The sequence below is a fragment of the Notechis scutatus genome, chromosome Z, assembly GCF_049901735.1.
Source record: "Notechis scutatus isolate UNSWTSFEM ecotype Mainland chromosome Z, rNotScu1.2, whole genome shotgun sequence".
In the NCBI taxonomy this organism is placed as follows: Eukaryota; Metazoa; Chordata; class Lepidosauria; order Squamata; family Elapidae; genus Notechis; species Notechis scutatus.
In genome coordinates, this window is record NC_142025.1 from 88,941,045 (window position 1) to 89,085,223 (window position 144,179).

A 144,179-nucleotide genomic window follows, 5' to 3' on the forward strand; every position below is an offset into this window, starting at 1 on the left:
CTGACGTTGGTGAGAGAGAGAGAGAGAGAGAGAGAGAGAGAGAGATCTGATCTAACCTCTCTCTCCCTCTCTCCCCCTCCCCCACAAATACACAGAGGCAAGGGTGTGATTCAAATGTCTTAACCAGTTCTGTGGGCATGGCCTAATTTGTGGATGTGGCTTGGTGGTCTGGCTGTGACTGGCTGGGCATGGCTTGTCTGTAAATATTATAAATATTTATGTAAATATTGAATTTTTTATTTAAAAAAGAGCAACTTTTATCCAAAAGCAGGCAGATTGAATTGCTCACAGAATCACATTACTCAGAGATCTATCTTTCTGCCATAAAATTTGCAAGCAAGCAATCTCACAAAATTAACTCACAACACACCATGTATGTAAATACTGAATTTTTTATAAGAGCAACTTTTACTTAAAATCAGGCAAAGCAGGCAGGCAGATTGAGTTGCTCACAGAATCACAGATTCATTCAGAGATCTATCTTTCTGACATCGGCTACCTGAGTCTGCAATGAATAATAAAAGTTTCAGTCCTAAGGAAGGTAGGAAGCAGAACCGAAGATCTAAAGATTAGCTGAAAGCAAGACATCCAATGGTTTCCTGCTTTCTAGCTAATCTAAATCTCCCGGCATAGCAGAAGAGCTGATGGTTGGGGGAAAAAAGGAAAAATAGCAATTTAGCAGGCAAGTTTGCCAGGTAAGGAGTAAGTGGGTGGGAAGGTGTCCTGCGGGCCATGTGGGTGGTGCAGCCTTGATTCCAGTGCTTCTTGATCTTTTGAAACACTTTAAAATATATTACATGAGCATCCTATTGTCTATAACTACAGATCAGGGTATGCATCCTTAGTTGTATTGATGCTGTTGAATTAGTTGCTCTGAGATCATTCTCTGCACCAAAATGGGCTGAAGAAAAGGTGTTTCCATGTTTATTCAAAATCTTCATGGTTTGGTTCAACATAAACTATTTCTTTCTTTGATAGCACAGAATCTACCCACTTAATCCAAGAATATAGAGGGTCTGTGAAGGGTCTTGCCACTTTTCAAACCATGGATCCAGTGACAGGCTCAGCCGCTTCTACTTTTGGTATACTGTCCTCCTCAATGGTTTGAATGGCTCAAATATTGCTTATTCTTCTCAAAGATTTTTAAAACAAGTTAAAGTCATTATGCTTGTTTTTAGCGTTGGTTGTTTTAAATGTACATTTAAAAAATAAATTTCCACTATGGATGCAGAAATAAACTTATGGCTATGGCTCCATCGTTTTTATGTACTGTAAGAAGCTACAATAGATATATTTTCTAAGCCATCTTCATTCTCTCAGCTTATGAAGTAGCCATGAGCATTGCCGGTAGAAAAACCTTAGGCTTATCTGCAAGATTACCGCATTTAATAAAATCTCGCAAAGCTTCCCATTAATGTTCATCTTGACGATTGCCTGCCCTTGTTTTAAACTGGGAACAATTCTCTAAGAGGCTAAACAAACATTCGCTACCCTCTTCTATACGGCAGTCGTGTGTCTAACCAGAAAGAATATTTTACAGGCGTCATCCAGCAATGCAGACGCTCATCCTCCCTGGTTCCCCATGAACACAGGAACGAGTAAAGCAGGAAAGACCGGAAGTGGGAGGGAGGCATATTGACCACGCCTCTTGCAAGTGATGTAACTGTTTCCTCCCGCCCCTCCTCAGCAGTTTCGCGCTTGGTGTCTTCACATCTCCTGTCAGTCGCGTCTTCGGCTGCGGAACAGCAAGATGGCGGCCCGGGTGAGTGTGCCGATGAATGACTGAAGGCGGGGGCAATGACGTGTCAGCAAGACACCTTCTGCCCTCCCTTTCCTTTCCCAAATTATTAAGGCCGAATTATTTTAAGAGCTCTGTTTCCCTCTTCTCTGATAGAACGGTATTTTTGCCTTTTTGTAGTTGGACCGGCAGGACCGAGTCTGCATCACAGCCTGTTTGAAGGATTTATGGGGTAGTGGTAATCGCTCTCCTCCAGGTTAATAAAACTCAAGGGATTGATAGGGAGATCTTCGATTACACCATGATCCTCCCATCGTTTAAAGTGGGGTTTGTTTAATAACCCTGGACAAATTCCGTAGATGAAAATAACAACCGCAGAATAAATGCATGTACTATCTATCTGCGCTTCCTCTTTAAGAACCATCACAGTGAGTCATAAAGTAGCATCTCTTCACCAGCCTTTAGCACATTTCTCCCCCTCCCATTTCTTAGGTTCAGATCACTGCAGTGAACCTACAAGGGGAGCAGAAGGGAGGACAAACCTCATTTCCAGGTTCTTGAAATAGATGGGTGGTTTCTTTTTTTTAAAATAAAACTTGTCAAAAACTTCCTTTTCTCCTACGTTCGTTACTCTTAAATAAGGAATTGCACAGACAGGGAAGGTTTCACTATCAGTTCTGAAATGTTTCTCTGTGTAACAGATATTCATTCATTGGTGGCCTCCCAGGAATTAGCTCTTGTTGTGTTACTTCCTCCATTTGGAACAGGAGGATCTGGTGGGTGAAAAGGTAGGAGTGTCAAGCTGTCGATGCAGTTCACACTTCTACTGCAATGTATTTGGCTAGCGATAGAGCACTCTGCCTTCAGATTCTAGTTGATGCTGTTAACTACTGAGAACGACTGCTGCTTCATTTTCCAGTGACTTATTTTATTCTATGTCCAACACTGCGTTCCTTAGAACTAGGAGTGCAACAAAAATGGGTTATATTGGAAAAAGGAGCATTATGTAAGGTGGTCTTTCCTTTCAGAGATGGTTTTAAACATCACCAAACCTTATAGACTTTGGCTACAGTACTTATACTTGGAAAAGGACAGTGTTGACTTAGGATCCTAGCAGAATAATTTTCTCATTCTCTGTATATCCAGACAGCTTCAGGAAGTACTATAGTAAACATAATATACAAACCTATACAAAAAAAATGTGAGTTTAGTTACAGTATGAAAAAATGTAGAAATTAGATATCTAATTTTATTTAAAATCTAGACATTATGCCAGTGCACGTTTGAATATCCCAATAATTAATAGTAAAAAAAATCTGTTTCTTGAGCTTTGTAATCTTAGGACACTTTCACATAAGAACATTGAACAAGTTCAGAACCAGCCCCAGTCTATACAGTCACAAGATGTTGGCTGGTTTTGAGAACTGACTCCTCAGTATCCTCCCACTTTTATTAATATACTGCCACTTCATTGGAGGCTTTTAACTGCAGTGAAGAAAATGGTGGAAGACAACTTGGATGTTTTCTTTTCTGCAGTGGTTTCCCATTGTAAGGGAGAACATCTGAACTTGTTTTATATTGCATATTGTATGAGGGATTTTTTATGACTTCAAATGTTCAGAGAGTCATTGGATAGAGCACTGTTTGACTTAGACATATGGTCTATTCAAGATTCTGTGGCTTGAAAAAATGGTGATACTCACATGGGAATTAGAAACACTAGTGTGAAAATGTTGTATAATATGCCAGTGGCAATATTTTATTGACTTCGGTAGGAACTGGCATTCAAACAAAAGCTACCAATACTTATTGTTTCTTTCCCATTCAAGATAAATACTTAATTTGGGGCTGAAATTTTTATCAAACTTAGTTAATTTTAATTTCTCAACAAAAATGTGATCACCCAATGAAACAAGGATATCTTTTGTAGTTTTTAAGAAAATGAGACTTTACAGCAATTGGTGAATAGAATTATTATTATAGTTGCCTTTCTTATTTGTGCATGTTTTTCCATCTTCTTTGTCTTTGCAGGCTTTTAAAAATTAAATTTAACCCAAAAATTTCAATCTAAAATTTAGTATTTGTCCCTTTATTATTTTATGTATTTCAAGCCATGAGAACAATGATTCTTAGCACACTATGCTGGTCAAGAATTTTCTTCAGTAAAATCGCTTAATACTGAGCTGCTGGAGCAAGTGGATTTCCAGTGTAATTAACATCCATCATATTTCCTATTCCAATTTTCTTTTTTTCTTTTTCTTTTATTGTTTTTTCTAAGACCACAGTGCACTTAATATAGCATATAAAGCTTCAACAGCTGATAACTACCTCGAGTCTATTGCTGTCATTTTTAATGTTCACATTGGTACCTGTATTATATTTGTATGGTTTGTGAACCACTTTTCATCCCTAACCCATTCTCATGAAAGAGCTGCTGGTTAGAGCATGCCGCGAAGTAGAGCAGAGAAGATGGATGTGGTTGGTCAGACTGACTAGGGAGGAGGTTGTGGTGCTTTTACAGAGGTGGGTTGCAGTGGAATGTACATTGAACATTAAGAGCAGAGAGGATGTGCAAAAATGTTTTATCAATCTCAAAAACATAATGACCATGAGGATTGATAGCTATAGAATTTTATTCATCATTCAGTTATAAATCAACTCATAAAATACTCTGGGAGCTTTTATTTTTAAAGGATGTCCAGCAAGATTGGATAAAGCAACAAAAAAAGGTGACTGGAAAGGATTTGAGTGCTATTCAAATTGTGTAAAAAGTTTGAAAAGATACATATAGTAGCAATGCTGTGTTTGTTTAAGTTTAAAGAAAGTGGACTCACAATACCAAAATATTTGGTCTGGCTATTTGCCATACAAATCAGCACTAGTCATTCTGGAAAGGAAATCCAAAGGACATGTAGGCTTGCCATAAGCTGAGCAGATTCTGCTTCATCATCCTAGTAGAAATGTGATTTTTTAAATACATCTATTTAAACAGTTATAATATGTTTCTTCAAATATGGATGGATGTATTCCAAGAGTAAATGGAATATGAATGTCTTGAAACATCTTGAATTTTAGTTTTAACCAGCCTAGCAAATAAGAAGTGAAGATTGTTGACATTCTGTTAGTCTTCCTCATTTTCCTAGAGCCCTTGTTTACATCTCTTTCCACCTTTGTTATTAATCTCAAATACTTAGACTATGGGGTAGATCTGCATGTATAGACTCCATTGCTTCAGCTTTTATGCATTAAATATACATTATATGGACTATTAGCTCTATCAGGGTCAAAATAAGAGTAATCAAAAGTATCATGGCTGTGCAAGCTTCCCTAACCTAGTGTCTTCCAGATCTTTTGGATCATAATTCCAGTCACCTTATATACTTAATATATAGGCTCAGAATGACGAGATCTGTAAACAAAATGGAATGGCATCAAGTTTAGAAAGCAACAGATTTCTGGCTTGAACTTTCCTGATCATGACCTGGAGAGATTTTACCTAGTTTTGTTTTCTGTGCAAGTTGCAGCCATGTTTTTCAAGCAGGAGGTCTTAGAGACCTTGTGAATAAAGGTTTGGATTAATAAGGCAGTGAGAATTTTGGTCTCTTTCTAAACATCAAAAAGACGAAGCTCATGATAACTGCAAGGAATGGAAACATTAAAATATAAATGAATGGTGAAGAGATAGAATGCATGGAAAAATTCACTTTCCTAGGTGTCAAGATCACTCAGTGATGAATACAGCCCAGAAATAAAAGAGCGGATTTCACTGGGCCATACAGCAATGATGAACATGAGCCAAATATGGAAAAGCAAGGACATCAGCCTGGCAACCAAATGTAGGTTAATCAGCTTTATTGTGTTCCCATAGCTAGCTATGGCTGTGAAAGACCTTAAAAAATAAGATAGGAAAAAAATTGATTTGTTTGAGCTGTGGTGCTGGAGAAGGCCCCTACATATTCCTTCGATAGCAAAGATGACTGACAAGCAAGTACTGGAGGGTATAACACCATACATGTCACTGAAATCATAAACTGCATGTCATTTAGCCATGTCATGCAGGGGAATTCACTGGAGAAAGCAATTATGCTTGAAAGAATTAATGGTAAAAGTAAACCAGGCCGCCAAAGAACATAGTGGCCAGACACCATCAAAGCTGAAACTAACCAGACCATAGAAAAACTTAAGTAATTGAAGATCAGAAGATATGGAGAGATCTGGACTATGGAATTGTGAAGGGTTGGACACGACTAAATGGATATCATCATCATCATATTATTTAAAGATGTCGTTGAAGATTACCTAAAAGTACAATTAATACAGAATGCAGTACTTCACTTCGTCGCAGATGAGAGCTGCTTCTGCAGTATAAAAACAGTTTAGGGGGTCCTGCTTTGGTGGGGAGAATGAGAGTTTTGAGGCAAGTATTGTTGCTGCTGTTTCATATGGTGGGGTCTAGATGCAAAAAGGAATGAATGAATATTTGGGATTATCTACTTTAGAATTTTTTTCACCTCGTTATTTTATTGTGCCTCTATTTGCATTCTGTATCATGATAAACATTACGTGACAATAAATGTGATGTGTTCCTTAGAAAAATATACAAAGCAGTAATTTCAACATAATACTACAGATTAAGAATGTAACTCTAGAATCAACAATACAAACAATTCACAATGATAAACAGTAACTAAATTTTGTCCTACTTTGTGTGGACAAAATTTAGGAACCCTAATAGAATCAACCTTATCTGTTTTCAGGAAATAGTCTATTCTTTATTTTAAGGGGATAATAAAGTATTAAATACATTTTACATTTTTACAAACAAGGCATTGGGGAAAATAAAAAAGGTTCTTCCTTGGCATCATAATATATTGAAGTAGATGCTGGCAAACCTTCTTGTAGCTGGCCAATCCTTCAGGCCAATCTGTTTTCAAGCCATTAAAGGTTTCTGAAAGCAAAACCAATGTCTGGGATTGGATGAAAAATAGATGTTCCATGCTAATGGACTGTAAATATTTCTTTACAGGCAACTATTTTAGCCTTTTTTTCAGGTCAACAGCATGTGATTTTCTTGCTGTATATCTTGAGTTTTCCAAACAACATATTTACATTCCTTCTTTTCTTCTGCAATATCAAATGCATAAATATTTGTTTATCCATATTATTATCTGTAAAATTGTAGAAGTTCTCTTTAACATATCTAATGTTTTCCTTATTGCCTTTTCTTCTGTTGTCTCTATTTCTTGCTAGTCAAAATACAATTAAGACTTTCTTCCATTTCTTACCTGCGTACTAGGAAGAGAAGAGGAAAAAAAGGGAGGGAAAAACAGGGAGGAAGGAAGCCTTATACAGCCTTTTCAACTCAAGCAACCTTCCCACAAATCACCATCCCAGACTATCCCCTCAGCTTTCTCCAATTCATTCAGCACCTTTTGTGCATCCCTTTGCCCAACCAATACGCCCTCCCCTGAAGCCTTCCCATGGCACCTCTTAAATACACCAGGTACCTATTCTGATCCAGCATGTCTTCCTTGACACATGCAGCACTTTTCACATACACCCTGATCCTCTCTGTTGGCCTACATGTCCTTGACTCATGCTGCTCTCTCCATCATACTATCTCTGACTAAAGGTACAACTCTTGTACAGCTCAAATCACACCAGAGAAAATACGTTCAAAATGATGACAGTGTGGCCTGGGTACTCTAGTTGTACTTAAATCTTAAGAGATTATATGTTCCAGATACAAATATTGTAGTTAGACATAGGACAATTGTATTTATATCCTGAAGACAATCTTAAATAATAGGATAATTATTCCTTTTTATTGCTCAGGATGAAACTATGGATCCTCCTATATTGTCTCTTGCTCAGCATAGCTCTGAGGTCATTTAGTTCTTTATACTAAAATTGTCCGTAAATCTGGGCACCATCTGTCATTGTTATTTGCTTTCATCTTTGTGTAATCTCTTAGCATGTTAATGTAATGCTAAACTGATACAGGGTTAACTGTAAAACTATTCCTTGTGCACTTTGCCTAGTGCTTTCTCCATATTCCTAGTTTAAAGGTATTTCCTTTCTTCGATCATATTCCTGCTTCTGTTGCCACCTCCCCCACCCATATTATCTCTGGCAACTTGTCTCATGACCCAGATTTTTTTCTTACTTATATAGCAGCCATGTTGTACGTAGTGAGATCAGGGCTATACTATTTCACAATTGAGGTTTGCAGGCCATATGGTTAAATGTTTTTGATTTCAAGATAGAAAATAAATAAATGATTCAGGTTACTTTCTTTGTTTATTGCCCTTTTAATTTTAAAACATCAACTGATTTATCCAGCAAGACATCATTTTTTATATTACTCTTGTAGCCTGTAATTTGAAGATCCAATTTCAATGCCATCTTTGACTCTGATTCTTGACTCTTGATGAATGTATCTTTTATTTTATGTACACTGAGAGCATTTGCACCAAGACAAATTCCTTGTGTGTCCAATCACACTTAGCCAATAACGAATTCAATTCTATTCCATTCCATTCCATTCCATTCCATTCCATTCCATTCCATTCCATTCTATTCTATTCTATTCTATTCTATTCTATTCTATTCTATTCTATTCTATTCTATCTTTATCTTCTCAAATAATACCTGCTCCTCATTTGCTATGTCTTCCATAATGTTTTTTGGACACATTCTATCCATAGAAATAAACATCGCTATTGACATTATTACTAATTTTCAATTCCATTTTTCAAATATGTCCTTCAGTATTTTCAATATTATCATGTTTTGCATCATTTTATAAGTCCAGTTAATTAGCTGTTAATCAGGTTAATGTATTTTTCTCCTTTAAGTAAAATCTTTAGTTCCCTATAGTGACCAATTTTTAAAACTACTCATCTTTACAAAAGTACAAACAAATCTATTTCTTACAGGAAGGATTTTTTTTATAATTAATTCCAAAATCTTGTTCCAAATTTATCTGATGCCTTAATCTATTTGTAACTTTCTCAGATCAAAGGCTTGTTTAGCTTTTTGCTGTTTATTTCAATTAAAAATATCTTTATTAAGGATTGAAAGAAAACTTAGCCAATGTTTTCAGACTTGTGGATCTGAAAGTCTCTGGTAGCTTAAAAATAGTTAATAAACATTTTCTGAACATGATTAGGAAAGGACATTTGCAAACTAGTATCTTTTAAAAGGCACCAATAATGGTTGTGAGTGCTCCTGTTAATCTCCCAGTACTCAAACACGTGCAGTGATAGTTGTCTTGTAGTCCCCTGGTAAAGTGCTTGTGGGTGATTTCCTGGCTACTTCTGGCTGGGGAGGTTCCAAAGAACTGGTATATGCACCAGCTCATTGTTCTTCACTGGAGGTTTGTTGGCTTCACTTTTCACAGAGCCATCTTCACCATTTCTTCCTCCAGAAGTACATAACTGCTTACGTTCTGTAGTGATATAATCTGCATACAGCATCATTGTGTTTTCTGATTAGCCCGTCCTATCTTCTAGCATAGATGTACTGAGAACCAAGTTTCTGTTTCTTATACTAATAATCAGCCAGCTCTGTTTGTAAATGGTGCATGATATCTCTTTTCAAAAGTACACATGTTCTCAAAAATACACAAATACTAAACAAATGGCAAACATTGAATTTGCCTTTATTCCAAAATAAAATTGAACTTCAAAAATTAAATCCATTTTGTATTTATGCTATTTAGTTCTTCATTACTGACCTCTTGTCTCTGATTTTCCTTACAGATTATGCAAGCTGCAAGATGTCCCACAGATGAACTCTCCTTAACCAATTGTGCTGTGGTCAATGAAAAGGACTTTCAATCTGGCTTGTAAGTTTGATTTGTCTCTTTTTAGAGAAGATTGGGGAAATAGGCTTTCTTCAGTCTGTTTTTTTCCAAAGTTATACATAATAAAACTTGCAAATTATATGACTATTATTAGCAATGTGCTAAATGTGTGTGTGTGTGTGTATGTAAAACATCAGCTCTGTGAATTGTATTTTATTTGGCATTAGAAATTTTTATGTGGAAAGGGAGAAATAGACGAGGCATTAATCTTGATATTTAGGCTATCGAAAACTACTTGTTGATTGCACAAACTAAAGATTGTTAATCAGATTTTCATATTACTGATGAAAATTAATATTGACAAATTTTTCATCATTTCCATCTTAACTATCAAAGAAGATATGAGAGCCAATTTGGTCTAGCCATGGAAGAATTGATTTGGAGTCCTGTCTAAGGCATGAAAATCATCTGGATAACTTTTGGCCTGGCATTCGCTTTTAACCCTAAAAGTAAAGAAATAGTAAAAAACCTCCAAAGACATCAAGGTTTTGTGTATGTGCTTTGCCAGAAGTCAAGTCTACTTGAAGACAACAACAACAACAAAATCATAGTGACTTCATTTGTTTAGTTTGACTCAGACCAAAACTATATAGAGTTATGTATGTATATCAATTTCTTAAATGTTAAGTGAGCCAAGGTACAATAACTTTCACCTACAAATTGCCATCTGGAAGCTTCAATATCAACATTTGGGAAAGACTTTCTGGAAAATCATTTTGAAGTTTTAAAAAAAGGATCTTCCCAATTTTTTGGCTTCTTTTTGCATTTTATTATGATTTGCTCCTTTCTATCCAATAGTCAGAAATTGTTAAAAAAAAATCTCAAGAAAATAGAATACTGTACTGTATTTATTGCAAAGCATAGTTTTTGATATTAGACCAGTTATTTCATAGAACAGATATTGGTTGAGATGACTCAGATATTGAAAGATTTTAATTATTTATCTTTTTTCCACCTCTCGTTCCTCTTCTCCCAAACTCTTTGTAGGCATGTAGTTGTGAAGACCTCACCCAACCACAAATATATTTTTACACTGAGAAGTCATACATCTGTTGTCCCAGGTAGCATTGCTTTCAGTTTGCCACAGGTATGGCTTTGATAGTTTGTTTCCTTTTTGACCCCCAAATGCAAACAACATTGCTACTGAAAGTAATTATTTTTCAGCAAAAATTAAAATGGCAGTGGCTCAAAATAAAAGTATGCTTCCTAGATATCCTATGAATATGAAAGCTAATTATTCAGTTCTCGTAAAGCAATTTTAAAAATATTAGGAAAATTGGGTTGTTTGAGGACAGAGCCTATGAAGGATTCCAATTGTTATGTGAGATACAAGATAGGCAATCAGGCAGCTGGACTGATGACCTCTATGGCAAGGATGTAAGATGAGATAGCATTGCTATTGCAAAATAAGCATTTTTATGTTGTCTGTACAGTTGCAATATTGAAAAGAAAATAATATTTTCTGAATGATCTAATAATTTCAGCTTCTTTCACCAACACCTTTCAAACGTAGCTTCACATCAGCTATTTAGCAACGAAGCTTCAGAAAATGTGACTAATCTTTGCGGCTTCCCTGATTCCTCTGTGGTGTTAACTAACAGTTTGGACTTGTGAATGAAGAACAGCAAGAACAGCGTAGCCTTGAGTATAGGAGAATGAATAGGAGTCATTCTAATAAAAGAGCAAAGAAAAAGTAGCTTGCTGAGCTGCAAAATAAGGTTTTACTTCTATTCTTTTGTTTAATAGAGTTACAATCATGTGAAAAAAAGATAACTCTCTTTGAGTTCTATGGTTTTATGTATTAGGAGATAGTAAAAATCATCTGGCCCTTAGCAATTCTTAAAAGTAGGTAAATACTAAATGTGTTGGGGACATAGCTATTAAAACTCCTATTCAGCACAGTTAACATTTAGAACATTGGAGTGTACCAGTCTGAGGAAGGCTGCTCTAGATCAGAGATACTGTAGGAAAAGTGTGGCCCTTAGTCATTCAGTAACAACCCCTGGCCAGAGCACAATTACTAGAAAAAGAAAGCACAAAATTATTTGCTGTTCATTTTGATAATATAAAACCCACTTTTTAAAGTCAAGTTTGTTTTTGCCTCCAAGCAAAAATACATAAATCTCTTGTTGAGTGGAAAACAGGAAAGACTACTTAAGAAAACTTGGTAAATACAAAGCTGGAAATAATATAATGTATTGTGCTGGGAGGTCATGCATCTGTGGGGAACGAAGTCTACGTAACAAAGAAGTAATATAATCAAAGTTGCGGGGGGCGGGGGTCTAACTTGCAAGCTTGTGAACAGGTCAAAGATAAAGCCTACTTGCCTGTCCCTTCATTGTTGTCATGCTTTTGCCTTTTACTAAAATCAGGCAAAAATTATTCTGGGTGCTGGGGGTGGGGCTTTACATATATATAAAAAACAAATACATAATTACTTTGAACTCAATTTCGCATTATACATATATGTATATGTATAATGCTAAATTGTGTTCAAAGTAATTATGTATTTGTTGATTCATTCTCTTTTATGCTGCCTGACTACAAATGACTCTAGGCAATTCATAATATTCCAGAAAAATAAAAACAATGTAATAAGAATCAATAACAAAACAAAATTAGATAAAAGGAAACAGAAGTAGAAATAGACGTGGAACATGGAAGACACCACAAATATTCATCTATCTCACCTTAGAAGTAGGGGCTTTCAGTCACATTAGCCCAGGGTCTGGGAGAACAATCAAGGTCTTCTCAAACACTAACAGGGTGGGAGCCACCTGGATCTTGGGGCTCTTTACTTCATAACCATGACGATAGTAATGATAGCAGTAGTATTTGATTATGCTTCTAACAACTACGTACAGTATAATAGGCCAATAATGGCATGTTGCCTGTAGGGGACAAAGTAATCAAGGATTGCAACTATGTTTTAGCATGACATAAATTTTATTGTGCGTATGGCTGCTGCACAAAAGTTATTTAGATAGGTGTTTTCCTTTGTGAATATATATGCATATTTAATGTAGGTAAAGGATTGTTCTTTTTCTTATGTGCATTTTTTTCTCTATAGAGAAAATGGGCTGGCCTTTCTATTGGGCAAGACATAGATGGTAAGTTTTCACTATAAATTAGTATATTGTTTTACTTAATCTAATTGAAACTTTTTTCCCTAAAGCTTTTTATTTTGGAATGAATTCTGTTACAGTGCAGTTTTTTTAATCCCCTTTTTGCTGTTTGGTATTATCTACATGAAATACTATGCTGGGATAGTTACACTGATCTTTAAATGTTTTATTGTTATTATTATTACTCTCATCTCTAAATAAAAGCTTTATGTAAGATATTTAAAAATTAATGATGATAAACATAAAAGAAGCATATCAAGAGAGATAAGAGCCAAACAAATAGATAATCAGAAAAGAGAAATGAGGACACAGTGCATTTTATCTTATTAAATAATCAAATGATAAAAGAGCAAATAAAATATCCCTTTGGATGAAGTTAGAAATGAATTGGTGAAAAACTAACAACTATAAATAGATATCTATATGATTTTTGCATTTGAGCTGTAGTGGGGCAGTGGTTAGAATGCAGTACTGCAGGTTAATTCTTCTGACTGCTGACTTCCCGCAGTTAGGCAGTTCAATTCTTACCGGCTCAAGGTTGATTCAGCTTTCCATCCTTCCAAGGTCGGTAAACTGAGGACACAGCTTGTTGGGGGCAATATAAGTGATTCTGTAAATCACTTATAGAGGGCTATAAAGCATTGAGAAATGGTATATATGTCTAAGTGCTATTGCTATTGATTTGCATGCATGCATCTTGCTTATTTCTACAGTGGTATCTCATGGAAATTCCCCCCTTTTCACCACAGTCTCTCTCCAAAAGGATGTTAGCAATGGGATTCTTGTCTGTATTATCAAGGTGCTAATATTTTCTCGAGTCTGTGTCTGATGCTTTATAACTGCAGTTAGTTATAATTCTATGAAAAGCAAGTTTGTAAAGAGATGGATTCTACCATTTCATCTTATACAGTAAAAACTCATATTTTATTGCTCAGTAATATAAGAAAACAAATGAATAAACTCTTCAAGCATCCTAAATTGCTCTTTGATGATTTAGACAAAACTGTATAGCCATTACTGTATAATAACTGCATATGTTGCCTCTTTGTCTCTTTGCATCTAACATTACCATCACAGATGCATTCTCTTTTCAGTTAAAGGTGTTTATTTCTCAGTTTTTTTTATCAGAAAATCTCCCAAAGGGAGTGTGGAAATATTTTCCTACAAAGCAGATACTTACAAAACAGGAAGGCTAATTAGTGATTGCAGTGATATAATTCCCACCTGTATCTAAATTTGGAAGTTGTTTCCTTAAGTTTGAATATATTAAGTTGATGCATGGATATATACACCTTTGTGCAGCATATTTTAATTTCTGACACTGTCACTTATTTCATTTTTAGTGACTGTAATTCAGGACATAGCTATGCAATTAGACCCAGGTTTTGATATGTTTTGTGGAATGAAATAAAACCGATTGCAATTCAGACAAGAAGAATACTTAATACTTAATACAGTTATCAAAGTTGCTAGAAAATGAATTCTACCTTCTGCAATACTATTTGTAGCCCTGATATATGCACTGGTTAAATCCAAATTCTTACACAGGAAATTAAGTCAATTCCATCTGAGGAAACATGTTGATGGCAAAACTTTTTTTTTTGGTCTTTGAAGGTTTGATTCTCTGATATTGTATAGGGATTTGTCCATTCATGGGAAACTAGGGGAAATATTGTATCTATCCATGGTTAGTATTTATTTCCATTCCTCCTTTTTTGTAATAGCAATTTCTTAATATAAAATAAAAGCATATTATTGCATTATATTATAAGATATAAAGATTTTTAATATACTTTCATAATTGACTATTCATTTTGACTACTTATGTAATGAATCCTTCGTGATTAAATGTGATGACTATAAATAAATAGGCAAGATATGGATGCAGAATGACAAGAATTATCCTCTGGGTAAGAAATTTGAAGGTCAGAGATAAAAATGGAGACTAGATTATAAATAGTAGAAACAGATTTGTCCAAGAAAATGTTTAATGATCAGAGGAATTCCAGAATATTTTGAAAAGATATAATTTAGAAAGAGAAGTGGAACATCTATTTGAAAAATAGATTGATTTAAATGATATTGATGACGACAATGATAATTTAAACTTCTGTGTTACCTCACTCTCAATGACTCTGAATGAAGATGAATCATTACAAATTTGAGAAATCTACAGAATAAAACTCACGGACAATATATAGAAGAAACTTACTATGTGTATATTCATGAGGAAATGCTGATAAAATGCTGACTTTAAAAAGGTGTAGTGTTCTTCAAAACTTGGATATATAAAATATTTTATCAGATGTCATTGGATGGTGAAGAGATATGAGATTTTTGACCACCCCAAGAAAGATAGAGATCAAATGCAAATGGACTTCTCAATTTTTATCTGAAAGTTTTCAGAAATGATAGCAATAATAGAAGACATTAAGAAAATACTTTCATTATTAACAGCAACAGAGTAAGCTAAAGAACTTCCAGACAGATCAAATACTGCATCAAACAGGAGCTGTTTTTTCATAAATGTAATTAATAGTCGACACCGTGGATTAAATCAAAATATTCTCAACAAACAATGAAGTAAAAAAACAATTTAAAAGGGAAGAGATTGTTGGAAATTTAAAAAAGGAAATACATATACATGTCTATATTTCAAAAAAAGACAATCCAAAAAGAGATCAAATTTGTGGCCCTTGGAAGACAGGAAAAAATGCACTGAATCAGAAACTTAGAAGAGAATTTGGAAAATATGTGCATAACAAATTATGCTTGAAACAATAATGAAGCAAAATCTTATGAAAATTACAGTGAGAGACATGCATATTCTTGGAGATATTAATATTTCTCTTAAAATATTTATAACTCTGGTCCATACAAAAGGAATTGCATGAACAGGAAAAATATTCTAGACTATATGTCTTTGCATTTTCTCTTAGACACACGGAGACCTAAATATCCAATAGAAAAATAATCCACTTGTTTATTATAAAATTTAATCCAAAATAGATTATTTGTTGGGTTTTGTGACAAAAAGCATTTTATCTTTTTAATTGATAGATTTATAAAAATATCCAAATTTATTCAAAAATAATTACTCACAAACTTATGGCAGGAAACTTATGTTCTGGTTAGAAAGAATATCGATGGTAAAAATGAACATTTTTTTACCCAGGGTCAATTTTTTGTTTTTGTGGTCTAGAGGTATTCCCACCTCCCAACCAGGAGGCTTGATTCTAGGTAGAGGCAGATTTCCCTCTCTGGGCGCAATGAGCTTATATCTGCTGAACAAAAAGCATTGGCGATAGGAAGGGCATCCAGCGGTTAAACACTGCTAGCTCATTCAATTTTCCAGACTTCACCCTACAAGGGATTGTGGAGTCATCAAAAGATGATGATGAATATTTTATTTCAAATATTACCAAAAAGAATTGAAAAATAGATTAAGTGAAAAATAAGTCACCTTATTTTGTTAAGCAAACAAAATGATTAAAATTAGAATGCAAGATGTGAAAGAAAAATATGGACTGCTTCTATCAAATCTTATAAAGTTTATTATGGAACCAAAAGTTTAATTTAGATTACACATTAAATCATATTGCCATAGAGAATGTTTACGTAAATATTTTTGGTTGGATGCAAATATAGGTGTTACTTTATAAAAGATTATTCAGTCATTAAAAATAGCATGTAATAGTATATAATAAATATAGATGTTTTACTCTGGCCTTATTACCACTTGCTTCAATATTAAATATTTATTTTCATGAAAGTGTACATACAAAAAGTGATCAGAGGAGAGAGAATTCATATTGATTGCAAGATTTAATAAAGATGAAATTTTTTGAGGCAATGGTCAGAAATGCCTTATTGTTTCAGAATTTTAAAATAACTGAAATAACACAATGATTTCAAAAAGTAGAAATACTTTTAAAAACATAAAACAGAAAAGTCAGAACATCTGTTCAGGCTTATTTATAAGTTATACTTACAACTCAGAAGTAGAATAAGTCCATGATTTATATACCATAATATAATACCAAATTATAGATAAATATAAAATTTAGTGTGACTATTATGTTCAAAGTGAACTGGTATATTTTAAAATAGATGTATGTATGTATGTATGTATGTATGTATGTATGTATGTATGTATGTATGTATTTGAAGACTATCTGTATTGCATTTCCAATCACTTATTCTTCAATAAGTACCCACCTGGATGAACACAAAAATGCAGTAAAAAAGCTGGCACACACTTCCTCACTAGTCCAACACATGAAAGCAACAGGTCATAGCATCGACTTCAATGGCACCAAAACCCTAGCCACTATAGAAAACCCCAGCCACAGAATTATCAGAGAAGCCATAGAGATTGAAAAAAGACCTGAAAGGATGAATAGAAGAGATGATTCCACCAGACTGTCAATTATTTGGAAGCCTGCACTCACAAACAAAAAAATCTCCACACCACAAGCCAGGCAAACACCTAAGCACAAACAGATCCCCCCTGATACCTCCAGCTCAAACACACCCCAACCAGGCACCCAGATGAAACCTAGCTTCCTAATAAATGATAGCTGTCCATTTACTCGGAGCCAAGCCGCACTAAAAGCCTCCAATACAGGAACACAATGTTGCCAGCCAATCAAGACAAAAAAAAGCCACAAAACAGACAGAAGATATTAGAAACACCAATCAAGCAGAACACAGCAAACTCCCAGACCAATAAACACAGACCAAGACTCCCAACCAATCAGGATGAAGAAAAATCCATTCTGGCACAGCAGTAGGCTAGCCCCAAATTTAAAACTGAAACGGCTGTGAAAGTCTGACTCACAGACGAACCCAATACAGAAGCCTGATGATGGCAGATGAGATTCTGCTGAAACGTTGCTACAACTTTAAAAGTACAATTATAATGACGTGGGAAAATACCCGAACAAAGCTGAATACCATACATGTACCGTGTTTCTCATATAATAAGGCTGGGTCTTATTTTTTTTTGAGCCCCGAAAAAATGGCTAGGCCGTCTTTTCGGGGGTGACTTAATTCCCCTCCCCTTGCATCTTCGGGCGGGCGGCGACGGCTTGGATGTTGACCTCGGCGTTGGTGGGGCACTTCGCATTGGGGTCAATGCAGGCAGCACCATATCCGGGTGTGCAACAAAAGTACTTCCTAACGACAAGCCCCCCCACCATTCCCCCCCATTTTGCATGTTTTAATATAGGCCTTAATTTGGGAGGAGGGGCTTAATTTCATTTCGTGCCTATAAAACATGCTGGGACTTCCTCTTGGGGGAGGCCGTATTGTTGGAGAAACAGGGTAAGTACCCGTGAAAACTTAAGAAAACACACACACACACACACACACACACACACAAATGATTGGAAATGCAATACAGATAGTCCTCAACTTATGTTCCCACTCAAACTTATATACTACTTCACAGTGCTTTACAGCACTCTCTGAAGAGTTTACAAATGTCAACACATTGCCCTCCCCCACCAAAAAGTGAAGACTATCTGTAATCAGAATAATTTTTTCACACTTGAAAGATTCTGAAAGGTAGTTCATTATAGAAGGAAACTAATGTTAAATACCAATTCTTCTAAGCATTGTTAAGATTTATTTTTCTACAAAGTATGTACGGAGTTGACTCTTTATATCAGGGGGTATCAAACTCAGTTTCATTGAGGGCTGCATCAGGGTTGTGTTTGACCTTGGAGGCTGGGTGGGCATGGCCACAGTTGGTGTGGCTAGCTCAACGTCATTCGTGTCAGGGGCACCTGTGGTGGCTTGGGTGGGGCTGGGGGGATTCTTCTGCAGCCCTCTGCCAGGAAAAACAGAACTTGTGGCCCTCCCGGGCTCCATTTTTACTGGCAGAGACACTGTGGTCCTGTCTTTTGCTGTACATCTTTTTTTTAAAGAAGGGGGCACTTCTTAGTATGCAGGGGAAATATGTATGTGCGGGGGCTGGAGCATGTTTGCTATAACAGAAAGATTGGAAAATTACTATGACTTAGAATAACTTTATTGTCACTTTGAATGTAGACTAATCGGCATACATTAAAATGATATTTCATTGCATATAGCTCTCTCTACTTGCTGTTCAAGGGAAAAGGCACAAACTCGCTGCCTTGGCTTAACTGTTGCAATGAGAGTCACTTGGTACCAACCGCAACACTCGGTAGGAGGTTCTGATGGTCTTCTTTTAGTGCTCAGTCTGTATCATAGCCAAGCAATCCTTGCTGCAGCAGTTCAGCAGAAGTGGTGAACTTGTTCAGGATTCCCAGTGAGTTCCAAGCTTAGAATTTTATAATGACTGAATATATTGCTACTATTTATAATTAATTTTGCTTGTAATCGAGTTTATAAATATATATAGGTTTTATGAACAGCAAGCACACCTTAGAGGAAATGTAAGTTACCAGGGTCTTCTATGCTTTTTACTGAAAATAATATATAATTCCTTTAATGGAAGAATGATAGATTGAGATTTAAAAACAAACTTGAGAATTAAATTCAACTTGCAAAACACTTTACAAATTGAAATTTTGCATGTGGACTTCTATATCCAGTTTGGGTTCTTGTAATCTAAAATTTTAAAATATTAGATTTTGCCTGATATATTAGACTATCCTAAATCATTTAGAACAGTGGTCGCCAAACGGCCCACAGCCCACTGGTGGTCTGTGAGAAAATTTTGGTGGGCTGTAGCACACCCGTGTCTGCAACAGGGGTGATACCAACAGTGGATGGACTGATGCACGTGGGGAGGGAGGGTAGCATGCAGGAGATCGTGGCATCAGAGCCCTTCCCAGATGTTCCCTGGCCTGCAAGGGGATGGGGGTGGGGGGAAGGAACCTCTGAACTGGTGCTGGGTGGTGGGAATATGATGTCCGGAGGCTGATGAGCCACGTGCTGAAGACCAGATGGCTGGCAGGGAGGTGGAACAATCCTGCAGTCTCTCTAGCAAAGCTGTGTTGTTGCTGCTGCCTCCTAACTCAGTGCATTGAGGAGCCCGAGCAGCAGCGGGAAGAGCACGGACCTCCTGTGCCACAGGAAGCAGCTGCCAGCGATGCCCTCGGATGAAGTTATTGTGAGGGGGAGGCTCGACTTCTCCCCTCAGGAGCTGCAAAGCCTCCTCCCACTACGCTTCTCTTCCTCCTCGCCAGAAGCGTTCACACGCCCAGTGGGAAGGAGGAGGCTTGGTGGGTACCAGAGGGGCGGTGAGCGCTTTGTGGCTCCTGAAGGGGTTGAGCCTCGCCCCTGCAGCATCTTCACCTGAGGGCATCACTGGCAGCTACTCGACCTCCTCGATGCGCGGAGGCAGGAGGTAACACCAGTTCAGAGGTTCCTTTCCCCTCATCCCCTCGCAGGCCAGGGAACATCCGGGAAGGGCTTTGATGCCACGATCTCCTGCGCATATCAGTCCATCTGTCTCTGGTGTCACCCTTGTTATCCCACCTCCCCGCAAGCCATCTGGTCTGCAGCATGTGGCTTGTCAGCCTCTGGACATCAGATTGCCACCATCCAGCACCAGTTCAGAGGTTCCTTTCCCCCTGCCCCTACCCCCGGGGACAGAGATAGAGGGGGGGAAAGAGAGGGAGAAAGGGAGAAAGAAAAAGAGGGGAAGGAAAGAGAGAGATGAGAGAGAGAGAGATAGAGGGAGAAAGAGAGGGAGGGAGGGAAAGAGATGAGAGAGAGAAAAAGAGATGAGATATTCTGATGTTTTGTTTTCTGTGGGAAACGGGTCCAAATGATTCATTGAGTATTTAAGATTGTGGAAACAGGCAGCCAAGCTAAGTGCCTGAAGGGCCCCCATCCTGTCAGTAGGAGGCACTTCAGCGAGCGGCACTCTGGATTCATATTAGTAGTGTGCAGGATTTAAAATTATGAATTTGGTGGTCCCTGAGGTCCAAAACGTTGGCGACCCCTGATTTAGAAGGATCTAATAATGGGACTTCCGGCTGTTCTTCTGATGGCATTGGAGGTAGAGACCTGCTTCAAGCTCTCCCTGTTGGAGGGCTCAGAAAGGAACCATAGCCATCCTGTAGGGGTGGTGAAGTAAAGAGGGGCACCTTGTAGATGGAGGAGAGCCGCATCTCTCCTCCCTGACTTGGAAAATCTACCTCATCCGAAGATGAGGAGCAGCGGCAGTCAGTCAACATGGCTGCCATCAAACCAGGGACAGTTCAGAATACCTAAGAAAATGCAGGAGTGAAGAGAGCAGTGAATAGAGATTGTTGCTGGGTGAGATGATGATTCTTCTATTTAAAAATTAACCCCAAGAAATAAAAAATCTGTGATAAGAGACTCTAAAAACATAATTGTTTAGGCTGCGAAAAAATAAGCACTTTGTAGATTTTTGTTGAAAAGCAAGTTGAGAGTGCCATCTACTGATGAAAGTAAAAGTGACTCCTAGACTCCAGGAGAGTTACAGAGGAGGTAAATAAATTTGATATCCCATGGAGGACTGTGACTTTTAACTTTTTGTTGTCTCACACTTACCAGAGGTAGAAATAAGAAAGTCATTTTATAAAAGAAACTCTGGGAAACCAGAATAAAAAACTAAAATTATAGAGCTTAGTTAAAGAAGTTGGAAAATAATTTGGACTATTAGAATATAGAGTAAATGCTGGAACTGGCTCATTTAAATAATTGACTCTGCTTTGTATGAAATGGACCTTGATTGAAATTAATATCTGCTGGAAAAAAGGCAGCATGAAAATTTGGGAGGAGAGTGCCATCTACTAATGATTGGAAAACAAAGCATACTCCTATAACTTCAGATCTCTTTGGAAATATTTGATATTTGGTGGTTCTGATCTTTAACTGTTTATTGCCTTATGCTTACCAGAGGCAGAAATAAGAAAGACATTTTATAAAAGAAACACTGGGAAGCTAAAATAAAATACTAAAACTACAGACTTAAATAATTTGGAAAATACCTTGGACTATCAGAGTATTGAGTAAATGTTGGAATTGGCTCATTTAAACAATTGACCTTGTTTTGAAAGAAATGGAGATTGAGTGAAAAAGACATTTTATAAAAGAGACTCTGGGAAGCTAGAATAAAAGATTAAAATCACAGAGGAGATTTAAAGATCTTGAAAAATACCTTGGACTGTCAAGAGTACTGAGTAAATGCTCGACTTGGCTTATTTAAATAATTGATTTTGTTTGAAAGGAATGGAGATTGAGTGAAATAAACATCTGTTGGGAAAAAAGCAGCATGGAAATTTGAGAGGAGAGTTCCATCTACTAATGATTGGAAAATAAACCATACTCCTATAATTTTGGACTCTCTGAATCAGATTGAGGCATGATTGTTTATTCCACTTTTTTTGCTACTATGTCTGGAGTTGAAGGAACAGCTGTGGAAACGTGAGGACTTTTAAATGAGACGTTTTTGTTGTTCCAAAATATGATGGATTTGATCGACAGGATGGATGAGAAAATGGAAAATATCTTGTAAAGAACAATGAATAAAGACCAAACTGCCCATGAATTGGTGGAACCAACAGAAGATTGGATGAAATGAACTTCTTAAACCAGCAAATGGAACATGAACAGGGAAAGAATATGGATCAGAAAAACAAGCAAATGAAGCAACAGCTTGATGAAGAGGAAGACCAAATAAATGGCAAGCAAGAGGAGCAGAAAGAACAGATGGATTGGCCATATCAACAAAGAAACCAAGGACTGGCGGTTTGCAGTGCTTCGGGGCAGGCAGGAATCCGCGATCGTGCGCGGTTTCTGCCTGCGCTCGCCGCTGGAGTGCCCCGAGCCAGCCGGCTTCGGGGCTAAGCCACCCCGTAGAGGTGGTGAAGATAGGGGAGACCTGGCAGGGTCGAGGGGAATCGCACCTCTCCTCCCCAGCCAGCTAAACTCCCTTTTATGAAGGCGGTAAGAGCGGCGGTCAGAAATGGCCGCCTCAAAGAAGCACTCAACCAGAAAAGAAAGTGCAGGAGGAAGTTAAGAAGTGAAAGTTTTTGGCTGACCGGAACAAAAAGCAACAACTAAGGTACCCTGGAATTTAAATTTTGCAAAAGATACATCGTTCCCAAAGAAGACTCAGAAGCGGTGAATGAAAGTTAAAAGGGAAAGGTTTTTTTTCCACTCTCCTTCCTAACGTTGACAGCGAACAGAAATGAATGAGAAATCGGAAAAACCCGCTTTGGCATCAATAGGTAATTAAACTGGATAATTAAATGTCAAGGGGATAATAAGGATTTCTGAACATAAAAATTTTTTTTTGTCTTGCTGTAAGTGGGAAGGAAGAGGAAAAGAATAAGAATTTGGAAGGAGGAGACTGCCTGGAATTTAAAATAATCTGATTAAACTCTAATAAGACTTCTAAAAGATACATTTTAACTGGAACTTTGTAACTAAATAGCAACCCCAAGAACAGAAAGTGAAAAAAAGAAGAAAGTGTTAAAAGAAACAGCTTCTGTCTATTTGGACTGCTTGGTGACTTTGGGACTCTTGGAAATTATATCTGAATGATTAAAAACACTTGGGTGGTTGTTTGAATTTTTTTTTACAATGGCATTGCTTGTGGATGAACTGAAAATGGAATTTAAAAAATATAAAGAGGAACAAGAAGGGAAAGGCTCTCTTGGCTCTGTTTTTCAATTCTAAGAAATGGCGATTTGTACCTATGAGAAACTGACTGCACAACAAGAAGATTGGGACAAAGAAGAAGCCATCTTTGATGAACAAGTAACTTTCCATAGGGAAGAAGGGGGAAAGGGGGGGAAAGAGAATGGAGACTTTAAGACCCAAAAAAACAACCAAAAAAGGGAAAAATAAGGTGAAAAGTGGATATAATGGTAGAAAGCAACAGAAAAAGAGAATACAGAAGAGGAAATGGAGGTGGAGAGACAAGGGGTAAAAAGGGCAGAGAGAAGAAGCAAGGGAGGAAGGAAGGAAGAGAAGCTACAAAGGTGTGGAGCAAGATGTAAAGAAACAGGACTTATTTAGAGATAATGGCTAAAAATTTAACTGAAAAAGTGATTCTGCAAAGGTACATAAGATTATATTGTCATATTTGCATTAGAAATTATGTTAGAAAATTGGAAACAACATATGATAAAAAGTGGGATAAAATACTCAGTATAACTTAGTGAAATTTTATGAACAAAATAAATGAAATGAAATAAATGAGAGAATTGAACCAGGAAGGAATGGGAACATTTTAATGATATAATGTTTTAAAATGTGAGTGAAGTAGGGGGAAGCAACTATGGAAAGTTTATAAGTGTTCCCATAGAAGTATGATACTTATTTGAAAAGTAACGTCTAAAATGTTTAAGATTTAAATGAATACTAATATTAACAATAGATTTGAATTGACATGGATTTGTTGTTTTAACTATATTATATATTTATGATTTTTTCTCTTTTTAAAATATAGTGTGTAACTTTAGAATGTACTAAGCAGAATCCGAATGGAAGTTATGTACTATATTAAGTGTTATAAATTTAGGGGAAAGATATAAAGGCGTCATACTCCAATCAGTGATTACAGGAGAAATTTTGTCTAATGAGAAAAGATAATAGACAGCTGGAAACAGGACAGACAAAGAATATAAGTATAATGATCTGAATTGAGATGAAATAAATAAAATAAAATTAAGAAAGTTAAAAGAGGGGAGAAGCTATATAGAAAATGTAGAATGGTAATAAGATATTATGGTATGGTATATAAAATGAACATGAATTTGAATTTGTGTAGGTACGAAGAGATGTAACCCGGGATCAAACTGCTTTCAGAAAAGATGTTATATGTTTTTATGTTTTATGTTTTGTTTGTTTGTGTATTGTTTTTGAAAATCAATAAAATTTGTTTAAAACAAACAAACAAAGAAACCAAGGACTGGAGCAAAAAATAGGACTGACAAATCAGCTAATAAAGGAAAAAAGATAATAAAATAAAACAGATAAATCGACAATTGGAGAAACAGGAATATACTTTTGGTAAGGAGATTGGGACATTAGCAGATATTTGGGAGAATTAGCACCATGCGATTGTATTGGGAGGAAGGTCTAGATTGAATAAGGAAGGCAAGATGAAGATAGAGATAAAGATGAGTATGGGAGGAGAAGAGATGATGGATAAAAAGAATTGCCATTTAAATATTGAAATTGCCTGATCGTAAGCTAAAGGAGGCAGAAATAAAATTACATAAGGGAAATATTAGAATATTAATGTTTATAAATGAATAAAAATAATAGAAAGATAAGAAGTTTACAGATGTTAGGCATTTTCTTTTATGTATTTTTTCAAATAATATGAGTATTACTTAAATTTGATAAATGTGAGATTACTAATATTGTTAGCTTGAATTGGATCAATATGAATACTTAGAATTATTTTTTTACATATATAAAGAAAGGTTTAATTTAAACAAGAAAGACATAGATGAAGATAGAGATAAAGATGAGTTAGGGTTTTTTTAGTTGATGTATGCTTAAACAATATAATGAGGGTTACTTAAATTCTACAAATGTGATAGAGATTACTAATATTGTTATGATGAATTGGATTAATATGAATGATACCCAGAACCAACTCTGTTCGCACACAATATGGATGCATATTGGAAAAAAATAATAAAAAATACATCTAAAAAAAATAGAAGTACCTAATAATTGTTTGATCTGTTTGTTGTTCTTTGTCATTTTGATTACTTTTGTTACTTATTGATTTTTAATAGTTAAATTTGATATATTTATTTTTATATATGGTACTAATCAAAAGTTACCTTGAAAATCCCTGTTCAATTTTATATAGTTTGTAAATCTTTCTTTCCTTTTTTTAAATTTATTTTTTACATTTTAATTATAAGAGTACAACACGGTTCATCTGTTCTGGCTTGACAATTGTTATACATATATAAATTTTACTTCACCATTTACAATCCTCTTGTTTGATACATTGTTTACTAATTATTCTAATCATCGCAGTTACTTATGTTCCGACCTTGCCTCCTTCTATGCAACCACCGATAGAATTTATTCCACGTTTCATAGTACTCAGATTCCCCCTTGTTTTTTAATTCTAGGGTTAACCTCTCCGATTCTGCACAGGCCATAATTTTCTTTTCTTTTATAGCAATGGCAATAGCAATAGCACTTAGACTTATATACCACTCTATAGTGCTTTACAGCACACTCTGAGTGGTTTATGAAGTCAGCTATTGCCCCCAACAATCTGGGCCCTCATTTTACCAATCTCAGAAGGATGGAAGCCTGATTCAACCTCAATAAAAATATAAATAAAAAAATCTGCTTTTTTATTAATTGCATTTGAAGCTATCTTTTAAAATAAAATAAAAATGTCAAATCAACCAAACAAGCAAAATAGCCAGTTGTTTTTCAGTAAGTTTATGTGTAAATTAGATGTTCAATTTCAAGGAAACAACAGTCATGACAGTCATTGTGAACAGATATTTTGATTATCATTATGCTTATTTTTCAACAATGATTCTCAGGGCAGATTTGACCATTTTGTTCAACACATTTTATAATTCCACAGAGTATTTTGTGACACAATGAGCAATCCTACTGATAGACTCATTTTGTTTAGGAATGAAAATCAGATGGTGTTTAACCAGAAATGAAAACGTTCTTGTGTTTCCATCTAATTTACCTACAGGTATTGTAGATCAGTGATCCCCAACCTTTTTTACGCCGCGGCCCGGTATCCCCAACCTTTTTACGGCGCGGCCCGGTACGACATCAGCTGGGCGCCGCCATCTTGTTTTGATGAAAAAGTGCTTCCGGTGAGCTCACCGGAAGCACTTTTTCATCAAAACAAGATGGCGCGTCAGTGGCTTTTCCGGGTAGAAATGGCTTTCTACCCGGAAAAGCTCACCGAAGCACTTTTTCATCAAAACAAGATGGCGGCGCCCAGCAAGCCAGCGGCTCGGTAGGACTTGTTCCACGGACCGGTACCGGTCCACGGACCGGTGGTTGGGGACCCCTGTTGTAGATGGTAGGGAACAATGGGCCATGCAATGAAGTATTTGGTTATGTATCTGAGAATCATGTATGGGTCCCATGCATTTAGTGTCCATTTTTTAAAAATGTGATTATAGTTAAAAACACTGGTAACAATTAGTTTTTAATAAAACAATAATTTAGATTCCATATGTAATTATTTTATACTTTTGCATCAGTAGTAGGCACCTTGATGTTTTTCAAAACATTTACCTACTACTGATGCAAAAGTATAAAATAATTATATGAAGAAATTGTCAGGGATCGTAAGAAATGATCATGTGAAATGTAACCCAAAATATATATTCCTGCTTTAGACCATAAAAGATAGCTACCTAACATTGTTGGGCTGGAGGCCCTCTGGTTTATTTGGCTAATAACCCCCATTTTAGTTTCCAAGCCCTGAATTCCAGTTCCAGTGATCATATAATAGCATGATTTGATAAAGGCTTTTTTGTGAATAATCATGACTTTGACTAAAAAGAACCTTTATTGTTTTGGGGAAAAAATGCGGACAGGTAAAAACAAAAAGAGATAAAATATAGTGTATGAGCTCAATTAGTTTTGACTCTGACATTATTAAAATAGTAATTAAATTTGGACACAGAGTTCTACTAAAAGGTATCATGATTCAAGATTTTTTTTCTTTTCTAACAGTTTCCTTGTATAACTTTGATAAGACCAAGCAGTGTATTGGCACTATGACTATTGAGATAGACTTCCTGCAGAAGAAAAATATTGACCCAAATCCCTATGATTCAGACAAAATGGCAGCAGAGTTCATCCAGCAATTCAATAACCAAGCATTTACAGTTGGACAGCAGGTTTGTGCTCCAATGGTTTTACACATTTGTGTGTTTCTCATTTAGCAATAACTTTTATATTTGATACCAAGATGTGAATAATTATGAATGATAAGTTTAATGCACTTCCTTTTATATTGCAAATAATAAAAGGTCATCTGTTAGCATATACTTATTATATTTTTTTTTGTAGGCTACAAACTTTTGGGGATTATTTTGGGCTCTTGATGCCTAGATGTAGGCAACGTTTTTAAGGACATCATTTAAAAAGATGTTGATCGATATAATAAGTTATTTATACAACCAGAATATCTCAAGTAATTCATGGAATTCTGGAACACTTGTTGGAGAAGACCTGCTTGCTAGAATCTTTTGCCAAATTTATTAGAGCAGAAATGATAAGATGCTAGGTTGACCAGTGTAGGGATGGTACAAGACAAGCTTTTTATTTATTGTAACCATTAGATAGCATAATAATTGCAATAGAAAATAAAAATAAGTTATATTTTTACAATTTCTTAACATTATTTCTGCTGCTAAGTGAAGAGATCAAGGAATATATAATAATTTTTTTCTTCTTCTGTTCAGTTGTGTTTGACTTTCAGAGACTTCCTAGAGGTTTTTCAGAAATAATTTGCCATTACCTCCTTCCTAGGGCTGAGAGAAAATGATTTAGCTGGCTTTGTGCCCAAGGTGATTAGTAATGCAGAATAGAAGTAAAGAGTGTATAATTGGTGTTGGGTTTGAAATTGAAAAACAATGCCTTCCAGATACATTCAGGTGATTACTTCCAAAGTTCCCATTATGAAGAATGTTTGGAGTGTTTCTATAACCCAAAACTTGTTTTTTTATTTTGGACTATAATATCATCAACAACATTTTTCTCTACCCACAATAGTTAATAATAAAGATGGATGAATAGATAGACTGTATGATATAAGACACAACCTGATAATGATTAAATGAGACATGAAGAGACTTTTACTCAGGGATATGATATTTCAGCAATTTATACAAGCAGCCTCGACTTACAACCACAACCGAGCCCAAAATTTTTGTTGCTAAGTAAATTTTGCCCCATTTTCTGACCTTCTGTGCCATTGTTGTTAAGTGAATTGTTAAGTCAGTAACATGTTTGTTAAGTAAATCTTGCTTCCCCATTGACTTTGTAAGAAGCTCACAAAAGGGATCACATGACCTAGGGACACTGCAATTGTCATAAATATGAGTCAGTTGCCAACATCTGAATTTTGTTCATGTGACTATGGAAATACTGCAATGGTTGTAAGTGTGAAAAATTGTCATAAGCCACTTTTTTCAGTGCAATTGTAACTTAGAATGGTCATTAAATGTACTGTTGTATGTCAAGGACTGCCTGTACTTCTGCTTTAAAATTTGCAGATCAGGAAAGGCCCTGATCTTCATAGCATGTATCTTCTGGTATCTAGGATAAATCATATCACCCAATTTTGTATGTGGAATATTAGTTGTCTATCCTGTTATATTATCTTAATGTGCATTTCTCTTTACTCCTGCAGCTTGTGTTTAGCTTTAATGAAAAACTTTTTGGCTTATTGGTCAAGGACATTGAAGCTATGGATCCTAGTATTCTTAAAGGAGATTCTGCCATAAGTAAAAAACAGAAGGTAAGTTACATAATTGAATATGCATGTAGTCTTAAGACAAAGATCATGACTTAAAAACTGGCAGCTGAACTTTCAAGTCCCAGAATTTGGGAAAGGGCACTCCTTGTGGACTTCTTGGATGCACTTTGGCCAATCTTCTATTAATTGTATCTGAATATCTCATTTAACTGATAAGCAGCAGGTTGAGGGGTTCCTAGCATTCTCCAAGACTACATCTCTTGAAATTTGGCAGAAAAAAATGCAGTCTTAAGAACTTGATTTTCTTACAAAACAAGCTGGCATGTTAAGAAACACCCTTCCCCCAGAAAGATTAAAAATGGTCTGCAGATTTCAGATCCTCCTGATTTGGGGATGTCATCACCATGTGTCTGAAATTGTCTGAAATCTAAACAAAAGACATACCCAAATAAAGTAATTACTTGATTTTTAATTTTTAAAGGGGAAAAACTTTACTATTTCGCGAACTAATTTTTCATTAAGTGAACCATGCAAAACTATCATAATCTTAGTTCTTAGACTAAGAGAATTTCATAATCAATGAAAATCAAACCAACCTTGAGAAGTTGAAGAAATAATACTGAAAATAAACACTTTAAGAAACAGCATATGGCCCAACAAAACTTCTAAAAACCGAGATCAAATCCTAAGTGTCAAATGTATATCATAGAAGTGTCTAATGTTTTAAGGTAATATTATCATTAAATCAGTTTTAATTTGTCACATATAAATATGGCAAATTCTGTTTATTTTGTTCATTATTATATTAGAACTATTCTATTCCCACTTGTGTCATTTCCCAGTTTGAGTTATGGTATTTTCTGCATCCACCTTCTGTGCTAGCAGCTGTTTTCCTTTCTAGAACCTTAGATGCCTGATCCTCTTCCTGTTTTCATGGTTTGATCAGAGAGTAGATAATCACGAATTAGTCTCCTTTGACACATGCTGCTGAAAATAGCGTGAAGGCAGAATGCCAGTTGGATTAAAGTAACTTTATATTCTGCTGTTGGCCAATTTGTTTCTTGCCTTCTGCATCTCAAAGGGAAATATTGAAAATGTCATTATTCCTAAAGGCTTTTATTTGTGTATTTTGTTTCCATGCTTAGATTGAAATTGGTCTTGTTGTGGGAAATAGTCAAGTTGCATTTGAGAAGGCTGAGAGTTCTTCTCTCACTCTTATTGGTAAGTCTAATGATGAGAAATAGTTTTGGATTCCAACCAGAAGTCACAAAAGTTATTAATCCATTTTAACTAGTCTGACTCCCCATTTATATGGGCTTAGTAGTAGTAGAAGTCTAGTTCATTTTTTCTGACCAACAAATGTTATTAAAGGGGATAAGCTTTTAGGAGCTACAAAACATCAGATACTTTCCTGAAGACACTGTTCTTTAACCAAAGGTACTAATGACATCTTGGTTTAAGAAAAACAAGAATATAGAAAAGAGTTGGTAATGATTAGATGGAAAGGAAAACCGTTTTTGAGCCTTTAAAAGAAGCATGGAAAAAAATTCAGTAGCCAGAAGTATATGGAGAGATGTCACCCACTTAATAATGAAAGACCCTATAGCCAGATCATGAGAATGTGAACCCAGTTACTTTTCATTGGCATTTACAAATTTTAGATACCTTTATTAGCTTAGATTCTTAGGTAAATCTACTTTAGTCATACTTCTTTGAACATATATATAAAGTGAATGGTAGTTAAATACATTTATTTCCTTTTTAAAGTGCCTTTTAGAAATTTACTTCTTTTCAGTATACTAGAATATTTTTAAAATGTGCATATTAAAGAGATGCATTAGGAGGAAAGTTGGCAAAAACAAATACATCATGGGAAGTAGGTATTAAAATGCATTTGTGTATATGAGTCAGACTTTCACAAAACTGAAACGGCTGTGAAAGTCTGACTCACAGACTAACACAGTACAGAAGCCTGATGATGGCAGATGAGATTCTGCCGAAACGTTGCTACAACTTTAAAAGCACAACTATAATGACATGGGAAAATATCCGAACAAAGCTGAATACCATACATACGTACGTACGTACATACATACATACATACATACATACATACATACATACATACATTTCTTCACAGATATACTGACTGTTGTATGTTGGCGCTGCCAATTGTTCTTTTACAGCCTCTCTATTGATCATGTACAATTGTATTCCATCCTGAGGAGGCTTCTTAAAATCCACAACATTGATGCTTATGATCTGTACATACCTCACTTTTTATCTCAAGGTGGCATATACTGTATAGTATTCTTCTAATCTTTTCTTTCAAGCAAAATCATTATGGATGGGAGGGCTGAAAAACAATGATAGCCCTAGATCAGTGAGTCTGCCTGACTGAATGAGGAATCTAGGTTTCTCAGATCTTGATCTAACTCCTTAACCATTATATTACGTTTTGGCTAGACAATTCCTCTCTCTGCTGCTTTTTCAGATGACCAAAAGCTACATCACTGATGACCCCTGGGGTAGTCATTCCATAGAAACTGATTGAAAAATGAGGGATTTTCTACACTTTATTTTATTTGTTTCATTTGGATGTGGGAAATTCCTCTCTCTCTAACTTCTGGATTTATTATATGCATTATGTCGTGCCTAGGATAAAAGGATGATAATCTAGATCTGCCACTGATCTGACATTTTAGGTTGACAGAGAGTTTATTTGAAGGATTTTATCAGAGTCTGGGAACCATCTATAGATGTTTTTATGATTACATGTTGTATGTTGTATAGCATTATAAATGTTACATTTTATGACAACTTTATATTTTAAATCAATTTGTGGTATATTTTTGAAAACTTATCTACTTAATTTAGCAGAAACTTGCATTGTTTGTTAGTTCTACTAATTATGTTTGAATTTGCTATGTTATAACTGCTTTTTTAGATTAGAGAATGCTTGTGGGATTTGATGGTTAATAAAAGATGCATTGTGGAATGGAAGAAAAACCGCAATTGTTTTGCTGTCAGAGTTTCAAATACCACTCATGGCCAGGATGTGGCAGTATCGAATAAGACAAATAAAATGGAAAAACTGAGTGGTTAATTTTGCTCCTTCCTTGGAAATAACATAAAATATTGCAGCTTAAAAGCTAACCATTTACCTTAATTCTCTTAATGAATTCCCCTATGACCTTCCTGCACCTCTTTCATAGACAAGAGTAAATAGCAGTGAAACCCCCACAGAATCTAGACTAAACTAAGAACATAATCCTTCTCTCTCCACCCCCCAACACCTTTGATTCCAGGATATATGGCTTCAAGTCTCCATACTTTCCTTCCTGTCAATTTATACAGCCCCTCATAATCAAAGTCCTATCTGTGGTCTTGTATTTCCCCCATTATTTTTTTTATTCCTTCTCATTCTTGTTTCCACTTTTCTGTTGTTCAAATCCTTGTAGCCTGCAATTGCCCATTCATTTATCACTTTTTTTTCTCTTGACCCCAAAGCCATTAGTCTATTGCTATCTAGATCTTCTGACATGGTTATAGGGTACCATTGTCCAATATGTTGCACACAATAACAAAATACTTCAGCAGAGTTCCTGTTTCACTCCTTCTAGGCCTTTTAGAGAAACTAACATGCCAAAGGCCAGTGTAGCTTTGCATGCAAGAAAATAGATGCCAAAATGCAGCCATATGAAGTAGGAAGAATGTGTGTGGCATGGAGACTATAGAGTGCTAGGAACAATGAGAATTAGAGAGCAAAAGAAAGAAGTGGTGAAGAAAACAGTGATGTAATGTACATGTGGACTCCCAGAATGGATTTTGTCAGATTCCATCAATCCTCACAGCACAACTGCCCAAAGCATTCTTCCCTTTTTCTTATCCTTATTTCTTACCTACTTTTTCTTCACTCTTATTTGGGCTCATGTCAGCTCTTAGTCTTTTTACTTTTAATCCTTTATTTCCCCTAGATTCTAGTTCCTGGTCTGAGTCATTTATCTGCTCTTTTGTGATAATATAGTAAAAAATATTATTTAAAAAGCTTGACAGACTTTGCTGTATAAATAGTGTAGATCTCAGTTCCAAGGATTCTTAATGTTGACTGAAAAATTCTGGGAGGTGAAGTCCACACCTTAAACTAGATCTCCAAGTTCAAGAAGACTGAATTACACCAGCTTTAACTCCCTAGGTGATGTACCTTACAAATTATAGACCTGCTGAATTGGCTTTTCAAGGTAGGAATTTAATGGAAGGTAGAAGAGGGGAAGTACATTTAGCAGGGTCTGAATAGATCATTAGAACTCTGAGCCATTTGCAACAGGCCAGCCAGCATTCCTGATTCCAAGTGTTGTAGAAACAATGTTCTCTCTTATCTTCAGTTATTTTATTCAAATTAAGAAAACAGATTTTTGTGTGAAGGCGATGAGCTTTATCAGTTTAAAGTACATTTAAACATAGAATAACAGAGTTGGAAGGGATCTTGGAGATCATCTAGTCCAACCCCCTGCTCGAGCATATTTTGGGCCCCAGAAGTTACCTTGTTGCAGGAAAGAATTTAGAGTTATGGGTTAATAAACAGGCATACATAAGATGATGCATATTATTGCAGCCATTAGTATGGGTTTTTAAAATTTCTTTTCCCTTTAATATTAAGAAAATTGTGGGACTGATTTTTAATTCTAATTTGTTTACAGAATGGATTGGTGAAATTATAGACATGATCTAGTTTACCAATAGCTACTATATATTCTGTCTAGAAATATATAAGTAACTTTCTGTGTGCCAGTTAGAATGATTTATGGATAGTATGGTTAGATATTCTGGCCCCTTGATACATAATAGCTAAATATAACCTTTCCTCCCATCCTCCTCTCATGCATTGAGAAAAATATATTTTTACCCTTTTCTAATTTCTTAAAATTAACGGATGATAATGTTAATTTATAAACTTCATTCAGATTTTTGACCGTTACTAATTACTATTTCAAATTAAGTCATTATTGGAAACAAATTATTGATGGAATCTCCTGCACTTGCAAAAAAATAAGGGTGTTATGCCTATTATAAACTTATTATGCCTCTGTCAGTCTCCTTATGCCAAAGTATATGGTACATGAACTAGAGTTCGTCTCTGAGGGAAATGAGGTGGATAAGAAATATGAAAGAAAGAAAGAGAGAGAGAGAGAGGGAGAGGGAGAGAGAGAGAACATTCTTTATTTCTGCTTTAACCTCAAGTTAATCATGGACAAATTTCTAGTTTGGTATTGTTAGAATATTATTCTTAGAGGAAAGATGCTAGAATGATGAAAAACACAATCACTTGGATGACTACAGTGCTCTGCAGTGTTTTCAAACATATTTCCAAATCTATGAAATCTAAAAAATTGGTTCTGCTAAACAAAAAGAAAAATATGATTTCCAGGTATTTGAATAATCTTTCATAACTTGTCATGTCATGAGCAAATATCTGTAATTGGTCTGTCCCAATTAAAAAATATAGCAAATCTAGTGTAAGCTCTGTGATGTATTATTATATGATTCTGTGACATTATATCTTATTATATCCTTTACTTGTAAAAAAGCAGAGAAGAATCTTTAACTATCCAACTTAAAATAGTGCTTTCTGCTTGCATGGAATTATACATACGTATATTATTTATTAAAACACAAGAAAATATAGGGATGAAAACTTGGCTAACTAAATTCTTGTTAAGTCTGAAAGATATATGTATGTTTTGTTTGTTTGTTTATACTTGCAAAGACATTGTAGACAAGGGCTATATTTTCTAATATAGTGAAGTTATCAGCAGTCTTTCAATCTATTCTTAACTGAATGAGTTTGAAATAATTCTTAGCTCCTGTTCTTAATGAGATGTTCTATGCATCAGATATATGTAATAGTGCATTTGAAATTTATCATAGCCATCTGTAGCAGTTCTTATTGAAATTATTGGTCTTGAATTTTCTCTTTTTTTCTATAGGCAAATCCAAAACTCGGGAAAACCGTCAATCTATCATCAACCCTGATTGGAATTTTGAGAAGATGGGTATTGGAGGTCTTGATAAAGAATTTTCTGACATATTCCGAAGGGCGTTTGCCTCTCGAGTATTCCCACCCGAGATTGTGGAGCAAATGGGTTTGTACCAAACAAAAATAAGTAGATGTTATGATATTATATGGTCCCATTGCATATCATAGAAATTACAGCCCTGCCCAAAGGAACACAATAAGGGCCAATGCAAGGATGAAAATATGGATTGAGAGAAATTGAATATAAAAACTGCCATAGCAAGAAATGTACAAAAGATTTATGCGATAAGAAAACTAAAATATAATTTTCCCACAGCTTTAGGCTAGGTAAGGTCAATAAAAATAAAATAACCTATTGTTTTTTAATGTGTACTTCTTGTAGACAAATTATATCAAATTTTAATTTCTCTAATTTGTGAAAAGTTTTCCTTCTTTTAATGGCTGAATTAAGTCCATTTATATTCATTGTAATCAGTTTTTTCTCTTCCATGATTATACTTTGTAGTTAGGTTTAGTAGCTCTCGTGGCTCTTGGTTCACGTTGTTCTTTAATTTCGACCTGTCCACCTACTGCGCCTTCTTCTTTTCTAGTCTCCATTTGGTCCTCTTGAAATTGCACAATCAACAGGTGCTCTAAAGCAGCGGTTTCCAACCTTTTGAGCCTCCATGGAGAGAGGTTTTCTGCAGACCAGAGGAAGTGTGATTTCACGCATTGTCTGCATCCTGCAGATGGGTCTTTCTTGTTGCATGACCCAGTTTCTGGCATGCCATGGCCCAGTGCCGGTCCGTGAACTGGGGGTTGGGGCAGCTTTGAAGCTTTGAAATATATTCAGTCTGCCACCATAGCCAATTCAATGTTTGCTTAACTCTAAAAGTGTTTATGTAACAAGAATTAAAAATTTCATTCAGCTGAATTGAAGACTTAAAAAACTCCTCCTATCTATTTAATCACTTTCAAGTCACTGTAGGGAAATGGACAGGATTGGACAAACTGTTTTCTTCTACAAAACAATTCAAGTAACAAAATGAAGAGAAAATTATACCATTTTACTGTTTCTAGGACAGTTTCTAGATTGACTATTCTGCCAACTTAAATGTCTGATGATCCAACCATACTTCTTAATTAAAAATGGAAACGTGCCATTGTAATGCTTCAGTATGTTTCGTTTTAAAGTGCAGTGAAGAACATGAGAGAGCCAGATTGGTATAGTGGTTAAGGAATCAGGCTAGAAACTAGAAGACCATGAGTTTTAGTTCTTCCTGGGCACAAGGCCAGCTTGGTGACCCTGAGACTTTCTCTCAGCCCTAGGAAAGAGGCAATGGGTAAATCACTTCTGAAAAACCTTGCTAAGAAACTGCACGGACTTGTCCAGGCAGTCTTCAAAAATTATAGAATGGAAGGGGGGAAAATACAAGATGTGGTAGTGATACAGAGGGTAGCCATTCCTTGTTTCATGGAGTTGTTCTACCTCAACCAATTCACACTTCTTAAATTTCTGTTGGCCACTGATTGAGTTAATTTTTCAGAAGTCAGCAAACTTGTGACTTCCTGACAGAAGATGATGCGGATTGAGTCTCTTGTAGCCTAAATGCTTGTTTCCCCAGACAAACTACAGTCTTTTTCGAGTAGAGAAGTTGCTTTTTACTAAGCAAGGTTTTCCATTCCAGTTCCATTTTCTTTTCGACAGGCCCCTCCCTTAGGCAAGAGAAGCTTATCTGAAATTTGAAGAAGAGGGCTGCTTTCTGACACCCATCCTTTTTCTCTGCATTAGTTATAACTTGCTTTTCCAACTATATTTCAGAGTTCAAATGCCAGGTTGACATCTGTTCAGGTTTACTATAATAATTCATGAGGGAAAAAGAGAAGAAAAAAATTTGGAGTCTGTGTATAGCAGGAGAAGATCTTTTCCCTCTCTGTGTTTTCCTTACCTTTCTCTGTTCTTCTGCCTCACAAATGAAAAATGATAAATGTGCCAGCTGTATAGCCTGGCGGGATTGATCATCTGCATTAGAGTTTGCTTCAGAATAGGATTCTATAACTCTTCCATTTGTAAAATGAAATGGGGAAAAAACAGGAATATAAATCAACTACACTTTGCCGAATCCACAAAGACATGCCTATTGTGAGGCAATAGATGTGGACTGGTAGAATTTGGAGGTAGCTTTCACCCTGAGATCATCTAGCCTACCTTTGAAGTGAATAGTAACTATTCAAGAATACAATATGAAGGAAGAGGAAACAAATTTATTACAGTGAAGAAGCTGCATTGACTCCTCTTCCCAAATGCCAAAGGGAAGCTTATTAGTTGGATTTTAACAACAAAATTGGGAAGCTTCTGGCTTCTTTAAGGTTAATCTATGCATAATGGAAAAAGCCAGGAGTGTCAAATGATGAAATTCTTACTGCAATAAATGTAAATGTTTAAGGTATATTAGGCCTCTTCATCATTTCCCAGATTATGTGATTTTCATTGCAATTTTTATTTATTAACACAGAACCTTGAATATTTGTGAATTAAGGCCCTTAATTATCATTTCAATGATCTAATCATTTAAGGAAATAAGGATCTTCCTATATATAATACCCAGATACATAATACATACCTTTACATAATTTTCATAGCTGCAGCTTCTAGGAATGTTAATAAATAGTGCCACACCATAAACCTGAGTTAATGAAAGCAATACCCAATGGGTAAATATTGTAATTAACTCCAAAATAGAATGGACATGTTTACCAGCTTACTTGTATCAAAGAAGTGTATGATGAAAAATGACACTAGATTTATAGCTCTGTATTTTACAGTAAACATCCATGCTAGATTTTTAAAAGCTCTAGAAAATTGCTAGCAATTGTGGATCAATGATATAAAATTTAAAATTCGATGGCTGAAAGCAAGGTTAAATGAATTGCAACCCATCAATGTTGGTGGCCTATCCTGTAATCCTCAAGCACGTTTTGGGCTGCCTTCTCATTTCGAGCTTTTAGAAAGTTAGGCTGCTGGTGTGTCTCCTCTGCGGCTGTGATTTTGCTAAAAGCCTAAAATTACAGTAAATGAAATGTAGTTAAATAATAATAATAAAAAGCAAGCTCTCAGTCCCACTTTTGGGCTCAAGTTATGTTTAAAGATGTGCAATTTTTATTTTTAGCCCAGGGCTTTTTTCAGTACGCATTAGGAATTCTTGCTTTAATCTGATTTTCTTTTTGTTTGCATTCCATCAGAAGAGATAATTGTTCTCCAGTTTGCATAAATCCTAGAGGGTCTATTGGTTCCAATTCATCTTCTTTCATTGTCATTTTTCCTGCAGGTGGTCTTAGTTTTACTGTAGCACTGGAGGCCAATAGATATTTTGCTTAAACACGTTGTAATCACTAGAAAGAGCCACTATGCATGTAGCTATTATCTTATCTGCTTTAGAATAAGTTTATTTGCTCCGACTCTAGTCATTGGATATGAGTGATATGTGATAAGAAGGCCAGAAATCTCCAGAACATGATTAAAAAATGGTTACAGGTTTTTTTCCCCAATACATTCTATAATACTGTCATTTTCGCTCAGATTCAATGTATTTCATGGACCAAGATCATGTATTCGTATAAGCATTTGGGACTTTCAGTCTGGAAAATAGTTTCCTTAACTATGCAACTTGTGGTTTTCATTTTAGATCTCACTTGCAGTCATGCCTAAATACAAAAAGTACATTTGCTAACATCCAATACTTGCAGTATTCTCCACATCTCCAATTTGTCCTATCTTGTCTTTCACAATTGATATTTGAAGTATAATCTTCAAACATGCCTCCTTTTGCTTATGAAACTCTGTAAGCTGTTACAGAAATGATGCTGTTCGAATTCTAAAATTTCTTGGCTTTCTCTCCTCTCCATGTAAATATCTGTGACTTCTGTGAGCCAAACTGTTAAAGCAGCTAGCCTGAACTTATACCCTTCCGGGCCTATTATTTTAACTATACATTCCATTGTCCTTAACTAGGCAAGTTATTGTGCCTAATAATTGTGCATTAACATTCATTCTTTCCCCAGTGTGGCTTATTTCTGTTATACGAGTGTCACTTAGCCATGCATTAAACAATAGGAAAAATGTGGCAGTTTGAGTGAATGGGATATTGGGAACTAAAGCAAAACAAATAATCCTGTAAGTGGCATTTCAGACTGGCATTTGCAAACTAGGTTAACGATGTGGTTATCTCCTTTTAATTTGTATCAAATGTCGAACTATTGACAACATTGTCTTTGGACCTTGTAATCTTTTTCTGTTATTTTGATGGGCATAAGTTTCCCATGTGAATTGTCCATTACTAGTGGTTTAGCAAATAATTAAAAACTGGTACCCTGTTTAAGGAGTGACCTTTGATCAGCAAATGAAGGTAAGCAGAGGCATTTAGATACAACCTATCTTGAGGAAGAGGCTAAGTTTTAAAAGCTGTCTGTTAACAATGCTGACATTTGGATACACTGCCTGCTTTTCTCTCAGAAGGGAGATAAGATGCAAATGTAGGTAGTGCTAGAAGAGATACAGAGTAGCTTCATTTTGAAGTTTGTCATCACCTGTCTATTTGAAAGGAAGCCTGTCTTCATGTTTTCAGAGTTTTCCATGTTAGCCAGGTGGGGACATTTTGTACAGAGACTGCTATTAGGTGCAGAGAGGTGAAAGTGTGGGGGAAGGCTCAGCTGTAGAGTGTGTGCTTTGTATGCAGAAGGTCCCAGGTTTAATCTGTGGCATCTCCAGTTCCTGCCAATCAGTTCTACTGATTTTTACCCTTGCTGATGTAAATACTAAACCCCGGGCAGCCCTCTGATAACTGGTAGATTCAGAGGAGATGAAATATGGTTCTTTGCAATAATGAGCAGTTTTAATTCTAAAAAGGGGGTTAGGCAACTTTATGGGAGGAGAGGGAATAGGTTCAGTAGTACTTTTAGGCCTCAGATGGACTTTCCTATATTTAGAGACCTAGTGTGATTACCCTCGTGGCTTGCTTCCATTAGAATTATTAATTAGAAAGTGTGATACTAGTCTAGGATAACTTGATTTCATAGGTTGCAGCTTTGAAAAATTGTATTGCTCTTTGTCAAGAATGGTTTCAAAACATTTGTTTTTAGTGCATATTTCCCCATCGTAATCAAAATTTATGAGATGAAGTAGGATTTGGGGATTGGGCTGCATGTTTTGAACATGCATATGTTCTGCTGGGTTAGCTCACCTGGTTTGTGCTATCATTTCTGAAGTTTCTGAATAGCAGTGCCATTGCCCATATAGCTGGGAGACTACAGGGGCTTTTGTTAAATACAGTTCCCAAGCCAATAAAACAGATACTTGTAATATTGGTAAGTTATCCTTAATCATTATTTCAGAAGAATGTCATATGTAATGGCCAAAGATCAAAGATAAGAGACTAAAAAAATATTTTTCCTCAGATCTCTTGACTAGATGGAGATTAGTTTTGCAACTAGTCTGTTTCAAAAACTGTAGCAGAGATTGACAACTCCCAAAGAATTATAATACATTTATTGCTCAGCTGTCAGCAGCACTCTTTTCCTAAATGCTTAAATTTACTCTCTTCAGAATTAAAATTGATGCCAAGCTTAATTTTATTCCTTTATATTCTACAAATTAATTCTATAAATATCTTGGAAAGTTTATAACAACAAGAATTATATGAAAAGGGTTTCATTAAAATTCTGTTATAATACACTTTGAATCTTAACCGATATAGAAGTGATAATCTATAACTAAAAACTATTAGAGAAACCAAGTGAGAACAGGTTAGTTAATGTAGTTTATAATTATGTTTTTTCAAAAAGACTTCTCCTGTGTAAAGAGATTTAGAAATTTCAAGGAAATTAAATGCACTGAAAAAATGCATACTTTCTGAGGCCCATTAGAAAAAAATATAAATATGTAGGTAAAAGAATGCTAGTTTGGTGTAGGGATTAGTGTGCCAGACTAGGAATCAGGAGACTTAGTACTATTCTCGCTTTATGCATAACTCAAGCTGGGTGTCTTTGGGCCAGTCACCCTTTCTCAGCCCTAGGACAGGGCATTGTCAAATCACTTCTGAAAACCTTGCCAAGAAAAATGCAGGAATTAGTCCATACAGTCACCAGGAATCAAAAACTGTCTTGAAGGCACAAGCAAAATAAAATAAATATTAGGTTTGAAAACAAAAATTAGAAAATAAGGATATTCATCAGATATTCTTCACCAGTGCTTGCTAAATTGTTGTGTAATTTATTGATTCTGAAGTTCCACACAATGTCTCATGAAGATGAAGGGACAAGAGCCATTTGAGTAATTTTGAAAGGTGGTGTTTTTTGCATTTTTAATCATGAAAAAAATCAAGAATCTTTTCTTTGCAAAAAAGATAGCAGATCTATCAACACAGGTTAAGAATGTGAAGCAAGGCCACATCTAAACTGTACAGATCTTTAGGCAAACTCCTCTAAGTAGATGCATTAACTTCAAAGGAACCTTTAATAATTTCATTTATTTTTTAAATGCGGTCATGAGGGGATAGCAAGAACACCTATAACTATTGGGAAATATGCATAAGAAAAGTAGCATACATTTGACGCTAGCACATCTCTATTTATAAGAGCTATAGCTGCCAAGGAATAGAACTGAATATGTGGATCAATCTTTAATGTAACAGGCCTAAGAATCTAATATTGGAATAGTAATCTGGTGTTCTCAGGGGTTTTGGATTTAAATCCTGATCAACCTGCTTAGTAGTATAAGACTGTGGAAGTTGTAGTATGAAACATCTGGTGAACATAAAGTTGCAAATCTTATTTGTGCTCTTATAGCAATGGTTTATTGTTACACTGTCTTTAGCACTAAAAAGAAAAGTTTTGTTTTCTGCCAAGTCAGTTTCCTCTCCATTGAAGTTCTGTAGCATTGAAGTTTCTGCCAGAGTAAATTATTGTTGTCAGAGAGGATTAGTATGCATAAGCCCTTAAGAATTACTTTTGGTATCATAATCAAATGAAAGTGTACAATCAAATGAAAGTGTACAATATTTGTGTATTGTACAATCTCTCAGTCATTCTAGTTACATGCAGTTGCTTGATAATGGCACACTCAAGTAGATGAGATTTTGGGTGTATCCCTTTTACCTTGCTGTCTTTGCAGTAAGAGGCTAGTATACAGCATCAAGGGATTACATTCACTGGCTTGCCTGGCAACAGAAATTCCCTAAACTTGTTTGTACAAAATCTGTTCTGACTTGTTCGTAGCTTTTTTGTAGCCTCTCTCATCTCATCAAACTGGGATTCCCCTTTTCTGGCATCACTCATCATTCAAATCCCACCTCACTGATTTTTGGCTACACAAGAGATCATGTTCCCTATATGCTGAATTAACAGGTTCTTCTTTGACACTAATTTGACAAGGATCACCTTTAATTTATCACCACCTTGCTGGTTCATATGTATAATTAGTCTTTCACCTTCATTATTTTTCTCTTTTCTTCCCCCCATTTGCACTGAGTGTTTGCTTTTCTGTCTGTCTCTCTCAAATACCTAAGAATTGACTAATAAATTTTTCTCTATCCAGCTCCCCATCAAGGTAATGGCGAAGCAGATGCATTAGAAAAAAAATTACAAATGTCAAGAGTATGAGTCATAGCAGCCATTATTGGTTGCTATGACTCAGCCCATCTTAAAGTATTATTGCCTTGAAAGCCCACCTGAGCTAAAATTCAGAAACTTAGTATAATTCTATTAATTCATCTTATTTACTGAATTTGTATACTGCCCATTTCTCTGTCAAATGATTCTGGCAATACCACAAATATCAGAAAAACAACAACATAGGATTAAAACATTAAAACATCTTCATCTTCAGAAATATTTCAGATCTTGACTGCCACAAATAATTTTGACAGTGCTCCCCTTTAGTCATCTGCCAGTAAGTTTATTTTCATACCCTAACACAGGGCTGCCAAACTCAAGGGCCAGATGCATCATGTGCTGGCCATGCCCATGCCCAGTTTAACGAAGGGGAAGAAGTTGCGATACATTACATGACCACGCCACGACGAGTTTGACATTCCTGCCGTAACACATAAACATATTTTATGTTTGTGTTTTATTTACTACTTCATTACAATCATTTTGGTAATGCATGAAGCCTTGCATTACACATAAAAGAACAAACAAAAAGAAACTTATTGCCTTCCCTAAGCATTGGAAAAACTGGAAAATCTAAGCCATATTCTGTTTGTGGCATGGCCCTGTCCACTTTTCTTCATCTTCTCACCTACTGCTGTTCTCTCACATGAATATAGATGTTAAGTGTAGTACCTAGCATCAGAAGGTGGCCCACTCAGCTTAATCAGTGTTGCTGTTTAGTACATTTGCTGTAGATTCAGATGACTAAGAATGTCTAGAAACAAGATAACTCAGAAAGAATTTTAAAAAAAATACATTTTATTTATTTTACAATTAAAATAGACCAAAATACATAAATGTAAGAGAGAAAAAGAGAATAAAAAAAAGAATAGAAAGAAAAAGATAGAAAACAATTAAAAACATTTTCATTTTCAACAGTTTGTGAGACCTCCTTTTTATCCTTATTTTATGCCATATACACAATTAATCCTTACATATATCTGTATATCACTACTACGATTCTATCATATCTTCTCTTGCCTTTTAATGTGAAATCTATCTTTGGTCTATCCATTTGTACCAGCAGTTCCAGCTGTCATAATATATTGAAGTGTCTTTATCTTTTAATGCCAAGGTTAGTTTGTCCATTTCTGCACAACTTAAATTTTTTTGAATAATCATCTCCTCTGATGGAACATGAGGCTGTTTCCAACATTGTGCAAAAGCCAACCTGGCCACTGTCAAAATATGTATTATTATATATTTCACTTTTTTTGGCAGTTGTTTATCAAAGATCCCTAATAAAAAGGACTGGCTTAAATTCGATCTCTTGTCATTTCCTTGTCCAAATTCCAAATTATCTTGTCATTTCCTCCAGCCAATTTCTAATTATCTGCCAATATTTTTGAGCTTCTGTACAAGACCACCACATATGGAAGAAAGTTCCCTCTTTTTTTTTTTTCATTTTCAGCAGTTTGGACTCATATTGGGGTGCATCTTCGCTAATCTTGAAGGAGGAAGGTGCCACCTGTAAAACATTTTATAGGCATTTTCTTTGTATGCTACCGGTTTTGTGATTTTGTTATTTCTACCCCAGACCTTTTCCCATTCTGTTAAGGTGATACTACGTCCTATATTCCTACTCCAGGCTATCATGTTCCCTTTAACAATTTCTAATTCTACCTCTAATAAATAATTATAATTTTTTTTGCCTGATCCTAATAAAATTTTATCTATTTGCTGGAGTTTATTATTAATTCCAAATTCTTTCTTGTCCTGTTTGTGTCTACTTTGATTTTGAAGATATGCCCACCGATCAATTTTATTCCCTGATCTTGAAGGTCTTGCCACGATTTCAGATTTCCTTGTATATCCAATAGGTTCTTATATTTAATCATTTTAGTAATATCTAGTTTATTTGGGTGGATCATCGCCTCCACTGTTGAGATCCAGATTGGTATCTTTAAGTAGTGTTTTTTCTGTATTTTCTTCCAATTAGTCAATAATGAATCTCTGATTAGGTGTCTGTGAAAATATTTCTGGCGAGTTTTCCCAATATCCCATAAAAATGCATGCCACCCCCTCTGTAAGTCATGGCCTTCTAAGAGTAATATTCTCTTATTGATTAAATTCACCCATTCCTTCAACCATACTAAAGAGGCCGCACTATAATACAACTCCCAATTTGGGAGTGCCAGCCCTCCCCTGCTCTTCATATCCTGCATTGCCTTTAAGTTTATTCTAGGTTTTTTCCCTTGCCAGATGAATTTTGCAGTTATTTTGTTAAGTTCTTCAAAAAACCTTTTGTGTACTTTAATTGGAATCATCTGAAATATATAGAGGAATTTTGAAAGAATATTCATTTTAATAGCAGCAATCCTGCCTAATAGTGAAAGTTGCAGTTTGCCCCATGTTTCTAAATCTTTCTTTACCTGTTGCATCAATTTGTCATAATTGTTTTCCTTTAGTGTCTTACAATGTGCTGTCAACCATATTCCTAAATATTTAACTTTCTTTATCACTTGTAGTCCCATAACTTCTTCTAGTTCTAATTTCTGTTTTATTGTTAAATTTTTAGTCATTAATTTCATTTTCTTCGTATTAATTTTTAGTCCTGCTACTGCTCCAAATTGTTCTAATTCATTCATCAATTTTTGTCCTCTTTCTATTGGTTCTTCAATGAAAAAAACATATCATCTGCAAACGCTTGCAACTTATATTCAGAAAGAAAGAATTTTCTTATATATCCATCATTTTATAAATACATCTTTTAGTTGTGCAGAAATTATTTCTATTTATAAATACAATATATAAAATACAACATTCCTGTTTTCTCTCTGGTCCTTCAGTACTTGGAGAATGGAGAGATAAGATAGTGTACACTACACGGTAATCTACTATTATGCAGAGAGATTTATGTTGAATGTTGTTTTAATCTTTCAATACATTAAGTTGAAAGCTACACATAAGAAATAAGAAGGAAAAAGTTTAGACTGAGTACTGGATGTCAGAGTATTCCTTGACATCCAGTGTCAAAATTAGGTCTTAATTATGTGCAAAAATGTTATCTTGAATTTTGACATATTTTGTTAATGCCATTCAGCCAATTTTCCTTACGCTATAGCCTGGGGTGATTGTGGTAGCTGGAAAGATTAACTTTTAAAATGTCTGCATTTTAGCTCATTGTTTTGCTACTAAGTGCTAAAAGTAGTTTTAAAGGCAAAATACAGGACATTGGCAAAATCTGAGCCTAGTAATTAACCAGTTGAACCATGGAAATTTTAAAGTGTTCATCGAAATTGTGAAGGAAAGGAGAGAATTGGTCTTCTTCATCTCATAATAGCTAGTAATTTTGGGAGGTGACTGCTAGAATTGATGTGTATCTGTGTAAGTGTATAACATGAGATTTAAATATTTGATTGTACACCTATTTCCCCTGCAATAAAAAAGTTTTGGAATAGAGCCAGTTCCAACCTTGAATTGTTTAGCCTAATTAGCATAGAGGGGATAGATTACAAAAGAACAGGAAAGAGGAAGATTTTCCTTGCAGTAAAACACATTTAGAAATTTCCTTCTGGAAGCGTTCAGGGAAGCCCTTCAGCAGCATTGTAAACAACAAACTTGACTCATCAAGTTTCTTAGAAAAGAAATGAAAATCACCCCAAAATAAGGTATTAGTTTCAGTACACCCTGGGATATCTCAAGAAATATAAAAATCTATGACAAGAAAATAATTGAAACAAAAAAGGGAACTAATCTGCTTGAGCTGAGGTATTCTGGAGGAGTTACTGAAATCATAGGAATATTTACCATGTGCTTCATCCCCAACTCCCCAACAATTACAGGAAGAAACTTTATAGCTCTACAGAAACAAGGTCATGTACCTATCTCTTTGACTTAGTCACTCCTCTCCTTTCATTTATTAGATTTATAGCCTCCACTATTATTTGTTTTACATATTTTTGCCGAACAAAAAATTGCATATAATACTATATCTGAGCTAGTACATGGGTACTGTTATCATCCTTTGACCCTCAGAAGATAAAAAAAGTTTTAGCAGTCTCAAAACATGGCTAATTGGTGGATTTATTGAGCTAGTGGCATTAAGTTCTATTTGATCCAAAGCTGTCTATAATTAGTAATACCTATGATTTTGAATTGTACTTATGGAGGAAAGGCTAAGAATAGTCAGATGGTAAGATATGATAAGTTTATCAGTTTTCTGATAAATTGTGGTATAAGTAGCAAGTAATAATTGTTGCTCTATTTTGCACCAATTATTGTTTTGGCAAAGAAAAAAAAAAGATTTTCTGTATTAGTTTCATGATTGTGTTCTCTCTTCTTTCTTTTTAGGCTGCAAACATGTGAAAGGTATCCTCTTATATGGCCCACCTGGCTGTGGTAAGACACTTATGGCCAGGCAGATTGGCAAAATGTTGAATGCCAGGGAGCCAAAAGTTGTGAACGGGCCCGAAATCCTTAACAAATATGTCGGAGAATCAGAGGCCAACATTCGCAAGCTCTTTGCAGATGCTGAAGAAGAACAAAAGAGGGTAATTTAGAAACATGAAAAGAGTTTACATGATGTTCTGTTTGGGTTAGGATTCAGGCCAGTAGTAGAAGTAGCAGAGCATGTGTTAACTGCCACAACAGCAACTTGTGGCAACTGCTTTTCTTCATGTCATGTTAATAATTATTATTAAGAAATGTGTGGCTTGAGATTGCATCATTGTATGGCATATTTTCCTTCTCTCGTGGAATAATGGAATTGAGTAGAGATGGATGGAAATGATCTTTTTTCCAATTAAAAATAACTAGACATGATTAGTGAAAGAAACGGCAAAGATATATTTCATTTTTAACAGCCTCTGTGTTGTGCAGTTTGAGATGTTGTGGCTCATGGGATTGCAATTTTGTTAGTGTGGGTATTCTAGGGGAGAAAAAGAATTTGGATCTATTCCAATGACTGTCAGTCAATTTTAGAAATCTTTTCATTTGGAAATTTAGCGTAGCAATGTGTCTGGCTACCCTAACTATAGAATGGAATGGAGGAAGATTGAGAGAGGAGAGTTGATTCAGTCTGCAGATAGAGCTGTTGTTTTTTGTTCCCACAGAGACTAGTTGATTTGAGAAGTCAGTAAACAGTGCAGGGGTACAGTAGAATCCTGCAGCAAATGCTTTTCAATATCTGGAACCACTGTGATTTAGTAGTTAAAGAACTATACTAGGATTGGAGAAAGAAATCTACCATTAGTTGTGAAAATTCAGTGTGTGATTCTCTGCCCTTCATATGCCCTCAGTTTAATTTACCTCAGAGGATGTCTATTATAGAAACTAAATTTTCCAAAGGAAGTCAGGATACACATCTAACCAATCAATCAAACAATTCTATTTAGAGGCATATTGCCTGATATTATTGGAGGTAATAAATACATTTATTATAACTCTATTAAGCCTCCTTTACTTGTCACTTTTCTAAGTATTGAAAAGCTCAAATATTGGACAACTCTGTGTTTCCCCACTTTTAGATTTTATGAATCTTTGATATTGAACATTATTAAAACATTCCTAGAATCTGAGTGAACAAAGATGATTCTTACTTCATTTTTTTCATTAACAAAGGTATCCATCATTTTGATCCACTATTAAAAAGCCACTGCCCTTGCTTCTATTTAGTCAGTTCAAATAAGGAATAGTCAGGGCCAATTATGTGAAAATTTCATTTAACAATCAGAGCTGATTTGGGCCAGCTGTCCTTTATATACATCTTAAAAACCATATGCCCTTATCACAATGAACTTCTCACCACAGATTCTAGAAGGACATCATGCTCCAGTTAAAATGAATTTAAGACTTCAATAAAAACATCATGATCTCAAAAAAACAGAAACAAAACCCAATCTGCTAATGGCTATCATTCTAGAAAAGGTTACAGACCCATTTTGAAAGTTTGAGAGTTTCACCAAACCCCAGGCAGATGTTTAGACAAGATTTGGCATTTTTATTCACCTATTGAGTCCTTCCCAAGAACCTGGAATTATTGTTATTGGTTCATTTCATAGTCAACAATGGATTTTATCTATCTATTGAATCCTTCTCAAGGACTTTGGGTAGCAGATGTTTTTTATGATGATGATGATGATGATGATGAAAATAAAGCTGCCAAAGAAGACCATCTGTATCCATAGGATATCAGTGTGCAGCCTGGACCAAAGATGGGATCAAGTACTCTTCCTATGTGTCTAGACACTGTGCTAGTATCTAAATAGAGATAAAATGCCTTAGGCTTTATTCAAATAAGAGGGGATGGCTATAGATTTGGAAGCTGTCAGATTCCAGAAATAATCATTAACCATGAATGAATTGTTCCGTTCTATTCAGAAGTGGTTTACCATCTGGGGAGCTTCTTTGACTTCTTTTATCTCCTTGTAAAGGAAGGGAGACTTCACTGTAACTCTACTTTGTGCACCAGTTGCAACCATTTCTGAACCAGAAAGCCTGTTGACAGTCCCTTAAGTAATTGTCACCTCACAGTTGGAAGTTACAAAGCATAGGTCCACCCTTGAAGACCTTCTAGTAGCTTCAACTGATCCAGAATGCAACCACATGGGTAGTAGTGTGCTTGGTTTATTTTATGCATGTAAGACTTTTATTACGGGAGGTGTACTGGGCAGCATTTAACAACTGTCAGGATATTGGTAACTTTCAGTTACTAAGACATAGTCTATGGAGAATCTCAGTCATCCAGGTCATGGTTGTCTCAAAGGTGCTTTTCCCCCCCTCCTCATGTGGCAACTGGACTTTCTGGGTTTTGTTTTGTTTTTTGAAGACATTTCGTTTCTCATCCAAGAAGCTTCTTTAGCTCTGACTGACTGATTTCTATTCCCCACCATCCAGTCAGAGCTGAAGAAACTTCTTGGATGAGAAGTGAAATGTCTTCAAAGAAAAAAAAAACTAGAAAGTCCAGTTGCCTCATGAGAAAAAAAAAAAGCACCTATTAAGACAGGTTTCATGCAAACTGCCTCTCCAGTGAGCTCCAAGGGGAGAGTTGCTACAGGTCTATTTGTTGAAACAATGTCAATATCTGGAAGGTGCAAGTATTTTCAGTGAAGGTCTCTCTTCTTTGTTCCAGAGATGAAGACTTTGTTTTTAGTGCCTTGGATCATGCTGCCCTGATTATATAAGAATGGTAGAGATGGAATGGAAGATTACTGCTCCGAAAGGAGTGATGCTGCATGTTTAGTGAGGGTGACAAGTTACAGATATTTTACTATTGGTTTTGGCCAATAGTCATGTTTTTAACCTTGATTAAAGATTAAAGATTTTGTAAGACTCTGGAATCAATTGCATAAAACCCCCAAATAATAATTAAATATGTCCAACTATAAGTGTGGTGATGGTAATTTGAGAGTGACTTAGACCTGCATGACTTGTCATCATTGCAAGGAAGGAATCCTGTATTGTAATAGTTCTCAACTTTTTCTTCACTATGGATCCCCTTTAAGTACCTTTTATGGCCATGGCTATGGTTATGGACCCCCAAAATTTAACTCAGGATTTTATTCTATTATTGTATTACTAACTAAATCTCAAGAGATAATTAATTTCTCACTTTTCCATGTCAAATATTACATAATTTTGTTTATGAAATAAATTCTAAATGTTATTTGCTCACTCTTCCTTATATATCAGTAGGAACATTCACTTGAAATGTTGATAGCATTCAGCAGAATGATACTCAAACATGCAGAAAATCCAAAAATGTAAAATACCAATAATTCTTCTTGAGAAAGAATTGCAATCCTTTGTGTCTTATAATTCATTCTGCCTAATTGCAATCTGATAAATACTTCATACTACATATATATTTTTTCTAATATTTTTAATAATTTGTAATTGTTGACTTGGATGGCCAGAAATGGAATTCAGTCAATGTAACTGTGAGTTCTATAATTTACCTGAGAGTTTGGAGTGGAATACATCTATATTTATATGCTACTAGAACTTCCTTGTCTGTTTGTAATTTTTCTGTTTGCATTATGATGCACTGTTAGCCCAAATGATTCATCATAGTGCAAAAATGCTTGAATAAAGTTATCTCAAATCCATTAACTTAATGATACAAAATCTCGAACCCATTACTGCCATTGTGGTACCATCATTACCGTTACTGTAATTGAAATTACAAGGATCTTCTCTTCAGTTGTAGTTACAAAGTTTTGGCTGCTTCAGCATTCTTATTTAGTTGCGGTCATGTCATTGTGATTTCTGGTGCTCCCTCCTAGTTTCCCACAAGGAAAGTCAGTGGGAAAGCCAACAGGAAGTTGAAAGTCACTCCTTACTGTCAATGCTTTTTTGCCCATCCATATTATTCTGTTTCTCTGTTTAGGTAAGGAAATACCTTCGAAAGAATGACCCAATGGGTCATGGGTTGTCTAGTTCTAAAACAAAATATGTTTGTTCATAAAATTCTGAGTGTACATATTGTAATTGTCAACCTTGTCAACCCTGAAGCTGACCGTAATATTCTATTTCCTAAAGTATTTTAGTGGCCTTCGTAATCTTAATAATATGAATTAGTCTATTGTTAATTGAGCTGCTCTGAAATACTGAAACTGGAAATAGGTCCACAAAAAATGCATTATTTATGGCATAAGCCTTACACCAAATGAATATTGAAAGCTTCTTCCCTTCATTACGATTAGAGTGGGATTGTTCTTTACAAGCTTAAATGCTTTACTTTTATTCTGCATTCCTTAAAACATTATATTATGATAGCTATTAGAATAAGGATGACAATAGTGTAATCACATACTTTGATTTTTCTTCATCAGCTTGGGGCAAACAGTGGTGTTCATATAATCATCTTTGATGAAATCGATGCTATCTGCAAACAACGAGGGAGTATGGCAGGCAGCACTGGAGTCCATGACACTGTTGTGAACCAGCTCTTGTCTAAAATTGATGGTGTTGAACAGTTGAACAATATCTTGGTAATCGGTATGCACTTGCCTTGTTTTCTTGGGTTCTCTTGAGAGGGAAACTTTGCCATATCTTTGACATATTTGCAAGGAGACATGGATGCAAGATATTTCTGGATGCAAAGAGCGAATGTCTCACGCTTCAAAGTCTTGAGACTAAAGCAACAATGCAGAGCCTTAGACATGATTTATCTTACCTAATAGGGAAATTATTTATTTTTTATATTGATATAGCCACCAATGTCACAGCAAGTTAATCTGGATAGCATACAACAAAAGTAAAATAATACATTACGAGCTATGGTATTTATATTCAATCTTAAGAATTATTAACTCTTAATTGACTGGTTTTTAGCTTTTTATATTTTTAACAAAGCTATATTTTACAGTAATTTTTATACTACTGTTTTTCAAGGAAAGTTTTAAATTGTAATATTAAAATTAATAACTAAAAGAGATAAAATGGAAAACAGAAAAAAGGTATTAAAAAGTTGTGATAACTACTTGGAAAAGAAAAAGTGAGAACCAACCCAAGGAATAATATTGGTGAAAGAACTATTTATTTTACTTTATATTAGTGGGAGTACAAGGCAAGATGGTGGTACTTTTCTTGTCTTCTCTCTCTCCCTCCCCCTCTCTCTCTCTTTCTCCCACCCTTCGTTCTCTATCATACTGTATCATATCTGTTTTCATGCAGATTACTTTGCATATTAGCTCCACATGTTCACTCATTTGAATAGTATAACTTGAGACAGCAATTTACAGATATCAGATGCATCAACATATCTCTGAAACCTTAGATATTGCAATTCAAGCCTGGAACAACCCTTTTTAATTTCCCTCATTTTGTTCTCTCTCACATGACTCTCTCTCTCTCTCTCTCTCTCTCACACACACACACACAAAACTTTTGATATCATTTTGGGATCTCCATATATAAATAAAAGTAAAAAGAAAATTATCATGCCTGGGAATGCTACTGTATGTTTGATTTGCCACTGTTGCTTAATGGAAATATATAACAATTGTTTGCTTGGTGCCTAGAAGGCTTAATCAGCTAACCTAAGAATCAGATATAATAACTGGACTCATTCTTTTTCAAGCTAGTAATAATTTATTTTTGATGTCTAGGTATGACCAATAGACCAGACCTGATTGATGAAGCTCTCTTACGACCTGGACGACTGGAAGTGAAAATGGAGATTGGTAAATAATCAGGGCAGCAGTTACTATCAAAACCCATAAACAAATGGTAGGAATTGGAAAGTTTTGGTAGGAAATAATTTGGTAAATATGGTCCTATGAACTCAGCCATCTCTCCATAATTTATATTAACTGTTGAACAAGGAATATGTGCAGTATGGATTCTCTTGAATATTACACTAAGAGAACCATGATACCCATGACTGGAATACATTCATAGAGATTGAACAAAAGACAAAAGCAAAAGACAAAAGCAATATTTACTGCAACTCACAAGCCATTAGTTTGGCATTATGTAAATTGCCTTTCCTTCTATGGGATCATGAATTCTTATGTTAGAAGAACATCAAGCTGCCACAAGCCTTGAGCTTTCATTCTTGTGTATTTTCAATTTTCAGCAATAGAGAAGGACATTTAATGTTTCTTTTCACATGTTGGCTTGTTCTTACTCCCAAGTTTCCCAAGTTTGGATACTTTAGGTAGATACAGCTACAGAGGTTTAAGCTATATTCAGCTGTAGCATGTAAATTATGAGGAAGTACATTGTGATTTGGATAGGATAGGACACTCCTAAGGAATATCAGGACAAAAGTCTAGACTGGGAAATCACAAAACACCCCAGGCAATTGCGAGATTTGTTGCTAAGAGAATTGCACGGACGTTTCTATAAGTCTCCAGTCAGACATTGTTTGTGCCTAAATGTAATGAGATGATTCATAAATCTCCATTGCATCCTAGTTGAAAATGAGATGCAATCTCTACCTCATTTACTACTCTTTTTAAAAGCCAGCTCAGGAGACTGGAGTTTGAGAAAGAAAGGTTATTGCTTAGCCTGTTAAAATATTGCAATCATGGGAGAAAGTGGTAATGTCTAAAGAGCCTTTCCCAGCCTGGCTGTCTCCAAATGTGTTGGGGACAATTGCTTCTAGAAATCCCCAACTAAAATCTTGACAAGAAATTTTGAAAGTTGCAGACACACTGCATCTGAAAAGATCATTGTAAAAAAAAATGATTTAAAGCAAAATGATAACTTTTCCATTTAGGCTTGCCCGATGAAAAAGGTCGAACGCAGATTCTCAACATCCACACATCAAGGATGCGAACCCACCAACTGCTGGCTTTAGATGTGGATATTATAGAGCTGGCCGTGGAGACCAAGAACTTTAGTGGTGCTGAACTTGAGGGTCTGGTTCGGGCAGCCCAGTCGACAGCTATGAACCGACACATTAAGGTTTGCTCCTCCTTAGCATTACCAGTCTCTGCAGGGGTTCGGCCAGGGGTGGGATACGACAGGGTTAACTACCGGTTCCCGCGTGCCTGTAAATCGTCATCAGCATGCTGTGTGCAGAGATGCAGCCTTTGAAACAGCCCTCTTTTCCTGCTTTTTTAACTGCAGCTGTGCCTCGTCCGGCAGCTGAAGTTGAAAAATCAGGAAATAAAGATCAGGTATAAGCCCGGGTGGCAGGTGGGCAAAAACATCAGCAGACATAGAACTGGTTCTATGTCTGCTGCTCTTCAGAGCTACTGGTTCTACAGAGGTGGACAGAACTGGTAGAAACCACCCCTGGCTTCGGCCCTGTCCCCTTGTGCCACTCTTTTGTTCTTCTTATGAGTTTTGTTTAGTTATAAAGAATTTAAGAGAATCCTAAAAGGCAGAATAAATCTTTAAATGATCAATATTTCCTCTTATTCTTGATTCAGATTTGACAGTTGTGGGGGAAGAAAACTTTCAACAAGTAAAAATATTTTAAAGAAAGATTTATATTATTTGTGGGGACCAAAAAAATAATGAAAGAATTTTGAAGCATGCAGTTTCTTCTGCTGCAATCTGAAACTAGATAAAATAAATGGCCACCCCATTTGTTGTTCAGATGTCTACCTCATTTAGGCAGTATGATACAAAAGCTACATCTTCTTTCCCTTTCTTAGCTCTTTGTGCACCATTGTCCCAAGCTTTTTTTCTTACCTGCTAATTTTCAGCTGTTGGAGACAGGGTTCATCTTTGTTAAATGCTATAACAAGATTAATCAGGAACCTGATAGTATTGTGAGATTCTATCATGGAATGTTCCGACTTTGTAATGGACTTTTCTAAATGTTTTGGAGCTACTTTAACTTCTATTTTGGAACAGTCTGGGATAGGAATGTTTCCCTCATAGAATGCATACCTATTTTTCAGTTATTTTCAATTTGAAAATAACAACACTTGGCTGCCTGTTCATATAGATTGGATTGTTTAAAGAAATTCAGTGCAAAGTTGTGCCTGTGCTTATCTAATTCATTTGATAAAGAGACAAAAAGTATACAAATATACAGGCAAAAAGCATGCAAATTTGAATATAGAAGCTAAGATTGATACACTAGTAAGATGCATGAAAAATATTATATCTCCTTCATATTATATCAGACATTTGTCTCCTTATGTCTGAAGTTTCATCAAACATTGTCCTCCTGATCTACTATTAGATATTGAAATGGGGTTAGATTTTACCCATACAATATCATGAATTATGATATGCACAAAGAGGGTAAACATCTACAACAGTTTTATTACTTAGCTCCCAAAGGCCTGATTTCAGGGTAAGATATTCTTTGGAGTGTTTCTCTTTCTTTTCCTTTCTTCTCTTTCTCTTGCTTTCTTTTTCTCCTTCATTTTTAGTTGTAAAGGTCACTGGGCTTTTAGCATGAAATGAGTGATGTCAGATGTGAAATGTCAGGATGAGTAAATTAGAGATTAGCTGAAACAAGTTAAATTAGTTTTTTATATTGGAGAGTGTTGAAATGCTGATTTTTGTTAGCCTGTAACAGGTGTTGGGTTTGGAATGCATTCTGGAACACATAGCTCTTAGTGTGTGTGCTCTGCAGATGAATTTGGGGAGGGAGGAGACCCTTGTAGCTTATAAAAATGAACCTTAAGGAAAACCCACTTTAAACATGGTCTGAAATCTGAAGCGGAACAAAGCTTTTACTATGGCAAGTCCATAAGAGTGCCAGGTTCCATGGTGCTGATCTACTTTCCCTGGTTCTGTCAAGTCACCCTCTTGTTCCCCAGTGCAGAATCATATATATGTATGTGTGTGTGTGTGTGTGTGTGTGTATGAAGATTTTATGAATTTTGCATTAATTGCCTAATTGCAGTCCAAGTGTGCTCTACAACAGTATCTTCCCACTATATTGGGTATCTAACAAAGAAAAATTGCAAATCTTCTATAAGGGATCATGTTGTGTAAGGGTATCGGAGAGAAAATGCTAGGAATTTTTTTTATAAAGGTCCGAGTTTAGATCATACATTTTGTGTAACTTTTAATTACACAATGTTCAGTAGCATAGAGAGAAGCAAATAAAAAGCAATGAATACGCGCAGGCACACGTACATTATTGATTCTTTTTTGGAGTAAACTAGTATTTATGCAAAGTGCAGTAAAGAAATAAGAAATAATATGATTAATTTATTTGTATGACATAAAGCAGGAGATAAAAAGAAAATGGGAAATAATTAAAACTAATTTATTTCAAAACCTTTTTTATACCACTCCATACCTTTTTGTTCTTACAAACCATTCTTGTTTCCTCCTCAGACATGTACTAGTTCCTATGTTTCTTTATGTACTTTAAAGTTTTTGCTTCTTTTACTTTGCTGCATATACTCATGAACTCTACTCTGATACATTCTGTTTCCAAGAAACATATTTTTAAAAATAATTTTATATACACACACACACACACACACACACACACACACACACACACACACACACACATATATGTATATTCTTAAGTTTTCGCAGGTATTTATATGTATGGTATTCAGCTTTGTTCGGGTGTTTTCCCATGTCATTATAGTTGTGCTTTTAAAGCACAACTGTAATGATGTGGGCAAATACCTGAACAAAGCTGAATACCATAACCACACACACACACACACACACACACACACACACACACACACACACACATTCTTTTATTTAAAGGGAAACTGAGACTACTTGACATTTTTCTTGGAAGTTCCATTATTTCAGCTTTGTTGACCTATTTTAATTTACGTTTTGTTGGCTGTCTTACTGATGTGCCATCTTCTATTTTCATTAGGCCAGCACTAAGGTGGAAGTTGACATGGAAAAAGCAGAATCTCTGCAGGTGACAAGGGGAGACTTTTTGGCTTCACTGGAGAATGACATTAAGCCAGTGAGTGTGTCTTTCATTTCTTTTTGTTGCTAAACAGGAGAACTAGTTCGTATCATCCCCACCCTTACAAATGGAGGCAGTTATTCATTATTTGCTTTACTACATCTGTTTCTTTCCAACCGCAGGCATTTGGGACCAATCAGGAAGATTATGCAAGCTATATTATGAATGGCATTATTAAATGGGGCGACCCTGTTACTCGGGTGCTGGATGATGGGGAGCTCCTTGTTCAGCAGGCCAAAAATAGTGATCGTACTCCCTTGGTCAGTGTTCTTTTGGAAGGTATGTTACTTGCTCTACAGAAGATGGATTAAATATGATCTGCTCCTAGAAAGACTGCTGGGCTTAAGGGAGCTTGCTTCTATCTAGAATGATTTGCAATTTCTAAAAGAAGATTATTAATATTATATTAGATTATAAAAGGGGTTTCTGGCACCTCTGTGAAAAAAAGAGGATTGGTATATTGTTCTTCCTCTTAACTGACAGAAATTTAATTCAGCATAACCTCAAATCATATTTAGTGTGATATCTAAAATGTTACAACATGGTTTCTAATAGAGAGCAAACAAACTGGGAACCATTGAAATAGCTTTCCACAAGTGATTAGTGCTAACTGCTATCTAATGTTATGGTTAAAATAATACATACTCTCTATCTTGCTCTATCTCCTTAAAACTTGTAAAATATGTACAAATAAGCAAATCTGAGTGCAAATGATGAAGATAGAAGTGGCACTTAGAACTGGGAAAGGGGCAATCCAAAAAAATATAGTACAGTAATTGGTTATATCAAAAGCTGCTGAGAATTTCATCAAAAGCAACGGTGAAGTATTATCCTTGCCTAATTTTGGGAGTAGATTATCCATGATCACTAAGTCGTTTGTAATAGCTTTGCTTAATTAATTAATTTTATCCAGGAAAGCCTGAAACTTAAATGCTATAAAAACTGTCAAGAAAGGAGTTGGTTAGCACATGGTTTGGTATTAAAAGTGATTTGTGTCCCAATGAAGATTCTACATTCATAGCTTTTTCAAGAACTTGAAAGTTCATGCAAGTCTCAGCCAAATGGAGAAACCTTTTCTTCCGTGGGTACTCAGTTTTCATGGAGAGACTTTGTCTTTTTAAGACTGGCAAGATATGCTGTTTCTTTTATCTAGCACTGGACTATTTTTCACCAACAGGGCCGCCGCATAGTGGGAAAACAGCTTTAGCCGCAAAGATTGCAGAGGAATCTAATTTCCCCTTCATCAAGATCTGCTCTCCTGATAAGATGATTGGCTTTTCAGAAACTGCCAAGTGCCAGGCAATTAAGAAGGTATAACTACTAACCATTTTTTCCTGATATATTACTTAATAATTTTTCTCTACTGCTCTATGTTTAACAGTTTGTTAAATATTTTTATAAATTAGCTATGTAGGTTTGAATTAAAATCAGGACCTAAGAAACATGAGTATGAAAATAATCTTATTGTCGTAAAGGAAAAGATATTCAAAAAGCTAAAAGATATTTATTTACCTACTTACTTACTTTTTATTTATTTATTTTTATTTATTTATTTGATTTGCCAATTGTTTACAAGATAATAAGTATAAGTGTATACATAGTTGTGAATACATGAAATGGGTACATATAAGAAAAATAAAAGAAGAATAAGAGAAACAATAGGACAGGGACGGTAGGCACGTTGGTGCGCTTATGCACGCCCCCTACAGACCTCTTAGGAAAGGGGTGAGGTCAATAGTAGACAGTCTAAGGTTAAAGTTTTTGGGGTTTGGGGAAGAGACTACAGAGTCGGGTAGAGTATTCCAGACATTGACCACTCTATTGCTGAAGTCGTATTTCCTGCAATCAAGTTTGGTGCGGTTAACTTTGAGTTTGTATCTATTGTGTGCTCTTGTGTTGTTATGGTTGAAGCTGAAGTATTCATTGACAGGTAGGACATTGCAATGTATGATTTTATATACCATGCTTAAATCAGACCGAAGACGGCGTAATTCAAGGTTTTCTAGTTCTAGAATTTCAAGTCTGGTGGCATAAGGTATTCTACAACAGTAGAGGAGTGGAGAACTCTTCTTGTGAAATATTTCTGGACTTTCTCAATTGTGCTAATATCAGATACGTAATGTGGGTTCCAGACTGATGAACTGTATTCGAGTATTGGTCTAGCAAATGTTCTGTATGCTCTGGTTAGTAGTGTGATATTACCAGAGAAAAAGCTACGTAGGATTAGGTTAACAACTCTTAATGCCTTTTTGGCTATGTAGTTGCAGTGGGCTCTAGCACTTAGATCATTAGAGGTGAGTATTCCAAGGTCCTTTACAGAGCTTGGGTCATCAACAAGATCTTGACTATTCAGCTTGTATTTTATTTTCTGATTTTTTTTGCCAATATGTAAGACAGAGCATTTATTTGTTGAGATTTGAAGTTGCCATTTGTTTGACCATTCTGATACATAGTCAAGATCTTTTTGTAGGGTAGCAGTATTGTCTGTGGTATTGAACAGCTTTACATCATCAGCGAAAAGAACGCAAATTGCTCTTAATATGATCACAGAGGTCATTTATGTAGAGTATGAAGAGAGTTGGTCCTAGAACACTGCCTTGGGGACACCACTATTGACAGGTACAGAATTTGATAGGACGCTCCCAATTTTGACCATTTGTTGTCTGTTTGCCAGGAATGCTTCTATCCAGTTATTCAGTTGTCCAGAGATACCATAGGATTTTATTTTTAGGAGTAGTTTGTTGTGTACCACTGAATCAAAGGCCACTCATCTTGTTCTGAAGTACTTTTGGGTTGCTTACAGCATTAAAAGATTAAAATAATAAAAGATAAATATTTCTAAAGCAATAAAAATGGGAATTACAATGAAAAATAGAATTATAGTTAAAAGATGGGGAAGGAGGAAGAAAAATGCATGGGTGGGGGAGGTGGGATTGCCTCTTAACTCATCAACCATCTTCAATGTGATTCTTCCCTGTTGGGGGAAATTTCATCAAATTTTCCTAGTGCCATGATGGCGAACCTATGGCACATGTGCCACATGTGGCATGCAGAGTCATTTGTGCGGGCACACAAGCCCCAGCCAAACTTACCTCACTGCACATGTGTGTGCCTCCCACCTGATTTTCGGCCTTCCAAAGGCTCTAAGGAAGCCTCTGCAGCCTTGGGAGGCCGAAAAATAGGGCTATTTCATAACTTCATGTGTTTCTGTACTCCATACACACACACTCATGGTATTCAGCTTTGTTCGGGTATTTTCCCACGTCATTATACCTCAACGCCCAATCCCACCACCATCCAGCACAGATAAACTCCGTGGCCAAAACACTAATTGCCAGAACCAAACACCTGGCAGACAAGACACACATAAAGACTGAACTATGCACCCTGACTAAAGTACTGACAGCCAACGGCTTCCACAAAAGCAAAATCACAGGCCTGATCCACAAAAACACACTGAGACATAATGGAGACCTAGAAGATGAACAGACCTATGGAACAGCTGTCCTGCCCTACATAAAAGGTACTACAGACAAAATCAGTAAGATACTACACAGGCATCACATCAAGACTGCCTTCAAAACAGACAGAAAAATAGCAGCCATCCTAAGAAACCCCAAAGATAAAATTGACCTGGAAAACCAAGGCATATATGAAGTCCCCTGCGCATCATGCCCTGCCACATACATCCGACAGACTAATAGAAGAATAAGTACCCGCCTAGATGAACACAAAAATGCAGTAAAAAGCTGGAACGCACTTCCTCACTAGTCCAACACATGAAAGCAACAGGTCATAGCATTGACTTCAATGGTAGCAAAACCCTAGCCACTATAGAAAACCCCAGCTACAGAATTATCAGAGAAGCTATAGAGATTGAAAAAAGACCTGAAAGCATGAACAGAAGAGATGACTCCACCAGACTGTCAATTATCTGGAAGCCTGCACTCACAAACAAAAAATTTTTCACACCACAAGCCAAGCAAACACCTGGGCACAAACAGGACACCCCCACCCCCATGTGTGTGTGTATAACATAGTTTTGACATTTCCAGTTTGCATAATTTTAACTTTTTAACTATTTTTCTATTTATTTATTTATGATCTGTACGCTTCCCAGAGTCACCTTGTCAGAGAAATATGTGGCATGTGAATTTAATGAATAAATAAATATATCCCCAAGTTTCTGAGTGCAACAGTGCATTCTGCAGTGTGACAATCATTGAGGCAAAATTATTCATGGAAAGAAATTTTTTGATACTTACTGTCAATAACTGCTGAAGGGAATGCATTGAATCTAATCAAAACAAATGTTTTGTGATGCCTGTTATTTATTAAGGATTATTAATAACTGGCTGGCATGGTACTAGAAGAGTGTCTCTTAGCTTTGGTGCTAAAATTGCCATCTTGTGTCAGTGACTCTTTCCTTCAGGAATCTTTTTGCTTGGTCAAATCCCATCTTCATTAGAGAAGCCATAGGTCTCTAGTTTTTCTCTAATAAATATATTTCAGGTAGATTGGAAGTTATCCATGTTAATCAGGCCTGTTGGATTAAATATTACTTTTAGTCAATAATTAAAGATAATCTAGGTATTGCTTCTATACTTGTAATTTCTAATTCTCATCTTAAAGCTGCACTAGATACACATTTGGGGACTTGCATGATAATCTTAAAAATTTGGACTTTTGTATCTGTCTTTCAGAAATGGGGTCTTCCTGGTCAAACACAGTACTTTTTTCCCATTCAAATAGCCTAAGTAAATAGTTTGCCTGAAAAAAATCACTGAAATCTAATAGTAACTTTTAATTTTTAAGGGATAGCAATAACGATCTCCATGCCATTTTCATTTGTTTTATTATTTAGAAAAATACTGAGAGTGATGCATAAAAAATGAAGTGTCTATGGAATAAAGGATGTTGGATGTCATTTATTTGTATCAGTTTCAATTTACTTTACTGCAAATTAGGATTTGAGGAGTGGGGGAAGAGCGGGTTTTAATTCTTTTGGTCATATTTAATGAAAAAGACCCATGTAAACATAATCTGTCTGAAGTACAATAGATTGTTAGAATAGTTAGAATAGTCTATATTTACCATTATGTTTCTGAAGTGTTGGGTTGTCATTTTTTTTAGCTTAATATAAATTGTCTTAGTTTCTTTTCACTTTCATAATACAGTGCTTCCAACACAGGAGTAAAAAATGATTTTCAGTAGAATAATATCTTGAATTTCATTGTTTTTCTCTGGGTGTTGTCATAGTGAATAATGACAATTATGGTTAGTCATATAGAATAATAAATTAGGCTGTATAGGATATTAAACTGAAATGCTTGGGAAGACTCCAGAGAAGTTTGGTGGTAGTCAGGGTGATGTATAAATGAGCTAAGTTCACTTAATCTGTGACCCTACTAAAAGAGTCATGCAGAGAACAAAAATCTAGTATATCTAATTAAGAGGGCTTCACATTTCTATGTAAGAAAAGATACATTTGCATTTGCAGCAGGAAAGAACCATTTCCTGATAAAGCAAAGGAAAAATTAATTTTAAGAATGTGGATGTGGAGGTAACATTCTCTTCCAAAACTGAAGAAATATTTTAAAAATATTTTCAGCATGCTAAGAAGAGGAATAATTTCCCAAAATTTGGGGGCAGTTCCATTCAAAAATTTCAAATATTTAATAACTCTTCAAAGGAGGGAAACAAAATTACTAGTTATCTATAATACAGGTTTTTTTTAAATCTCTAATTTTAGAATGTGATTTGTGCAGAAATAAATTTCTCCCTTCATAGTATCATAACTTCAGTTAAAGAGCTTTTCTTTTAAAACAAGTTAAACTAAAACACTTAAATTTGATAGAAATTAAATCTTGTTCCAAGTGGCAAAGCTTTATTTTTTATTTTTTATTTGAAGACGCTATTAACAAAATGCTGTGTTGCTTCTTTTTCCTGATGTTTAGATCTTTGATGATGCTTACAAGTCTCAGCTCAGCTGTGTGGTGGTGGATGACATTGAACGGCTTCTTGGTGAGAATGCCTGTAAAGGGAATATCTGTGAAGAACCAATGAGATTGGAGCAAAACTCTGGTTTTCTATGAAAAGAAGGGCTCTTGTGGCTGGTGTGCTTGCGCTTGGATATGGAGGTAGCATGATGGAGGCAGTTTTCGTGGGTGTAGATCAGGGGTCTCCAACCTTGGCTACTTTAAGCCTGGGGGACTTCAACTCCCAGAATTCCCCAGCTAGCAAAGCTGGCTGGGGAATTCTGGGAGTTGAAGTTTGCCAGGCTTAAAGTGGCCAAGGTTGGACACCCCTGGTGTAGATGATGGTGTTTGTATCCACCTTTCATTATTTGGAGGAGAAGGTAACACAACACTAGAAGGATGGTTGGGTCCTGAGATTAAATTAGAGTTTTATTTAACCTGCTCTAATTAACAACTCAAAGGTTTATTGTTATCATAGCTAGTTTCCTAATTGGCATTACTTGATATTAGCCACATTTGGGGTGGCGGCAGCAGGGCTTAAGTGGAATTCTTTAGCTACACCTATTGGAGCATTAGTTACCTTAATACCACACTTGGAAGAGTATAACTGACCCGATTTCCAAACTTTGAAACGGAACAATGTTTGAACTTATGGCCACTATGTGACTTCCCATGAACTGGGTAAATGTGTGTATTAATATTTTGTTATTTTAAACTTTCAGATTATGTTCCAATTGGGCCACGTTTCTCCAACCTGGTGTTACAAGCCCTTCTGGTGTTATTGAAAAAAGCACCACCTAAAGTAAGTATCCTGTCTTGCAACAAGACAAAATGTTTGTAAGCTAAGCTAAGTCCTCATCTGAGACCAAAAGTCCTTAAAGAGCAATGAAATAATTTCATATAAAAGAGATTAAGCATTTACAGAGCAGCCTTTTTTGTCCTTTCATATTAGAAGAGTTTTAAGTATATTTTATGTTGAATGGGAAGTCAGTTTTTCTTTCTGCTTTGTCTAATTTTTTGGGTATGTATTAAGGAGAACATTAGCATTTCTAAGTTCTGAGACAGTAGTGAGGAAAATAATTGAACATGTTATTCTGCATAGTGGCATGCTTGTATAGATGTTGCTATGCATTATAATGTCATTATGAAGCTGCTGTATGAGGGCTTTCAGGCTTTATTTATTAAATTAACACAGTTATCCATGCTATAATTTTGCATGGTTTACAAACAGTAATAAAGAATAGAAAACATTGATTTATAACAACATAAAAATTCCTGGTCCGTGAAGAACATCACATCATTCACATCCAACAGACAGCTTTCTTAGATCCTAGGCATATGCTACCCAAGGCTTATGGGAAAATCCTAGTCCTTAAGGCTTTTTAAAAGGGTAGGACGGTAGGAGCATACCAGATCTCAGGGAGGAGGTGTCCAAATTTAATTTCAGAATGGGCCTTAAACAATTAAAATTTTACTTTTTTTTTAGTTTGGAAAATAACTTTACTATGGTAATTGGGTATTACCATATAAAATTGAAAACGGTTAATCGGGGAGGCATTTCTGCTGTCTATATAAGTAAATCTGCACTTCCTACGTATGTATTTATGTATGTATGTAAGGTTTCCCTGTCTGGTAGTATCTGACTCCAGGGTGCAGTGCTTATCCCTGTTTCTTGGCTGAGGGAGGCAGCGTTGTTTGAAGACATTTTCTGTGGTCATGTGGTCAGCATGGCTATATGCCAAAGGCACATGGAATGCTGTTATCTTCCCACCAAAGTGGTACCTATTTAACTACTTGCATTTGCATGCTTTTGAACTGCTAGGTGGACAGGAGCTGGGGTAAGAATGGGAGCGTGGCACTTGAATTTCGAACCAGGGCTATCAGCTTTCCACTGCATGTGTGTGTGGAATGTTCTTCAGCTTTGTAAAAATCCATCCAGAGAAAGAAAAAAAATCCACTTTTTCCCCTCCATATGTGGTCCATACTCATGTATTCGTATATTCTCTTATATAGATTTTTTTTAAAGTTTTTAAAAAAATAATGTAGATTTTCCAAAATAAAAGAAAAAATAAATAAATCCGTGTCTCTGAACTCTTTTATTTTTTCATGTTTCCATGGATTTTGCAAAGAGGAGAGATGAGGGGAGAGGATTTTTTTTTTTATAAGTGTGTGGGGGGGGGAGGGAAAGGAGAGAGGAAGATTGAAAAGCACTGGCCCAGCAGGGTGCCAAGCCAGAGAAAAAAGCATTTCTCTGAGAAAGGAGCAGTAACAGTCCAGCAGCCCAAAAGGCTTCCTTCATCTACATGCAGAGTCACACAAGGCATTGGATGCTCTGCTCGGGAACCCCACAGAGGCTTCACATGGGGTTCCCTGCTGGTTCCTATGAAAAAACTAACAATTAGACTTAGTGGGTAAAAGCCTAGTGCAGTATCCCTCTCTTTTACTCTCCCCCCCATTGTCCCCCCCCCCCAAGCTAGATTGACAATTTCGGTAGTGTTATGAAAAACCCAGCAAAATGTTTTGGGGGTCTTCTGAATGGGGCCTGCTTAAGACCCTCCCTACGTTTGTCCTACAAATTTGTATGTGTGTGTGTTTGTGTGAAATATGGCACTTACTGGAGCTAGACCAACTTTTTAGTACAAAGCAATTATTTTGTGAGCCTCAGAAAATATTGTTTCATTTATTTATAAGTATGTATGTATATAACCTTATTTACTTCTATAGTCTTTATGAATAGAGATGCCTTAATTCTGCTGTTTTTGAGGTAATCCATAATTTGATGGCTTTAATTTTATTATTTTCTGGAACTTGGAAACTCTTGTCAGTGAAACATTGGCCTCAGAGTTTAAATAATGTAAGTGATGCCTATTGCAGAATTTGTAGTAAGCATAGCCAGCAGATGGGAAAAATGGTTTAGATGGACCATGCAATTCATACATGAGGACAGAAATGTGAAAAGGTGAAAATGTTCAACTAATATTGCTAGAATAATGGGAAAATAAAACCTGTTACTGATTCCCCCCGAGAATATTTTTTTCTAGGAATTTGTCCAGAATTTTTTAGCATTTCACAAGACAATTTATACTGAATGAAATTTCCTCTTTCCTTCCATAAAAATGACAACCAACCTTAGAAATGAAAATCTGCCATATATGAAAAAAAAATAAGAATCCTGTTCTTAAGGGCAGTTTGCTGTTCTCGTAGGCAGTTGCAGACAGCCTAATAGTCTGGTGCTAGGGAATCCTAAGGAAGATAAGTTTTTTTCTTCCCACACATCTATGCGTTGGGGAAAAAAGCATCTGCTTATATATGTTTCTAATCCCTCCCATGGTGATTGGAAATACTGTCTTGCACAATGTCACTGCCTCCCAGTCAGTAACTTGTTAATTGTGGCAGTGGGTGTGATGTAGCAGATCGCTGGGCTGCCTTTCTTTTCTCTTGAGGATGATTTGCTATGTGAGGCTCATAGATAGTTTGGCTGGGAAACACTATACCAGTTTCTCTACAACCCAGAAACAACTTTGAGATATAAGATCAGTCTCCCATAACAGTTAATTTAGATTATAAATTAATAATCCACCCTGTAAATTGCCTTTTTACATACAGAAAGGTTTGATGTCTTTGAGAAAGTGTGTTGTGGGCTTCTTGGTGCTCTCTGAGCTTGGAAGTTCAAAGAGTATCAAGGGCATCACAGTTCAACCCTGAGCTACAACTATTCTCTTTCATTAGTAGAAAGTAGTTTCTTAGATTTTAGGATTGGGCAACAATCAAAGCTAGTGTCGTCTTGGCTTCAGAAAAACAGCTCATCTTTTAGTTAAAATACTTAAACATAGAGATGATTTCCTTCCATAACCTTTATGAGTCAGCTGCTCTGTTTTGAATCCAGTACGTATAAGAGTAACATGTACCACATTCTGCCTCCCCTCAGAAAATGTAATACCTTTCTGGAAACCTGGATAAAATCACAGAGGCTTGAGAGAGTTTCCCATTAGAAAACACAATTTGATAATTATGTCATTTCTTCCATAATACACTGATTCATTATAGATTTTTGCTTGGGGGAAGCAGATGAAACCAACATGTTCTCAACCTCAGTGATTTTAAGACAGGGACTTCAACTCCCAGAATTCTCAAGCCAGGCCAAATGTTGGCTGTTAGCCAAAAGAAAATTTGCTCAGTTTAGCTGTCCCAAGACCTTGAACCCGTCTGCATTGTCTTGCTCTGCTGGGCTGGTTGCCAATCATAGGATGCCAACTGGCACCCATCCAAAGCCTTACTGAGTTCCCCAGAGATATGTTTGCCCACCTGCATGATTTTTATTTCACTAATATTCTTTTAATTAGCCAGCATCTTTTATGCAAATCTTGATTTCTTTCTCCTGTCTGCCTATTTGCTCATTATTCTGTCCATGCCTCCTGGTCACTTTTAAGCCCTTGTTTAATCTCCCTCCTGTCTTTTTAATTTATTAAATTATTTTGCATGGCACCTCTTGAAAGCCATCCCTCTTCCAGTGCACTCACTCCCACATTCGTTTCCAGCCCTAAAATTCTATGATCCATTCCAAATCTGTAACATGAGCCTAAATACTCAATAACTAGATTTTGTTCATTTGTAGGGCAGAAAAGTCATTTTTAAATTGTTATTTTTAATCAGTAAAGAATCATTAGGAATAATAATAACAAAGGTATGGAGATCAGAAATTCTGAACATAAAATTAGCTTGTAGTCATATGATTTACCTGATTCATATGTTTATCAATGAATCCCCAAACGGACTAGTTATATTTAGATAATTTCACTTCCTTTTGGCGCTCTATATGTCAGCAAAATGCTTACTATGTGATGTGGTTAGCATAAACGTGAAGGACCTGGGTCATTTCTTGAGGTTTATACCGCACAAGTATTGAATACAGATATGAAAACTTGAATTAGACATGTGGTCAGAAAATTGAATAAGCCACACAATTGGAGATGTAATTGTCAGACTGTAATCATTTACTTTTTAAATATTGAATGCAGTGATAGAATCATATTAGACTTTTTTGTTATGAATTCACCTGAATTGGAGAGGGAAGGGTTGTTTGCTTTTTATTTTTACAAAAGTAACATTAATATGTTCTGTTGAACTATTAAACTCTTAATTTCCAGCACTTTTAATTAATAGCCATTGCTACTATACTTTTGCCCATGTTTTATAAGTTTTTAAAAGACAAATAAAACTTTTAAAAATAAAATAACGAAGCTTAGAGAGCACCAGAACTCCACACTCTGATATCTGCTAGTGTTCCCATTTATTTTACCCAATGAACTCATTTAGTTTAAACTCATTATTTACCACCTGTAGGAAATGACCAGGCTGAGCCCAAGGGAGGGTCAAATAAGTCATAAGTCATGAGTCCCTGTGTGCCTGCAAGAGATCTAAGTCCAAACCACCTTGAATTCCTTTCTTAACTCCCACACATTCCCTTAATGGTCACTTGGCCAGATTCTTGTAGAGAGCTAAGCTTACAATAAATCTTTATATTCATTTGAACTGCCTGAATCTGATTTCCCAGGCACTTAATACCACTTTGTTTATTATATTTATATCTTTTGCACAGAATTTCAAGGAAACATAAATAGCATTCTCTCCTGTTTTTGTCCAAAGCAACATATTGCAAAGCAGGTTAGGTTGAAAAGGAATGGCTGGACCAAGGTTACAGAGGACTTCTGTAACTGATGGTGGATCAAAACCTGGTTTCCAGTGCCAGTCCACATCGGCTGAATAGATTTTGGAGGAACTGCATTACCTCTCCATTGAGCTGGAAAATGATATGATTTAATACTTTTTTATCTTAATTGTTTTCCTAGTTTAGATGAAAGATTTGTCTGGAAGTACATTTTTTATGTTGCTGTTTGATATCTATCTTACCATTTAAACTTCATGACCTTCCAGTTGGCAGTGTAAAATTATTTCCTGGGTGGGCTCCATCTTTCATCAGAATAATTGCTTTATGGCTTTAAAAGCATAGCTTTCTCTACTTCCAGCAGCTGACAAAACTGTTCTCTTTCACATATTTCACCACTTTTTGTGCTTAATCAGATTGATCTTGCCAGAGGTTAGTTCAACCACTGGAGTGACTCATAAGAATCAGAATGATAGAAATAAATTTATGGGGAAAACCAACTGCTCTACTAACTTTTAAGAACAGTGGAAACAATTCTATGAACATATCTACTGTAAAATAATTTACTTTGGGAATTTCCCACAGTGTTTTTGATGTTGAGTGCTACAGAAATGTAATTAAATGAATACAGTTTTTAAATTACTTGTTTTAATAGTTTCAATTGAAGTATTAATTTTGGTTTAACGGCTTGTTAGTGTCTTTTCAAGCAATATATAAGTACTGTTGCATTTTGGGCTATCTTTTCCAATCTCCTGTTTTAGTGAGCATCTCACCAAGGAAAGATAGAGGCATTTGAAAATTCAGGCAAGATCAGTGATGAATCTGGCAGTTTGGTACTTTTCATTTGCTTGAAAGGAACATTTTCCTTACAATACTATACTAGTAACCTAATCCAACCTGTGCTACAAATCTATAACAGCTTAACTGTACTGGTTTATCCCAAAAGAAATCTAGAAAGAATAACTTAACAAAAATGTAGCTTGTCTTCAATATTTCGCAGAAGTTTTCAGATTTCTTGGAAAGATCATTTAAAAATTTTTAAAGAGTTAAAATGCATGGAGTGTAAGGCTATCAAAAACTACTATCATTGGTAGCAAAATGGTATTTCTATGTTTACCAATTTAAAAAAAACAACAATATTTGAGAAACCAATGCTTTCAAGCCCTCTTTTTGGCTTTCCTGGCTTCCTGTGACTTACCTCACTGTAAAAATGTGGTTTGGACCACTGAACTTGTTCAGCAGGGTAATATCAAGCTACCAAACATTGAAAAGGAATGATGAAAGACAAAGACTAAAATTGTATTTGAGTTATTTCCAAAAATGTTCCATTTCATTTACCTTTACCTTCCTTCCCATTTTTTATTAACATTTAGGGTCGCAAGCTCTTGATTGTGGGGACTACTAGTCGCAAAGATGTCCTGCAAGAGATGGAGATGCTGGATGCGTTTAGCACTACTATCCATATTCCCAACATTGCTACAGGCGACCATCTCATGGAGGCCCTAGAGGTGAGGAGATCACTAGTGTGCCCTGGAGGAAGGAATCTGAAAACAGAACCCCAATTCTTTGGAGTTCTAGACCGAGTCTGTGGAAATCCTTCCATCAGCTTTACTAGGTATCCCATACCAGGAAATCTCCTTTACAAGAATGCTGAAGCTATTTTTATTAAGATTGGCTATGTTCTGCATCACCCACTACTTTGTGAATTAGGGAGTTATCTGTCTGAGCCACTTCCGAACATTATCTGGCAGTTTTAGATTTCCTCCCTTTTAGCCTAGGCAACAGATCTCTGTCAAGGTCATCTTTCTACAATAATATTTAGGAGTGAAAATATAACTTTATCTTGGAAAAACAGAACTTTATCTTGGAATGAAGAGTAGAAGTGGCAATAAATATTATGTCTGGAGTAGAAGATTTGAACATAAACCGAAATGATGGTTTCTAGCTGGCTTATTTTTCAAGTAGTTAATATAAAAAATATCCTGCTGTATAAGAAGAAAATGGATTCCAGAGTTATCCAGATCCCATCCATTCCCTCGACTGGGCTTTCCTTATAACTTAGGTAACTTTCTTTTTGCAACTTCTAGCTCCTGAGTGTCTTCAAAGACAAGGAACGCAGCATTATTGCTCAGAGCGTCAAAGGGAAGAAGGTCTGGATTGGCATCAAGAAGCTGCTGATGCTAATTGAGATGTCACTGCAGGTAAAACACTTTTGCCCTTAGATCAAGTCAAGAAAATAAAAAGTGTGGCCCTCCAGAACTTGGAGTTTGCAGTTAAGTGTTCCTTATCTTTTTTTTTTTAATGTTGCCTACAGTTGGCAAGAGCTGAAAGACATGTTTGGAGGGTCACATCTGGCCCATCTCTGAGCTAGACATATGGGCTGCTTGGCCCCTGGTCAAGCCAAGATATTTTTTAAAAGGCACTGGGCATTGGGAAAAATAAAAAAAATAGGTCTTTATGCTTTTATTTCTGCTTAGGAATTAATTACGAATTACAACCTCTCATTTCTAAAGGTTCAGCACAGTTGATGTTCCAGACACCTGCATAATGAAAGTTCAGTAACAATGAAATCAAATAAAATATGGACCTGGAGTCCCACTTTCGGCTATTTTTTAAAAAGGGGTTAACACTGTATTGAAATGTCTTATTTTCCTTCACAAAGTAGATAGTAACTTAATTACAGTGGGGCAGAAGATAGCAATTTCTACTTAGCAAAGAGGGAACTTCTTTGCATATTTATTTATTGGGACTAATTTCCAGGTGGCAGGAAACTTCAATAAATTGTTGCATCTGTCATGCAAAAGGAAAGATACGTTTAAATAATTTTCCTTCTCATATATTAGGAGGCAAAACTTTAGGGATCTAGTTTCTACCAGGATTTGACAAATTGATTTTATCATTCACATTTGCTATGTAAAACTACAGATGATTAAAAGTTATATATCTTTTTAAAATTAATTTCATGCCATCTAGGTTATTAGTGGTCACTGAAAACAATTCTCCACAGACAGCTAGTGAATTATTTTGTAAAATGATGGCGTAAAATTTATGCAAAAGAAGCTAGTGAACTCTGATCACCTGCCAAGGGATATAGTCCATGAACCTAGTTAAAGTTTACACCTCTTAGCTTGGGTGTAAGTGTGCCAGTTAAATGAAAATGGAGGTTAGATATGCATTAATAGCAGATATGCATATGGGCAATTCTATATCTCTCCAAGACTGATGCCTGCTAATCAGCTGGTGTAACTATAAATGAAGACTTTTTGCCTATTTTTCGGACTGCTTTTAAGTATAAGCCAAGAAGTATGCAATTCGTCACTGTGTTATAAATGCTTCCCACTCCCTTCTGAGTGACTTGTTCTTTGAAATTCTGTTGAAACTTGTATAAGATTTGGGATCTGCTTTGACTGGATGTCACCTGAGGGTACAAAGTTATTTATCTAGATTACTTTTTCCTTTCTTTCCTTTGTCTCTTTATTTTTATAGCTATAGGCAAAGTCAGTAACTTATTGCTCACACCTATTAAAATGTAATAGGCAGAGACCTGTACCATTTGACTCTGGCCTGGTGATGGCCAATTTCACTTTTTTATTGCTTTAAGAAGATCCCTCTTGGTTAGTTACTGATCCTGCATTTTAGTACCTTGAATTAATATGATTTAATATTCAAAAGTGGGAAAGAGATACAGAATGGAATGAGAGATATTATGAAGAAACGATTGTGTTATGTTCCCTCTTTCCTTTCCAGCTAACAAAGGAATAGGGACTGAATAATGGAAGATAGTTGTATTTTATTTATTTTTTGTTCTATCATTCTTATCCTTTTATTAGACATACTCCTTAGCATTTGAAATTGGATTTGAAATAAGGCAGAAATTGAACAGTAAATCTGCGATCATGATTACAGCATGTTTTTCAGAAGGCTCTTTTGTTTAAGAAAGATCAATGTTAATTTTGTCTTTTGCCAATGACCAAAAAACATGGGGAGCAAATAGAAGCTGTAGAATTGACATAGCTTCCCAATTGATGGGAGGAACCAGTAGACATAAACAGAAAGAACTAGCCTGGTGTGTTTGCCCTTAATCCTTATTATGGCTTAGCATGTTACATGAATGTGTTCATTGCCTGCTGAAATCTACTTTAACAGCTGCAAAAATCTGCATGGTTTAATATTTCAGCATGCAGTTCTTTTTTTGTAAATTTTTGTAAATGCAGGAATTGCAGAATGGTCATGTATCTACTTAGTCTCTTTTTCTGACAATATTGAATTAGTACTTGATCATTGGCTGCTCTTGAAGCCAGGCACTATTTCCCAACATCAAATTGGGGGTCAGGTGAATAGAAGCAGAAAGGCTACATGCACTGACTTTTGTTCTTTAGTTAAAAAAATAACTGTGATAAAACTTGTTTGTCTAGTTGATACTACTTCTTTTAACTTTCGTTTTGTTCATTGAATTTGTTGTGATTAACTGGAGAGTGTTTGTGTACTAACTGTTGTGTTTTTAATACATGTAATTTATGAAGATGGATCCTGAGTACCGTGTGAGAAAATTCCTGGCACTTCTACGAGAGGAAGGAGCGTAAGTAATAAAATAACTGTTAGGAATGTGCTTACCTAATCTGCATGCATGCTTAAGAACTATTTATTGCTGGCCAGATAGGGATTTTGTGGGAGTGTGCTTTGTAAATTTTGTTTTATAAAAGCATTTGTTGTAATTCATGACAGTTGAACTATTCCACCCCCAAATCAGCCTATTCCATTGGTTAGAACTTGTCACACTGTTGTGTTGACAGCTGATATTGCTATATAAATGCATGTGTGTGTGTGCGTGTGTGTTTGTGTATTAAAAGGGATGGGGTTTTTATCTCTTAAGCATACATATAAGCCATGCTTTGTGTTTTTCAAAGTCATATGCATAAGTATTTCAGGACTGACTTTGATGACTTAGTTATGTGGGGGAAACACACGTTCCCCTGTTCTACAGTCCCAACTCGTACATTGGCTTATATTCTAGTTCCAGGCCACTTTCTGTCACCAATAGATTCAAACTCAATGCTTCATGCTCAAAAATGTTTCTACCCTAAATTTTCTTCTGGCTTTTACCTTTTCAGATTCTCTGAATATATAAAACTAGCACATCAAGGAGCAAGCAAAGCTAACACTTTGACTCCATGACATGCTGGCTTCCAGTAGAGGGAGTTTTTGGTGAATGGAAATTTACAGTAATATGTGTTCTCCTTACATGTGTATTTATTTGCCCACATAAAACCATAATCACTCAAGAGATAGTATTTGAGATATTTTTAGATGTTTATACTATTTTTCTTCTAGTTAGATCTATTCAGGTCTAATAAGAAGGATAGTGCATCGTTTGGGTTGATGAGTCTATTATTTAATCCTTTCATAACTTCTAGAGTAGGGACTATGCCAGTACAATAAAATGCTACTTCATTTAGTGTTAGTAAATGAGCTCCAGATGATCCTTGTTCTGATGATCACCTAATGCTGGGATGAAATAGAATTCACTTCTTTAACCAGCATGTTAGGGAAATAGTTCTTAGCTTTGCCATTTTCCCATAGCATGTTTTAATGCAGTCAGAGTACAACCCTCTCTTTTTTGCAGCTATTGAGAATAATATCTGGGGCACAACTGGCCTGTGAATTTGCATGCAGTTCCCCTCTTTGGATGACCATCTCTGTGTGCCAGCACCCATTCCCCAAGACCTGCCTATCCTTGTGGCTGTTGCACTCTCTCTCTTTGCAGTAGTCCACTGGATTTAGAATGAAGCTTGAACCTTGTTAAAGGCTGGTGACCTGGAACACAACCAATCAGAAGACTGCTTCTCTGGGATCTTCTTCTATGTGGCACATTTGGACAACTGCATATTGCTTGGTTCTCTTCAGAGATTCTCCTGAACTTTTTTTTTTTTTTTTGCATGTTAGATACAACTAAGTACTTTACCTTTGTCTTTGATATCCTGGTGTATTGTGACAAATCAAACTTATTCTAGAGTAACTGCTTTGGTGTTATGCACCCACTTGATTGATATTGGTGCACAAGCAAAGGAGTGGAAATGTGCCATGTACAGACCTCTAGACATTGATGTTGAAACTCAGGCATAAAACATGGGGAAATCCTTCAATTTTCAGCTTACACCAATCCAGTGTGAAAACTAGTAACAGTCTGCATGGTTATAAACTCTTGGTAATGTTTTTTTCCCCACTCAAATCTTGTTAAATAGCTGCTTGTTCTTGTAGATTTGTCCTACATTGTGGAGTTTCAGACTCCTCTCAAGAAAAAAATATGTGGTGTAAAGTGCTGCATCTAGTTTCAGATGAATTCAGATCTAAGGGCTGCTTTCTACCTAGATTTTAGGCAAGATTACCTGCTGGCCTACAAGCACATATCAGCATTTGCAGTGGCTCAGCTAGTTGAGGTCCAATATAATTTGATCACCAGTTACAGAAGCAGCAGTAGAGCATTTGACGTACTTAAACTATGAACAGGCAGCAAACTGCCCTTTATTCCCATAACATTTTGAGAACATTCTTGTGTCCTTTGTCACATTGACCCTTACCTGCTACAATCTGTCTCCTTTACAGAAATGTTGCACATAATTATTTTTAAGAGATATGTCAAGTATGTAGGTGTAAGATGCTGAGCTCATACTGTATCTTCTTTCCTTTCTCTGCCACCTAGCAAGTAGCTTATTGACACTTCAGTCACATGTCTAGCAATTATTCTCAGTCACTGTGGTTGTCTGTTGTCTGCTGTTGGCCTCATATTTTGTATAGTAGAAATTAGGGAAAAGCCTGATCTGCCTTTTCCAGAGATGTTTTCCTGTGATGTTTGGTGTGCAATGCAATCTTGAATCAGAGCAGTAGGCTGCTATTTAGAATGCTCAATCACTTATTTCTTACCATTCCATCCTTTAGGGGAAGTATAATGACCAACATCCTAAACTTTTAGGACCTAAAGAATGTAGTACGTACTTAAATTGGAGCCAGTTAGCCACCTATTCCTGGAACTAATTATATTTACCCTTGCCTATCATATTAAGGAGTTATTTGCAGCTCCCCCCTGTCAAAGGGAGTTTGCCTAGCAGTATAAGCAGTGATGAACTAGAGCAGGAGTGGGGATGCAGCAGAGTTTAAGATCTTCTAAATAGCTAGAAAGGGAAGGAAACTAAATGCACTGTTGTCATTCCCTCTTACGGTGAAACATTTATTGGCTCTTAAGCTCTTTTAAGAAAAAGTTCATTTGATGGCCCTAAAAAGTAAACCATTCGCTCTCATTCAACAAAGGGGCTGCTCCATTATGACATGGTTTCCTTTCCCTGTTTCTCCAACTTGCTGAATTTGGAAGAATAAAAACAGTACTTGACATCTTCCAATTCTGTGCTGCAAAAGACAGACCTGCAGTATTAGAACTGTTGCAGGGTACCGGAACTATAACGGATATTTATTTTACTGTGGATTAGCATTGTTTCCGATTCATATTTATTGATTTTCTGCCATGAACGATAATGTGCGAATGACTGGTGGACATGTAAGACTCCCATGTTTTGTAGGTGATATGATTGAACTGCTTTTAGCTGGACTTTTCTCTGCTGTCCTCCCAAACCTCCACACACACCCTTTTTTCCCCTCCATTTTTTTTCACTGAAAGCAAAGCATACATATTGTATTGTCTTGATCAAATAATATAAACATTTTTATTGTGGTTTTTTTTTTGTCCAAAGCTATACTGAGAAAGAAAAATACAAATATATATATATGTATGGTATGGTATGAATACCATACATATAGATACCCGCAAACTTAAGAATATATATATATATATATATATATATATATAGGATCTTGGTTATTCGGGTTCTCTCAGCGTAAGATTCAAAGTATCAGGCACGTTGCGCGGGAGTCCCACTCGCCATCTTCAGGCTGGTGCTTTCGGCTTAGTGCACTGGCACTAAGCCGAAAGCACCAGCCTGAAGATGGCAGTGGACCTCGCCTAAACGCTGCTCTAGATACTTTGAATCTTACGCGGAGAGAACCCAATAACCAAAGATCCACATACAAATACCAGAGAACCTCAGAAAACAAATATATATATATATATATATATATATATATATATATATATATATATATATATATATATATATATATATATATATATATATATGAATGATTTATTGAATGATTGTATGTTAAAATGCAGGATGCAATAAAAAGGCACAGATGTTTAAAATGTACTGATGGTTTCTGAGTTGCAATGATGGGATGAGTAAATTAGTTCTCCTGAAAGATCTGCAAAAAAAATGCTCATTTCAAAGGAACAAGGTTTCTCCAGCAATCACTGACTATTACGTATTGAAGGATACATTAAACCTGTGATAGCTGGGAGAGAACAAAAAAATTTACAGAGTTTAACGTCTGACTAAAATTGATTGGGCCTCACTGGACTGTGGGTATGTTTTCACGACTAAGTTTACTGAGATACAAAAGTTAGGAGTTAGGAATTTTATGTTTGCTCTCAGCTTACCCTATCTAAAATTTGGGCCAATCCTGAAGTCCTAGTATCTCTACTATATATGCCTGCTAAAATTCTTAGCATTAAAAAAGAATGGGAAGGCACTTACACTTAAATTGCAAAAACCTTTGATTGTGATTTCTTTCTGCTGTACTTTGTGGATTCCAACTGCATTTTCTCCGGATCTCTTTTTATAACCCAGAAAAATTATAGTATGCTACTGTTTTTAGAAATCACAGGCAGCAACACCTCCTTTACATAATAGTTGATTATATCCACACCTTCCACATAAGAACAATATGAACATATTCAAAATATTGTTTTAAGTGCCTTTGTACCTTTATTGACATGAGAACCAAGGAAAGATGAAATATATTTTTCTTCAAATATATCTATCTATATATATTTATGTAATATATAATCTTAGTTAACTCAAAGCTATATACATTGTATAATAAATAATTATAAAAACAGCATTTTCAGAATACAACAAAAAAAAGATGAATACCCTCTAGAGCTGCTTTTCCCCTGGTGTTCTCCTAGATGTGTTTGATAGCTCTCATAATCTCTATCTATTAAGCTGAGCTGTTTAAAAAATTAGGGAATTGTGATCCAACTCCTTTAAAGGAGCACTAAGCTGTGGGAAATCTCTTCTGCTTAATAAAGAACTTTGGATGCAGCAGGTTGAGGGCAAAGGAAGCATAGACTGTGAGGCTTTCTTATAACTATATACCCACTTTTAATTCTAGAATATATACCCACTTTTAATTCTAGAATATCTACAGCAAGAAAAAAAATGGAGTCTAATAAGGAATGTATACTTTTTGAAGTAACTTCCTTACTTTTAAGTCAGGTTTCAATGTGATAGCAAGCAAAATTCTAAATTTAGCACAAAAAAGGAAAATATTTCCCTTGAAATGTAGCAAGTGCATTTTCAAACCAATTTTCAGTGTTTCCTGCATGATGACTAGAATATATAACTAACTGGAATGCATAGTCCTACTCCACTCCTTCTACAAATGTTTAAAATTAGAGGTTTCTTAGAACTATTGAAGTTAGATGATGTAACTCACTGAATTTGGCTGATTTCAAAAAAATGAGCAGAATTTATTCTGATTAGTAGTACTTGGATAGGAATTATCAGAAAATATTACTGCTGTAAGCTAAATTTGGAAGGTTAAAAAAAAAAATTCCGGAAAGAGCAGTGACAAATTATTTCCCTATTTAATTATTTTTATTTATAGTCCACCAATAATTTTTAAGAATAACTCAAAGTGGCAAACATACTTAATATTCCTTCCTCCTCAAAAGGTACATTTTAAGTTACTCTAAGACATGACTGTCCAATTCCTGGCCCGCGGGCTGGATGCATCACATGCTGGCCATGTCCAGTTTAGCGAAGGGGAGGAAAGTCCCAATACATCACATGATGCAGCTGTAATGATGTGAGTGAGACCCCTGCTCTAAGAGATTAAAAGCAGACTGAGTTGATCATAAGCTTGTTCCTGCTTTTCTAGTAGAATATATTTCCATTTGATGATAGAATGTTTTCACTATGCTCACTATGCTCAGTGATGTCAAAACTGACTAACATTAGTTCCTCTTCTCAGGATTTGAATTTTGTTACCTTATTAATATGAATGTTGGTTATTATTGATCTATCTCTATACTATAGTTATATAAGATTAGGTAAACCATATATTACCCATAACATGTGCTATTTCAAAAAAATGGGGGGGGGGAGTTCAGTACTAATCCATTTCAAATTTTTCATTTAGAATTAAGTTCTCACAACTCTGAGATACAAAGTGGGACATTTTGAGACAGTTTAAGAAAACAGCATTATGCACAAGGGGTGTAAATGGCAAATTCCATTGAAGCAAGGATGTGTATTAGTTTGGAACAGAAGAAAAGAAACTAATACCAAGTAGATGCTAATTACATATCTCAAATATTTTGGAACACCTTATAAGTATAAAATCTCCTCTTATTAGCAACAATCATCCTCACCTTTGTCAGTTGAGTTCAGATCACTGATTCAAGTTTAGATGGGTTGACTTAGTGGTACTACTGCAGTATTTTGGAAGGAGCCAGAAGCAAAATTGTTTGTGTGAGAAAGATCAAAATAATAAAAAACTTTAAAATTATTAAAATTTCAGGGAGAGCATCATTTTAAGAAAAATATGTTCTAAGTCAACAGCAGCACTTAAATCTATTCAGTGGGAAAGGAAGAGTATTGATAGGAGGAGCAGATACAAGTCTCTATGTAAAGGAATTAGAAAACCCCCCAAAAAGATAGTTAATAATATCCTCTAGGTATCCAGAAACATGTAGGTCTGTAAAAAAAGATAAAAGGGGAAGAAGTATCAACATTGTCTGAGTATGTTTATTGTTCTCCAGGAACCATGACATTCTTAGTGTCTATGGAGACAAATACTTGGTCCTTGAATGAGGAGAGAGAATTGCTCACTTGAATCATTGGAGGGAGAAGCAAGAATGATCATTAGCTTTGTTGGTTAAAACAGAACAAAAAGAACCTGCCACAATGGACTGATTGCCAATCTTAATTCTTTCTTCTATTAATTCAGTCTAATTCAACATTTTCAAGCAGAAACTTTAGAAGTAGAAATTTAGATTTAGGAGATGGCTGCTGGTATTTCAAAGTCACACTTTCCCTTCCTCTAGTCCAGGGGTGTCAAACTCAATTTCACTGAGGGCCACATCAGGGTTGTGTTTGACCTATGGGGGCCCGGGTGGGCATGACCAGCTTAACATCACTTGTTTACGGGGCACCTGTGGCGGCCCAAACACTCTGCCAGCGAAAACGGGCTCCCAAGCTCCATTTTCAGCTGTTGACAGCTTCCTGTAACCCTCTGTCAGTGAAAATGGAGTTGGCACCATGAGCCGGTCCTTTGCTGTTTTCAGGGTAGCCTTGAGTTTGACACCCCTGCTCTAGTCTCTATTTATATATTCTGGGACTCTAATGTTTGAAAGTGTGTGGGTATGCATATATGTTAGTGTATGTTAAACATGGCGTGTGTTTCTGTATTTTGGTCAAAGAACTAAAAGTTGTACTAAGCAAAAACTTGCTGGAAAAAAACTGAAATGCTGTCACTCTAACATTTCAACTCTAAAATCCAAGCTATGTTGCCTATTAAAAAAAACATTATAGGGCAGGGTATGTATTTGGAAATGGAAGGAAGATTCACATTAAATTATTCATAAAATAACTGCACTTATTTAGGAAGAACTACCTGCTACGTTTGAGTTTCTTCCTTTCACATTTTTTGAGCCTGGCTCTTACTCCTCTGCATTTTGAACATCATTTACTACCATGAATAGTTACAATGAGTGTCTGTCACAGCTGCAACATCTTTACTCCTTTCTTAGGGATTTTTAAACAAATATATTCTCATATGTGCAAAACAAATAACCTTTAAATATTGGGAACATTACCTCAGGAACTTCAGAGCTCATTGTCAGCCGCCATAATGCAACCTGTTCAAGAAGAAATGCAGATGTTGCTAAGTAGACTATCTGAAGAAGTCTGGCTGGATTGTTTTCAAGAAGGAGGTTGCATTCAATCCAATTGTGACCTATTGTGTTAAGAGTATTTCACACTTTGAATGGAAGCAGCATATTGCACTTGCAAGCATATATGTTCATTCAAATGTTCTCTAATAATCTGTGCTGTGTTGGTCCATTGTTCAAAATCAAAAATGTATACGTTAAAATGCTTATTATGACAAACTAAAGTAGCATAAAATATTGGGCAGGTATTCAAGTTTTTCAGAGAACTTATTATTTGAGTTTGATTTATGACTTTACACATTTAATAAGTCTCCACCCTTCTAACTTCATTTCTCATGAAAGAAATGGTTTAAAGTCAATTTGCCATTTAGGTCTACTCCAAAAGTCTGGAAATGTAATAGTGATAGGACCCCAATTTTGATATCTTTGCCATGTAGAAGAACAGCTTTCTGTGTTGTCCTTTTGCTCATAATTCAGTTTCCCCCAACACTGACGAGTTCCAAACTTAAAAGTTCCAGATAGCACAAGTACTGGATTGAAATTATGGGGCTTATGGCCAAGCACATCTGAAAGGTGATAAGTGTTGAGAAAGCTGTTGTATCTGTATTATTGTCAATCTAATTAAGAAGTGTTTATATCTGGAATGTGTTTTCCTAAATAATTTTTTCCAGTATTCAAAAAATTATTTCCTTCTGTATTTCACACACCATTTTATTTGTTTTCCCCATATGATTCAGCCTCTTATGCCTTGTTTGCTGCCCTCTTGCATGTTATTCTCTGTTCTTAAGGGTTATTCGGATAGTGACATATCCATGTTCCAGTGTCCTCTGTCTTCTGCTGAGCAACTATCCTAGGAAGATTACATTTGGGGTGCCACTTTGTGTATAAGAAATAGTAGCTAATTTTTTTAAAAAAATGAGGAAGGAAGTCTTCTATAGCCTTAACTTAGGAAAAGTTCTAAATTCATTGCATTAAAATTCATGCAAGATTTTATTTAATAATGAGTGCTCTTACAGAGCATTTTGTATTTCCTGGGCATTTCATATAATGACAGCACAGGAATCTTCACAAATGTTTCATGTGTGAGACATGTCCATACTGCCTGCTATTTAAGATTGCTTAGGATGGAGGTGAACTTCAAACTGGAAACTTTCCCTCTCATACTCTTTACCTACTATTGCAACAACAACAAAATACCTATTTTGCTCTAGGTAATCCTTTACCCCACACATACCTTTTTTTTTTTTTTATTTGCAGGTATGAACATCATAAACACGAATGCATTCCTGGCAGCTGACATAACAGCACCAGTGGAAGATGCAATGGCATTTCTCTTTCCTTTTCTCTGTCCTAGTGTTATGGCCACGGCCACAGCAGAGTAAATCACACCCATCAATCCCATGTGAGGTCACATTGCACATCCTGTCCCTTGTACCAAATGACCCAGTCTCAGGGTTGGGTTCACAGAAATTGGGTGAATTCTCGTAATAGACCAAGTCACGCTCTGTTGGTGGCTTAAAGAGGGCATACTTGGCACGCAGTGTCTCCACCCAACCACGGGATTCCCGATGCTTCTCTACCACCATCTCTGAAGCACTGTCATACTTGTCCTTCAAGTAGTCACCAATGGCCCGGAAGTCTGGCTGGGCCCACCAGCATGTTTTAACCTCACAGCTGCCAGACAAGCCATGGCATTTGCATTTTAAATGCATGTGATCCAAGATAGTCTGCAAAAGAAAACAAAAAAAATCAGGCGGGTCAAGCTTTTAGGATTTCTTCTATACAATTTTCATTAGAACAATTTTGTCCTTATAGCCTTTTGACCTGCCAATAAAAAGACAAACATACCTGTCCTTTCTTCTAGAGAAGTAACTTTAGTTTAACCAATGATTGTTAATCATGCTGTTAGGATATTGCATAGTTCTTAAACAGAACTATGTTATTTTAAGAATTTATAATGAATTGGGATAGCATGAATTTAGGAACATAATAAAAAAATGCATCCTTCTCCAAGTACATGCCATCTAGAAAGTGTTAAAACTCAAATCTTCATCAGACAGCATGGCTGTGTTGACAAGGGGTGATGGAAATTGTAGTCACTACAACCTGCCTGGAAATGCAGGCAATCATTCTTTTATCATGATAGTTTAAGCAAATGCCTCAGGAATTTGGATCAGCCAAAATGTAATTGATCTCTTTAACTGGATAGTCCGCTTGCCTGAGCCATCAAATACACATCTATCTACCTTCTTTTTCCTAATCTCCAGATAATACTACTACTTAGAAAGCACTATGGGCATACAGTTGCCCTCAGGGCAGAGGGTTTTATGTGTTTTCTCTCTGTTTCTTGATGGGCCATGAGCCATGGGTGACAAGGGGAAGAAGATGATTGAATGACAAGCCTTGAGTGGCTGCAGCTGATAAGGAGAAAAGAGGAAGAAGTCTCTATCTGTCCATTGAATGAAGCCATCAACAGTGCTTTAGTCTGGATCAGAGGGCTGCTGAGATTTGGGTTCTTGGGCTAGCCAACTTTCCAGCAGTGAATCCCCAGAAATGCAGGGCAAAAAAAGGATTTTTTTTTCAGAAGAATATAAAGAGGGGAGCCACTCACTGTTCTTCCAGCTTCATTATTGTGCCTGTTCATGGCAGAGCGAGCATCTGGACGGTTTTCTCGGGCATCTGCAAACTCTCGTGAGACAAGCACCCCAAAGTCAGCATCTTCACTGCAGCCTCCCCATTTCCATCCTTCGCCAGGTGGTCCCTTATGGTGTGAGTCACAGCCACAAATGGTGGAAGTACCTTCAGCACATGAGCGTGTGACAGCAAATGCCACACCAGCAGAGGCAATGGCGTGCACAAAAGCTGATTCTCGGGTGGCTGCAAAAGAGAGGGTGGAAAGACCCAATTTATTTACTAGCACTCAATGATCAAAACCATTCCATGGTATAACAAAAAATATGGGAATATGAACAATTAAAAGATAAAGTAATTCAATTTATAACTATATAGCACCAGAAGTCCTAGGTTAAGTTCAGCATTACACTTAAGTGATCCTCACAGCCATTGCTATTGAACAGAATGTAGCAATTGTCTTGCTTATTTCAGACATGAAAATTACTTTTTTCCTGGACCAATTGAAGCTCTTATGTAGCAAAGATGGTATTATAACAGAGCACCAAGGTTAGTATATGGGTAAGATGACCCAGTGAATATGTTCTGTGCAAAACAGAACAATAAACAGTCTTCTGCAAATAACTGGATCAGTCATTTACACCCCAACATTAAATGTGTGTGTAGACGTTGCTTTTATATTTTTGTCTGGCTTTGTCGTTTCATTAATTTTAATAAAGTATTAGCTGAGTTGACTTGACACATTGCATTAAGCCGGAGCCCAAGTCATAAATCAGAAGAAGCGCCCCTTTAAAAGAGGAAGAGAAGAAAAAGGAGAAGACAATGGCTATCATTCTGCCCATTCTGACTTGGTTTTGAAGAGTCTTCTGGCCCTTTGAGGTTAGTTTTTAAAATAAGTGTCGAAAAGTGGCGTTTATAATTTAAATAATTGTTCTCAATGAAGGTTTGAACAGGACAATAAGTAATGCAGCAATGCCACGGGGAGGCTCCAGTGAGGTAAATGGTTCTTCTGCTCTGAAAAGGAAGAGTAATGGGAGAATGTGACTCTGTTTTTCATTAGGCAGAGCTTTAGGATTGGGAATGAACCAGAGTAACTGGATCTGGGATGCTATCTTCAGAGTGGGAATTACCCAGAGTGGGTAATTCAAAACTCTCCTGGAGCCTGTGTATATGGAAGGATCAACCCCCATCCCACTGCCCCCCTGTCAATTATACCCTGGAATTCTCTCTTAGATGGGAAGAGGGGGCTAGTGATGGCTGGGAGAGGTTTCTCAGTGATAAAACCGAAGTTCTCAGAGGCATCAAGGGGGCAAGGGGGGAGCCGAGCTTGGGTGGATTAGGGACTCTTGACAGAACTTCACTGTCATAGCCTCCTATCCAGACCCTGTTACCTGCTGGGACACTCGATTTGCCATTGTTTGTGGAGTGTCACACTGTATTACCCACATAATGTGGAATGTTTCCGCCAGGCGCGATGGTGCCCATGCTGGCATTCTCTGCGGCCACCCCTTGGCAACGGGGCCTGTGCTCACCCTGCCCTGCCATCCCCCTGAGAGCCCACCAGTCAGGCTCGGAAATCTCTATTGAGTCCTCTAATGCTGTTTCTCCCCTCCTGAGCTCTAAGTGGCCAAAGGGCGTGTGAATGGTGCAGGGTTGTGAAGCAGTTCGAGGCCAGGAATGATATCCCTTGCTCTGGTGCACAGTGGGGATTGCAGCTTAGCTCTTTTCTCTTGCCCATAAGCTCATTTTCTCTCCCTCCCCACCGACTGTGCTGCCTTGAAATCTCTGCCATTTAGATCCCAGCTCCTCTTTAAATGCAAATTTGTCATCTGTGTCACAGCTGAAAAACACTGCTGGGTTATCACAATGCTGTAGGCCATTTGCAGCCTGCAAAGCCAAGCAGTCTCCTCAAAATACAGAGGCCCTCGAGATACAGGTTTTGTTGTACTTATTTGTTCCACAGAAATGTGGGCAGGCTCCTTTCCTCAATTTGCTATGGAATTCTAAAACAATTATCTGTAAAAATAGGTTACACATTTTAACTTCCCTGCATACCATATGACCCAAGTTTTTTTTTTTTTTACACACCCCACCCACACCTCAACCCTTTCACCTGTCTTTTTATTTTCTTAGGCTGAGCATTTTCTGAGGAGAGAATCTTGTGTAGGGCTCACATATTTGCCGGTTGCCCTATACAAAACAAATCATCACACAGGAAAAATAAGTCACATGTGCATTCAAGGATTTGTGTTGTTTAGTTATATCAACATAACTTTATTGCACTGAGAAATATATGCATATTAATCTGCACCTCCACACTAAAATAAATTTACCCTTTTAGTGAAAAGCAAGTCATCCAAACAGTTAGTTCTTAGATGCCAATCAGCTATTAGTGTACTAAGGAGGACGCGTTGCTCAGCCTTTTCTTTCTGGATTCAAAGCACAGAATAATTCTTACTGCATTGCTTTCCAGATCAGATGGAGCCTTGTCTTAATGAAAAGAATGTAACTAAATTGGAGCTCCTTATTCATTCAGCCAAAACAAAACAAGTAATGTATGTCTATTAAATATAGTTAATTTACTACCTCAGATCTTGTAAATAGCAACATTCACATAATGATGTTATACATAATAGTTCCTGGATGTGATTATTCTAAAGAAGTTCTGTTTTTTAAATGTTTGAAATGAATCGACTTGACAGCCATTTTGTTGTAATGGTTAAGGCATTGGCCTAGAAACTGGGAGATTGTGCATTTTAGTCCCATCTTAGGCCAAAAGCCAGCTGGTTGGTCCAGTCACTCACTCTTCATATAGGAAGGAGGAAATGACAAGCCATTTTTTGGAAAAGCTTACCAAGAAAATTTCCCTAAGCAGTCGCCAGAAGTCAAAACACTGAGTAGGTGTTGGTGTGTGTGTAAACAAGTAAATCATTTAATAATGCTTCTGAAAAAATGTAAGTACTTAGTGCTTACATGATTTTGCCAAAAAAACTAATATGAATATGTTTATTTAGTGATTGAAAGTCGAGATAGATTTTATTCAAAGAACTAACAAAGAGAATCACATATTTGGAATTTGAGTTCCAGCCAGGAACATAAGAATTATCCAAGTAACATCATAAAATGTAATGTGTGCTCATTCAAAATATTTTTTTTTAATTCACAATTGATAAAACCAAAATATTTAGTTGTCATAAACATTTGCTTAATTAAGCGAATTTACCCATTTCTATCATCAGAGCTCTATAGTTTACATTTTTCCAGGTCTTTTTCCTCTGTTCTTCTACCCACCCCAGGTATTGCCATGTCTATAAAAATTATTGCTATCTTTTCCATTGCTTTATATATAGCACATTATAGTGTTCTAGATCGTGATCAATTTCTGTGTTAAAATCCCACTTTTTTAAAAAAACACCCTTTTCAGTAATTTTCTCAGTTGTCTGAAGAAAACATATTCAGTAAACTCAGAAATTTTAGCAAAAATAATAATCCCTCATTCTTTGGGCCTTGCAATTCTATTCATTTTCTTTGAACTGCTGGAATACAACTGAAGTGAAATGAAGTTCTGACAAAATGGTAAGTTCTTACAAGTAGGACAATTTTATTTTAAGATATCTCGCTTCCCACTTGGGAAATGTAGATAAACACTGTAGAAAAGAAAAGAAACAAACAAACAAAAGAAACCTTGGAGTTATGACTTGCACTTACTTTGAGAGACTTGGCTCTGGTTGTGCAATAACTGAATAATAGGCTTCTCTTTCTCCCTTTGAAAATATATTTGGGAATATGTTACCATCCTCTTAATAATTTTTTTTCTGACATATATGTTTCCTTTAATTTGTTCAGGAGTATAATTTACTACAATATGGAACTGAATTCACATGAAACATTAGAATTCAATTTATAGAATTCATATTAAGACTTTAGTATGACCTAAGCATGAACATATGCAACTATTTTAAGTGCCTGGATGGTACAGTGGTTAGAATGCAGTACTGCAGGCTACTTCTGCTGACCACCGGCTGCCAGCAGTTTGACAGTTTGGGTCTCACCAGCTCAAAGCTGATTCAGCCTTCTTCCGAGTTCGGTAAAATGAGGACCCAGTTTGTTGGGGGCAATATGCTGACTCTGTAAACCACTTAGAGAGGTCTGTAAAGCACCGTGGAGCAGTACATAAGTCTAAGTACTATTGCTATTTTAAAAGAGTCTGAGTTCATAAATTACACTATGTCATACAATGCTTTGGTTTTAGTATATTATGTATTAAGCCATTTGTGGGTTACAAGCCAATATTTGTGATTTAACATGCAGAATTAATTAAATCACAATGACTTATTCAACCAAGTCAACTATGGCTAATCACAGTATGTATTTGGGGGGAGGGGGGTTCTTATGCTTATCTAACAATTTTTTACTTTGGTGGAATTGATTCTCCAAATGTCAGAGTCTTTTTCAGTCCTGACCCTACAATATTTCTAATACTTGGAAAACACAGAAACTATGCTTCCAGCATGTAAAACATATAACCTAATGTTCCTCTTCCCCCACCCCCAGCATACCCTGTGTTATACCTTTATCTAGAACAGGCCCAAAAATAGCCAAGCTGTCATCAATGGTTGTGCAATTCCAACGTCTCCCCCGGAACTGATGTTGGCACTCTTGAATTCCCAACTTCACACCTTCAGCCACACTAGGCATGATCTCAATGTAGTTTCGGCAGAAGCGAAGCTGCTTAGGCACTAAGCCAGGAATGGAACCACAGAGAATTGGTTGGGAGCCCAGGGATGTATATTGCTGGCCTAATGCAAGGGACCTGCATGGAGAGAATAGATACAGTCTAAAGTGCACTGGGTCTCCAACAAGTCAATTTCCACCAACCTATGTTTGTCCAAAGTGGATCTCACATAATTCATAGATTCTGCCCTTGAAAAATATAATGATTACCACATTTTCTTCTAGATAGTAATTAGGTGAGAGGGTTAAACTCAGAAATAATTGGTTTATCTGTACCATAACTATGTCAGTCAAATGCTTCCTTCTTCAACTATTTCTACTCAAAGATTTGTTAGATTTAATTTTGCATAATATAGATGCATTCTAGCATAGAATTGGTAATTTACATACTGACCCAGGATAACTTGTTTAAAATATCTCATTTGTCTTTTAACTTTTTTCAAATGAATATATTTAAGTAGGCGATATGTGGTTTTCAATATACTGTTGAAAATGCTCTTATCATTCCTTACTGTTGGTTGAATTAAATAACACTGGAATTCAACACTGGATTACAACTCATTGCCTTTGCAACCGTAACCCATTGGAGGTAGGCAGATAATTAATTAACAATTTATTCTGCTGAATTTTTTCCCTGAAAATTCTTTAAAGTGAAAATTATGAAAAACAGGAAAGGAGAAATAGGAACTGATCTAGTTGATTGGAAACAAGCAATAAGAAATTAAATAAAACAAGAGACAAATTAAATTTGGAATATAAAATTAAAGATGTAATTATAGATACCACAGAAGAATCAGAAAAATATTCAGAATATTCATAGTGATATTCATAGAAAAAAATTCTAACAGCATATGTTAGCATATGTGTATGATTTGGTTTGTATTGTTGACTGTTCAATACCTTTTTCATTTTTGGCCAGAGAATTACCTTGTGTTAAATCCCAAACCATGCTTCTGTTAATATGTTTGAAACACATTCTGTGGAAAAGTTGCCATTTAATTTTACACCACTGACTTAGAATAGCGTTATCCAATCCACATTGGCTAAATGTGTTGGGAATTGATCTCAAACTATCTTGAGTTAATGTGGAAATATCCCAATTTGGCTGGGATAAAATTTATATTTGATACCAATGCCCTGCCTGCCGAATTTCACAGTCAGAGAAGCATTAATTCTGCATAAGTGGTTCATGCCAAAAAATAATTATATAAATTATATAAACAATTATATAAACAAATTATCAAAACTCTATTATAGCACAGCATAAAGTTCAAAGTGCTCCCCTCTCTTTTAGATGGCTTAAATTCTATCATTCGAAATATTTTTCTTAAAACCTGGAGGCACCATTACTGAAGAATTATAAGATGTTACTTTTGAATGAGATCACTGTTATCTCTTCTTTGATTTATGGTTTGTCCCATTAATGAATGCAATTTTATTTGTTAGATTTATATTCTGCCTCTTCCCCAGGAACAAAATGTGTCTTATCTAAGAATCTCCTTTCATTTTATATCTACCACAAGGATTCTGCATGGTAGGTTGAGCTGAGACTGAGTGAGTTCCCATGACTAAAGAGAGACTTTTACCAGCCCTAATCCAACACCATAATCACAATGTCTCATTGGTTCTCAATGGATAATATTATCACCACTAAATTATCTTTTTAGCCTTACTATGAAATCAACATATTAATCTGCTGATCTTTAGCAAGAGCACTTAGACTTATGTACTGCTTTACAGTGCATTACAGCCCCCTTAAGAGGTTTACAGAGTCAGCATATTGCCCCCAACAATCTGGGTCCTCATTTTACCCACCTCAGAAGGATGGTAGGCTGAGTCAACCTTGAGCCTGGTGAGATTTCAACTGCCAAACTGCAGGCAACCATCAGCCAGCAGAAGTAGCCTGCATTCTAACCACTGCACCACCATGGCTCATTTACTTTCTTAAATTTGCTTATTTGCACAGATATAGGCAGAAAATATTAGAATTACACATTCATTTCATAGGATATGATGGCAAAGCTTAGGTAGTATGAGTGGTACTTTAAAAAATATATTTGTGAAACAGGGCATGTCCCTCCTACCAATCCTCTCGAATGCACAGAGGGCCTTGTGGTACATGGGCGAGCAAATAAGTTAGCATAACAGGAATTCTTTTTAAAAAAAGACAAATAAGTTAATATGGCATAGGTTTTGTATAAAAAAATCAGATAATCTAATAAAATTAACCCTTTCTTCTTCATTCCCTATTGAACAAAGGAACCTTGTGTAACTGCCTCTATTCATGGTCAGCTTCCAACTTTCATATTCTTCACCTGCTTTTCTGCTGCCAGAATATGGGCTATAAATTCTCCTCTCTCCCTATGGAAATATTCTACCCCCCTACATGTACACATACAGGTGGTCCTCGACTTATGACCACAGTTGAGCCCAAAATTTCTATAGATAAGCAAAACAATTTTACGACCATTCTTGCTGCAGTTGTTAAGTGAATCACTGCAGTTGTTAAGTTAGTAACATGGTTGTTAAGTGAATCTAGCTTCACCATTGACTTTGCTTGTCAGAAGGTCACAAAAGGTGATCATATGACTCTGGGACACTGTAACCGTCATAAATATGAACCAGTTACCAAGTGTGTGAATTTTGATCACATGATCATGGGAAGGCTGCAATGGACATAAGTATGAAAAATTGTGGTAAGTCACTTTTTTCAGTGTTGTAACATCGAACTGTCACCAAATGAACTGTTGTAAGTCAAGAACTACCTGTACTATATATTATCATTAATCCTTAAAGGCCCCAGTGTATGTTGATGGCATTAATACTTAATCCTAGTAAGGTGCTGCTTTCCTAACTACATGGCCAGTGGGTTCATAGTAACACACCTGCTGTACTTGGGTGTCCTATAGAGCAGGGATCTCTCCAACCTGGGCACTTCAACTCCCAGAATTCCTCAGCCAACTTTGCTCCAAGTCCACAAGTCTTAAAGTTGCCAAGGTTGGAGACCCCTGATATAGAGCATAATGAATAATGTGTTTAAACATTTGAAAAAGTCATTTTGTTAATTGTTTAAAAAGGATGAATGTTTATAACTGTCAACAGTGGTGTCCCCCAAGGCAGTGTTCTAGGACCAACTTTTTTCATACTCTACATAAATGACCTCTGTGATCATATCAAGAGCAACTGCATTCTCTTCGCTGATGATGTAAAGCTATTCAACACCACAGACAACACTGCGACCCTTCAAAAAGACCTTGACTATGTATCAGAATCAAACAAATGGCAACTTCAAATCTCAACAAATAAATGCTCTGTCCTACATATTGGCAAAAAAATCAGAAAATAAAATACAGGCTGAATAGTCAAAACCTTGTTGATGATCCAAACTCTGTCAAAGACCTTGGAGTACTCATCTCAAATGACCTAAGTGCTAGAGCCCACTGTAACTACATAGCCAAAAAGACAATAAGAGTTGTTAACCTAATCCTGCGTAGCTTTTTCTCCGGTAATATTACACTAATAACTAGAGCATACAAAACATTTGCTAGACCAATACTCGAATATAGTTCATCAGTCTGGAACCCACATTACATATCTGATATTAACACAGTTGAGAAAATCCAGAAATATTTCACAAGAAGAGTTCTCCACTCCTCTACTCATTGCAGAATACCTTACGCCACCAGACTTGAAATTCTAGACCTAGAAAACCTAGAACTATGCTGCCTTCGGTCCGATCTAAATATAGTATATAAAATCATACATTGCAATGTCCTACCTGTCAATGAATACTTCAGCTTCAACTATAACAACACAATAGCAAACAATAGATACAAACTCAAGGTTAATCGCACCAAACTTGATTGCAGGAAATACGACTTCAGCAACAGAGTGGTCAATGTCCTGAATACTCTACCTGACTCCGTGGTTTTTTTTCCCCAAACCCTAAAACCTTTAACCTTAGACTGTCTACTATTGACCTCACCCCTTTCCTAAGCGGCCTGTAGGGGGCGTGCATAAGCACACCAACGTGCCTACCGTCCCTGTCCTATTGTTTCTTTTATATTTTTTAAATTTTTCTTATATGTATCCATGTATTCATAACTATGTTTTTACTTATACCTATTATCTTGTAAGCAATTGACAAATTAAAAACAACAAACCTTGGGCTGGTCAGTTTTCTTGCAAAGGGAGCTATCCAAGAAAAAGTGCTGAATCTGAGTTTCTGTGGTTTAGTACCTGCAGATGAATTTTATTACCTCGATGTGCTGCATGGTCTGACCTAGGAAAGCCTTTGTGACTTATGATCAATTTAAATTCATCAATTTTATTTTTTGATTCAATCTTTCCTACCCAGATGTTCATGATATGTGATGAATTGCAATTTGTGTCCTCTCTAGTCAACATAGATTTTAGAGCTGTCACCCAAATCCGAAAAGCATTTCTAACAATTGTGGAACAAATGGATGGATAGTGAGAAGGGCCTCTAAACCCATTGTCTTAAATTCAAACATAGAATCTAAGGACAATAGGAAAAATAATGAAAGAGATAATTAAAGAAAAGAAAATTAATAATCTCACCACCTACATTTGGAGAGAAATGTGTAGTCTTGTTTGCAGGTGGAAGACTAAAATATCATAAGCCTGATTTATATTGAGAAACATTAATCACTCCCCTATAAAGAAAGGGTAGAAATACAGCTGTTGGCAAGCATTTGTATTTCCAAATATTATCAAATAAGTTTGATGCAGATGAGTTTGTGGTAACCAAGGAGATGCAATTGTTTGAGGGCTCTTGGACAAATTTTAAGGTTTGACCCCATGTCCCCAATGCTTGTTGCTAGTAGGGAGGGGCTTGCCTATTCACTAAAGGGCTCCCCCACATAAGCATGTCCAGTCATAAAATATCCATTTAGTAGAGAGCAATGGTAATATCGTTGCCTAAGAATTGGGGCCAAAGGCATTCTTAGAAAACAAAGTGGTAGAAATTAACACTTTATCTTTCAGCCAATCTGCAAGTGGCAACTTTCTATTTTTTTTTTTTTTTTTGCTATCCAAAATTAAAATCAATTATTAGCAAACCAAAAGACCAAAGAATGTTATGTAGTGCCTATTACAGTATAAACATATTGATTATTCCTATCTTACACTTCTACTCAAAAAGATTTTTTACCGGGAAAGAGTTTTTTGGCTATCCAGAGTATTCTCAGCACTAATCTGGGATGAGCAAGTGCCAGCTCTTCCAGGCAGTTCAGACAAGTAACCAAAATCGTAAAAACTATTGTAATACTTAACTTTATTGTAAGGTTGCAGTAACAGAGCCACGCAAATCTGAAAGCCCTTCTCTCCTTCCTTGCCTTAATTCCAGCAAACTAGAAAGGATCCCTTTGAGATGCTGTTTCTGCTCCCATTTCTTCTGTGGGCTAAGATATTTCTTGTCTGGCCACTGCCGAATCTGCAGCTCCTTTTCCACCTGTCTCCTAACATTACTTTCACAGGCCATTACAGCAGGTAATTCCCCATTTGCTACATAAATATAAAATGAATCGTTCCATTTCATTTTCATGTTTTACATGCCAGAACTATCACCTCTGAGAACCAATACAACATCATAAGTTTACTGTCCTTTGACCAGAATCAGTAATGTAGAATTAATGGCTTAGCTTCACAGCTTCTTGCCTGAATCACTAGCTCTCAGCATGTTTCACAGGATTACTACAAGGGAAAAAATTGAAAAACTGCATCCTGCGGCTTCTTGAAGGAAAGGAGGGATGCAGTCATAATAAATTATCAACTCCACTCACTTGTATTGTTGGTTCTGAATTGCTTTTACTCCTTGCTTCCTTTGGAGGGAAATACATGTATGCAGCTATAAACAGGCAAAGCACTTAGCCCTCCATCCTCCATAATACACAAGGTTTCCAACAAAGAAACAGAAAAATCAAGAACACAGATAGAAACATACTACATTAAAGAATCCCTGGAACTCAGAGAGCTAGTTTGGTACAATGGTTGAGGCAACAGGATAGAAACCAGTAGACTAATCCTGCCTTAGGTGTGAGAACTAGCTGGGTGGCTGTGGACCAGTCACTCGCTCTCAGCCAAATTCACTTCACAAGATTGTAATTGTGGAAAAAATAGGAGAAGGAAGAGTCATTATCTATGTTTGTCATTTGAGTTATTTATAAAAACAAAGGTGGGACATAAATAAATTCATATCATGGTAGGATAACTGTATTAGTCTTTGGAAGCCATATGTCAGAAGAAATTTTGTAACACCTTTTCAGATTAAATGTTTTATTAGTATATTTTTGTAACTATAACATCAGATGCATAATGTAATTAGGTCGTGAAAGCTTATAACTTTTAATCTGCTAGCCTGAAGGGTTATAACATATTCCTGATTTTCAGTAAACACACTGGCATTTCATTTCAACACACTAAGTTCTTTCTCCAATTCCTAGCAAATACTTGGGCAAAAAAGCATACCACACAAAAATAGAAAACAGATGGCTCAGGTACTCCAAAGTTGATAGGATATTTGCAGTAGTATGGTTAGCAATATTATGGATGTCTGAAAAACAAGTTAGGAATAGGTCAAACCAACCTTGTTGACCTGATTATATGTATGGTCTGGCTGATCATGACTAAGACATTATCTGTTTTACCAAGCCACAGAAGGTTCACACATAGTACAAAGCAAAAAGGCTTAGTATAATATGGAGTGGAATCATTGATTGAATTGAAATAAAACAGTAAGGTGTTTTTTACAAACAAATTATAAGCACATGGATTACAATGTAGGCAAAATGATCTGGTTCACACATATCCCATATCCCAAGACAAAGAATCTACAACATAATTTTGTGTGATGAGTTATTAGATCATGTATTGTATGCAGACGTAACCCAGCCAGAACAGAACAGAATTGGATACACAAGGAATTTGTCTCCAGTGCATAAACTCTCAGAATAATAATAATAATCATAATAAAGATATCAACAAGAGAAGGTAGTAGAAAAGGTGAAAAGGATAATAGCAATATAGCCATACTAAATGGATAAATATACTTAGGCATAAGACAGTACTGTGGGAATTAGATGTTCAGCAGAGTAAGAGCACAAGGGAAAAATTGTCTCCATATCTGCTTACAATGTGGATAATGCCCACCTTATTCCTTCTGGAACTGAAAAAAATTAATTAAATTAATTACAGTAGCTTCCCAATTTCATTCATCTGTGGCTTTTTTCCTTTTGCTCTCAAATGAGCATGGATTACATCAGCTGCTATCACACTTACCTTCTCTTCTTTAGTTTAATTCCTCCAATTGATATGTTTACATTGAGCTATTCATATCACAATCCCATGCAACCACATTTTCAGTCAAGAGGGAAGTCAACATTGGCAACTAGCCCTAAAGTATTAACATCAAGTGCCTGTCTGTCTAAATATACAAATGGCTTATATAAGTAAAACAGCCGTAACAAAACAAAGTACCTAGCAGCCTTCACTAATAAACCCAAGTTAAAACTTGTAAAATGGGAGACTGTAAACTTGTAAAGTGTGCAAAATATAAAAATTCTTGATATGTTTGAAAAGAATGAAATAAAATATAAAATACAGATGTTATTTGTATAATCTTAAGATTGTGACTTAAGGTTTCTAGGGTGCTTTTCTCTCACTTTTCCAGAATCGAATAGATTCACTCACATACATGAGAATATAATTTGATTTTGCCACCACAACGTTACATAATATTAGAGATCTAGAGTCTCTAAAATTAATTTCAGGATTGGCTCAGGTGGAATGAATGGAAATTCTGTTTCCATCATTTTACTTGTTGCTTGATACTGGGTACATATGTACCCTTTTTAAAGCACAGTTCAAAAGGAATCAGATTACACTTGCATAATCAGAATAATATTTTTGTTTGCATGGATTTAATTAAATATCCATCAGTAATCTGCATAAAAAGAGTAGCTAAAAACTGGAAGAAACTCCATATGTGGTGAGATCAAGAAGAAGTCCATAATAATTAAAATAATGTAACTGTACTGCTCTAGAAATAAAACCAAGGAGCTTTCATGGAACCTGAACATTACTGGAGAAATAGAAAATTTGAGAATTTCTCCCACTTGAATGCAGGGGAGTGTCAACAAATGCCATTGTCTGAACTTTATTATAAAAGTAAGCAGGACAGAACAAGAGGAGTGTCCAACGGCCTCAGATGTCTTAAGGACTTTCTAAAGCTTCTTTTCCTTGTGATCCTTTCTTTTCTCCCAGCTGAGAGTGCTCCTTATCTAAAGGGCAACCACAGGGGTTGATGGCATCCTTAACCCTAGTGGGCCGTTTCCTTGGCTACCTCATTAGAAGATGCTTAAATCCTCTTGTCCCTATAATGGGAGTTTTCTAGTATAGTCTTCCACAATGGAATCAGCCCACCATGTAAGCAACACAAAATCACCGACAACTGTACACTCAAAAGGTACCCTAGAGCATCTATGACAATTTGTGAAAACAAGCTCCATCAACCCAATAGAACTTGTTTCTGAGTAAGGTCAGTCTGAGTTTGGCCATCGCTAATCATCTTCCCCAGTTCCTCCAATCATATTGAAAATAAAACTTAAAATGCTACACATTGCCCCTAAATGCCTTTTTGTGGCATTCAGGAATTGTGGCAAAAAGGAATTGACTTCTCATTTGGGAGATATACGTATGTACACTGGAGAGTAGAAAAGAGGTAGGGACCCACTTTTCTGTTACAAATTTTATTCCCTTGAAGATAATCTAGTAATGCCAGTAACTGGGTTCACAGCAAAAATGTGGCTAGAAAGGGCATCCCCTCAGTCCTTCTTCCTTTCCTCCAAATGGAGTATGTGGTAGGCAGGATTGTCTGCACATTGTGGCAAAAAAGTGAAGATATGGGGCCCTAGAAGGTGCAATTGAAGCTCTATGACACATTTGCCATTTTCACCTTTTTTTTTTTAGCCATGCCCTGCTGACTAAAAATCAATTAACATAGATAGGCACTTCTTAAAGTAAGATTTTAAAAATCCAGCACTTCTTAAAATAAATTGATTATTTGGCCTAGAAAATTAGTTAATGGACTAAACAGGTCTTAATTTAACCTTTAAAAATGCTACTAGCCTTATCCCATGAAACTATCGTCATTGGGTTTTAGATTTTTAATGCAGCATTACTAGGGAAGTATGATGCTGGATGATCAAATCCATTATGGTCATTGACGAGCCCAAGGAAGATAAGGGTGCACTCAATTAAAAAGCACAAAAGATACATTAAAATTATGAAAAGCTAGACGATACAAAATATTAAAACGACAAGTATAAGATATAAAAAAGAAGAGCAAAATAATCTAAAACAGGGGTCTCCAACTTTGGCAACTTTAAGACTTGTGGACTTCAACTCCCAGAGTTCCTCAGCCAGCAAAGTCCACAAGTCTTAAAGTTGCCAAGGTTGGAGACCCCTGATCTAAAAGGAGGGTTAGTAGTATTAGATGGGTGTAAGAGTTAATCTGAGAAAGATTATATCTATCCAATTACAGAGTACTCTAGTATGGTGAATTAGATGCTCATTAAATCTAGAGCAGGGTGTCCAACCTTGGCAACTTTAAGACTTGTGGACTTCAACTCCCAGAATTCCTCAGCTTTGCTGGCTGAGGAATTCTGGGAGTTGAAGTCCACAAGTCTTAAAGTTGCCAAGGTTGGACACCCCTGATCTAGAGGGAGGCACAGCTCATCATCCAATAAATTTTAAGCACTGCTGCACGGAACTGGGCAACATTATACATTTTAGCAGACTTGATATCTAAAGCAGCAGGGCAGTATGGAATTGCCCTGTGCACTCTGGGTAATTATGCAATAATGGTGAGATCAGGGTGGTACAAATTTCTCTGTAATACAGGGGCTGGAGAAAAACATGCTCTGTATGTCCAGAGCCATAGGGGCATTGTCTTTCAGGGTATCAGCCTGAAAGTACAGCTGAGGTAAGGTGTGATATAATGTGAAATAACAAAGGCTTCGGTGTTTAGGTACTTTTAACTTTGGTTAAGTATTCCATAGGGGAAACAGAGTGCCAGTTGGATTCACTGACAATAAAGGTTTGGGTCCTAGATAGATCCAATTGGCTGTGTCTGCTAGACGATGTTTAATGAGTGTTTTGACGTGATTTTATCCCATACTGGGTAGAAGATTTGGAGAAAAGCCCAAGAATTAAATTTTAGTTCCTACTATCTATTACCATGGGGACTGAAAATCATCACTCACCGTTAAAAGGGCAAGGCTGGGTGTGGGGAGGATAAATCTGAACCAATGTAGTATGGTTACCCATCCTCTCTAACTTCCACTTTCATAAGCCCCATGTCTAGTCTAGTTCTCCTTGCAGTAACTGTTTTCATGCTCTCTGTGTTATTTTAAGGCCAGGAAATATTCTTGAAAGTATTGCTGTGTTGTCTGCATGGAATAGAACCAGACCTGTCCTCCAGAAGTTTGGGGAAGTAGAAGTCTGTGTTGTGGAAATGGCCCATCATAGAGTGGCTGTAGAAACTGAGTAAGAGTGAAGCCATGTGCAGCCTTGTTGATGCCTTCCCACAGTTTCAATGGCAATTCTAGTTGACGAACATTTCCAATGGACATTTTTCTACAATAAATATGCTTCGTATTTTGAAAATGCTCAGGAAAGGACATCAGGTCAGGTTTGGAGAGTTTGTTGGCTCACCTGTTTGCTTGCCTGAACTCTGACAAGCTCCCTGCTCCAGGGAGGTGATTAGCCTGAGATAATTCTTCTTTAGCAGGCTGTTTGCTTTGTTGTTATTAACTCTGGAGGGAATCTGACTTGAGGGCAAGAAATGACTTATTTTTAGCACCCAGGCAGCGCCAGCTAAGTAGTTGGCACCAGTTCCGCTACAAGCCTCCTGCCAAAGAGAGATGACAAGTTAGGTCACCAAGTGTCCTCCCCGCCCTATCCAAATGAATGGCTGACATGAAGTTAGAACATTCTTGTTTGATTATTCCAAGGCTACAAGTAAACTCTAAAGCCAGAAATGGTGCTAATGATGGTTCTATATTTAGACAAGAAAAACCAAATGCACAGGTATAGAATAGGTGGTATCTGGCTCCATATTAGTAAGTGCAAGATAGATCTTGGAGTCCTCACTGACAATCACTTAAATATGAGCCAACAGTATGCTGGCAGCTGCCAAAAAAAAACCCCACCACAGTTATGGGCTGCATTAACAGAGGGATAGAATCAAGATCATGTGAAGTGAGGGTGGAGCTTGTGTGCTGGTTTCTGAACATTTCATTACCAGGCTAGATAACATTTTCAATGTAGTCTAGGGGATGTCACTGTCAGTATTCTGCTGTTTATAACACTGAAGATGTTACCTAGCCTGTAACAAAACATTCAGAAACCAATCTGCAAGCTCCCTTCCAACTCTATTGTTCTGTGTCTATCCTATAAACATGGCAAGTACACACAAATATTAAACAAATGCCACCTAGTTCTTTGCACCACCAAGCTAAAACCAATCAAAATATATTTGAAATTAATAAAATATGTGAACCCATTCACATTACTTTACTAAGGAGTTGTATAATACATGTATTCCTATAACTAGTTTGGGATGAAAAGATCCCAGTTCTTTAATCAGATTGTTCAGCACTCTTGGTTAAATAAAGATCTGACACTAAGGAGCACTCATGAGAATACAGAGACAGCACTTTACTGCGACAAAATGACATTTGTCAGTTATCCTTGAGATTTGTGAGTATATCCCCTTGTTTTAAAATATTGTATAATTGAAAAGCAAATAGACCTGGGCAATTCTTTGGCATATTATTTTTATTTGTGTGCCCATGCCACATAAAACAACAAAATTGTTATCAGCAGAAATGCGGCAGCTGAAACTAGCTCCTTTTTGCCTTCTATTTTTACTTAGTGTGATTTGATTGCTTATTGTACTCTATGACTATTATTAAGTGTTGTATCTTGTGGTACTTGACTCTTGATGAATGTATCTTTTCTTTTATGTACACTGAGATCATTTGCACAAATTCCTTGTGTGTTCAATCACACTTGGACAATAAAGAATTCTACCTACCTACCAACCAACCAACCTACCTACCTACCTATCTTAGAGGCTCGAAGAAATAATCACAAACTAGTTTTTCTCCAGAACATGTATTCAGATAACAATCAGTATCATGGATAAAGACACTGTAATTACCCTTATCACAACTGAAGCCATGATTCAGGTTTGAATGCTATGCTAAAACCAGTCATAATATGCTTTAGTGTGTCAGGCAAACTAGATCATAGCCTGGGATCATATATAAGCTATCTAGTATTGGATTTACACACTGCATGACTCCATAACATCATGCTAAACCAGTTTACTTAATAGTGGATGGTTGAAAAATGCTGTGTTGGCTGGATTTGTCTGAGCAAAAAACATATTACTTGTTGGCAAAGGGAAGCTTAATGTGTGAACCTTAGCCAGATATAACTTCCAGTGAGCACACAGAAAGTTAGATGTCCCTGAAGGAACAGGGATGGCATTAGGGCAAAGGTTCTGGCCATTGAAATCTCTCAGAGAAAAGAGAGAGCAAAGGAGAGAGTATGGGATTGCCTCCATGTACTCCAGACAGCGGCTCCTCACAAGCAGACAACAGGAACTGAGTTTTTTCTGGTCAGCTGGGGAATGGAGCAACTGAAAATTTAGGGATTCCATCTATGCCCAAAATCATAATGGACACAATCTGGCTCATTTCTTAATTACTTTTGGAATCATTTTTTAACTGTTTTTCAAATATTAAGGATCTTCCAAACGGCAAAGTATTCACTGAGTGATTTTCTTTTCAGTCCTTACCACAAGAAATTTTCACTGACACTTTAAAGACTTTACAATTTGGGGAAATAAATAACAAAAGGATGATTATTGTTTCTGGAAAATTATAAATGGGCTGAGTACAAATGGATTTGAAACAAGATTTTGAAATTAATTGAATAAAACTTTCCCATCAGAAAATGGCTTATGTTTGGAATTCTGAGGGGGGAAAAACATGTTAGGATGGGATTTTGAAAGTTGGTCATGAGATGGAGCTAAAAGGAAAAATAACATACAATCATTTGTTTAGAAAAGTGACTACGATAGATTTTTGCACTTACAACCATCATAGCATCTCAATAGTCATGTAATCAAAATTCAGGTGCTTGCTTATCAGCATGCATTTATGACTGCTGTACCATTCTGGAGTCATGTGACAGCCTTCAACAAGCAAATCAATGGGGAAATACAGATTTGCTTAACAACTACATGATTCACCTAACAATTTCAATGATTCACTTAGCAAAATTGGCAAAAAGCTCATAAAATTAGATATGATTCACCTAACAACTGGATTGTCAGCAATGAAAATTCTGGCCTCAATTGTGGTTGTAAGTCAAGGCTCACCTGTAAAGATTAAAGTTTAAGGAGAACATCTATGTGATTTGTTAACAAAGAATAGAGCAAAATATCTTAATCTTCAATGTACTGAAGAAGATATCAGAACAATTCTTTCAGAAATTAATTTTAAAAATGCCTGCCATTATACATAGAGTGTGGATGATATTATAGAAGACAAATATGTTCTAATGGATTTTTTATTATTATTATTTATTTATTTATCTATTTTCAAATTTACACATCTCTGTTTACATTGTTAACAGTTTTGTGTCATCGATATTACATATATTTACATTTATTTCTATGGAATTTTTTTAACTTGTCTTTTGTTGAGACAAAGGGGGAAGTTACTTCTTTACATTTATTTTTAATTTTATTTTTATTTTTCTTTCTTTTCCATTATTTCTTTTCTATTATTATATTTTCTTTTTTGTAGTTTTAGCTCTACAATTGTAATACTTAATAAAATTATTTTAATGTGAAAAAAAATCTGCCAGAGATTAATCACTGTGAAAGGGTTGGGAGATTGAGAAACATTGTTCAAAACTCTTTGCCCTTATCCTATCTATGAATCTGGTTCAAAGGCCAATCAATATTCTGTTTTACTTCATTAAAATATTTTAATGCTACTGTGATTAAAATATTAGCTTCATATAAAGTGAAATTTGTCAATGGACAAATCAGTAAAGTATATGTACTTAAAATATTTAGGAAACACCATTATATCATAACATCTTAACCAAAGGGATCTCTTTATAACAAAAGATAGGTTAATTCTATTATATTCACACTCATTATTTCACTTGATATAGGGCAGCCTCAAATCATAAAACCCTATTAAACTCATATGTTGCATTATTGTTGGTTAAACAAGCAAAACTGGCTGGTCTCACTCTACAAAGTAAATCATATATCAATTGTTGGCTTCAAACATCATGCTAAGCCCAAACCAAACAATTATGGCTTTCAACAGTATGTGAACTCAACCATCATCTTTGTCTCACATTAAAAGTAAAAGTGAAATCTGCACCATGAAATTAATGAGAAGCATACGACATATATCAGTCTATAACCTTGGCCTTGGATCCCAAGTAAAGGAAATTATAGAAAGAAAAATTCTCATTCCTTCTCTCCCCTCTCACCAACACCCCTCCTAATCCTTGCCAAAGGGTCAAGTGTATTGGAGGTGGGTGTCAACCATGCAGACTCCAGCAAGGATGTTACCAGAGGAAAATATCCATCTCCTCTACAGTAAATATTAGAACAGTAAATATTATAATATTAGAAGTATGAGTTGAAGCTGTTCCTCCCTCCTTCAATAATCTTCCTTGCCTGGCTTCATTTTGTAAAGGAGATCATCAATGTCGAAGGAGGTTGAAGGGAAGGAAAATACAGCTGTTCACCAATCTCTTTAATTTATTATATTGTGGGATGTGTGTCCTTGAATTTAATGCTTGGCTTCTTCAGAATCAGATTTTTTCTTATTATTTTCTGTTACTTACAACATGTTATCTTATCTTGCGGTTACTTTGATACGAATGAATTCAATAGCTTAAGCTTCATTCTTTTCGTTCTAATCAAAGCTTGAGTTTTAATCAATTAGTAGTACTGTGCAAAGTATACATCACAAAAAGATAGAGGGCTCATGATAGACAGAATCATAAATTGTCCAGCTGTTTTTTAGTGATTTGTGCAAAACTGTGTTGGTTAAATTGCTTGTATGAACTCAGATAATTAGGCAGGCTAAAAACAATTATTCATGATTAATCATTCCTTGGCTATATCCTTTAACTCTTCCAGTGAGTTCAGGTTTATCAGTCAACATCTGAACTAAGTGAAAATAGATTCTGTATAACAATTTCTGTAACCATAACAGGTTAAACAAGCCTAATGATTTTTACATAAAGCTATAAGCCATACTCTATAAACAATGAGTGTTCATACAGCAGACTAAATGAAAACCAAGCAATTGCATAATTAACACTAGTCAATGATAGTATCAAAGGTAATAAAATCTTGTAATGGATCCTGGGTTGACTAGAGAGATTTTTTTTTCAATGTTTCTCTACTTTTTTTGTATATTGAATTGCAAATAAATGTATGAAGATTATTGGTGTTATTTGATTATCTGAGAACTGGAAAACTTTTCTAAATGAAATTAAATAAAACAATACACTGTTACAAAAATATCAAGTTAAATCACAGCAATTTATCTTTTATCAGTTCATTTGCTTGTGATCTTAACTGCTAATCTGTCTGTTTTCCTAAGTAATTCATATTACTAAATCTGAATCAAAGGATGGTTCCCCCTCCCCTCTTATATGTCTAGCCCCTTAGTCTGAGAAATGTAAATCCCACCAGGCACCTAGGACTCCAACTTTTTGTTTTAATAATAATCTCGATGGTTGATTTAGAAATAACAGGACGAGTGTTTCATTATTTTCCTACTCCGAGTGTTGGCTCTCCTAATCGGCTTTAATGTTACAAGTACATTGATGCTTCCTCCCCTGTCTTGGCCCACAGAAAGGAGAAGAGGTAAAGGGAACAGGTTTAAACATTTTTCAGAAGCCTTGTCATCTTTTATCAGATCCGCCTGGAGCTTTAATGTCGGGAGCCCTGTTCCCTTACTGTACATTAGCAGCTGCATTCCAGAAAGTTGGGTCAATTCCCTTCGCACCTTCCGGCCGCCTTGAGCAGCTTCCCAGGTTCGTCTGCCGCGCCTCTCTCTTCCTTCGCGATTAGCCAGCGGCCCTTCTTTTCAACCTCGGCCTGTTTTCCTAATTCCCAGCACACGCGTTTCATACTTCACAAGGAGCAAATGACCCCGAGTGTCGGCAAATAGTTATCACATTCGAACCCGATTTTTTTAAAAAAAAATCTGCAGGGATGGCGCAATCGTATGGAATTCAGCCATCATTCCTACCGAGATCGATCGATCTGAAAATAAGGTGTAGAAGCCTCTAGACGGGCAGTCTTAATTTGTAAAGCCCTCGCTCAAGAAGGCATGTGTTCATAATGCTTTCGAAATACGGCAACCTGGAGGGTAACATCTAGAATTTGTTGTAATAGAATCATACTTTTGAGTGGGCGGAATCCATAATTTAAAAACTAACTTATGTTTGTCAGTTAATTTCTGCTTGGCCTCTGAACCTTTTTAAACGTACCTTAACGCACAGACAAGAGTTGGGAGAAAATTTTAATTACCTCTAATTCCACGGAGAACTAAGGTTGTCCCCTAACAGTTTTCAAAGTAATAACGAGGCGAGTTATAATTAGTTATAATTAGTTTTCCGCTGCTCTGGACGAGAACCTTTCACTCCTAGGAATGAACAGTTGATCTGAATTCTAGAAAATCACTTTGTAAATCTTCCTTTACACCCTATTTGAATATGAATAAAATTCAAATACTGGGTTGTCCATTTTCCCCTGCCTTTTACATTTAAATAAATCTAACTGTCATCTGTTTTATATAACTTTTAACATATAGCTGTCTCTTTTTATACTAATTAAAATAATTTATTCCATATTTGTTTTGCATGTGGTATAAATTGCACAAATATTTATCCATAGGTGTTGTTACAATATCTGTGAGATGGCTGTTTTAAATTTGTCCTTAATACCCCAAAGGAAGATTGAGGTAAATTTTATTTCCTGAATTGTGATGGAAACACTGGAACAGAAATTAACCAAAATTAATCCAATTGTGCTTTAAGACAAGAACATACCTGACTCTAAACAATGTTTTGAGGCATCCAAGATTTTAATTTAAAAACTTCAAATCACAAGCCTAAACAATGATTTTTTTAAAAAATCTGAAATTAAAAATGTGCATCTTGAGAACAAATATCCATGGTATTAAGCATCCTGTAACTACTCCTCTGTAAAACCAAGCCAAATATAAATGCTAGCAAGGAAACCCATCTCATGAAAAAAAAAAACCTCTTTTATGGAAGACAAAGCCAAATAGAAATGTCAATATTTGAATTTAGAGTATTTTCATTTTATGTATAGGGTTATGAGGACACCATTTAAGCAACTTTATGTAAATGAGTTACATGTAGATAACTAAACAAAGAAAAAGCACTCAAACATTTTATACTATACTATTCATGTAAACATGTATATTTCCATCATAGGAAATATTAGAAACATGGTAATTATTAATACATACAGTATTGGCAATTTCTAAGGTTTTAGCTAGCCTGATGGAGAGTTTTAGAAATGTCTATTTTAAAAAACAGGAAGAGAGATGTCCATTCTTTTTCTCCAGGGAAACTATAGATAATAGAATAAATGCTGTTTGCAATTTTTTGATTTCAGAATTTTGCCAAGTGTCTTATTCTTGAAATCTTACAGGTGAATTTCCAACTTATTTCACTTATTATATGTTCAGTTAAGTGGGGATAAATTTTCAAATGTGAGAAGGCTGAAAGAGGACAAAGATCACAAAAAGGAGGTGAGAGTTTAACAGGTGAGATGGTACCTTTGAGAATGTACAAGTGTTTTTTTTCCTATCTTTGAAAAACGTCTACATTTTTCACAGAACCATTGGACAGAGGTCAAATGGATTATTCTATTTATTCAAGCCTTTCTTTAAAGTGAGACCATGGAGGTGCACCTAATACATATTTCTCAACCTATTCTCAGCCTATCCCTATTTAATTATAGCATTGATTATCAATATCCAACAGGGATAATGCCTTCCGGGCTTAGAATGATGGATATTGTAATTCAGCATATCTAGAAAGGAAAGGATACTCTAATGGTGGGTTTCTGTAGATTGGCGAGTTGATCAGGATGTTTGATCTTTAGCTACATGAATGTTCTACTGCCAAGATTCAGCTCTGGAGTATTCATTCCCATTTAATCATCTCTGCACTTTCTTCCTTGATAGATCTAATTTCCAAATTCATTTGCACCATCTGGAGTTTAAATGTTATTGATACTGATTTTGGATATTCATGGACATAATTATGGCTCATCTCACTGGTTAGACTCAATTGCTGTTTACCCATTGGCTGGCATCCAACTTGTCAATGGGCTTTTGGCAACATCAGTTGTCAATTAATATCTGAAGCCAGCAGGCAAAATGTTAAAGATGAAATTCAACTGCTAAAGTATTGTCGCCTTCCCAACCACCAAGATGGCATTGTGTTTGACAGGCAGGGAAAAGCTGATTTTAGTAGAGTTCCAGTGGAAAGATGTAAGTACTAGAGTTTAGAAATAGTGATTAATAAAGAATTTGCATGGTACCATTCACATAACTTTCTGAGACCAAATCAAACAAACTACATTATAGCTTCTTGTAATGGCTTAGCAAAATAAGTACATCCAAACAGTGTACTTTATCTTATCACCAAGAAGTTGGTGAGGTCTTCTTACTGCAGTCCATTTTTCTTCCTCAAGAGTGCAGATTAAGTTAAAAAATAATTGCCAAAGCCCTCCACAATTCCTAATGCATTCCTGTATTTTGGGTGACCTTACCTCCTTGGTTTCAAGGATGCTTTTTAAAGAAGACCAAGTGTTGAATTATAAACTGAGGGATATTCAGTAGGATTGGTGGTCCAGGGCATTCTGTTATTCTTCCTCCATTCAACCCCTGGTTATATAAGTACTGGACTACATCACTTTGAAGAGGCAAATCCAACTCCAGGTTCATCTCAGCTCTAGAAAGAAAGTACCTCTCTGCAGGGACCAGAACCCAGGCTGTAAAGATTGTTGCACCTTCTTTTTTGTGGTTTTTACACATATTGCAGCATTCTCAGAAGCTTTTCAAACTGTATAAAATTCAGTGAAAGAAACATGTTTTTATGTATGTATGTATGTATGTATATATGTATATATATATATATATATATATATATATATATATATATATATATATATATATATATATATATATATATATATATATATATATATATATATACTGTATATATATATATATATATATATATATATATATATATATATATATATATATATATATATATATTCTGTGTGTGTATATATATATACTATATATATGTGTGTGTGTGTGTGTGTGTTTCTTAAGTTTTCACGGGTATTTATATGTATGGTATTCAGCTTTGTTCGGTATTTTCCCACGTCATTATAGTTGTGCTTTTAAAGTTGTAGCAACGTTTCGGCAGAATCTCATCTGCCATCATCAGGCTTCTGTATTGGGTTTGACGTGGAAAATACCTGAACAAAGCTGAATACCATATATATATATATATATATATATATATATATATATATATATATATATATATATATATATATATATATATATATATATATATATATATGTATAGTGAGTTATTCAGAGTTTCACGTATTGTAGTTCTTGTTAGCAACGTTCAGCAGAATCTCATCTGCCATCATCAGGCTTCTGTATTGTATTGTATTGATGATGGCAGATGAGATTCTGCTGAAACGTTGCTACAACTTTTTAAAAGAACTACAATGACGTGGGAAAATACCCTAACCAAGTAACACCATACATGTAAGTACTCGCTAAAAACTTAAGAAAACAAATATATATATATATATATATATATATATATATATATATATATATATATATATATATATATATATATATATATATATATATACATACACACACACACACACACAAAAAAAAATTACAGTAGATTTTCTCCTTTTAAAAAAGTCATTGTTTTGATGCAATTCTAAATGTTGACCTTTCCCATTTCTTGGCCCCTTTTTAATCAAGTTAAAAATGCCACCATCTGTCCTAATGATCAGACTTCTCTCCCTATTTTCTTGAATTATAAAATTTGATTTCTATATGGTATGAGCTTGATTATTAAAAAAGCAAACAATGTAAAGATCATTCGGTTGAAAATCAGGGAGGTTTTGGAGAATTTAGCATCTGAAAGAATTCAACTACAGCAACCTCTTTTTCAATTTTTTTTAAAACCAAAGCATATACAAGGGATGTGTTTTAAAGGTCAGCCAGAGGTCATTCCAAAAGATCATATCGGAGAAATACTATTCCACAAGAGCAAATATTATATAATCTAAGCCAATACAATTTTTTCCCTTGTATCTTAATTTATAAGATATAATTTAAGTCCTGTATATGGCAGCACTTTGAGTCTTGAATGTAAGAATTGACTCAAATATATTTTTAAAAAGGCAACTGGATTTTCTTTCTTTTCTCCTTGAAGACATCTTGCTTCTCATCCAAGAAGATTCTTCAGTTCTTTAGCTTCTTGGATGAGAAACAAAATGTCTTCAAGGAAAAAAACAAAAGAAGTCCAATTGCCTTTTGAAAAGAACCTTTAGGATAATCATGACCTGGATAACTGAGAATCTCCATAGACTTTTAAGAATTGACTTCTATGCTGGTCATTGTCTTCTCATGTGCCCAGGAAAAATCTATCATACTTAATATCTGTTTGGGTCAAATACAGCCAGGTCACCCTTATCCAGTTACCCAGTTCTTCTAATATATAACAATATCACAGCGTACATAGCTGTCATGACAACCTGAGATGATGGGCTGCAGAATCCTAGAGAAAATACTGGTACATATTCTCTTATCTGAGAATCAAATTTTTTGGCTGGTTTTATACATTTGTGCTCTCAAGTTGGCTATATTTAATAGTGCTACAGTATTACTATACAGAACTATGTATGAAAATATGTACATGTATGTGTATATATGTGTATGTATGTATGTATGTATGTATATATGTATGTTTGTATGCATTTGTGGGTGTGGGTGTGCACGCACACACCAGGCAATTTGAAACTATTGCAACCTGTATTAGATTCATTTTTTATTCCCAGCATCAGGTCCTTAACTAGCTTTCTCATTGTCTTTTGCACCTTAAATTTCAGATTTGTAGCTCAAACAAATTGGGTAGACACTGATTCAAGATAAGACTAGGTAATCAAAATTACATCATCTAGTTAGACTGTTTACTTTGAAGAATTCTATATCTTTTTGTAATGCAGAAGTAAATTATGACTTTCCCATTTTTATATATGTGAAAGGTGACTCCTGCCTCATATATTCTGACTGACCATTTCTCCCCCCTGTTATACATTAATAAAACCAATACATTGATATTTGTATGCACTTGGACATATTCGTGCAAAATTATGCATGGTTATTAATGTATTAATTTTTATTATTATTTGTTAAACAATTATTTACTGATTATCTTCTTCCGCTGGAAGTATATCATGAAGAGGGATTGAACATTTGTGAGAAACTTTAATAAATTCAGATCTTTCCCAATTCACTTAAATCCTGCTGCATAATACAAGATGAAGGAACATAAACTTTCAAACATAAACTTTCAAGTGAAAATAATCACTTGAATTTGAAAGGAACTGAATGACTAGAAATTAGAAAACATACAACAAAATAAGGTGCGAGGATTGCTGTGAAATGCATATACTGACTTACAGCTCATTATCAATTATTGATCATTGATTTGTTCATTTCTGAGCCTTTTTTTCAATGTAATTATTAGAGCATTTGCTCTATACTATACTAGAAAATACAGCTATACAAGCCAAAAGCGCAGCTCAGTAACTGTGACGTTTTATAAATTCTCTATAGATAATTTTAATTACCCTAAAATATGTGTAGGTGCATATTGTTGTTGAATTATGTATGTTTGTATTTTAAATTCCAGAGGCTTAATCTTTTTTCTTTGAGACAAAAGATATCTACTGGAAGAATAGATTTTAGGGGAAAGGAAAAATTAAGCAGGCTGAAGAAAATAGTTCTCTTATAGTGCTTCTGTCTACATTAAGAAGTATGATTGAAAGGGCAAAATTTTACTAAAATACCAATATTTTTCTTTATAACTTGAAATTATTAACTTTAAATAAGCAGTACAACCATATTCTGCTTACTAAACTAAATTCTCTGAATCAATTCTTGCTCACAGTTATATTTGTAACAAAACATTTGATTCTTAAAAGTTTACCACTTCTTTTTAATAGGAAGTTTGTTTCATCAAACCTGGGGCTAAAAGAGATCTGATTAATCTAATTTATGACAGGAGAATCTTTTTGAACCTGGAGATACATTCTGGTTGTGCTTTGCATATATGAGTCATATCCATTTGGCATTGAAAATATGAGTATTTTTGTTGTTGCTGTGATTTAATTTTTCTCAATTATTTTCACATAATCAAACAAAATAAGGTTAAAAACACCGCTAGATGTACTGAATGTTTATTCTTTATTATTTATAGTGGACATCTGAACAAAAATTTTCCAACACAACTTATTTTTCAAAATTAAACACTTTTTGATTTATATTCATAGCCCACTTATGATTATATTTAAATAGGAATTAAGGAATAACTTACATAAAAGAAAAACTTGGAAAGTGATAGTGGAAGGCCATATTTAAGTTAACTTCATATTAAAGCTGTTGATATTTCTAATTCAAGTGTTTAACATATTTTAGTATAAGGAGATATTTTAATTAAGCCACAGGAAAAACCAACATTAGATTATTAAATGCTAAAATATTTTTAATAACCTAAATTTTGCTTTTGCTGAAAAAAAATCTCAGATCACCTCATGCCCCAGTACAGGGAAATAAGTCTTTGGCAAAATAATTTTTAGCTTTTATCTTCTTGGTTTGCTTAAATGGAGCCAATATTTTTATGAAGCAAGCAGGAAATTAAAATGTCAAATTGTTGTCATACCCAAAAAAAATATTGAAGTTAAAACTTAGATCTTGGTTGTTTTCTTGATATTTTTTTCTGCAGATGTTGGCATCATTAAGCAAATCTATTTAAAGTGAAAGAGCACATCTGAGGAATCATTTTATATAGCATTGTTAATAAACATTTGTGATCTGATGGCAAATACCTAATAACAGCAAACCTTGGTGGTAGTTTAATGTTTCTGTTCTTTTAGTTGATTGCCTTTACAATGTCTGCTGCTTATAAATTAGATTCCAATATATTATTCTGATGCCATAAATGACTGAGGCAGACATTTTCAAGCAAAAGGAAAAAATATTTTAAGTATAATCCTCCCAAAACGAAAAAAAGCAAAGTGAACATGTAGCAACTTTGCACAAATTCTGAAAAAGCAAAATGATGAGAAACACGAATCAGGATGAAGAGAGGATGCAAATATACTAAAGTAAGGAAAAAGGAGTAGGCTGACAAAAAGTTTGAGATGAGGAGAAAAGAAATCTTACCACCAAATAGGGTAACCGGCTAGGACCTTTGTATCACCGAAGAAAAATGCTAAAGTTAATCCAAGCAGGTGGTAATCCATTAGTCCAGGCTTGGTGCTGAGGAGAAGAGCAATCTCCACGAAGTTTGCAGAAAAACATTTAAGGACCCCCCCAAAAAATCAAAACAAAACAATCCCACCCTGAAAAAACAACAACAGGTATTTCTACCCCCCCCCCCTCACATGTACAGCCCCCCCCAAAGCCAAGAAATATTCCTAAAGTAGAAAATGACTTTATGCTGGTCAGAAATGCACCTCACTGAACCTTTTTTCCCCACCCACCCCTGACAAACTACCAAAGCCTCTATTAAAATGTGCTGTGCTTTGGAGATGTCAGGAAGCATCCAATCAGATTGCACGGCCTAAGGTGAGGGATGAGCCTATAGTTCAAGGCTGTCAGTCATTCCAACATTTTCAACACACACACACACACACACACAGCAATGTGTGCTTGTTACAGAGAGTAATAAGCAAACCTTGAAAGAGAGTTTTCTGGTGTATTCCCTTTGTGATTCTCCTCCCCCCCCCCAATTTTTTTAAACTCTCCATGGGATGTACAGTTTATGGTTCATCTGCCATGACATGATTAAGCTTGAAAGGTAAGGTGAGAATGGGAAATCTCTTGAATTTCATTGATATGCCTTCTGGGCTCCTTTTGTATTTCTCTGCCAGTTGGATGGCAAATACAAAATCTGCTCCTTCCAAGGCAATTTTACAGGTTATGCACCTTCACTGTCTTATAGGTGAAAAAATTATCTGTTTTTCAACTGAATATCTTTAATTACTTACTTAAACCATTTCTGCCTCATTTTCTCAAAGCAATTAAAAACAAATGTAGGAAAAGCAGAAATGAAGAAGAAAGAATGTAAAATCAATTAACAATATACCTACCTCTAAAAACATGAATTGACTGAAAGTCCTTCAATAGCACCACGAAAGAACAATCACACCCAAAACGCCTCCTATCCTTTTCTAGAGGCAGGCTTTAGGCTATGTGCTTGAAACCAAGTATGCAGAGATGGGGCCAGGTGGGCTTCCATAATTGAAATGCAGTGACAGAGAAGACATTCATGCTCTCCACTTAAGCTGACAGGACCAGGACTCCCGATAGTCACTATCACTCAGGGGTGTGACATACTAAACTATTTTTCATAAGCCATAATATTGCCTCAGCAATTGCATTCCATTTACTGGCATTAATGGCCATGAAATATATTTATTTGATTTCAAACTCTATGATTTGCTTGCCATTTTACAGATTATCCAGGAGGAAATAGGGATCCAAGGGAAGAGATTCTTTCTTTGCTTGTTCATATTATTAAAATGTTCAGGATATAATCAGCTTCCTATATATATATATCCAGCAAAGTAGTGCGATAATAATTGTCCTTCTGTTTTTTACATTCTTCTTGCATAGGGTCAAAATAATAGAACATGTAAAATTTGTTTGAGTTCATGAACAGCATATATTTTGACATTTCATGGGAAACAAATTATTCAGAAAATGGTTTCTTCCTGTGTGGATAAATAAATCTCTCTTGACCCAACTTGTTGCATCTCAACCTATAAATGTCTGAAGGATTTAAGAAGAATGTTTATCAATATAGGTCTCAGCATGAACTGAGACCTTGATGTAAGGTAGGGAATATAGTGCAATTCATATATTACCTCTTTAACATCAAAAAGCCTATCTTAAATGGCTGCAAATTCACATTCTATCCTCAGTCAAAGCTATTCTCCATCACATTTATTTGTATGTTTGGATAAGATATAACAACTTTTCATGCAATTTCAGACCCAGTATATTTTCCTGAGTGCCAATTTGGTGCAAACTGCAAAGATTAAGATGCTGGATTAGCAACAAAGAGATCTGGCTCCAAATTCTCTATCAGCCACAGAAGCTCCATAAGGGACTTTGTCAGTTTGACACAACTTGCAGGGTTGTTGTGGGGAAACAAAAAGAAGACGAAGGAATGTTTAAATCTATTGATAATTGAATATAGCAATAGATAAGTAAACAAGCTTGTTATACAATGATAATGTTTTCTGCATTGCTGCAATAATAATGCAGTTTTCTGCATTCAAGCTACTGCTCTTTACAGCATATGCATATCCCCGTGTATAATCTGGAAACTAAGTGGGTTGGGAGGAAGGATTAAAAAGACGTTTTACTCCTGAACAAGGGATGGTAAGAAATGAGGACTTTCAGATTTGTTAATTTTCTTAAGCTAATAGGGTGATCCACCCAATTGTGCAAATGATTCACTTGTGCAAATGATTTTTATGACAATAATAAAGAATTATGATACCCTACTGGTTTATCTCCAAAAGCCCTGGATGATGTGTGTGTCTCAGCTAATAAACTTGTAAAATTTAAAAATTCATAATATGGCTGAACAATAAATTTGATGGATTTATAAATAAAACTAATGAGCTAATATTTTGTCTTTATCCTGTGAAATATCACAAATTGCTTAAGAATGAATTCATGACAATACTAAACTTTAAGAAGAAAAAATTACAGGTCTTTTCTATTAAAAGGTATATGTGCCCCCAAAATGAATTGCTTTTCTTCCTTTTTATACGAACAGAAGACATTGCCTTTTACACTGTTAGGCCAATGAACTGTCTAGGTCAGATGTGACCTGGTTCACATCACCCCCTAAAGTTATCCTGTGGTTTCTTTGGGTTTGTGTGGTGTAAGCCCAGACAAATATAATTTAAGACAATTGAACATATGATGGCAAAACCTAAAGTAAGTGAATCCAGTGATGTTCAGATGGTGATTCTCCAGAGTTTACTAGAAATGACAGGAATTAATGTAGGGATATTTTTTAAGAAAAGCATGTGTACCATTGGATTGTGTCATCTTTCAAACTAACAATGAATTCCACCGTGTGAATATAGAACCTGGAGGGATTAAATGTGTTAGCTAAACAGGGTACTTACTATAAACATAGAATAAAATTCCTGTACAGTATCTACCACTTCAGACCGATCTTGCTTTTATTAGGTTGATGAAGGCTTCTGTTCTGTTTGAAAGCCTGATGTAGCAACTGACACATGGAGAGTTCAGAGCAGCAGTCAAAGGAACACAAAAGCTATTGATTTTTAGCTTCAAGCAAGTAGCAATCAACTTCAGCAATCAACTTCAGCAATCAACTGAAGCTTTAAGATGCAGAAAACAGAATATCAGCTGATCACAAAAACATCCATTGCTTTCTCTTTAGAAATTGTTTAGCCAAATAGTCCCAAGCAGGCAGATAGGGAAAGGGGTGGTATAGCTCATGACAGCAGCAAGATCGGACCAATGAGCAGAAGACTGAAGAAAGCACTCATTTATACTTTTATACTCTGACAGGTGAATGGGTAGTCACAATCTGTATCAACATTATTCTTCTAGTTCTTTGAAAGGAAGATTTAAGTTTAACAATATTTAACATTATCTGCATTTGGATTTTTTTCTTCCCTTATTTGTTAGTGTTCATAGTATTCCCTCCTGACCACCTCTTTGTGACTCATCCCAAATGTCTAGCACAGATTTGAACTGTGGCCTTTGTGGTCTTAGTCCAAACTGAAAACAATTATATTGTGCTGGCTCTTTCATGTTCCCTCTAGTCCAGAAGTGTCAAACTCACATCATCATGGCGGTGTCACGTGACATATCGGAACTTTTCCCCCCCTCTTTGCTAAACCGGGTGTGGGCATGGCCAGTGCGTGACATGGGCCTCAAGTTTTGTAGCCCTGCTCTAGTCAACACAGATGTAAAATCTTGTGCATGGGTATACACACACACACACACACACACACACATCTATTATTATATTACAACTATTTATTTAGTTACCATTCAAAAATACAGCACTGAAAAAGTGACTTATGACTGTTTTTTACACTTATAATTGTCACAGCATTGTGTGGTCATGTGATTAAAATTTGGGCGCTTGGCAACTGGCATGTATTTATGACAGTTGCAGTGTCTCAGGGTTATAGGATCACCTTTTGTGACTTTCTGACCAGCAAAGTCAGTGGGGAAGCCAGATTCACGTAACAACTGCGTTACGAAATTAACAACTGCAGTGATTCTCTTAACAACTGTGGTAAAAAAAAGTGGCAAAATAAGGCAAAGCTCATTTTACTACTGCCTTGCTTGGCAACAGAATTTTTGGCTTAATTGTGGTCATAGGTTGAGGACTTCCTGTATTTTAAAACTTATATTTTAAAACTTATATTATTAAAACTTATTTATTAAAAAGAATCTATGTATATTGATGGTGCAATGATAAATCAATGAAGCTCATTTACTTTAATTAGCCAATCTTCAGGACTGAGATTTTAAACTGGAGAACAGTTGGTTCAATACATGAAGACCCTTGCATGAATCATCAATGAATACAGATCTATTCTATAACGATGACTAAAAAAAAAAAAAGGTAGGTATCAGTGTCCATACATTTTTTTAAACAGAGCAAAGAAGGACAAAACAAGGGCCCCCTGCTCTCAGTAGTGTATAAATATATTCTGCCATTTCTGTAGATTAGAGACAATTTCCTATCATGTTGGACTCCTTAAAGAGCTTGGTGGTTGGTTCAACATGTCTGGAGGGCATTAAATTGTGTACACAGAGACCATCAATGAAAGATTCATGTCCAAAGGAATACTGGATGCTGACCACAAGTAGTAAACAAAGATTTTGTGCCTTCTGCCTGGGCATATATAGCACACTGAGCCACAGTGTGGTTTATTGGGTTTAGTGTGGTCTGCTACTACAATCATCTGTAGCTGAGTTAACCTATTGTGATTTTTAAAACCTGGTGTATCATGTGAATCTAGGCACTGTTTTGGATTTTTTTTAAAAAAATTAGGGCATCTGGTTTATTTCTATGGGAAGCAGAGGCATGATGTGATGCAGCAGGATCTACATTGTTTTCTTGCTGGGAACATCTTTGGTTTAATTCAGTCAAACTTCAGCAGCCCATCCCACCCAAGCAATGATTCCAAGAAGAGCTCTCATCTCCTATCTGTGTTTCTTTCCTCATCTATAAACCTCCCCCTTCCTTCTGTTCCAAATCTTTTTTTTTTAAGTCAAACTGTAAATGGCCACTGGATTGTGCTTCAGGGCACAAGCCAAGCTAAGGCATTTGCCTCTACTTGTTCTGCATTCTGTAGCATAATGGCCCGGCTGCCCTTCCAAGGGTGAAATTCATCCACTAAGCAGCTGTCTTGATTTCCCTGAAAATTACCTGAGGCAAGTGGTAGCAAGGAGATTTACGCTGGTTTTGAAGGAAGTCAGGCTGAGCGACAAATTCAGAAAGATGTCTGGAAGAGTCTGTAAAAAAATAAACCCCTCAGCCCAAAGCTAGACACGAAAAAGATATGGCATGACTAACCTCGGTAATGTTACAATGCCATCTTTCTGGAAGGAAGAATGGAGTCTCTAATCACCAAACTAAAAGCTCTAGAGGGGTTTTCAGACAATGGAACTTTTTACTTAAATATTTCTCATTGAACATCACTAGGGTTCCATGGCATCACTTTGGAAACCATTGCCCTTGTGGATCTGACCATAGTTCCATCTAGTCTAACATCAGGTTTTGAAAAGTACCAAAAGGTATAGATGGGGCTACAAATCTACAAGCATAAGGAAGAACTTTGTAGACTTATATCAGATTTTCAAAGGTAGACAAGTTCTATGTTTGGAAGGTCCTTTTAAGTATTTGTTCCAAATAAGTAGTAAAAGAAACCCAACTTTTGTGCTTAATTATGTGGCCTACTCAAATTAAGAAAAAGTGCAGGATTTCTTAAGATTTGTAATTTCTTCAATAGATTATAATGCATACTGTATTTTTGGCTATTGCTGATTATATGACAGAACATCACAAGTTAATCCTGAAATAAAATGAGTAATATACAATTAAGATTTCTACCATGCAGTGTGTATGCATGTTCATTGCTCGGGCTCATTCCTTTCAATAATTTCGACTAGATAGCCCCCTACATGAATGGTATAGCTAGCCCCAAATAGCAGGAGACTGAGATAAAGAGGCACAGGAGTACCATCTGAAATCTAGAAGTAGATCAAAGCAAGGTGAGAAAGCATTACATATAATATAGTGTTACTGTCCAACCCTGAGTGGAAAACAATGAGTTTTAATTCACTTTAAGTTTTCATTTATAACTTGAAATTGTTTTGTGTGTCCTGAAGGAGGAACTACAGGAAAAAAAGACCACCACCAGGACTAACATTTGAGTAAGACTAGGTTCTTCTGATCTTCTCACTGACCTTTGATATAGTAGTATCATTCTATTAAGATGAAAAACAGGTAGATCCCCTGTGATCTTGAAGACCTTGACTTGGGTTGGCTACTGCAATTTACTTTGCCCTGAACTTTTGAAATGGTTCAGAAGATGGTTCCAACATCAAGTTAGATTCTTTTAGTAACCATTGTTCCATTTATTCTTTCATGTCTTAAAAGACAATTATATCTTTAAAGGCTCAACTAAAAAAATCTGGTTTTAATTTTTGGAATTCTTTGTTGGACCTAGGATAACTAACCAACTATTCTCTCATAAATGAACTTTTACAGACATGCCTCTTTTGCTGAAATAAAATGAAGTAGGCAACTACCAAAAAAGGAACTTTTTAAAAGTGGCACATCTTTTTTGAAAGATATTTCCCCTAATTTTAGTAGAACCAAGTCCAAAATCATTTGTGTCATTTGCTCAATTTGAATTATCATGCAAATGGCATAAGTGCCCTGGATGCTCTATTTTCTGATTTAATGGCCTCCTTTCCAACAATAGCCAATTAGTGCATTTCTATGAGATTTCACTATATTCAATTGTCAAATAAGGTTTGTTTTAAGAAATAAAGCTTATGGCTAAGTAATGAACATTTTATATTGGTCTGAGAATTTTTAAATTTTGTTACTATTTTTCCCTGTATATATTTTTTTCATATGAATTTAACTGGCAGTTTATGTTTATGTAATTAATATAAATATATAATACATAAATAATATATTTGATTAGGATTTTATCAAAGTTTGAGCAGATGAAAGATTGACTAAATATTGTATATTATTTGATGGTTTGATGAGTAGCTCACACCTCATTCTAAGCAATAACTTATGATCAAACTCAGTCAGTCAGTATGCATTTAATATACTAACTTTAAGCTAAACAAGCTTGAAGTTATTGTATTTAGCTGTATGAAATGACCCCTCCACCACCTAATTATCTGTTTAATTATCTGACATTATCTCACAATACCCTCAGTGTCCATGGTCCTTTTCAGTATCCTAGTAGTGGATCCTTTTGGATGAACTTAACATTTTAAAACTTGACATTGAAAGAAACAACAAACAAAATCTAGAAGTATGGAATCAAAGAGAAGCACAGGAATGCACTTTGTTTAAACATATCTAGGTTTTAAGGGGTGTCCTAGGTCATACTTACCAGCTGGAACATGGGGTGGAACAAAATGGCAAAGACACGGCAGTAATTTTGTGCCAATATGGTATTCAGTAAATGGAGAACTAAACATGGTGTTATTGTTTGTACCTAGTCTACTAAGTCATGGTCTGCATTACTGTAATTTACTGAATAAACTAAAAATGACTGGGATCACACTATTGTATAATTTATAAACTATTCAGTAAATTATGATGATGAGCCAAGCAATAAATAAAAGGAAAATATTGTCAATTATTTATGGGAGGATGATTCAGAATGATTATAAAACACATGCAGGAATTGGACTTACAAGTCCACATGACACTTAACCTTGTTTTTTTTAAATGAATAAAGGGGGCCTGACCTCACCTACCGAGCAGTCATGTATCCTTGATCTGAATCTGGAACCCTCTGAATCATCCATGCACATTTTGTTGTGAGGCTTTTCCCGCTGCTAAATGGTAGAGGTAATCTTCAACTTACAACCATTTGTTTAGGGACCAAAGTTGCAACAGCACTGAAAAAGTGCACATGATGACAATTGCAGCATCCCCATGGTCACGTGATCAAATTTTAGATGCTTGACAACTGGTACATATTTATGTGCGTTGCAGTGTCCTGGGATCATGTGATCACCTTTATGTGACCTCACAAGAAAAGTCGGTAAGGAAGCTGGATCACTTAATAATCCTGTTACTAACTTAACAACTGTGGCAAGGAAGATCATAAAATGGGGCACTTAACTGTCTCACTTAGCAACATAAATTTTGGGCTCAATTGTAGTATTAAATTGAGGTCTACCTGTAGTAGTCTCTAGCCACTCCTAGCAGATTTTACACATTGCATAGCTACACTTAGACCGGGGGTCCCCAACCTTTTTGATCCTGTGGACTGGTGGCAGCAGCCACAGCTTCTGCAGTTTTGGCAGTAGGTGGGTGGGAGAATAGTTTTGTGTGTGCAACCTAAATCTGGTGCACGCACAAATGAACCGCCACCAAGGGGATGGGCCCCCATGCCTTTGACAGTTTGGGACTAAGCGGGAAGAAATATTTTTGATACCACAGCTACTACAGCTAAATATAACCTTTCTCATTCATGAGCTACGGAAGAGTAAAAGCTGTGTCATGCAGAGGGCGCATTTGTGATACTGTTAAATAAAAGTGGCTTTTAATAAACAGTGTTAAAAGGATACAAAATGCCTATAGATGTACAACTGTAGATAAGCAGCAAGTTGTCTGTTTCTTCGTGGTACACAAATTTAGACAATTCCTTCCCTTTTGCCTTTGCAAACATGCAAAACACTAAAAGAACTGATTAGAATCCTTTTCTCTTGTTTTCTAGCTCCAGACTGTTTTTCTAATATGGAACATTTAACCAGCCAATTTAAAATGGTGAGCTCACTCTTCTCCAACAAGGAACTATTACGGTCATTTGCCATTTATGTAGATTTGACCTACTTTTTCTTCATAAGCTTCCCCCTCAACATAAAAATTCATGTATGAATTGCAGGAAAATTTTGTGAGGTCCCAACTACAGGCTCTGCAACAAAGGATGTGACAGAACTACAGGCTATAAGAATAGTACCATTTATTCAAGCCAATTGGCAGAATTGTAATTTCAATATTTTTGGGCTGGTTGGCTGGCTGGCTGGGTGGGTAATAATCCAAAAAAAATTACACCCATGCTTCTTGTGTACATGAAAATAAGGACATGCTTGCTAACTAGTAGTACTACTCTCCTTAATATCAATAATTATTGTGTAATCTTCTCCTTCTCTCACACACATTTCCCTGAAATGCTTCTTTAGATGCAATGCACTGAATTTATTTAGAACCCCTTAAATACAGCTACATCCAACAGGTGCCAAACTCACATTTTACCCCTGTTTATTCTATCTTAACATTTGCACCAGTAATAGAGTAACTGCAGCTCTAACACATTCAGCAACATTTATTATATGTCTGGATTTGTATGTAGCCATTTCGTTCATACTTCCATTTTAGGCATCCAAAGTACATTTCCAAAGAATTAAAAAAAGATCAAAACCTAAAAGGAATGTGCATTCGTGTGCATGTATTTCCCAGTTGTGCAAAGGAGACATACTGCCTCTCTACACCAGCTGCCTCAAACTAGAGGAATTTATACCCCAATGCTCTGTTAGAGTGAGGATCCTGTCTGAACAGAGTCATGCTGCTGGTTTCCTGCCATCTTGCGTAGGACTGAGGGGGAGGAGAGAGGGAAAGAGAGGGAACGTTTTCCAGTCTTTGGCCCCCATCTGGCTGGCGCAAAGGGGAAAAGAGTCAGTGCTTGCGACCCGAAAGAGGCTGGCCTTGTGACCAAAATAGTGCATGTCATTCTTTATCACCATCCCATAATGACCCCCAACAACTCAAGGCAATGATGGCAATGATTCAAACCTCCCTGGGGTCTCCATGGCAACCGGCCCCACAGGAGGTCTTTACTCCTTTTCCTCTTTTGTCAATGGAGGTTGTTTGTGTCACGAAAACTTCCTTTCTCAAGGACCAGGAGGGTGTCTGTCCTCAGCCTCTGCTACAGATTCCCCTCGCCATCTGTCACTGCCATTGATCCCAGCCTGACCTTCCTCGTCACCCAGGCCACGAACAGCAGCCCCTATGCTTGTCCTTCTGGGTACTGAATGTATGGCAAACACCCCCCCTCCCATATTTGGAATGGCTCTTGTCCATAAGTGGGGCTAAGCAAGAGGCAGCTTCCCATTTCTTATCCACTGTCTTTGTCCAAGTATTCCTTGCCCATCCACATAGCTATCTTACAAATACAGTGCTTCTCTTCCCTGGTGCGGCGCCTCTGAAACAAAGCTTTCCCCAAGCTGCAAGAGATTGTGGTAATTGTTAAAGCCCTTCGATGCCTATCGGGAGGGAAAGGCTGAAATTTCATGCAGTCGGGCTACAAAGTGCCTTGAAGATGCCCAAGATCATTAGTGGCAAGCTTGTAAAATGTCACGTAACGGACATCTACACTTAACAGCCCTTAAAGTAACAGGAAGTGGGGAAAACATTTCAGCAAGCAGCTTCAACATCTACTACTCTTAATGAAAATCAGTATGGAGAAAGAGTAAAGAGGCAAGAAAGCACTTTGAGTCACGGATTGCAAGTTCAAATTCTACTTCTCTAGATTTAATATTTGGTATTTGAAGAAAGCTTTTTATTTTATTTATTTATTTATTTATTTTGTCAAACAATTATTAGATAACAGGTATAAGTATAAACATGAAAATTATAAATACATGAAATGGATACGAATGACAAAAAAGAAAAAAGAAACAATAGGACAGGGACGGTAGGCACGTTTTGGTGCACTTTTCTACAGTGGGAACTCAGCAATCTATTCTAAAACTACAAATTGATTGTCATTTTGCCCAGAACTCTTTCAAATGTTGCATTTTTCATAATTCATTCATGCATAAAGGTAAAGACAAAGGTTCATCCGCGCATGCATGCTAGTTGTTTCCGGCTCTAGGGGGTGTTCATCTCCGTTTCTAAGCCTAGGAGCCAGTGCTGTTTGAAGATGTCTCTGTGGTCATATGGCCGGCATGACTAAACAGAGAAGGCACGTGGAGCACTGTTACCTTCCCACCAAAGTGGTCCCTATTTTTCTACTTGCATTTTTTACGTGCTTTTGAATTGCTAGGTTGGCAGAAACTGGGACAAGTAATGGGAGCTCACTCTGTTATGCGGCACTAGGGATTCGAACCCCTGAACTTCTGACCTTCTGATCGACAAGCTCAGTGTTTTAGCCTCTGAGCCACCAGATCATTCATGCATAGTGGAATATAAATCATTTATTGTAATTATTGACTACGATGGGAGAATGCACAAAGGGAGGCCTGTTGTCTTAGACTCTCCAGTCTGGAAATTTTAGATTAGTGCCAGGCACCTACCTCTACATTTAACTTGCAGCTCAGTGAAATAAAATGATAGGTCGAAGCTGTGAAAAGTCTAATCAACCTGATGACAAGCTTAGTTAAGACCTGAGCTCCACTGCATGCGTGTCTTCTTTTTATGTTTATATATTATCACTGAATTTCACACCAGATCAAAGATTTATGGTATCATTAAAAAATATGCTGTCACCACTGTGAACCAAGAGCAAAAGCAAATCATTTCCTACAGTGCGTGTGTAGTAAAAATAGGGGGGAATCATTGGCACCCATTGGACCTATTTAAAAATCTGTCTGCATAAGTGTGTGTGTGTGTGAGAGAGAGAGAGACAGAGAGAGAGACAGAGACAGAGACAGAGAGACAGACAGACAGAGACAGAGAGAGACAAACAGACAGACAGACAGACAGACAGACAGACAGACAGACAGACACACACACACACACAGAGACAGACAGACAAACCTTTCAGAATTGTCTCATGTAAGATTTCAATATCTGGGCTGCAGAAATCTAGATGATCACTGGTGGCAGCACAGAAACCTATAAAGTAACATTTCTGCCATCTGGTGTTCATTTTGATTTCTGCACCCAGATGGATAAGCTGTCTGAAAAAGCTTTAACTTGGCAATTTAAAATAAAACATAATTTTGCCCAGATATTTATTAGGCATGACCAATGGAGTTTTAATTAAATGTCACTGAATTTTAATTTATCTCTTGGCATTTCCTTGTTACAGCTTGACCTGCCTAGTCTCCACAGTCACTTAAGTCACTTAAACTGCATGATTTAAATTTTATTTACAGCACTGTGTCTTACTTGATCACATCTCTGTTTGAGCTAATAAAATCCAAAGCTTAATTCCCACAACTGCCCCTGGCAATTAAAATAAAATGGGTCCTTTTTTTCTAAGAAGTGAGTAGTGAAAACAAGCACTTCGGAAGACAATTCATTCCTTGAAAATTAATTACCAGGATGTGTACATAACCCAAAGAAGACAACTTACAAATTTCCAGAAAGTGTAAGTCTTCCTAATACATTTATTTAATTATTTAAATAATTAAAATGTACATGACCATCCATCTTATACAATATAATTTTGGGCAGCTAATCGGAAAATTTACATAACAGATCTCCAACAGTAATCTCTGAATATGAATATTATATATCACATACCCATATATGAAGACAGATGTAGATATACTCATATCCATATATGGGTATATATGGGTATATATGGATATGTGGTATATAATATACACACACATAATTCTTTTAACAATTTGACAATATATAGATTATAAAAGTCCCCCCTTTTTTATTTCAGGATTAATAATGAATTTAAACAAAATGAATATTTCTTCAAATAATCTGCAACTACTTTAGAAGAGAAACAGTCATTGAATGTCATTGCTCTTGTGATTGAATATAAAAAAAAACTAGTGAAAGACCCAATCACCAAATGGATCCTTTGGGTTTGCATGTGATACGTCTCCAAATACCATTCTGGGAAAGAACAATCTCTCCAACATCTGTCTGGCTGCCATGGGAGGCAAAATATCCAGCCAGGCACTTCTTTTGGGAGCTGTGCATAAAGAAAGAAAATGCAAGCTAAGAAAAAGTAAATGCAAAAAGGTATTGGTTATGTAATTTATGCTTTTTAAAGATTAACAGTGGTGTTTTAATATGCAAAGATATCCAGCTTTGGTAGGGGATAGCACCACTGGCTGCATTCTGTAATGAACTTATTTACTATATTTATTTCCGAACTTTGACGTTGCACACTCTGCTAAACTAAAGTTAAGCTTAGTGCACACACCACATAGACTAAAATGTGGCTTGTCAGTATGTAGCTCAATGTGTTGCACAAGCTAGACAATTGGGTCAATTTGGTGAACCATAGTTCGCTAAATCAACAGGAATTAGTATGTTCTGCAGTGATAGTGTACATTTTGGTTTAGTACATTGTGTGAACCCAGACACTTGCAGTTTGCATACTATAATTAAGGCTTAACATATTGTGTAAATCTGACCAATTGTGTGCTATTCAACAAACCATGGTTAAGCATATTAATATAATATGTGAATCCAACCATAGCTTTCTTTAATTTAGTAGATATTGCTTTAGATTACTTATAAGATTCTTACTTGACATATGTTTAATGCATCAGAACTAATTAAAATATTGCTATTTTTATCACATATCATTCTAAGACTCTGCTGTGGTCCATGGGAATTTATTAGACAATAATAGACAGTCCTTCCAATACACTATCTCCATTCATCACAACTGGTCAGTCTATACACAATGTGGATCACTTATAGTCTTTTGGGCAATTTAGACTGGCAAACCTGGAAGTAAGTTATTAGTTTCCACATCCTGGAGATACTAACAAGAACAGCTGAATTTTGAGCCGATTTTTTGCTCTCTAATTCTTAGAAATGGTTAAAAGAGGATGGGTGTTTGTCCACATAGCTGCCAGCTTTGAAAGGGTTGGAACAACAACTGAACTGATCCAGGTGACCAACTAGGGAACCCCAAACAAGTTGACCAAGTATTATTCCATTACCCATAGGGCTCCTCTTCTGCTAAGCACTGGGACACTTCCCATTGGGATAACAACATTATGAAACTATCTTGGCAGAGAGTGGAAAAGAGTCAAGAGTTTACAGATAACAGATAATCAGAGTTGGAAGGGACCTTGTAGGTCATCTAGTCCAACCCTCTGCCCAAGCGGGAGACCCTACACCATTTTTGACAAATGCAGTCCAATCTCTTCTTGAAAGTCTCAAGTGTTGATGCTCCCACAACTTCTGAAGGCAAACTGTTCCATTGGTGATTGGTCTCACCATCAAAAAGTTGAGGCCAGAATTCCTGGGAATGGAAAAATGCCCAGCACCACAAACTCCATAGAAACTTCAACATTGCTAATTAAAAAATGGCATCAAATTGGATTATCTTGAACCAGAATCAAGTTGGTTTGGTTGCCATAGAGACAACGGTAGAGTTCACCACCATTGGGCCACAGATCCAATCCAAGAAGGACACACTTTCTGAGTGGGAAAGTGCTTTTTTAAAAAAATAATGGTAGCTAGACACAAACACCGTTCTCTCTTCCTCAGAACTGGCTCAGCAGCACTCCCACTTCTACCTGGCACTGCCTGTTCCCATCCCTGCAATGCACCAATGGCAGTTTCCGCTGCTTCACAGGATCAAAGCAACACAGGATTACAAAAGGCACAAGATCCGTCTGGGATGCCTTTCTTCCTTCAGGCTAAATTGGGACTTCCTGGGACAATGGGACAGTTGGGAGAAGATAACCAGGTAAGCCAGACAATCCATGACAGCAACTGGTATGGTTGTCACCAACCGGATGCCAGTGCAGAGGTTCAGAAGGGACTAGAAGCAAAGTGGTTCTTCTCCATTAGCACTTTCAATGCCCCTTGCACTCAAGGCAGGGCTTTCTGAGCAAGCATTTCAACCTGGTTTACAGAGGTAGCCTGAGGTGCTCCTAGACTTTTGGTTATTTTTTGCACTTGGGGATTTTAGCTTTTTGATGTCAGAGAATTGGTTGCTTTGCTACTTTAAAAGATCCTAGCACAAGCACCAGTTTTTGGTCTTTTCTTCTTTCAAATGAGGGAGACCCAGGCCACATAAATGCCCACAGACAAGCAACAGAAAAGTGCAGGAAGTATATGTGGGTTTCAAGTATGCTTTAACGTTTAGTTCAGGAGAATATTCCCATGCCCATTTTTTGTATAGTCTTTATATAGGTTCTGCTATCCTTTTCTGTTATTGCTTCGGAGAGGCATCATAGTTACTGTTTAATCACGTAGGTTTAGCTTTTCCATTTTCTATGACTATCCAATTTTCTGTATGGACTACATATTTGTAACAGAAAAAAAAGAGTGTATATAATAGGAATGCTTTCTTGATCTGTAATGATGAGATGAGAAGAATGAAAGGAAAGAAAGAAAGGAAAAAGAGAGAGAGAGAGGGAGAGGGAGGGAGAGAGAAGGAGAGAGAAGGAATCTGCTAATAATCTGGAATGGAAAATATAATTGATTACTGTAATTGTAATTGCATCAGCCAAACACAATACAGTGTTATTTATTTAGTAGAATTCGAAGCAGTTTTCTATTATTTGAGGTAATGGTGCCATCTAGTGGAAAGTTAAAATATTTCTTGGTTAAATAAGACAAAATTGTATTGTTTTAGAAAAGCTAATGCCCTTGACAAACTGAAAGAAAAATGATACAGAATATAAAAAAAAAACCAGCTATATTATTTTTACACAATTTCATAAAGGAATAAATTTCAAAGTTTTGTTATATCATAGTTATATCAAAAGCAGACTAAATCCCAGGTTTCTTGAATTTTAATTACAAGGTAGGTTTAAAGTTTATAGCAAGGCAATTTTTTTTGCTTTAAATGAAAATGAATTGAGTTGGGCATCTTGAGTTTTCTCAAATGCTACCATATGGATATCATAATACATATCACATGTATTGGGGAAAGGTCAACATTTAATTATCAATTGCTCTTAAGAAAGAATCTTTCAGGAAGTAAGACTCCTGCCCCACAGACAATCTCATTTCTCTAATTGATGAGGAAAGCACCCCCCCCCCCCACTTCACCCAGTAACAGTCCTTTGGGAATTCCTTGCTAAATACTGGCACCTTACTGTAAAGAAATTAGAGCATAATGTTATCTTCATCTTATCAGCCAGGTTCTTGGCTGTTAAGCAATCAAACAGCCTGTCCTCTGACCACCGCAGTATTGCTGTCTCTGTTCTGGAAGATATTTCGAAGCCCAATGTAACTGCCAAGTATATGTAAGTACACGCTTCCTAAATCATAACATATCAGAATGGATTTGTGTTGTGTTGGGAACATTGTGGTTCAAGATAGGGACTAATTTTTTTTCCTCCTGAACTCAACTCAAAGATTAAATTTGTCAATATTGATGAAAGGCTGCTTCAGGAAAACAACACATTTTCTTTTTGTGAACACATAGACATTTAATAGATAAAGTTGCTTTTGTTCATTCTGACCCAGATCTGAGGTAGCAAATGTTACTGACAGTTGGGTCTTCAGCCTCTGCTTAAACACAATTAGTAAAATACAGTTACTCACTTCCTTGGATAAATTGTTCTTCTTAGTGCAATTTCCATCATCTGTTCTTCTTTGCAATTTCTCCCCATTAGTTCTAATTCTCCAGTCTGATGCAAGAGAGAACTAGTAGCTGCATCATGTGGTATCTGAGCAGCTATTTCAAAAGTCCCTATGAGAGATAATCTTTCAATTTTTTTTTTTAGACTCTGTTCCTGAGATCCTTCAGTTGTTTCTCCTAAGCAACTTGCTTGCCTTTCTCTGCTCAGGGGAGTATAGGTAAGCCTCAAAAGATGAACAACAGTCCAATCCAATTGCTGGGAAATTTTATCTCGGAAACATTCCAAAGCCAAAGATTGGCAATCCAAGATTTAGGTAGAGACTAATTACCTAAAAAAAATTGTTATGCTCCACAGGTTCCATAGACTCTTCTGTATTTCTAACAAATTTACATGTTTGCCATTCATGTAAAAAATGAACGTGCAGTTTCTTACTATAAATCTAGTTAAGTTGCCATGGGCGAATAGGCGGCAATATAAATCAAATACATAAATAAATAAATAAATAAATAAATAAACAAATAAACAAACAAATAAACAAATAAACAAATAAACAAATAAATAAATAAATAAATAAATAAATAAATAAATAAATAAATAAAAATAAAATAAAATAAAATAAAACATCTGCTAGAAAACAACTAAACTTAGAGAGCCCCCTTATGAACTCCACAATACAGAAATTGTTTTGGATGCGCAGTACTAAATATTTTTGTATATTCTGTTTTATGATAGCAATAGCACAGAAACTTATATGTCACTTCATAGTGCTTTACAGCAGTCTCTGAGCAGATTACAGAATCAGCATATTGCGCCCAGCCATCTGGGTCCTCATTTTACCAACCTTGGAAGTAGGGAAGGCTGAGTCGACCTTGAACTGTGAGAATCAAATCCAAGTTGAAAGAATTAGCCTGACATATTTCATTTTAATCACTGCGTCACCATATCTCCTGATATAAAAGTTAGAACTTTCTTTATTTAAAGCAATAAATAAAATTAGCATCTATATATTACCCATATTATCTCCCCCCTCCCTCTCCCTATCTCCTATCTTCTATCTATCTAATTTTGTTAACCATTTCTTGAAGACCAACAGAAGGTTGGACCACCATGGTTTGTGGAGATGAATACCAAAGTCTGCTTTTAAATAAGGAATAAGTGGAATAAGCTACTCACATAAATTGACATATATTTTTCTATCTTCATGGAATGCTAGGTTTCATCAAATGCAAATGCAGGTATATGTTATAGGTATACAGTATTCTGTATTGGTTCAAGGGTGCACTTAATATATTACATCCAATTCTGGATACATTTTAGGAAGGATATTGAAAAACTAGAGCATTATCAGTGGGGAGAACCAAGATAGTAAGATGCTTGGAGGTGACTTTAGGGAGACATGATATCTGTCCAAGTATCTGAAAGCTTGTCCTATGCAAAATGGGGCCAAATTGTTCCATAAATCAGGACAAGAAAAAAGGGGATTTAAAGCACAAGGAAGAAAATGTCAACTGGACACCAAAGAAATTGCCCGCATGTTAACAACCGTTCAGCAATGGAACAGATGGTTTTGGAAAGTGCTGAACTTTCTATTGGGGGTATTTCAAAAGAGAACTGATGATGAAGAAATTTGCACATTGAATTACTTCAAAGTATTTTCCAATCTTTGTATTCTCTCTCTTTCTCAGAAATGCTAAACAGCATATGTATCAAAAGCAACTACTATGTATCCAATACATGTTTTATTTCTTCTGCAATCAGTGTTCAAATTCTTGTGCCTCTTTCTCCCACTCGCCCTATGTAAAGGGCTAAAAGTGGGAGAGACATTTTCCATCTGTCTCTTGTTATAGAAACAGCTAGATATGATATCGGGCGGTTTTCTTTGGACCCTGTGAGAACAAATTCTCATGGCTGTGTCTTTTTAGATGCTAAATCTGAAGGAAAGAGAAGGTTTGTTTGAATTCATTATCTGTAAGCACAATAGATGTAACATCAGCTTAATGGCCAGGGAGAGGTATTTTAAGGAAAAAAAATATTCAGGGGTGAAACTATTTGTTATATCTTGCCAAGAAAATCTTCCTCTATTTTGTCACTTAAGACAAAATTCTATTAGGTCTAATACAAATCAACTTTTCTAAACTTCGTTGCTGTGTACATATGCAAAACCTGTCCACAGTTAACACCTGTGTTTTTAATCCGAGTTGGAAATTATGGTAGAAATATTTCATTTTTCCCCCTTGATTAATTAACATGGGAAAGAGGAGATTCCAGTAGAAGTGCATTTGACAGCTAAAGATTAATTCTCTGGACTGTAATTTCCCAAGACCCACTTTGCTGCAATTAAAACTGCTTTTATAGGAAGCATGAATCTTTTGGAGAACAACAAAATATTGGGAATGGATGAAGACTTCCCTAGATCAAACCTTGCCCCAGTCATGGCTCATTCAATCATGGCTTCTCAAAAGTATCACAGCTGGATTGGGTAACCCTGCACATTAAATTTGTTAAAAATTTTTACAAACTGCACAATAAGAGAAGTTGTGGTTGTTTTTCGCTTAGTGCAAGGTATGCAGTAGATCTGTATATTGTTCTCTGTTTAAACCTCCTGTCATGATTGATAAGAAGTACAGTATAATTAGACATTGTGTGTGCATGCACATGTATGCACACACACGCACACATACAGGTGTGCACAACAGACAGGTGCATTTTACGCACACTCAGAAAAATACTGCCTGGAAAGCCAGCGGTTTTGGAAACAAAAATGACAAGCTTATTCTTCCAGTTGCAAGCAATGTGAAGTGTGGGTGTGTGTACATACAATGCACATACTGCCCATCAATGTTAGCAAATGTTAGAAGTGGGAAAAGAGGTAAGGAAGTGCTGAACAATGTTAAAAAATCTGCTCCAAAATGAATGGTGCAAAAGTTGGGTATTAAAGATCAGAAAAGGCCTGAGCACCTTACCTTATAAGTCCCTTTGAACATTTATGTGAAATATACATACTTGACATAAATAAAGCACTTAGTCCTGCCAGGGAGAAACTTCTGAAAACATTAGGGCCATGTTGCCTGCAAGTGGTCTTCTGATTGTAAAGTTTTCCTATGTCTGATCCATTTACAGGCCAATAAAAAGCACTGATTTCTCTTCCAAACTTTTGGAAATAGATCCCAAAAGTGCCTCAGGCTGGAATAAACTCAGTAGAAAGGATATGGGTGGATTCATTTAATTCAAAATTAGATTCCTAAAAGGAAGAGGAAAGAAGCAGAAAAAAGGTCGCTCCCAAAGGTGAAGGAATGGATAAATACTGATCATCAGGTTACATATTGATTTACCATAGCATCGAAACTTGAAGGAGGATGGTTTGGGACTTATGCAAAACAAGATCTGTAGCATGATAAAATTTAGGTTTATAGACTGGTTTCATGTTGTCATTTCCACTTGAATGACACATGAAGGAATGGGCTACTAAATTTAATCTGCAGATATTCAGACACCCACTATATGGTAACAAAGAGAAAGACAAAGCCATAACTGCCACCAAGTGGTTTCCTGGAATTTTGCAGCCCAGATCTGATAGCCATGAGAATAGATAGATAGATAGATAGATAGATAGATAGATAGATAGATAGATAGATAGATAGATAGATAGATGATAGAACATTCCTGATCCAAACAGTGATATGTCTATCTATGAGACATGTAGACATGAGTTTCTATATATTTTTCTTTCAGAAAAAAAAATTAAACTGGGGGTTTATTTCAAGTATTGCTTAATTTTGAATATCTTAGTGACCACCACCATTGTTTCTAACATAGGACCATTTTGTTCTTTAATCACATATGTTTTGACAGTCTAAGCATTTCTTTCACATGAGGCAAGTTGAACTACATTAATTTTAACAAATGAAGATCAGAATAGTATTGGCAAGGATGACATTGATGCTATTATTAATCTCTACAGAAATATTAGATTTTAGACTGAGAGTAAAAGCAAAATAAACAATATCTTATCTTTCTACCATTATCTTTTATCTTCACTCTTGTTTTTTTAAAAATAAATAAGAATATTCAAAAAAATCTTCACCTATCTCTTTCTTAAGGATTTGTTTAAAAGTACTGCTATTTTTTTTATTAAGCTACTATTTCAGCTCTAATAGTCTGCCAGCTCCAATTTCATCAGCATTTATGTGAAGTTCTGCAACATGCCTCATATTGAACATTTTCAAAAGAAAGAATTCAAAGAGACAGCTAAAAATGCAAGCAAGGAAAAAAGTAAATTAAAAAAATCAGAAAAGAAAGAAAAAAGATACAAAGAGGTAGCTTCCAATCTTTATAGCAATTTTAAATACAATTATGAATACACTTCCTCTTTGTTACTTCCAAAATGCTTCATTTCTTTTTTATCAAATATATATATTTAAGGTAAATACCTCTCTTCTCACACCAAATGTTCTTTCATTGTTGAGCCATAAACCTATTTTAGCCCACATGACCTGGGAGTAGACATAGGACTTTTACCAATCTTAAATTTCTTAACACTTCCCTGGCCTCCAAATGAACAATTTCTAGTGAAGTGTATGTTGTAAAGTACAGATATCCAACTTCATTGGTATTGCCACTACTCTGGAAGCGCTAGAGATGATTCTGACAACTCCTGTGTGCAGACAACAGCTGTGCCCAGAAATTCACTCATGTTAGAGAAAGGAGAATGCATTATACAATATACTATGGCCATTATAGTCACACAACACACTAAGAAAAACCAAAACAAAGATGTCATGTTTTACTATGATACATGAATCTAATCACAATGAGGTTGTTGTTTTTTTTGTAATGTTGGCATATTATGTGAACCCAAGTGCTATGGTATGTAAATCATATGTTATGCTCGGGGTGGGATTCTACCAGTTTGCACCTATTCGCTAGAACTGGTTGTTAACATTCTAAGCAGTTTGGAGAACCGGTTGTTAGAAGAAATTACTGGCCTAATCCTGTAAGGAAGGCAGGAAGGAAACATTCTGGTGTTGCTTAGAGAAACTGCCTCTCGGTTAACTCTTATTACATTCTTGGCAGGACTAGACTTCCTGTCTCAGGAACTTCTCTGGAGTTTTCCCCCCTACTTTGCTTGTGTGGAGTGACCATTCAAAGTTACAATGGCATTGAAAAAAGTGACTTATGACCATTTTTCGCACTTATGACTGTTGCAGCATCCCCACAGTCATGAGAGGCCAGGCGAGGAGATGCGTGCCTCGATGTGAGTGATATTGAGTTGGCCACGCCCAGCCAATGACCACCAAGCCAAGCCCACTAATTTAGCCACACCCACAGAACTGGTTGTTAAAAAATTTGAATCCCACCCCTGGTTATGCTTAGTGCAACATGTAATCCTAGCCAATTATGACATTCAATAAAATCCAGAAAACATAACTTAGTCCATCCTTGAATCCATATATCTTATACATTTGCAAAGGTGACAGCAGTAATGAAGATACACATATTAAAATAAAAATGTAAAATATATTACATTATAATTTGTTATTTCGGGTTTTTTTCACCCTTTATTCCTGAATGTGCATCAGTTTTGAATAGTTCAAAAGAGTTTGCTTTTGAATGGACTCATCTTGCAAAAACACACAGAACTTTAACTAATGACATTCAGCCAACTAAATCCTAGCCTTTAGATTTTAATTAGAGATGCAAATGATCATGCAAATGAATACTATCAATTAAACTTCTGGCATGAAATAATATTATTTAAATATTTCCTTGTTCTCTAGGTTAATTAGGCACAACTCCTGTAGAACTTGAAAGCCTTGTTATAATTGCTCAGGCTTCCAAAAAATTAAAAAAAGAAAGAAAGAAAAGAAAAATAAAGAAAAAACATGCCCAATCAGGAGGGCCAGGAAACCCCTAAATAAGAAATAATAGCACCTTCATAACTAGCTTCCTAACTGCCTAATCAATTTATATATTTTTTCAAGTTGACCAGTTTCATATGTATGGAATTTATGAATCTTGTTTAATATTTCTTTATTGTTCTCCATATATTATCTATCATCAGGTGGCCTCAGATGTTCATATTTATGAGAAAAGGACAAAATATTTTCCTTAACCTTGAAATCTCCAAAAACTTGATATCTTAATAACTTTGTTTAGAAAAGTTTTATTGTCAGGTAGCTTAGAAACAATTTAAGCCATACATTCTTATTATACAATTTTTTATTTTTCTAAGAAATGAGTGCCTTAAATTCAAAGCCAGATTGCCCTAATCTGGGTTACCCAAATGGACTCTCTGCACCCCACCAACAAAAGTTCTGAATTTCCATGCTCAATGATGCTTTGGACAATGCTCTTATTCGGTCCCAATGCTTCCACATACTATGTATTTTTACACCTTTTCTAATAGTGCTTGTGTGAACAAACCTACATTATAATACTTGCTTAAATTGCGATCATATCAAAGGTGGTATTCAGCAGGTTCTGACCAGTTCTGGAGAACCGGTAGTGGAAATTTTGAGTAGTTTGGAGAACTGGCAAATGCCACCTCTGACTGGAGATTTTACAGGATCCTTCCCCTGCCACGCCCACCAAGCCACGCCCACAGAACCATTAGTAAAAAAATTTGAATCCTATCACTGGCCTTGGATACAAAATTCATTTGAATTGCCTGGACTCCTGATTTCCTGCACTTGACAATATCTTAACTTGGCGCTTTCAGATTTATTGTGTTTCAAGCAGTAGTGGTATTTGACCGGTTCTGCCCGGTTCTTGGCAGCATACTTGCTTACTTCCCCAGGCTGGAATTGGGCTTCCTGGGGCACTGCAGATCTGGGACTGCTGCTTGCTTATCACTGCTTCTTGCAGCATTCCAGGAAACCCAATCCCAGCCCGGGGCACCACATAAGAAACAAGCAAGCAACAGCTCCAGGTCCATAGCATCAAAATGCCTCTTCATGCCACGGGGGGAGTGAACCCTGCCCCCCACAAGATGTCCTTTGGCTGCTTTTGACTCCCCTCCCCCCAAAGTGCAAGGGGGCTTTTGATGCCATGCCTCTTTTAGCCTTTTTTCCCCAACAGCCAACACCCAGCCAACACCCAGCCCAAACACACTTTATCCACAGTGGAAGTAAGAATCAGTTGATGTGGTGGAGCCCAGGGTGGTAGGAGTTTCAGAGTTGAGAGTGGCAAGGGCAAAATAGGACTGGGCTGGGATGCTGCAGCTTCCTGGGGGAATGGCTAGCAATCCTAGAGCTGTGTGGTTCTGGGGTTATTTCTTGCCTTTTGGGGTAGCAAATAGCCCCAGAACCATGCAGCTCTGGGATTGCTTGCCATGCACTAGGAGGCCAGTCAAAAGGGAAGATATGGGGCAAGGGAGATAGATAAGGGGGTGGATGGAGTTGAAAACAGCAGTCAGAAGGTTGGCTCCCCACCTTACTGAGGGCTGGGAAGTCATATGATATCTTACTTTATGATTACTTGGCCATGGAAATTCTACTCCCATTTGTGATTGCAAGTCAAGGACTAACTGTAAATATATTCATACAAATAGAGAAACTTTTCTTTTTAAAAAATGAAGGACAGTTTTTTCCACTGTTCCATTGAAGATTATTTTGTATTTTGATGTTTGATATCTTTTGTAAGACGGCACAATGGCAAGGATAAGACAATATGTAAGTAAACAGGCAGATGCTATACTGGGAGCCATACATTCTAGTACTGAAGGTGGACAAAGTCACATTTGCTCAACAACCCTACTGTGATTGGCATAAAACAAAAATACAGTAGGATGTACCAGTAGGATTAGAGTACAAACGGCATGCTGTAACACAGTATCTATACACATAACACATGTGCCACAAATCTTTCCAAGGAAGATCCATGGTTTTTCTCCCCTGCTTTTTCAACAATGTTGCAGTGCTGTATTGCGCACTCTAACTTCACAAATGAATCAGAAGACCAACTTCTGCGCCAATAAAAAAAGTGTCTTTGCTCAGCTCTATCAGCTAGTGAGAAAAATCTACTTTCGTCTTCTCCATGAGGTGGAGGTGTGTTAAACAATGCTGGGAAAATATGGAAGGTTAAAATGGAAAAGTAAGAGGAGGGTGTAGTGTAAAGTTCTGTCTGGTGCATCTTGTTCAGTGGATAGGTCAAGTGAGCAAATAGGGGCTTGCAGGGGCTTATGCCCTCCTAATGAACTAGGATCCTGGGTGGCCCAGTCACCCTAATGTTCTGGATTCTCACAACAAACTGAAAGAGAATCTGGCCTTCCTGACTGGGTTTGAACAAGAAGTTAAAACGAGGCTGGCTAATTCGTAGTTCTGCAAATGATGCAAACTCAAATGTTCTCTGTGCTGCGGGGCAGTGATTATTTCTGTTTCCCACGCGAGGGGCGACAAGGCCGTTTTACAAACTCAAAACAATACAACCAGCCCGCTAATTCCTTATAATGCGGTAGGCTAGTGGCACAAATACCCCCGATGACCGAGGGTGCATCTCCTTTCTTGTCTCCTCCTGGACTGTAGCTTAACAGCCACCCTCTTGAGCCCAGCTGCGGCCACGGGCCAGGACGATTGTCGGGACCGGCCTGAGGTTCCACGAGGGATCCGCGCACCACCTCTCAGCCCCTGAGGCGAGCCGCACCTTCAGCGGCCCTTTGCCCTCGCCCTCCAGCTCGGAGGCGGGACCGAGAGAGGGCGTCCCTCGCCCGCCCAGGTGCCTTTTTAAAGTGATCCGGGAGCGCCGGGCGCTGAGAGCGCAGCGCCATGCCGAGCCAGGGAAGCGGCGGATCGCGACGCAGCAGCAGAAGCTGGCACCATGCGCCTGCCGCCGGGGGAGACCGCGCTGCTGCCTCTGCGCGCTTCTCTGATCGCCACAGCCGCCACTTACTGCCTGCTGCTCTTGCAAGTGGACGCCTATTTCGGGTCAGCGGCGTTTTCTCCTTTTGACGCGGCTTCGGACGTGGGACCTTCTGCTCTAAGTTTAGATTACATCTTTTCTGTTCAGGTGTTCTCTTCCTCTCCCCCCCCTCCATTTAAAAAAAATTTCGTTTTTATACGAATTTGGTTTTGAATAGCTTTTCTATTTTCTTTCCTGCTCTCTAAACCTAACTCTTTGCTTTCAGATGGCGAAGCTAAGCCGGCTTAACAGGTGTCCGTCCGACTGACTTCCGACGCGACAGTGGACACGCCTAAAGTTGTCCTGTCCCCCTTCTGTCCTGTTGATTTTAAATGGCACACATCCCTCTCTCCGTTATCTCTTTCTCTTTCGTTTTCTTCCGTCAAACAATCCATTCTGAATGGTTGGATACATAGTTGCAATCCTAAACGCTGCCTGGGGATTATACGGTTCTTTCTTTTCAGCGATTTACGCTTTGAAGAAAGTTGCTGTATCTCAATTGCTAGCCAGGCGCGATACCGGTTTTACAGTTATCCTGCGAATACATCACAAACTCAACTCAACCTTCGGGCGAACCTGACAGGAGACGACGGCATCAGTTAGACCTGCTGGAGGTGATCCTTCAGGTCCTCTCCCCGCCTCTCCTCTTCTGGCTCCAAATGTTCTTTGCAGCAGATCCATCGCCAGCTCAAAGATTACCTTTACTAGGCTGAAGCGCGTAGTCGATAGAAAACGGACGGGGCTTTGTGAAAGACACGGGGCCAGATCTGAACCATCTAAACATTGCAATATTTTGTGTGATGGTGGTGGGCGGGATAAGTAAAGTATTCCATATTAATTTCTCGATATAGTTATGCTTACCTCTGGATCGTAACATTTCAAGATTCTGACGCGTTCTGTGTTTCATTCTATGATTGGAAGGTGGCTTTTAATTGCCCTCTCCCTCGAGAAGTTCAGAAAACTCTTCCATGCCCTCCAGGCTGAACTCGCTCACTGCATTATGGGCGAATTTGGTCCCTTGTGAAGTCTTATCATTTGGGTTGATCTGCATGTATATTTGCTAGGAGTTCCAAGCCCTGGAAGGGAGGACCAGAAGCCTCGTGATTTATTATACAATTAGTATCTTTTACAAGGTGATACGGTCTCAGCCATGTTTAGTTCTATTGAAATGGTTGAAATGAACTCCTTATAATTTCAGAGGATCCCTAAACATGTTAAAATCGGATCTACTCGTACATTTTTACATCTTTTTATTCTTCATTACAAGCTGGAGGCCATGACATAATACAATCTCAAGAATTTGGGATTGTACATAAATTGCACAGTACTGTAAGTAGTGTGAGGATGCATATATGTGTGCCTTGTGATGCAGGTATTTGAAATTCTCTTAAGATTTGAATTTCAAGATATTGTATTTGCATAAAAACTTGCATTCTGGCTCAAGCCTGCAATCATACAAATGCTTACCTAAAGATAAACACTGTTTTAATTATTGAGACCTATTTATGAAGGATTAAGATTGTATTATATTATTTCAAAACTTCTCAAGAGATACATCAGTAAAATACTGTATGCATCAAATTTGTCTTGATAAGCAAGGGAAAGATATTAATCTGTAAGATTCTTGTATAATACCTGGGATTGCGTATCCAGGTACAGTTTTAGTTTTCAAACCTCCACCCTTCTTTTTCCAAAACATAGGCATTTTTTCCCCATTGGTTTTAATGTCTAACTCTGCTTCACTACTTAGTTTCAACAATGCAAGTGTTTTTATATCTTTAGTAAACCAGGAAGCAGAATTCAGTTTGCTAATCGTAAATTTGAGAGCAGCTCATGATGTAATCCATGTTTTTGTCTGCTTACAAAATTTTCCCCCAAAATTCAGTATTTTTACAAATACTGAGAAGTGAGTTTGCCTGCAGAAGCAATAGTGTCAAGGTAGTTATCTGGCCTTATTGCAGCATACTAAACTATGGTTTGTTTAATTACGGTTTCCTAAATAAACTACAGTTTGTTGAGTTCTAGTTATACATTAAGGCATAAACAGTTATATACAAACCATGTTGGATGTGTTAGCATAATGCCAAAAATTAAGCCTCATTGTGGTTTCCTACATTGTATAAATACATAGGTCAGTGGTTTCATATAAATATAGTTTGGGTTCTAGAAGTCTTTATTTTGTACTTACTTTCTTCCATAAGGTTTAAATTATCCAAATGTAGATATTTTCCACATATCTTTTCCCAATATTTCTTCCATCCCCCCCACAAAAAAAAAGTCTGTTAAAGAGGGGAAAATGGAAAGTACAATGCTGCCTGATTAGATTAGGACTTTAGATATGACAAACTGGTGCTTTTAAATGTTACAAAGTACAGGCCCCATCCTCCCTGACAATTGACCATTCTAATGGCAATTGTAGTCTAAAAGATCTGCAGAATACAGATTGCCTACTTCTAGACTAGAGCACTTCAGGGCTTCTTCTTAGTAGTTATTCTTATTCTTCATTATTAAGGATTACAGAAACCAGTACATATACTCTTATAAGGCTTTGATTTTTTTTTTAAAAATACTGAGTCTTGAATTCTAAAAGTTCAGAATGGGGCTTTGAGATTTGAATTGTTTTCAGCACCTGTTTTGGAGAAAGATGGGAATAATAAAATGTTTTTGAACTTGTGCATATATTTTTCCTTACAGCAAAGATCTACTAAGCCTCCTTATGTGAATTTGTGGCAGGTTTGAAATGCTGTGTTCAATTTTGTACACTGCATCCAACAATATACAAATAATACTGTTGGAATCCAAGACCAGGAAGCAGATTAAATGTATTTGAAATCACTAGCAATGTATCTACATTCTACGGATGTTGATGGGTGAATTAGGATCAAACCTGGATCTGATCTAAGGATACAAGCATTATCTTACAGAGTTTCATAGAGGTAGCTGCTTAGCTTCTCCCAAGAGATGATAATTACAATCTTAGTCAAAACGTATAGCAACCTAGATACTCTCTATATCAGTGGTTTCAAATCTTGGCATCTTAAAGATTTGTGGACTAATTCTGAGAATTCCTCAGCCAGCAGTCCGGCCATCTTTTTAGCATTTTAGTATGTTGGGACGGCACACTTTGAAATACTGGCTGGGAATGCCAAGAATTATAACAGTATCTCTCATCTGGGGATGCTGTGTCTATTTCTGCCTGCATTTCAGAATGAGATCTCTATCAGCCTTTTCTCCTTTCAGGAAGTGCATGCTGATATCCCAAGCAAGAGGTAATATTCTTTTTTCCCCCAGCTATCACTTCCTTAATGCAAAACAAATATTGATTATTGCTTTAAGTGGATTTGGTTGTTTAAGCAACTTAAGGGAACCGCAATCTTGAAACAGCTGTGTTCCTTTAGTTGATAAAACATTTTATTCCAATTCTTTATGGGGACTGTTGCATATTTTGAGTGAGTTTCCTGTTTGTTATTACCAGCCTTCCAATGCAGGGACCAGCCACAGATAAATGCTGGAATTTTTAGATTCTACTTTCTGCTTCTGAAAGCTAATGAGTGAGCTTGTTGATGCTCTTTGTCAACAACACTAGCCAGGTTGGATAGTTTTAAGAGCAAACCTGTAGATTCAAGGAAGGTTAGGCTGTTTGTGAGTAATAATACTACCTGTAAAATCATAGGCACTTTGCCTTAAATAATAGTTGCCAGGAAATGACAGAAGTGAGCTTCAGAAACACATCCAGTTGGGCACTATGTAACAGAGGATAGATGTTGTTAAGCCAGGGGAGATATCTAACATGGGGCCTGCAGGTACTTAGCATCCCAGGTCCTTCCTTGCCCTTCAAGAAACCTGGTTGTGCTGAGCTCCAATAGGAACTGCTGTGGACAGCAGGGGTAATGGAGAAAGGAGTCATTTTCTCCTCCTCTGATGCTCCAGAAGCTGCCATTGCTTGGTCATTAGCATTAGCACCAGTTTCCCCTTTCTTCTCTAATCTTTATCAGTTGGATGGTCTGGAAGGGCAAGGAGGCTGGGCACACAATGGAATTGAAACCTCCAGGGTCTCTGCCAACTTTCCCAGGATCAATTGATTGCTGTTTTGTTCCCCAGGTCTGCTTGGGGGGGTGGAATGCAATTTTATGACCCTCCTCATCCTCTGGTAGACAACTTCTCTTTAGCCCTGCTGTAGTCATTGCTGGGTGAAGGGAGCTGCAATTGAAAGAGCTTGCTTTCAGCCCAGGGATCTCTCCTGATGTTCTGATCTCAGTGCATGGCTGCATTACAGGACTTAGATGATCTGGAGGAGTTGGCAGCGGAGGAGGAGGAGGAGGAGGAGGAGGAGGAGGAGGAGGAGGAGGAGGAGGAGGAGGAGGAGGAGGAGGAGGAGGAGGAGGAGGAGGAGGAGGAGGAGAGCAGCATTTTATTCTATAACCTTGACTTTTCTGGACATAAAGGGGGGCAGGAACCAAGGCTGACATGGGAGGTGATGTAGACAGATATGCAAGATCTATTACTAGAGTGATGATGAATGAAAACTATTTTAAGTCTACAAGTAACAACCTACATAAGTGCCTCAGTGAACTGGGGAGTGATCCCTTATTCACTTTATTCGTTATAAGAAGGGAAGTGGTTGTATAAGCACACTTGCAAGATTCTGTTATTATAACCAATCTCAATACAAATTTAAGTCATCCTGTGGAGTTGATCTAGTCTATCTAGAGGCCTGGTCTGGTCTACCTACATGTGTTGACCTACAATTCCTTTCATCCATAGGCATCTTTAGTTTCCCATAGGATGCTAAACTAGAATGAATCTGATATGTTCTGTGGAACACTGTTGCTTGAGGATGAAGGGAGTTGTAGTTCATCACATCTGGAAGTATTAGAATTGATCCCAGAAAAATCAGCTAAGGCCTCTGAGCCATATATGAATGGGTCTCCCAACAGAGAAGTGGAGAATAGATAGCAAATTGACAGTGATTGATGCAAAGACTCTGCAGATAACTAGAAAGCAGTTTTAGAGTAAGGAATTTGGGGCAAGGTGTTGGATGCTAGACTTAAATAACAGGACCCAATGGACAGAATTCTATGTATTGGAGGGGGCTATAAATTTATATGTCAGTCCCATTTCATCAAATACAACTGAGACAGACCAACTAGGACCAACATTCTATTAACAATGATTTCTATTATTTTCAAAAAGCAGTTCCATAGCAACTATTTTCAATGTATTTTATACTGAAAACATTCAATTTCATTTTAATATTATCCAAATTTGTTCAATTATGTCTTTACAATTATATTTCCATCTTTTTCTCGGCTTGCTCACTAGTCATTATTCATCCTGCTTTGGTTCCAATCTTTGCATGCTGTTGCTTTGTTACACTCTAGAGTGACATAGCTGCTATCCTAGTCACTTGTGCAATGGGTCCCTATTTTGTTTGCATAGCAAATCTACATAGCTGCCCGTATCAAAAAGTGACTCTTGCCGGCTTACAAGAAGAAATAATGATTAAATCATATCACAGTATAAAGAAGATCAAACAGAAATAACAATAAATGTAAAACATAAAAACATAGAAGGACCTTAGGAGAGCAGAAGGATAATCATCATTCAGACATCTTGCGGGCTCACCATTTGGTCCCCAAGGTAGATGGAAGAACCATAGTTCCAAAACTTTCCAAAAGGCTAACATAGATGGGGCTAACCTTATCTCAGAGGGAGTGATGTTCTGGAAGGTGGAAGCTACAGCAGAAAAAAAAAGTTGCGTCTTGGGACCCACCATGAGGATTTCCTTAGCAGTCTGAACTTGGATCATATCTCTTTTGCAGGACCTGATGGGATGGATAGATGCAACAACAGCAACTGGAATTGTACCTGGAAGCAAATCAGCAACTAATGTAGTTTATGGAGCAAAGATGTAAGGTGTGTCATCCAAGAGGCACACATAACTGCCCATGTAACCACATTCAGCTGCTAAAGCTTCCAGATGCTCTTCAAGGGCAGCTCCAGGTAGAGTGCATAATAGTAATCCATTCTTGAAGTAACCAGGGCATGAATGAAAATGTATAGATCCTCATAGTGCAGGAAGAGGTGCAGGTCATGCACAACACAAATCAGCACAAATATTTAATGCAGCAACCAGTGATTAATATCTAAATCAGTTGTCCCTACTTCCTACAGCTATGTTGAACTATATTTCTCATAATTTACAACAAGCATTAAGAACATAACTTCTTGGAAATTCAGCCAATACCAATAACTTGTGATTTTGGACTGTTTTTGTCTAGTCCAAGAACTACTATTATCCAAATAATTGTATAAATTGATAGTTACAGAAAATTTATATTGTATAGTAGTATTATTAATCCTCAAGCGATTTGGAAATTGCTGTCTTCTGTTGGGTGCAACAGAAGACAGCAATTTCCAAATCGTTTGAGGATCCGTCTAGTTCACTTCCAAACTGATTGGAGCTCCAAGTGCCCAGAGGAAATTAGAACAGGGTAAGTGTTCAGCTGGTATGTGGGTGCTGCATAGACACAGCTTGTATCTTGATGAACCTGCGGCCATTTTGTTCTCAGTTGGTTATTTGGAAATTTTACTTACTTAATCATTAACCGACATCGTGCATTGGCTGGAAGAAGACCTCTGGGTGGGTGAGAGGGTTTGAGCATTCCACCCTTGGTAGGTGATAAGCATCTCTTCCTTTGCGTGCTCTTTCAAGACTGAAGGTTTTTTGGCTGCCTGGCGCTAGGCGTATGCATGCTTGATAGATCAC

At 36.4% G+C, this 144,179-nt stretch overlaps 3 protein-coding genes across 7 annotated transcripts in view; 2 read left to right on the top strand and 1 right to left on the bottom strand.

Annotated features, from left to right (window-relative positions):
* The first annotated feature begins 1,648 nt into the window (after positions 1-1,648).
* On the top strand, positions 1,649-76,070 carry NSF (N-ethylmaleimide sensitive factor, vesicle fusing ATPase). Of its 5 annotated transcripts, none has more exons than XM_087946864.1 (21): positions 1,649-1,762; positions 9,502-9,587; positions 10,593-10,692; positions 12,676-12,715; positions 27,398-27,564; positions 29,082-29,189; positions 30,293-30,368; positions 35,135-35,290; positions 47,164-47,363; positions 51,645-51,810; positions 52,923-52,997; positions 54,038-54,225; positions 57,083-57,178; positions 57,304-57,460; positions 58,359-58,492; positions 63,139-63,205; positions 63,882-63,961; positions 70,198-70,332; positions 70,912-71,025; positions 73,348-73,403; positions 73,936-76,070. In XM_087946864.1, the coding sequence occupies exons 1-21, from the start codon at positions 1,751-1,753 to the stop codon at positions 73,997-73,999; spliced, it is 2,277 nt and encodes a 758-aa protein (XP_087802990.1). In that variant the 5' UTR covers positions 1,649-1,750; the 3' UTR covers positions 74,000-76,070. The 5 variants fall into 5 exon arrangements, with proteins under 5 accessions (XP_087802990.1, XP_026538582.2, XP_026538581.2 ...); XM_026682797.2 differs by having other exon boundaries at positions 74,448-76,070; XM_026682796.2 differs by having other exon boundaries at positions 74,589-76,070.
* A 5,834-nt stretch (positions 76,071-81,904) lies between these two features.
* WNT3 (Wnt family member 3) lies at positions 81,905-112,042 on the bottom strand. Its single transcript, XM_026682799.2, has 4 exons — positions 111,932-112,042; positions 88,091-88,332; positions 83,500-83,765; positions 81,905-82,615 (listed from the first exon to the last, which is right to left on the bottom strand). The coding sequence occupies exons 1-4, from the start codon at positions 112,009-112,011 to the stop codon at positions 82,136-82,138; spliced, it is 1,068 nt and encodes a 355-aa protein (XP_026538584.1). The 5' UTR covers positions 112,012-112,042; the 3' UTR covers positions 81,905-82,135.
* Positions 112,043-137,280: 25,238 nt separating this feature from the next.
* WNT9B (Wnt family member 9B) overlaps positions 137,281-144,179 on the top strand; it is a 17,823-nt gene continuing 10,924 nt past the window's right edge. Inside the window, exon 1 of the mRNA XM_026682787.2 lies at positions 137,281-137,436. Within this exon, the coding sequence (XP_026538572.1) occupies positions 137,330-137,436 (107 nt within the window). The 5' untranslated portion in view covers positions 137,281-137,329. The remainder of the gene's footprint in view (positions 137,437-144,179) is intronic.

Coding starts and splice junctions, on each gene's coding strand:
- WNT3 (XM_026682799.2), bottom strand. CDS start 112,011: ATGGATTACCACCTGCTTGGATTAACTTTAGCATTTTTCTTCGGTGAT. Junction 88,333..111,931: donor GCCGGTTACCCTATTTGGTG/GTAAGATTTCTT, acceptor CTCTCCATGCAG/GTCCCTTGCATTAGGCCAGC. Junction 82,616..83,499: donor ATAATGAAGCTGGAAGAACA/GTGAGTGGCTCC, acceptor TTTCTTTTGCAG/ACTATCTTGGATCACATGCA.
- NSF (XM_087946864.1), top strand. Junction 63,206..63,881: donor TGACATTGAACGGCTTCTTG/GTGAGAATGCCT, acceptor TTAAACTTTCAG/ATTATGTTCCAATTGGGCCA. Junction 73,404..73,935: donor CTTCTACGAGAGGAAGGAGC/GTAAGTAATAAA, acceptor TTACCTTTTCAG/ATTCTCTGAATATATAAAAC.